Source organism: Phaenicophaeus curvirostris, chromosome 2 (assembly GCF_032191515.1).
Source record: "Phaenicophaeus curvirostris isolate KB17595 chromosome 2, BPBGC_Pcur_1.0, whole genome shotgun sequence".
In the NCBI taxonomy this organism is placed as follows: Eukaryota; Metazoa; Chordata; class Aves; order Cuculiformes; family Cuculidae; genus Phaenicophaeus; species Phaenicophaeus curvirostris.
In genome coordinates, this window is record NC_091393.1 from 66,583,212 (window position 1) to 66,727,390 (window position 144,179).

The following is a 144,179-nucleotide window of genomic DNA, read 5'->3' on the forward strand; positions in this document are numbered from 1 at the left end:
GTTGGATGGGGCCTTGGGCAGCCTGGGCTGGTGGGAGGTGTCCCTGCCCATGGCAGGGGGTTAGAACTGGATGAGCTTTAAGGTCCCTTCCAACTGAAACTATTTTATAATTCTATAGGGGCTGACTGCTATGAGAAAACACCACCAAATTCCAAGCAAAATCATGAAATAACGAGCCGGGGTCTGCCACGAGAAACGTTTACAGCCGGAGTTTTTACAAAGCGCAATTCCTGACACCGAGGCCCTCCGGAGTCCCGAGGGGGCGGGGCCGCAGCTGCCCCGCCGCGCGGCTGCGCGCTGGGAGCAGCGGGGCCGCTTCCGGGAGCCTGACCTTGGGGGGCGGGGAGCCGATCCCGGCGGGCGGTGAGTGCGGCAGGGAGGGAGTGCGGGGTGAGGGGAGCGGGCGCCGCGCATCGCGCCGGGACCGGCACTGTCGGGGTCTGTGTGCGTAGGAAACCGTCAGCCTCCGGCCTGGGCAGGCGCACGCTCTCCTGGCTGGATGGCCGGGCCCAGGCCGGTCACGAGTGGGGTTCCCCAGGGCTCAGTGCTGGGTCCAGCCCTGTTCAATGTCTTTATCAATGACCTGGATGAAGGCATCGAGTGCACCCTTAGAAAGTTTGCGGATGACACTAAGCTGGGTGGAAGTGTCGATCTGCTGGAGGGCAGGGAGGCTCTGCAAAGGGATCTGAACAGGCTGGACCGCTGGACTGAGTCCAATGGGCTGAGGTTTAACAAGGCCAAATGCCGGGTCCTGCACTTGGGGCACAACAACCCTATGCAGTGCTACAGACTAGGAGAAGTCTGTCTAGAAAGCTGCCTGGAGGAGAGGGACCTGGGGGTGTGGGTTGACAGCGACTGAACATGAGCCAGCAGTGTGCCCAGGTGGCCAAGAAGGCCAATGGCATCTTGGCTTGTATAAGAAACGGCGTGACCAGCAGGTCCAGGGAAGTTATTCTCCCTCTGTACTCGGCGCTGGTGAGACCGCTCCTCGAATCCTGTGTTCAGTTCTGGGCCCCTCACCACAAGAAGGATGTTGAGGCTCTGAAGTTAGTCCAGAGAAGAGCAACGAAGCTGGTGAAGGGGCTGGAGAACAAGTCTTACAAGGAGCGACTGAGGGAGCTGGGATTGTTTATCCTGGAGAAGAGGAGGCTGAGGGGAGACCTCATTGCTCTCTATAACTACCTGAAAGGAGGTTGTGGAGAGGAGGGTGCTGGCCTCTTCTTCCAAGTGACAGTGGACAAGTATAAGGGGGAATGGCCTCAAGCTCTGCCAGGGGAGGTTCAGGCTCGACATCAGGAAGAAATTTTTCACAGAAAGGGTCATCAGGCACTGGCAGAGGCTGCCCAGGGAGGTGGTTGAGTCACCACCCCTGGAGGTGTTTAAAAGACGGGTGGATGAGGTGCTCAGGGATGTGGTTTAGTGGCAGCTGGAATGGTCAAACTCAATGATCCAGTGGGTCTTTTCCAACTTGGTGGTTCTGTGATTCTGTGTTCAGGTCAGCAGTGAAGATGTCTGCGCCAACGATGGAGGAGCGGAAGGCATGCTGGGGAGCACGAGATGAGCTGTGGCAGTGCATGGACAGGCACGCGGAGGACGACACCAAGTGCAAGGAGCTGCGGCTGGCCTTTGAGGCGCGGTGCCCGCAGCAGTGGGTGAGCAGCCGTCCTCCTGCTCCATGGCTTGTATCAAGTGCGCGCAGGCCACAGCAGCAAGGAGGGATCGCGTTTACCTGGCTGATGGTGACCACTCAGCAAATGATCAGAGGGCTGGAGCACCTCTTCTGCAAGGACAGGCTGAGAGAGTTTGGGTTATTCAGCCTAGAGAAGAGAAGGCTCTGGGGAGACGTTATAGCAACCTTCCAGTACCTGGAGGGGTGCTACAGGAAAGCTGGAGAGGGGCTCTCTGTATCAGTGAGTGCAGGGATAAGATAAGGTGTAAGGTGTAGTTTTAAGATGAAGGAGGGGAGATTTAGATTAGATATTAGGAAGAAATTCTTTTCTGTGAGGGTGGTGAGGTGCTGGCACAGGTTGCCCAGAGAAGTCATGAAAGCCCCATCCCTGGAGGTCTCCAAGGCCAGGTTGGATGGGGCTTTTGAGCAGCCTGAGCTGGTGGGAGGTGTCCGTGTCCATGGCAGGGGGTGTGGAATTGGCTAGTCTTTAAGATCCCTCCCGACCCAAACTGTTCTATGATTTTATGCCTCTTGCTTCTTGGATTGCAGAACACATGCGATCTTAAGACTTTCTTACAGATAACCCTACACTCTTATCAAACCTAACTTGGTTTGCATGCTTTCAGTCTTGCTGGGAAATTAAAACTCTTTAGCAGACCACTGATTGGCCCAGGAACTATGGACAGCAGCATGAAGTACATAGGGAAAAGAAAATACCATCTCAAACTTTCAGATAATTACACAACTGCACAGGCTTTTTCTTTAAGATAATTAAAAAACATTCTGAAAGATACTCAAGATCTTGAAGTGCACAGAAATTACTGTTAGTAAAGGCCAATATGGAAGGGAGGTGACATAGAGGACTTCTAGTTGCATGATGTCTTGACTGGCATATGATACATTCTGGTGCTTGCAGTAAACCATCAGCTTACATGAGCTCACTCATTTGCACTCTTTAGTTTCCTAAGATCAAGCTACAATTCTTAACTGTTTTAATAGGCATTGCCTTTTAGCAATGGCAGTGTCTGAGAGGCCCAACAGTTCCTGTTGGAGCTAGTAGACTGAAGTCAGTTTAAAATGCAGGTACATTCACAGTTGCTACCCTGACTTATACTTTGAACACTGCAGTTCTATCCTATGTCATCTGGAGCAATGGTGTTTTCATCTACCAGTGCTTTGCACCATATGCATCAGTGGCTCTAGGTGAATTATTCAGAGGTTAGAGTCTGTGATACTATAGAGAAACTGCTGGACCTGCCTTTGTATTACAGAATAAACTTTGGTCATAGCAGTGAAAACAGCAAAGCAACAGACTATCTTAGACATTACTTCCATGTAAGTAATGCTGTGGTTATTACGGGAAATTGGAAGTTCACTTTCAGAATGGTAAAATACCTACAAAACCCAAGTCCACTCTGTTTCCACCCTTTAGCCCTCTGTTTCAACAGAGAAAATCCTAACTAGTCTATTGAGTTAAAATCCTCAAGTTCAGTGATCAAAGATTGTTTATTCCTTAGTTGTGTTGTGATGCAGAAAGCCCTTTCCTCTGCTAGTTTCTTCTAATGAACATTCTTTTCTTTAACAGGTTAAGTATTTTGACAAAAGAAGAGACTTTTTAAAATATAAAAAAATGCTTGAAACAGAAGGGTATCATCCTCCAGAAGCTGCTGGAAAGTCTTAGGTACTCTGCTTTCAAAATAAATCTACTGAGAAGTAACTATTGAAGGAGGAAGCATGGGAAAGCAACAGAAACTGCTTGAGCTCAAGAGCTGGTAACCTCACTGCCTCCCTGAACTGCTGTTCTTCTTGCAAGGTCTCACGTGTCTGCTGAGAAGAGATGATCATGGACAGCTTTTTCATGACTATAAGTCAAAGAAATATGAAAGAAACATGGTGCTGGACTGCCCACAAATTTAAGGTTTGGAATGTATAATTATTCAAAATTTTTCACAGGAATAAATGATTACTCAATAGTTCAATGTACATATTCTAAAAAAAAAAAAAAAAAAAATCAATAAAATAATTTTTCACTAGGTGAACAAGTTTTTTGTTGAAAAAAAATCCACCTTCCTCTCCTTGTCAAAAGGAGGTGGTTTAGAGTAATTTGTATTTGTCATTTACAAAGTATTTTAAATATTTGTAAATGCAGTCTAAGTCAAATCACTATAAACCAGCAGCTACAGTAAAGTTTTGATTGTCGTTGCAGGAAGGCTGCACTTCCGGCATAGTCATCACAATCAAAGTGACTGTAGTAAAAAACTCATGTTTTGAGGTTAGGCTTGTTCATGGTACTGTGCTGATGTTCTAATAACAGAAAAATCACACACACTACATGCAATATAAAGAGCATTTATTTCCAATGCAACAGTTTTATTTAAGGAGGTAAATTATTAATAAGGCATTTAAAAATCAGTCTGAACTATGAGAGCAAAACATGCAAAACTTAAGAACTCATTCACCCTGAGGTTTCATGTCATCTATTCAGAATTTCACGTTGTAGCACCATAGAAGGTCACCCAGCTGTACTATAAGGCATGAAACTCTTGGCAGTTATTTTTGTTGTTTCTGCTTGATCACTTGTTGCCTTGTGTATTCCCAAATCAGCAGAGCGCCACTTACATGAACATTGAGTGATCGAATAATACCCTGCTGAGGAATTTCCACACAGACATCCAGGTGGTGAATCAGGTTCGCTGGGATTCCTTCATGTTCATTTCTAGTAAAGAATAAATAGTAACATATGTGGGGAAAGAGGCATTCTAGAAAGCAGAAGATGCAGAAGTCACAAGAACAATCAAAACACAACAACAAATGGTGCGTCTGCCTTCAAGACATAGCTAATTAGGACAAGAAATTATTTTTAAAAAACAGTAATATGTTACAGATACAAAGAAAACATGGGATACCTGACTAAACTTTGATGTAGGAAAAACTGGTAGAGCACTTCACTTCATCTTTAATTCACTGGTCCAGCAATAAGTGAACACACAAACTAAAGACTCCCTCTACACCTTTATTGTGAAACTATCCATACAGAGTGAAATAAAAAGCTATAGAGGAAACAACCACAGCGTGAAGCTGCTGGCACAGTAAGAAAGCACAACTACCCACTTTGCATTCAATGAGGTCTTGCTTTAAAGAAGTGTCAAGACTGATCGAAGCCTTGAACTTGAAATGTTTCACCTCTTTGGAATGAACACAACAGAAGATATTTAAGGTTATCAGTAACTAAGAACTTTAACTAGAAAAGAGAACAAAGTGATTGTGAGAAATACATTCTGAACACAAGCTACATATAAAAAGGTTTGAGAAATGGGTATTTCTGCCCACCTTGTGGTAAAAGGATAGGCAGGCCATTCCTCCCGGTTTCAGTGGCCCTGCAACTCCAGTACCTTTTGGAGTTGTAGTTGCTTTCCTCTAGATTTCTTGAAGTAGCCTTCTCTTTGTCACACCTGAGGTTTGTCTGCTTATAGGAACTGCTTATTGCTTTACTCTGAAGTAGTCTCAGCCTATGCTTGCACTGCAAAAACTTGATACTTCATCCTGTGCCTCACTTAATTTTTAAAGCATCTCCCAGCTATGCATATTCGCACTTCAGTCCACCTCACCAAGTTAAGCAGACCCCCTCCTTGCTGAGCTCACCAGAGGCTACAAATATAGGGTCCCACGTTACTAACGTGAACAGATGATACCCTATCACACCTTGAAAACTATAATCAATGTTGTTGCCAACTCCACCCATAAAAAAGTGAGTTACAGCATATGGACAGGTTAAGTATGGGGAGTATGGTTAAAGAGTAGATATCAATACCTCCTGCTGCTCAGCACACAAAGCCAGTCTCTGCTGTCTCCATAATCTCTTGCCGTTCTAAATATGCTTTTACCATTGTTGCTTGGTTTTCATATGACCACACTCCGACTAGTAGAAGGGATGGACTGCAAGAGGTAGGCTTAGAAAAAAGTGTGTGGTCTTACCCCAGCAACAACAGTGACTTCTCTGGGAAGCAGTATTCTGCAAGATCAAAACTTTTTGCTGTCTGCTCCACACCAATAATAGTGTAGCCTTCTGTTTTTTTCTGCTGCAAATAATCAACAAGCTGAGACGGTTTCACCTGTCCATCAAAAGTAGAGAGAAATATACAAATATTTAAATATCACCATTTGTAAACTCCTGAAGTTACTGTAAATCATCAATTTAATTGGACAGTTTTGAAGATTAATTATTTTTATCCCCAAAGCCTTTGTGCATATACATAGCTTAACATTTTAAAAGCTCTTCAGTAACAGCACAAAAGGTTCAGCAATGCCACAAAACAGGTTGAAAGCCTGTAGCCACGAACAGCTTGTGAGTCAGCAAAAAACCAACTGAGGAACCAACAGGAAATCTTATGGTGGGTGTATACTACAGGCCACCTGATAAAGGAGAGCCAACCAATGAAGCCTCCTTCCTCCAGCTACAGGAGGATTCACGCTCACAAACTCTCATCCTGCTGGGGCACTTCAACCACCCTGACATATGCTGGAAAAGCAACCCGGCAAGCTGTAGGCGATCCAGGAGACTCCTGAAGTGCATTGAGGATAATTTCTTAATCCAACTAATACAGACCCCCACCCAAAGGGATGCAATACTGGACCTGATGGTCACCAATACAAGTGAGCTCATCAGTGACATCAAGATCGGAGGCAGCCTGGGCTGCAGTGATCATACACTGGTGGAGTTCAAGGTCCTGAGAGACATAGGACAGATGAGGAGTATAGTCAGGTCCCTAAATTTCAGGAAAGCAGACTTTCAGCTCTTCAAGGAGTCAGTCAGTAGGACCCCCTGGGATATGGGCCTTGGGCACAAGGGAGTGGATCAGAGCTGTAAAATACTGAAGGATGCTTTCCATAAAGTGAAAGAGTGCTCAGTCCCCAGATGTAGGGTAGGAAATCAGGCAGGAAAGGGAAGAGACCAGTGCGGCTTAGTCGAGACCTGCTGGTCAAACTGAAGAGCAAGAGGGAACTGTATGGGCAGTGCAAGCAGGGACAGGGAACCTGGGACGTGTATTGGGACACTGCCTGGTTGTGTAGGGATGGGTCAGGAAGGCCAAGGCACAGCTAGAGCTGAACTTGGCAAGGGAAGTGAAGACCAACAAGGGCTTCTACAGGTATGTCAATCAAAAAAGGAAGGTTAAAGAGAGTGTACACCCACTGATGGATAAAAATAGTGACCTCGTATCATAGAATCATATGCAACAGAAGCTCCATCATCAGTACATTTCTGTACTGAGATTAAGCAAGACATGTACATCAATTTTATTTTAGGCAAAACACATTATAGCTATCTTGTTTAGATTAAAACTAAAATAGGCTGATTTGTGGGGAAAAAAATGAAAAAAATGCACTTAATCTTTTGAATTACTTACATCTGAAACTTGAAAATACTTGAAAATCAGGTTATTAAAAATTATTACAAACATTTTCTACCAAATACTGAACATAAAGGTTGAAACCCTCATTTTTATAAGCTAGATAATAAGTTCTAAAAGCTTGGCACAAATTAGCTTCAGACAAACTTGAAGATTATCCCCATGAAGGTACCTAAAGCAATGGACCAAGAAGATAAATGAAGTGTTGGTCAACTTTTATAAATAAACATCCAATTCCAACGCACCACTATAAAACACAGAGTAAAAATGACAGCTCACATAATTGGTTTATCACAGCAATAAGAAATTAGCATTTAAATTCTTTTTTTATGAGGTTGACCCATAGCTTATACCAAAATATTGAAGAATAACTCTCAGAGATAACAGCGGGAGCTTCTTTTAAATAAAACGTTTATTTTTGCAAGATAAAAGAACTAAGACTCTGAGCTATGCAACTAAGGAAATGAAAATTCACAGTACACATTTTAGCTATTAAAATGTTTCCATTCACCTCAACAAGGGGGAGCCACTGCTCTGCAGAAACACTAAGATGCTGAAACTGCTTGTCCTGTATATAATGAAGGCTGCCAACAACTAGTGCAGATGCCCCAAATATTTCGCTTGTACGACATAAACCTACAAACAGAAGGATTAAAGTCACTTTTGTGTAGAAAATAAACACGAAGCCAGAATATTTTAGCAAGTGAAAAAGGATAAAGTAACCATATCTCTTTTGTTTTCTTTAGCCCTCTTATTTTTCATCACTTTCAGGTGCTTCCTAGGTCTTTTCCAAGCCACACCTTGTTCAACATGATTTACCAGAAAAAAAATAAGGTTGGTAACTTAGCAGAAAGATAAAAATTAGAAAAGCACTATGTGATATGCATACTAGCACTACGTGCTAATAGCAGCCTGACCTAGTGAGATGTGTCCCTGCCCATGGCAGGGCAGCTGGAACCGGATGATCTTTAAGATCCCTTCCAACCCAAACCATTCTGTGATTCTGTGTCTGACATCGTGCTTCTACAATATTAATTACACAAAGTAAAGCCTCAGTGGGGATGAATGGACACACACACACACAACTGAAGCTCTAAATCCAGCAACTGTTCAATGAAAGGCTTGAGAGAATGACACATTACAGTGTTACAGTGCAGCCAGTACCAGCTTGAGGGCTCATTTTTCATTAACAGTCTCACTGCAGTTATTTAAACTGACAACAGCAAGCACAATGCAATAAAGTATGTGCAGGATTTATTACATCACAGCTTACACAACATCGTGAAGGAGTACTTAATCCAGAACAGACACTTTTCTGTCCAACAGTCGTAAGAAACTCATAGGTCTATGAGATTTGGTTTACTTGTTACAGAAAAAAATCTAAAAGAAAATTATTTCCTTTAACTGCACAGACAGTTGTAAAACTCAACTGTAAAAAAAAAAATAAAACCAGGAAGAAACTGAACAATTTACAACAAAGTTCTATTTAATTAATGCATGCTTTGCGCAAGTACTTTTTTTCTTTTCTTAAAATGTAACTACTAAAGCAGGTAGCATTTCTTCTAGTCACCATTTTTTTCCCAGGGTAATGATCTATTTCTCTTAGCAGCACTTAAATAACTTTCTAATTATCAACATAAGATGGAATTAATTCCTAATATACAGCTGGGCTCTAAGGTCTGAAATGAAAATTGTAAAATGTGCAATCAACCTTACCTCCCAAATTGGTAGGTTTATCGATAAGTGAAGCCACCACAATCAGTCTGCTGTTTGATTTACCAAGTTTAGCAGCACGATCCTGAAATACCATTTCCAGGTCTAAACTAGGAGTACTGTTTTTCCAAGGTATAATTTTCTTCTGAACATCAGTCCATTCTGTCTGGCCATCTGTTTCAGCTGAATTTGAACCTACAAAACCAAGTTGCAGTCATATGGATATGCAAGTGGTAACGAAACTACCGCATCAGTAAAGACTACTATCTAAATGGTAATACTACAGACACCATTAGTCATCTACTATTACTATATGGCATATACTCTGCTCCCATAGACAGAAGTCTATTTCAGCTGATAAACACAGATATCAGATCAAATAAAGATGTATACGGCTACTACATAAAAATAACTATATTTAATTTAGGTTAGATGTATTTTACCTATGTCTTGCTGAGACCAGTCGCTTGGTTTCAGATCACGAAGTTCCGCTCGAGAATGATACCACTGAAACACCAGTGGCAAAGGAATGTCAGTGAATCTGTCAAACTTAGCGAGTGAAATCCATTCATCTTCAGCAAGCTCCGAAAGGCGAGGAAGAACGTAAAATATTGTCTGCAATGTAGCACAGTGTTATTAGCAGAGAACTTCTAAAGCAAGCAGAACAGATAATAAATTAATCTCTGGTAATGTTATTGCATGCATCATATCTAGCATTCTATGATTTTAATACTTGGCTTTCTTGGTACTTGTTATAACTTACTAATATATCTCTCAGTATTCATGAATTTACATATAGCCCTCTCTCAAACTTCCATAAATCCAGTCTCTTTCTTTCTCCAATTAGGCCTTTTTTAAGGATTTGCATTGATCACTTTTCTAAAATCCTAGAATACCAAAGAATCAATGCTGTGCTTCTCAGCATACAGATCTCATGAAAATGTTTTACACATAACACGGAAGAGTTTTCAGACAATCTTACAAACTTCTATTAAAGAATGCAGATTCATTTAATGTCAAAAGGAATATAGTCAAAAACATTAAAATCCAGTGGTAAAATCCCACACGTCACTACCAATACAGCTAACCATAATTTATCAAGGAGGAACAAACACACACAAAGGAAAAGGCTGAATAAGACAAAGTTTAAAACCCAGACATTTTGTTTATCCCAATGTAACCCTGAGGTAAAGGTTAAGATGTATCCTGAGTACATCTAAATATTTAAAGCATTAGCCTGATTTGGTTTTTTTTTGTTGATGAGTTATTCTGGTTTTCTTGTTGAGGATTTTCACTTCTGAATTTCATTAAGTCATATCTAGTGTATTTCAGTTTTCACAAAAATATTTCAGAGAACATCAGTTAAAAAAAACTAACAAATTCCTTCTCTGAAAGATGGCACTGTCTGTGCAAAACATTTGTATCATTTTTCACACTTATGTTTACCCTGTGTTTTCAGCCTAGTTGCTCTCTCTTGTTTTTATCTGCACCCTTATTTTTTGCCTTCCTTCCCTCAGAGTTTATTCATCTGTCAGTTGTTTAAGCTATGTCAAAAAAATATTAAAAATATGTTCTAGAAGTTACATATCTGTACCTCATCAAACTACAATTTAGCTAAGCAACCTCAACTTACTTTTAAGAACAGACATCTCCAAAATCTTAAACTATATGCAATAAAGTAGAATAGAAGTAACTTTTCCAGCCACCCACACACAGATGGGCACATCATTCATCACACAATTCTTCTTAGTTGACCTAGGTTTTTAACACAATATTAATTACAGAATTAAGCTGCAGTCTTAGTCTTACATCCATCACAGTTTAGGTGAATTTTTCAGAGTTTTAAATGAATAATACATGCTCATTATTCACCCTACATTAAAACATACAAAACAAGACAAAAATACAGTTGTAAAACTACACAAATACAGTGATCAGCAGTAGTTTCGAACTTGCCTCTAGATTGTAATCCTCAACTGGATTAAATGTTGCAAAGAAGAAATGATCTTGAATTCGCTGCCAGTTCCTCCCAGCATTCCTGCAATTGCAGAAATAAATGCAAGTTGCACAAAAAAAGCAACATACTATTTTTTTTTTTTTTAAATTGCCAAACTGGAATACAGCAATCTCATTGTATTTACTAAATACTGTAGAGGAAAGAAAATACTTTAGCAACTGAGTAAAGACCCATTAAAATAAAAAAAACACCCCACAAAAACCCCAAAACCACAGCATTCGGGAAATAAGTTTAATTTATGTTTCTAGAAAGGCCCATAACATGTCTCCAAATTCTACTTTCAATTATCAAAAGAAGCAGGTTTAGCAAGAAAGTGTATGGCCTCTAAAGGATACTGAATCTTTGTACAAAATTTAACTAAATTATTATATTTCCAAATCAGTAAGGAGAAAAGCCTGTCTGTAAAGCTCATTTAATCATCACTCAAAATTAGCTTCCCTATCAATTTTTCTCCCACAGAAGTTTTTTCAAATATTAACACCAAAAACATTTTTATATTTTTATATTTGAGAATTTACTGGTGTCAGGAAGTTTGGAAGAATTAATTTTATTGCTTCAAAACCCATCAGGTAAGAGAATTAAGCACATTTGACTATTTTTTTACTCTACCTCTAAAATATGAGCACTGTTCAAAACTGCCAAGAGTTTTTCCTTTTGTGCTTTAAGACTGCAGTGCTACACTGAATTCTCACTTCATTTTCTTAGCTAATAATTAGATTTCAATTTCCAAGTTTTGGTTTCTTTTTAATCAAAGTTAAAAATCCGCAAAGCCCCACAGAAATTATCAAGTGCTGTTTTAGAAAATTAGACTCACTGCAAATGGCTCACAAGAACAATGTCAAGCTGTTAAGTCAGAAAAATGTTACTAACCCTGTGCCATGCATGTTTTCCACTTGTTGAAGGCTAGATTCAATAACTGGTGTCAGAGCTTCAAATTCTTCCACTTGCAACATTCTGCACATACTCCAGATTTTTTTAAGGGCAACTAATGCATAAAGTCGAACACTGAAATTATGGTTGAAACACCACTGCAGAACAACTATGAGGGCTTTCTTCAAAGCTGACTTCTATAAAAAAAAATATATAAAGAATATATAAAGAAGCAGGCAATCAGTCCCTATGTATCCACAACATCTGCCATTTAGTTAATTTTCCTATGTTCAATATGTTACAGAGGTGATAGGAAGAGTTAGTGTTTTCCATATCAACAGATACCTTAGTAAGAAGTAGATAAATAGGTTTTGAGAATAGACTGCTAAAATGGTTATTATTTCAGAAAACTATATACACTGCAACTGAATAGGAATGAACACTTCTAGTCAAACTGACCTTTTCTGAGGTATTTTGAAGAACGATATCAAAGTGTAGTAATACTGATAAAAACGTGCAAATGCTTGTTTTAAGCTTTTCTTCACCCTAAAGCAAGGGAATGTAACAAGAAATGTATTATAAAACAGTTTTATATCTGTAAGTTTTCACGGCATGTTAAAAAAAACACGTTTCCACAGCAAAACTTACTAATATACAAAGTTAATATTATGAAGATTCAATTTTCCCTAACACATTATTTGCTTTGTACTAACACATCCATCAGAACAAAGTACACAGCAATGTAAACGAGCTCAAATGCAACCCAAATTCATTGTACTGTCCACCTCCCTCCAGCCTGCCAAACCCTACACCCAATAGAAACCTCGGGGATTTTTTCAGTGCCCACTCTTTTCCATGTCACCACAAATGTGGGTATTGGATGCAGAATGAATAGCCTTGCATCAGCCTGAACCTATGTTCTTCACTGGAAGAAATCAGTTTCCACACTTGTGTTCACCAATTCTGCTTCCAGGCATAGTTCCTATTCTTCCATTTTGCCACAGCACTGCATCGCATGCTAAAGTTCAGTTTATTTTTCAGAGTGATCCTGAAAATCCTTTTCAGAGTCACTGTATTATCCAAGGCTATCCTGGAAAACAATCTGTATTCCTTTTTCAGAAATCTACGTGCTTTCTGCTTGCTCTGTTTGTTTGAATGGGCCCACTGTGTTTCAGCACATTTGTTGTAAGCATGAGAGCACTTTGATCCAATAGGTTATCATCCACTAAGATGACAGCAATTCCAACTACCTGAGCTCTCGGAAAGAACTCAAATATGAAAAGGTTACATCTCTTACAGCACCTTTCATCAGTTCAGACAGGCACAACAAGCCATCTTCATGCATTTAAAAGAAACTATAAGTTGTAAACTGAAAGATTCCCCTCCCACCCCCAAAAAAACCAACCAACCAAACAAAAAAGCCTCAAAGACCATAGCATGCATCACTAACAAGCAAAGTTGTCTCAGAACAGCATTAAATATGGTATTAAACACCTGCGTGGTTTGGGGCAAAAAAATTATATATACAGTTTTCTGATTTTTTATTTAGTTTTAATTCTTGTCCTGCTGTTTGGCTTTTAAAAAAACAACAGCACCAACAAGGCTATTTGATAAGCAAGACGACATCTACATTTAACTATAATGACTAGGGAGCTTCAGCAGAGGCACCACTGCAGGTCATGTTTTCCTACAGGGGAGATGCAAGTACATACATTTTCTACTCAGCACAAACGTACAGTGCCAACAAATTCAAGGACACCAATACAGACAATTACTACCTCTACAGGTCAATTCTCATAGGTAATTACTTATAAAAGAATCCAAGACATCAAAATGAAATGCTAATAATTCAGTTCTCCTCACTCACCTCTTTCATGACTTTTGGGTACCATAATTCAAACCCTGTCCCCAGTTTTGGAACAATGTTACAGGACTCCACTGTGAGAGAAGTCCATATTAAAAGCTGCAAACTGAATACGTGTTATGCTCCCCTGACAAACAAGATGGAGAAGACAAAAACTGGGTGTGGATACCACAAGTAACTTTGTAGTATCTTCCCAAACTCAGAAACCAGGACATTTATGTATTCCTGATGGCTCTTACTGCGGCAACTTCAAAAAGTACTCTGACTCCCTACGCCAGCTCAACTCTGCCCAGAGCAGTACATTATAAAGGGAAATCTCTGAACTGGAAGAATTCACTTGTCTTCAGCCACTTCTAGATCACAAATTTCTAAATGTCTCAGACTATAGTTGAGACTCTCTTCCAACTTAATTTGATCTGCTCAACAACCCACTGCTTCTGGAGGAAAATTGGAATATAGAGAAAGGGAAGAAAAACTATAACCTCTTTGCTCAAATTACTCTTTAGTGAATGCCAAGGTTCTTACTTACATAGCAAAAGCAGTCCCAGAATTTATTAAGGAATTGGGGATATTTATGTAGACTCAAGATAATAATCCATTCTATGATGTATTTCACAGATGCCTGATTGTTATCAAATCCCGCCTGAAAAACTTTGTCAAGGGTTCCACACAAAAAATTCTGAGAAAACAAAAATCAGAGAATCATTTAGTCTATTGTCTGCTATTAAGTTAGATTTTTTCTTCACTGAAAAGAACATTCTCAGTTTTATCATATCATGAATATTTTTATTACTCAAATAAAAACATTTTAGAACCATCTAATTTCTTTATACTAGTCAAATATTTTATTATGAAGATGAAACTAAAATGTCTCAATTTTCTGCACGTTTATAACATAGCAACATTTTTACTGAAACTATTGAAAAACTTTAAACTTTACTAATGAAAAGCTTTAAAATCAGATAGTACAGAGTTTTACCTAGCTTTAACAGGAACAATCTAGTCTCCTATAACTCATATATTGCCAGTTTTCAGTGACTTCTATAAATGAATCGTAAATCCGTGACTTCAGACTGAAAGAACAAAACTACACAGAACTTCTACATCTGCCACAGAAATTACATGCCTTTTATACCCTGCTTTAATTTAACACATGCAATTTGCATGACACCAAATTATTCTTGAAAGTATTTATTTATTTATTTAAGAATTCATAGTGAAAAGCAATACCTGGTCAAGCTTCGGAAGAAGAACTAAGAGTGTCTGCCATACCCGGTTTTTAATTCTATGCTGTAAAGAGTTTGCATAATAGCGTGTTCTAGATCTGGATACCAGTTCATCCTAAAAGGAAATTAAAAGGTTTACTGCATATTATTCCTTTAAAACTGAACACACGGAAATATACTTTACTGTACTATGAGAGCATCCACTGCACAGACAATATCCGCACTGAATTTAAAGTTGAGAAAAATATGTTTCATTTATTTAGAATTAAATTTTGAAGTTTGGAAGTTTGAGAAAATATACAATTCCACTTATTATTTTTACTTATGAGTACAAAGAAGTTAGGTATTAAGACTGTTCAGCATTTACATTTAAGCACTTACAACACCTACAACACCTACTGTATACAAACTATTAGAATAGTATTATATAAAAGCAGGCATGAAGACCCAAGCTGTTATTTAGTTACATAAGAACTAAAGATCCTAAGTGAAGAGACAAGTATATAAAAACATTTCTACTTTAGTAGAAATTCTACTTTAGTGTCTACACTAAGAAAAGTGGGTTTAGTCATGCTATTATATATGCTATTATATATTGTGATTCTATGATTCTACAATTCTATCAATTAGATCAGCTTGTAACTACACTTCTAGTTTTGAGACAGAAATTTATATTCTCCAATAAGATTTTTTATGTGAAAGAACAGATAAGATAAATAGAGCTTTATAAAATTTTGAAATTCATGTTCTCATACAGCTTAGATCCTTCCCCTACACATTCTCTTTTGCCCTGAAAAACACACGACACCCAATCTAACTTTTTAAAACAAAAATTATTTGGTCATCCAAGTCCCATACTAACATTAAAATGTAAATATACTTTATTTTCACATGTTTAAGCTTCATATGTAAGTAAGGAAATCACCTTTAAAACTCACTTTTCACATTTGCTCAATCTTACAGCATGAATATTATCTACTTTTCTCCAGCAGTTAATTGGTAGGTATGAAGGACCACCTATAGCGACCTTCCAGTACCTGAAAGGAGCCTACAAGAAAGCTGGAGAGGGACTATTCATAAAGGCTTGTGGTGATACGACAAGGGGGAGCGGGTATAAACTGGAGAGGAGAAGATTTAGACTAGACATTAGGAAGAATTTCTTCACTGTTAGAGTAGTAAGGTTATCAAAGGAGGTTTTGGATGCCCCATCCCTGGAGGTTTTTAAGGCCCGGTTGGATGGGGTCTTGGGTAACCTGATATAGTGGGATGTCCCTGCCCATGGCAGGGGGCTGGGAACTAGATGATCTTTAAGGTCCCTTCCAACCCTAACTATTCTATGATTTCTTCTTCTTCAGATAAAAGCAGATTTATAGTACCAGAATGCATGGGTGATATTCTAATAGAAGCTGTAATGATTTACCACCGACTTTACACTATTGCCATTGCCTAAGTAGCTATGATTAAGTGACAATCAGATCCCAACCACCTCCATTGATTCTATTTATAAAGGTCTTCTACGGAGACAATAACTCTCAATTCAAAAGGTAGTCTGCAATTGTTAAAATGAAATGCGGTGTCTAAAAAGGCAGCCTAAAGGAAGATTCTTAATGCAACAACGCTTACAATTTGGATAATATTCTGTGAAGTCAGAAAGTCCAGAAACCCCAAAGACCATTTTGACTATTTTGGTTGGATGAATTGGCTTCTGTCTCACAACAAAAGTACATTACTTGACAAATCTAGACAGGCTATATGAACAACTGTAAATACATCCTGTCAACTATAAATACTTTTTAATATTTTAATAATTGTACCAACATTACATTTATATATGAAGAGAAATTAAGTTTACTTTATGAAGTAGTTTGATGAAAACGTCTTCCATAAATGTCTTATGTAAGATATTTGATCCATCCAACAAGCACAGAAATTTAATAGCACAAACTCGAACGTAGTGATCATCTCTGTTTGTACTGTAAAATATTGATTTAAAAAAATAAAACCAAAACTCTGGTTGTTGTGACATAAAGATTATTCTTCAATTATACACAGTCACGGAACACATCAAACAGCCATCGCATCTGTAGTGAGACAACATACAAATATCCAGAACCAGAATTTCAGTCTGTTCATCAGTGCTGCTAAAGAAAACTAGTGAGTTCCGGACAACCTGCCTCTGCTTCCATCTACATATCCCTAATAGCAACTAAGTGTGTAAAATAATTTTACACAGACATAGCTGTATCATAAAAAAGTTTTAAGCTCTGTGCCTGTAAATAGTCATCTTAAAGCAACTAATTTATGCTTACAGTTTTGGTCAAATATTCTAGTCCAAAACAACATTGGAGTCCTATTACTCAGGGACAACTGGAATAATTAATGCCAAGAGCAGAATTAATGACATTACAGGTAAAGCATCACATGGCTGCAGACTGTCACAACCAGACATCTGGAAACCAAGAAACTCTCAGGAAAAAACACAGGAGTAGTGAACTTCGGGAGCAGATTTTTTAAAAGCTCAGCTTTTAGCAACTACTTCTCAAAACACTATGTTCGAATTGTGTCTCTGACTTTCTCCTAATGAGTGAAGATTGGAATTAAACTTAAAAAGAGCTAAATAATCCAGCAGCTAATATCCCTTTTTCAATAACTGGAGGCAGAGCCCATTGTCAGCATAGAAGCCAAAAAGGCCTGCAAACAATGTTGAAAATTCAAGCTGCAAATCTGGCTGTATTAAAGCCTGAGTTTCTTAACTGTCCTGCCTATCAATCATAAACGTACCTATCAGCTCTGCATCCTAAACAGTATTAGTTTTACAAGGTGAAACAAGGAAGTAGTTATTTCAGCCCCATTCAGGTTAACAAGTGGGATATATTTTTCTGGGAAATAGCTAGCATCTTTCTACATTTTGTATCTGAATTATCAACGTAATGTGATGTATACCCCTTTTACCAATATTTTAGAAAGCTATGAATATACTCCTTGCAGTCCCCCTTCCAACTTGACATATTCTATGACAAGACGCTGACTTCAAAAACATCATCTTTCCTGCATCAATTGTAATGAAGATCCAATTCACATCAAATTTCTAAGACATATCCTCAAAATCATTACCTTTCTGTAACAACATTTGCTGCACATTTTTCTCCAAGACTTTCTATGAAGGCATGAACATCCTGAATAAGTCTTCACAGATGACAGAAAACAAAGCAATAAAGTTAGCAAAATAGCATACAGAAAATTACTTCAATAGTTGTCGCTAAGTTTAAAAGAAAACAAAGCGCACAGAATTGTAACAAACATAGCCGCAGGGAGTTTTTTAATACCTTTGATCTCTCCTAAACACAGTTCCAAAGACACAAGCCTCAGTAATAAGTTCACAATAACTTCCAGCATTTAAGAAAGCATTTGTCAAGGCACTTCCCTCCTCAACAGTGGGAAATATCCAAGATTTACAACAATGACTAAGGACTACATTGAAAACTCCAGTCTTTGTAGTGGACATATCTATGAGCTTGAAAATTATCTGAAAAAAAGAAGAAAGAAAAGATTCAAAATCTGTTTTTCAGAAGTGCTAGAATTATTAGAATAATATTGCAGTGATATCTATTTTAGCAGGCCTGATCTTCTTTTGCAGCAATATTTCTACTCAGATCAATGCTTTCTTCAATCTATTTGCAATTCCCTACTTAGAAAGGCAGGTGAACGGGCAACAAGTGGCAGTACACACTTAGGTTAACAAAAGATTAAACTAGTCTTTGCTTAAACAGATGTAGCACCAGATGCTTTACAGAAATCTGCTGGTAAGTGGAACAAGCGCAGCTCGGCTTCCTTCCCAAATACAAACCTGGTGGTTTTAATCAATCCTCACCAACTTAGAAAAGAATTAGACATCAAACAAAATTTCTTCCATTGGCAGTCATATCACTAATTCCTTTTACTGGGGATTATATTCATGTTGAAATTAAAGTTCATATTTATGCATATTATACATATATAGACATAAATATATATATATATTTTTGGGGACATGATATAGTAGTCGGGGACACAATTTAGTAGTAGACAGATATGGTTGGAGTTGATGATCTCCAAAGTCTTTTCCAACCTAATGATATTATTTTTATATTTAAGATTCATGTAACAACTATCTAGAACTTCTCCAAAAGGGGGAAAAATAAAACAAAAGAAAAACTGTCCCAAAATTTTTGTTTCCTACTCTCTTCCTTAGGCTAAATGCAAGAGTAAATTTCCATTGCAATGTAATTTTTTTCCTTGAAATTGCAAGCATTTGAGAACGGAAAGGGAGCTTCAGAAGGAACAGGTGAGGTTTTTATAAATCCCCTTTTAGACAACATCAGTTAGAGCTGTCCATGAGAATGGTTTTCCAGAGGGTGTGACAGCTTTTGAAAAGGCAAAGTTTCTTGTCTTCCCATCTCTGAAACCATACTTTTGTTGATGTGACAATTCTTTGACAATAACTTTGTCTTTATAGAAAAATTTGTTCTGAATTGCTAAGGATTGAAGCACCAAGAAGTTCGTTAAGATCTTAAGCTGAAATTCTGACATGCACTCTGAAGAAACACTTTCTGGAAAAAAAAAGAAAACAAAACCAAACTGAAACCCCACCCTAGAAACATCTGGTCTTTTTACAAATAATTCAAACTTATTTTAGAGCAATGGTAACTTTCCTAATAATTCCAGACTATGGTGTTTCATCTGCAGGGAAGCAGCATGAGGTTTACTATATATTTCTAATCCTGAATTGTTCTTTTTTTTTTCATTAACATAATGAAAATTCAACACGCACAAGAGAACTCTAAGAAAATTATGTTCTAACACAATTAAGATTTGTACACTCACAAAGAAAGTTCAGCAGAAGAAATAAAGTCTAAGAACACAGTGCTCTGGGCACCTCTGCGGGAGCCCTTCTGGTTTTTACCATAGCAGTATTCCCTTTTTTGGCTTAAAAATACCTCTTTGTTCTGCCTCTTCTATTAAAAAGACAGCGCACTGTGGCAGATAGTATAAAAATTATTGCTTCTGTGACAAATTACTATCAGGCAGTTCAATCTCTTCTTTCTTTTTAGCTAAAACTATACAGTCATTGCGCAAGAGACGCCGAGGACTGAGATAAGAATATACATAAGTTTTGCACTTGCTTGGGAACTTTATCTTCATTTTCTTATGAAGGGGCTCGACCAGATGCCCTTTGTTCAGTATAGGAGACCTTCATTAGCACCTTGATGCCTGCTGTCATGTATTTCCCACTGCAGACAATGGGATAACTGTCACACAGACTCAAGACCGGCAAAATACACCTCACAATGTTTGAAATAACAGTAATTCTAAGAATTTTAACAGCTTTTAAGATCAAAGAAAAATTAACTAACTCATCAGGAGTTACAACACTGAACATACAATAATCCATTACAGATAGTCATTGAAAGAAAAAGCTAATGGATTCCTAAACTGAAGAGATACTTAATCTTTGCATACATATCTTATTTTGGCTTGGGTCCACATGAAGACTACAAACGCGAAGCATTATCTACTGTTTAAACAGACGACAGTAACATTTATTTGAAGCAAGTTTTCAAGAAGAACAAAGAGAAAATAAGTTGGACTATATTTTAAGATAAAATGGAGATATCGCAGTAATTTTAAATAGCTACTAAGTGTTCGTTTTTCTGTATTTTCTGAAAGATCATTTTGGAGTGCCTGTGCTAAGTGCAAAGCAGCGCATGAGACTAAGTCTGAGCATACACATATACCGATAACTAAAATATAATGTGTTATTGCTCTGGTAAAAGTCTTGCAGTCATCATGGAGTGTCCTGCACAAATGTTTAAATGATGCTTAGAAGAGAAAAGTGAAAAAAAAACCAAGAAAGTTTATTTAGAAAATAAATAGTAAACAACTTCCTGATGCACAAAGCCAAAATGAACCAACATTCCAGTACTAAATATGGAGGCAACTCTACCATGCAATATAAAAGTGAACTCTAAGGTGACTATGATTTTTACGTTTTCTCCACCTGGACCCTCAGAAAAAACCAAAAAATTTAAAAGAAGCAGTTAAACTTAGCTTACTCAATAGCATTTATCAAAGTTTTTAACTGTTCTCACTTTTCATTTAAGAAAATATTTTCATGAAGACTAAACTATTAGAAAAAAAACATGATTTTTTCAGAATATTAATAGTTCCTGACAGTTCAGGTGGCAAGTCTTGAACAAAATACTCAAGAGGAAGTGCACGACAAAAATAAAGACAAATAACAAAAAAACCAAAAAAGACAAAAACAAACAAACAAAAAGACAAAAAACCATTTTCCTGAATGCAGAAGACACTGAACAGTCTGAAAAATCAAAGAACTGATATTCTGCATTTTCTGTGTTACAAGAACAAACAATATATTTTTTTATCCTCAATCTAATTCTCAGATCTTTTGACCTCAGGCTTTCAAACTAATATCTTTCTGGAAATAAAAAAAACCAAACACGACAACAGCTGTAGGAAAAATGAGAAGTAAAATACATTTTTACATCCAGATAAAAGTTATGCTCACTTCCCCCAAAAAAATTCTTATACTGACCTCTTTTATTTTGGTGTACGCTTGACCCTTTGCACTCGCAGCAACAGCTAGAACCTCAGTATCAAAGACGAACTGAACAAAAGCTTTTAGATTGGACCAAAATATTAGCTGTGTGTTGCTCAAAGAGGATATAATTTTCCAAGCCAAATCAAATGCTTCTATGCAGAGAGACTCTGCTGAGTCCAGAAGCTACAAATAAAGAGAATTAAAAAAGCGTTATATTTGACAAAAATTGCCCCCAAAACTATTAATATTGTGCAGTTGTTTTATCTTTTACCTTGGGAACAAGGACTTTCATGCAGTTGAACACAGGTAAAACTTGGTCTGAAGGGAGAATAGTTAAGGCTTCTAATGCAGACTCTAGAATTTTTCTTGCCCTTTCAACTGGAGATAATGACCTTTCTGAAGTTTCTTCATACTCTTGAGCCAGCATTGGAAACGAATTCAAAATGAAACGAAGGCAAATCCACTGGTCGCGAATATAGCATGCAACAATTTTCCCCCATCCTTGAGATGTTTCTTCACATAAGCTGTAAGAACAATATTATTCTTAATAACATACGGTACTAATTTATCCTGCACATTCCTACTCCACTAGGAAGAGCTTAACCCTAGAAACTCACTACACAAGATGCTAAAATTTACACAGGCTTAAAGAAAGACTGGACAAGTTCATGGAAAAGAAATCTACAAATAAAGTTTTTTTCAACACAGAAAAATCAATTCTAGGCTCGGGTAGTCTCATTAGTCAAACACCCAGGAGTGTATTTCATGGAAACATCACTATACGCTGGCTGTGTTTTTTTTGCTAACCAAGAATTTCCATTTTGGCCCTCAGGCTTGTCCTGGGCTTCCCTCCTCCAGCAGTAAATCATTTGCATTTAAAAACTGTCTTGTATACATGCTATGGATTTGTGCAGTGTATATGGTTTTAAGCCAGCATAAGCAATATTCAAAGCTAGCACTGGCTTCACAGTACTAGAGACTAAGCAAAAGAACCTTTGGTTTAGTCAATCATGGCTGCTTTAACATTCCAAAACATGAATGTTAAGACGAAAGAGCAACTGAATGAACAGTCTGTGTTCAATAATTCATTTTTATCTTGGCAAAAAGTTATCAAACAAAAGGAAAAGCCAGCATCTGAATCCCTGCTCCACACCGATCAAGTTTATTCCGGACAATTACTGAAGCTGTAGCACGGACGTACCTACTTTTTTCTTCAATGCAAGATGGTTTCTTTAATACTTCATTGAATTCAGAAAAGGAAATAAATCTCTTTAGAGCATCCACAGAAGGCAGACATTCAAGGTGCACTTCAGGTTTCTGATCCATTATGTCACAAACAGCTCCAAGTGAAGCCATGCTAGCTACTTTCTTAATCTGTTCTTTAAGGTTCAGCTCCTAATTAAAACCAAATCATAAATGAAGAAACATGCACCAATTTGTTCTAATATGACACAGACAACCTACTGACACATTTAATAATACTCCTATTTGTATAATCTCCAACATAAGGGACCGATTCTGCATCCTTCTACTGCCTTTTTTGCCCTGGGCATAATACAGCTTGCTTGGCTGGATCAGTGCAAGATAGAGCTCCCCAGTGAACACTCAGTTTGAAACATAAAATGTTCACTTTGACATTAGTGGAATATGTATGTAATTCACAGAGGCAAAGGAAAAAAAATTAAATCTTGCTCTTTGTTTCTTTAGAAAAGTAAACCTATCAAATCAAATACATACAATCTTTTAAATGTGTTATTATAAAGTGTTCTTGATCAATAATTCAACCTAGAAAATACCAATAACGCCCAACCAATCTTAATTCAAACATCCTCCTTTTACAGAAGATCCTAATATTTCATTATCTTTCGAAAATGTAACTATTCCAGGTATCCTAACTTAATACATAGAACTATGGGACAATGAACGTAACAATGAAAAAGCCAAAGCAATGCTGGGTTCTGGAATTTCTTTTTCTCTTCATGTCCAGCTTGGAAATTCAACAGATCGTTAATACAAAGGGTATTTTCATTTAACAGTAACTGCCTCAGTAAGACTGGTTCATATTTGAGGAAAAAGCTTTTTAATACACATAGTCTACCGTTACAACTAAAGTTTTACTTTAGTCATATAGACTTCCAAAAAATTTAGTAAGAGAAAACAAAAGTACTAAAAACCTTAGCTCTAAATATTTTGCATTAACATTACAATGCCAACTAAAGGCACATGTATGTTAGGGAATACATATACACACACATATTTACACAAAAACTTTTGGTTTATAATATAGTATATATTAGTACATACAGTAAAAGATATTTGCATGTGAGGTTTCATGTGTATATTTACATAATTATTTATATGTAATATAAATGTTATATAGGCATTGCAAATAGAACATTTATTAAATATTTACATTTATATTTACTGTTGTAGATAATGTTAAGTTACCTCTTCACGATTTCTCTCCTTAAGATTACGAATAGATGCATTTGTCAGGGACATAATGAAATTCTTGATAGATGGTATTTTCTTCCAATTGACTTGCAAGCATATATTCATTATTTCTGGAATTAAAGCTAAGTATAGATCACAACGATCCAGATCACCAACCTAAAAATGAGGAAACAAAGGTAAACTGAAGCACTAAGAGAAAGAAACTTAAATGGAAAAGAAAGAAAACTAATAGTCAAAATTGATAGCGGAAGGAAACCAACAGCAATCGTTGCAGTTGAACAAACTTCTATTTAGTTTTGAGGAGTGGGGGTGGTGATTGTGTATAATTTTTAAAAGAACCTGTAAGATTAAAAGATTTAAGTTTCAGGGCTCAGAAGTACGCCTTCTAAGAGAGTGTGAAATACTGAAAGCAGCCTCTGCTTCTGTTAATTGCTAAGTTTACTTAACTTCCCTTCCTGGGCTCAAAGGAAGGCCATGGGAAAAACACCTAAGCCAGCCTGAGTATCAGAAGTAGTGCTGAAATGTAACTCAGTTATCAAATCACAGCACAGCACCCGGTACACAACCCATGGTGCACCTTGCACACCTCTCCCAACTACACTTTATCTCACAGCCATATCGTTGTTTCATGGCTGTTTATTCTCCTCTTGTACTTGCTATCTTTCTCCACGTATCATAAAAATCATCCCTGTATAAAGCCAAGCACTGCAGAAATCACATGAAGAAAGAACTTTACTTTCTTTAGTTCTGAAAGAAAATCTACCTTTGATTTTTCACTTACTTTCAGAAGCTGCTATCCTGATTCTTTAACTTCTGCTTTGACAAAGGACCATTCTTCACATTAATCTTCCATCACGCTCACATTTTGAGGGCTGCCCACTATTGGATGCATTTTCTTTCTTTATATTTCCCCTATAATTTGTACTTTTCGTAGTTTCTGACAAAGTACCTGAGCACCACATGCTTCTCTCCAAACTTCTACCCTTGCAGAAAAACATGCTTCCTTTTCCCCTCCAACTCAGAGGCTTTTTTCACTTTCCCAAGAAGTAAATTTTACCTTTGTTCATTATAATTTCTACACACTTGACCATATAATTTTCTCTGTGAAGCCTAAACTTGTGTTCTTTTCTAAACTCACTCTTCACTAAATAGTTCTCAAAATACCACTTTGCATTTTGTCCATCTCATTACAGCTGCCTCTTCCTTTCCAATCTTTCTGACCCTCTCCCTTCAATCAAATAAATAAGCAAAACGACACCAAATTACGTCTCAATCATTACTTACAGTGCTTAACTCATCTGTAGTAAGCTGTCGGAGAACAAATTCAAGAACGCTCTCCACAGCTGTCATTAGAGATTTCCAGATAAAAAACAACACCTCATCTGCGTGAACAGAAAAAAAAAAAGTATTAACACACAGAAAAACAACTTCCTTAATTAAATCTATATGGTATGATAAATTTCTTAAGTTACAGACTCAAAGTTATACAGTAGTAACTATTCAAATACTAAGAATACCTTAAACCAGCCCGACACCCTTTAGCAGTGCAAGTCATAGGGCTGAAAGAATCAAATCAGATAATATTCTTCACTGAGATTTATCATGAGTTAGTGAACGAAAAACCACATGAAACCACAAGAGCAACACATAATTTTTCAACTTACAATGCACACCTTTGCCCTATTTGCAATCCTCTGCACAAACAGATTACTAATGAACTTACTCTCTAATAGAGAACAAAAGCTTCCATATCCAGCAATTAATTGAACGTGAGAAAAATGCATCCATTTCTAATACGTACAGAAGTGAAAAGTGACTTTTGGTGGGGTTTGGTTTTTTTGACTTTCGAAAGAATTCAGCTTTAGATATAATCTTACAAGACTTCAGTCAAGTAGCTTCCAGGCTTAACATTGTAAACAAAATGCAAAGTTATAACATGAAATACGATCCTTTCATGAAGAAAAGATGAGGCTACAAATATGCATAGCTTTTCACAAATGAAAAGACACAAATTTATTACTCCAGAGAGGTAGGTCACACTGGTAAAAGGTATTTAACTACAAATTTACTTCCATCTGTGCTTCAAGGCTGAGGGCCAAGCTGAAAGCCAAAGTAGTAACATACTGATACAAAAACAGAGTTAAAGTACTCTGCATGACCATCTTGTTCCAAAAATATCAGTCATTAGTTTCACTATTTAGGAGAGTTACTAAGAAGATATATCTGATGTTTCTTCTGGAGTTAGTCCTGAGTTCCACTTCATGTAGCGAAAATATTATGAAATTGAAGACCTTTGAAAGGTAAAAATACAAAGGGAAGTTTGTTTTATGGAAGTTCCAAATCTATATTGTACTTGCTTTCAATGTTCTCTATTAAAATGACTCATTGGACTGCAGTTTTAATGCTTAATTTGTTTAGAACAGTTCAATTATCTCAGATTGCCATCATATTTCAACATAAGTCTTAAATCACTAAAATCTCTTCTGCAATTAAAATCTAGGAATTCTTCAGATAAACATCCCTGGAGGAGTTCAAGGCCAGGCTGTATAGGGCCTTCAGCAGCCTGATCTAGTGGGAGGTGTCCCTACCCATGGCAGGGGGGTTGGAATTAGATGATCTTAAGGTCCCTTTTAACTCAAATCATTCTATCATTCTATGTCGGACAAAATCCAATTCACTACCAGCAGCTCTGAAACACTATCAAAAAATAATTAGCAAAACCCATTTAACATGGTGAAATCTAACAACAGCACAGACAGCAAGACCTACAGAAAAATGCTGCTGATTTCAGCATCCACTTCAGACATGTCCATTAAAGTATTCTTAAATGTTCCCATTAAAGTATTCTTAAGTTAAACACTCCCCAATTGTTATTATTTTTGTTTTACAGGCTTAAATTCCTTTCTTTTTCTCGGACAGGACTTTTCACCTGCTCTTTAACCAACACAGAAACAAAACTTCCATATTTTACTGTATTACTCTTCCCACCCCTCAATGCAGCCAATTCACAGATGCAGAAACAAGATTTATTACTTGGCTCTCCTGTCCAAAAGAAAGAAGCATGAAAACATTGTAGGAATTAATAGATGATAGTAAAGCAATCCTTGTTTAACTTAACACGAAAAGACATAATATTACAAGTTCAATTCTGAAAGCCTCTTGCAAGATACTGACAATCAGCTATACTGGAATACCTAAGGGGTGTTCAAAAGGATGGAGACACTGTGATGCACAGCCTTGCCGTACTTTAAGAACCCTCTTAGCAGAATTCAGCATGCTAAGTCAGGCATCAAAATTCGCAAAGCAGAAGCAATCAGTTACATCTACAGTAGCAAGCACATAAGGAAATGAGGCACACAAGGAAATAATTTACAGAGTTAAATTCTTGATAATAAAAACTTAACATGCACTTTCATGTGTTCTGTACAGTTCTGCCTCAGGTTTGTTCTAGTCTCATGTTGTAAGACTGAATGCATACGGGCAGTTGGGGCACAACTTCCAGTTTAGTTTCATCTGGAGGAATCCAATTCAGCAGTCAAGAGACAATCCCAATACAGGAACTTTAACAGCCTGTATAAATAGTGCCCAATATTCTAGTTGAACAGTTAAAATTCAAAAGAATGTATAAAGCACTTTTTAAAACGAGGGTAAGCATTTACTTCAGGCCTGCATTCAGACATCTTTATGAAATCTGGATGCAGAACCTGAAATATTTTTTTTTTCCACATAAAAGCCTAGACCTGTGGCCCTAGCTATAAAATTTCTCTTATATTCCATATTATAAAAATACTGGAAAAAAAAATCCCCAAAGAATCTGGGGACACAGATAACAAATGCTAAGATCCCTCTTGTTCCAATTCAGCATTCTAATTCATCAAAATAACACTGCAATTTTTCATTTGCTCTCAGGAAAAACAAATACGTCTATTCTGGTTACAAACGGACCAAGTTCTAACAAAAGGAGTAGTAGGGACTCCATAGCTCTTGTTCAGACTCTCCTGAATGATCTGCAAGTTAAAAGTGCTGTATCTGTGAAGGCTAAAAATTACAGTTAGATCAGCAGACTCATGCTTATAAGCGGCACCTCTTCTTGCTTCGAACCAAGGTCAAACTAAAGTAAATCAGTTAAGCACGCCTACTGAAATCATGCCTAATACCATGAAATAGATAGAGGCATCCTGTCTTTTGCAGTCTAAAAGGTGCCAGTTGAAACAAAATTATCTACCAGTCAGCTCAGAAAACTATGCCTGGCAGAATCACTTCATGCAGTCAGGGAAGGCTCTGCCTGAACCTGTGGCAACTAAGCAGGTGAGGCTGGGTTTCTGTGCCAACTTCTTTCTGAAGTGTCTAAATGATTTATGGAATCCATACCATGGCAAAGAATACACCTATGAATATTTGTAACATGTTCACTATCTCCAAATTTTAACTAACTGCTGATCCAGTCCTAATGGATAACACTTGCTTTCTCGGAAGCCTTCCACATTCCCAATTCCCAGTCCTTGGGACACCTTCAGAAAAGTTCCTGTAGAAATGGACCCACAGCTCAGTTTCATTATATATATCCTAGACCATCAACTTTTACATTTACCACTTCCAGGCTAGTATTAATCAACAATATAGCCTTAAAATAGTTAAGTATCTTAGTTTTAGTTAGGCTGTAATTAATAGAAGACACAGTATACTGAAGATATCACTAACCATCTTGTGTATTGGAACATTTTAATGAACGGGTCTGCAATAACTTCAAGAGAAGCTGTAGGCTTTTATCTGTTTTCAGTGTTGGTATGTAAGCATTACTGCCAAGTTTCATCAAGACATCCAGAAGAGGGTTCAAGAAAGCCTCTAGTTCAATCCATTCTATGTTGCTTTTTCCACTACACAAAAACAAAAATTAAAAAGAAAGTCTTCTTCTGAATATCTGACTTAAGTGCTGAAGTCACTTACGGAAATAAACAGGACACGTTTCCAAGTTAGTTAACTATCTTTAGAAATGTTACCCAGTATGCTTGCAGCAACAGTTGGACAAGGTCTAAGGAATGAACAGGCTGACTGAAAGTCTACAGAGGAAAATGGACAACTTCCTGAGTTGATCAGGCTTCTTCTGGATCCTTCATGTATGAGGGGGTTGAAAAGAGAGAGAAGCATAAAATAAGATGTTTCATACTTACCTGCATTTATTCCTCATCTGCTCCACATCTGCAGCCAACAGTATCATTGTAGCGACAAGCTTAGCTTCAAACCAGTCAGGCATAAAGCAATTTTCTCCTGATTAAAGATATTTTAAGGTTTCCACAGTATTTAAAAAATACCTTCATATTATTTTTTAAAACTTTTGGGGTTTTTAACTTAATAAAATAAATTGGTAAATATCAACAAGTAATGCTAAAAAGAATATTACTGGGGTTTTTTGCATTATTTTATCTAGATATAAACAACAACTGCTTTTCCTTTATGCCTCAAAGAGGCTAAGCTCATTTGCCTCTATGCTTAAATAATTTTTAGGCAATGTAGTAGCATATATTATGTGCTAGCTCCCAACTGACTTTTCTATTCCTTTAAAAAATGTATTAGCATATTCAAGTGAAGTTAACCAAGAATATAATTCCACCATGCTTCGTCAGAAGCATCAGCTGTCATTTTGACCAGATAAAAGTTACATGAAGAAATAATATTATTCTGTCTGAAGGAAAAATAAAAAACCTGAAGTTTTGCTTTTTGCCAATCTTTTATGCAAGGACTACATCATCACACTTGTAAAATTGCTTGTTAAATAGTAGTACATAAGCTGGTTTTAGGTGTTTTTTTACTGGTAAATTTTTGCTTTGGAAATTTAGAAAGCAAAACACACTCTGGAGGTAAAATTCAATCAGCTGGACACGGCTGAATTTTTTCTCCACAGATCTGCTCATAAGCCAATATTTGTATGGAACCAGAATATTACAAACATCACTTTTTAGAGATGGAACACAGATTATTGCCCTGAAATTACAGACAGTATAGAGTAAGGACAAAACAAACATTTCAGGAAGGAGAGAAGATCTGTCAAAATTTTTAACAAAACATTTACCTTAGAATATTAATAGAAAAAAACTGCTTGCAACTTTTCTAACTATATCAAAATACATATCAAACAATTTCCCAGGCTTCAGGATGCTTCTGAACCTATTTTCATTAGCAAATTCTGTTCTGGCTTTTATATCTGAGGCCTGTAATACGAACAAAGTGTTTGACTTTTGACATTACATACCTATAGAAAATTTGATACAATTGCAGTGCTTAAGTAGAAAAAAAGTATTCAAAAAGCCAATTTGCCATTCCCTATCTGAAAGTAAATTCTAGACTAGGACTATAATAAGTTAAAACATGGCATTGAAGAAAGAAGTCTGTTCAGAATTTATCTGCATATTTATTCAGAATACAAAGAACCTTTCTTGGTTGTAACATGTGACAAGTCGTCTGCTGCAAGCAGTCCAAGATCAAAAGAACATCACTACGCTGGAAGGTGTGTAATGAGCTACCAAGCTGCGTAACTATATGGCATCTCTCCATAAACATATTCAGTCATTTTGTAAAGTTCTGATAAGAAAGGCTACAGAACCTGTAGCTATTCACATTCCCTCTTGCTTTCCTCTGCCCCTCATGCCAGCAACAGAAGAAATCTAATGACAGGCATCAGTGTAGTCTTAAAATTTAATATTAAGGCTTAACTTCCAACTAACACTGCAGGCCTTTATATCATGATGGAAAACTGGATTTAATAATAATAGAGTTCAATAATAATAATTAATAATAATAAATAATAATTAATAATAATAAAATTCAAACTTAAGAATCATAAATACCACAGATCAGGTAAAATTCAAATAGTTATAATGTAAATAAACAGCTCTTCTGAAGTACAAAGGATTTTTGTAATATTTTCGCTTAAATTATCTTCCAAGTCTTTTTATATTAATAAACATTTAACTTACTTTCAGATGCTGGTGTCTTAAGGTATTCTCCCACAAGACTGCGGACATACTGACATAATGATGTTGTCTCTTGATGTTCAAAATCAGAGGTTACAGACTTTCTGAAGCATCCATCATTCACTTGCAACCATCTGCAAAGCTAAATTAAAACCAGTGTGTTACTATTTAATCATACCTGCCACCTCTGTGCTGACATGACCAGCCTAACAGCACAACAAAAGCACTGTTAAATAAGAGTTGTAACATGAACAAATCCACACGACGACAGGTAGTAACTTTATCTACCCACTTAGCTGACTATTTCCCTCTAATGAACGTCACAAAAGGTTTTTCCAGAGAGTAATTGAGAATAACTCCCAAAAAATTACTAGTACCAATATAAGAAACAAAACCCTAAATGGCTTTTAAAATTAAGCAAGACTACTAAAAACTCCCTTATCTCAGAAGGGCTTCCCACAGCCAATTGCTTTCTAGTGAGAGCTGCATATTTATTACATTTTTAAAAATTTTCATGCCCAAACTCAACAGGAGACAAAGTGCAACATACATAACAAGAAGACATCGTGCAGAAAATCATTTATTGTTATATTTCTGTACAACTAACCAAGGTTATGTCTACATATTCCGTTGGCTCCAGTGTATCCTCTATATAAAATGACTTCTTCCCTGAGGCTTTTTCATAGCACTTTGCATCTTGCAATGATACAAAATATAGATTATCTGGAAATTTAAAATTTACAGTCTCGCCTTACATGATAGGCACATTTTTCCCTTCGATATTACCCTGTTACTCCTGTCAGTGCTGGGTTCATACAAACAACATGCAAATCAGATGTAGCTCTTATACAATTCTTTTGGCCCAAATACTGTCCCATTCAGAGAGTCTCGGGATCCACATTATCTTGGACAGTAATTTCAAAACTAAAAGGGGAAATATGCATCCTACTAGCAGACTAGCCCTGTAAAGATACAACAAACTCAAAAAAAAATAGCGTTCTCTCCCATTAAATGAAATTTTACAACACATAGCTGAGGGGAAATGAGAAGGAAGTAGCAACAAAGGATACATATAATATACAGAAACAGCTGCATACAGAATCTATGCAACAGCAACTTCAGCCAAACATGTTACATCCAGCTGGTATTCTTAATAAAAGTAGACAAGAGAAGCCAAACTTATGGCTCTGTGGATTCCATAAGGTGCCCTGCTTCGCACTCTCCATGAAGTTACCAACCACCCTAGAGGAATGAGCATGGATCCCTGATGGGAGAGATTACACTGTAGTACAGGATAAGCAATAGTGATTTTAGCTCCTATAATATTGGCAAAGGATGCAAAATACAGAAGGAACATACAGAAGTCTTTTGAAGATCCAGTATTCAAGGACCAACAAGTCTGAGTAAGACCTGATTCTGATTTGCAATTCAATATGGTGACACACAACAGCTGCAATATGAACTCTAGGGAACAGCAAACTGGGGCACACAAGCTCTGGAGTTCATAAAAACCTCTGCCTCAAGAAAGAGCTTTCTTATGAAGAACTGAGAATTTCTGCACAAAGACAGAACTCCTATTTTTCTCCCTGCCCACCTCACCTTACTTTCAATCACTAAGAATTCTTCAGCTTGGAATCTGCTAAATAATTTATTTAGGGTTAGCATTAATCCCTCTATAGAATTAAAAAAACAAAACAAAACAAAACACAGCTTTCAAGTGAAATATGAATTCGTCAGGATTCCACAACCAGAAACTCCACAAAGTACCAATACAAAAGTAGCTAACTATTTAGACATTAAATTAGCTATAATAAATCATGCATTTGTACAGATAATAAAAAATGTCTAATGAACGTAAAACCAGCTTCAGTTCTCACCTCCATCCATAACATCGTATCTCTCCGTAGGGACTCCTCTGGTCTAAGGGACTGAAGAAAGCTTGAGATTTCTGAGAGAGACACTTTCTCCTGAAGAAAATAATCAATCATTGACAACATATAACATTTGTGTTTTGACTCAAGAAGTTTCCTGTCATCTGGCAAAAGTTTCAGGAAAAGAAATTGACTTTCTCCTCTTCCCGACAGACACACTTCTATGTCTTTTGGACCAACTTATCTTTACCAAGAAACACAATTTAGTTTTCCCAAGTATTAAAATCTTTCTGTAAGTTAATGAATTACTAGAAGAATAATGCTACTCACTCATGTTATCTTTTAAATGAATGTACATAAAAGAGTAAAAGTCTTCAATATCTACTGTTTCTATACTTCCAAAAGGAAATTCCACTCAGACAAGTTTATAACCATAACACATAACACAGAAGACAGTCTACTCATCTAGAAAATAAGCATCTTCTAAGACAACCAAAACTTGAATACTTTGACTACTGAATAATTAAGGTCTTGCTATTTCAACATTAACGGTAGTTTTAGAATTCTGGTATTATGAATACTTTTATTCTCTTAGATATTTAAGAATCATCCATTTAGTTTTCATCTGTTAAAAGCTGAGCTCTTACAGTGGATATTATGAGAGGATACTATTCCATAACTTCTGTATGAAACCCCAACAAAACAACTAATAAAAGGTTAATGAAAAATACATCTTCTGAAAACCAAAGTAAACATGGGCATATCCATACCTATATATAACATTTTTTTTAATAGTCAACAATAATTAAAAAAACCCACAAATCCAGCAAATCGGCTATCCCCTATTGTATTTAGCAGCTTTTGATTCCTGTTTACCCTGTAAAAGTGTTAGCATATTTCTATTACACCAGGAAGAAAAAAAGAACTAACTCACCACAGCTGTCAAATGCATAGCTGTCTGAAGAAGATAGCACTGAGCAGCACCACGCAACAAAATCTGATGTGTAATCATAGTACACTGGAGGACATCTCTGAAAAGAAGAAAAATAGCACTGCAGAAAACACATCTAGGAAATTCAAATATTTTCACGTATTTGTTAGTTACTAACCATTTACAATATATTGGATTGTATTTAACAAGCCAATTCTAAGTATAACACAACTGCCTGAGCAGACAGCACACAATCTGAAACCTAGACTACTGCTTTATGTGCTTTCAAAAACCGATATTAAAACTCGGATAAGCATATACCTAGGGAGATAAAAAGCACAGGGGCAGGGCAGCAAAACAAAACTAAACCTAAAGGAACAATCGCCACGATCACATCAGTTCAAACTTATAATTTAATATTTGCATTTCTATTTCTAATAAATATAGAAATAAAACACATCTGCCATAAAATTCTCACTCTAGCACAAAACTGAGAGAAACCTCCAATGATCTTTGATCAGCAGAGGTGTGACTGACTTTTTTTGGTAAATTACTTTTATCCAATATCCCTTCAACCATCAGTAAAATTTTATTTGAAAGCTAGCATTTTATGAAACTGGAATAATTACTGATTCTTAGTGGTTGTAGGAAGTGAAAGCAGACACTTAAGAAACATAGTGTGAGTAAGGAATTCAATATGCATGCCAAGAACTTTCGCCTAGCCTTTTATTTACAAGTCTTTCACTTTGTGGGTTGTTCCCATACAGCCTCAGCTGCCACTGAACAAGGTTTTAAAGTAGAAGAAAAGGAAGAAGTCTGATATTCATCAGTTAGGGAGTATGGAAGAACAGGAAAAAATTATGCCAAAAGACAAGCAATGACAAATGAATGAAATTCAACACACTCATTGTTTAAATCACACAGAGATAAATACATCGGTTCATTAAATTGCTTTCCTCTGTGAATTAGACATAAAGGACTCAGAAACTTCTACTCCCGTGCACAGCCATCATACCCTCCCAGAAGTAACAAACATGAATTAAATCCTGGCTCTCCAGACACGCAGCACATTTGTTTACAAGAAGTCTGTAAGAATGTGATGCAGTGCACATTTTACCTTAAAGCGTGAAGTCCTTCAGTGCCCAGTATTTTACATGCAGGGATACACGCCAGAGCCATAGAAAGAAACAAAATGGGAACAGCACACCAATGCCTACTTGTCATCTTCTGAATAAATTTTAACAGGAAACTACCTTAAAATGAAAGTAAACAAAACAAGCAATACACAGTGATTTCATGTTCTTCAATGCATTTAAATGACAATGACCCCAGCAGGACAGTGTTATCATCAGTACTGAAAATTAAGTGAAATACAACAGAATAATTACCTAATCTTTCCATGAATAAAGTAACTTAGAAAAGGTAATATGAAAGGTAATATAATAAGGAGATAACCAGGAATAAGCAAGTTTTTGCTTTGGTGATCTGCATTAATCACCATATTCAGTAATGGAATTTTAACTCTTATTGCTCTGAATACTAAACAATGCCATTTTTAAACTGCTACTCAGTTTGTGTGATGGTAGGTCACCCAGTCCTAGGGTTACTAATCACAGACCCTCCATTTTGCAATAAAAATATATGCCATGGGACAGGGCAGAGGAATAAGGCATCCGTGGCATTACAAATATTTAAGGTGTTTCTTACCAGAACGCCTACCTGTAGATACAGGATACTGAACAGAGCTGGTTCTACCTTTATTTAATCCAATTATACCACATGAAATTATGGTCTGTCAAAGGTTGCTCCTTTCCAGCCTACACCAACACCAAAATTTGGAACAATCTCAGAAGTACTCCTCCATCCAACTACACAATAAAAGAATTCTTACTCAGCCTCTGACTTGGACTGGCTCTTTTGAATAAAAGTCTGGCCAAAAGGTTAAAAAAAAAAACAAAACAAAAAAAAACCCCAAAACCCAAAAAAACCCCAACCCAAATCAAAAAACCCACAGCAAGAACCCCTAAACAAACAAACAAAAGAAGAACAGGGCTAAAGACCTTGCTCAGCACAGTATTGTCTATGCTGACAAATAAAGAAAAAAGAATCTGTGAATGCTGTTCACCTTCAGAACTTAAGAGTTTGTTTTTTTCAAGAAAAAAACATGTCTGCTTCAGTTTGCACCTAAAACAATTTTGTGTCTTAGTACTGCAGCATCCCTCAAAGCCTCTGAAGACCTCTCTTCTCTGTAAACTGCAGTGCCACAAGAAGATCTACTACTATTTTCTCGCAAGTAATGTGGAGAAACAGTGATATATATATTTATATGAGATACAGAAAATGGGCCCACAGTTTTTATTTAAAAAAAAAAAAAAGATAAAAGTGATAATTGAAACATACCTTTCTCTTCCTCTGGAAGAAGCATGACATAAGTAGCCAAAAACTTCTGTAGTCTCATTCCCAAAGGAGGACAGGCTCCTACTAACTGACCTGGTGCCCTGTTGGGTTTTTAAACAACAAGCCAGTTATATATTTGATAAAAGTAGGATTGCCCCTAAATAAAAATAATGTGCAGTTCAGTGGCTAATTCACTGCAAAGACTTCTCCAACAGGCCATAGAGATGGAGTGCATCAGGTTGCATCCCCCGCTTATCCCAGTATTCCAGCAGCACCCAGTAAACATGCAGCAGAAGGAGACAGTCACACCAGCATGACTCTCCCTGGCCACCTACAAGGACTTGGTGGTGACACACCGGCATTCAAGTGCAGCCTCAAGTCAAGTTACTCAGGTGTGAGAATACCTTACATCGAGCCCTCAGTAAGAGATGTCACTATCAGTTCAGCCCCCTGCTGCACATACAGAACGACATGGGCCTCAACAAGACAAGATCAGTGGCAGGCAGCAGGGACATGACCAGTCCAATCTGGAGAACTACCCACTAGCACAGAAAGTTTTAAGTAAAGATGCAAGAAACACAATCTGTGTTCTGTCAGAAGTCTCAGGATCCTAGCTATCAAGGATCAGCATCAGTCACGAGATTTTACAGTTCTCTCTCATACGGCTTGATATCAATGACAAGAACTCTGTATATTCCTGCTATACTCAAACATGCACCCTCCTCCGCATATCCCAACACCTCCACCAGAAACAGAGAAGCTAAGAGAGATTATAAAGCATCGACCCAACGCAGCCCTAGTATACACACCAAAACGTGCAGCACTTGCTTCCCACCAGTGTATGGCCACGGAAAGCAGGCTGTGGCCAGCTAATCAAGTCAAGAAACACACCCACTGTGAGAGCTCAAAGACATCACGTTTGTCCTGTCATGTTTAGATTAAACAAACTATTTTGACTACCCTTTATGCAGATTCACCCAATCCAAACTCATCACCAGTTTATTAAGGGACAGTCACCTGTCCCACCCCCTAAAAAAAGGTGCTTAAATAGATAATGTCAACTTTTCTAGCTGTCTAACAAGGTCATCCAGTCAAGGCTCCTCCAACATTATTCTGCCGAACCAAGCATTGGATTGTTAGCTGAATCACCCAAGCCACTGCACCTGGTATAACACTCAGTGCATGAAGTGCATTCAACACTTGATTCCCCATTCGCAGTACTCTCTCTGCAACCAGCACAAAGGATTGGATCAGTACACTGAACGCACAGCAAATTGCAACACCTTGGACTTCTATCTGTTCTTTACGTATTTACACCAATGGAAGACCCTGCCATCTGTCAACCTCAAACAGTCTCCAGTGAAAAAAAAATTCATTTCCAAAATGATAATCAGATATACCAGGTGTAAAACAGGACCCTGAGGCATCCCTATGTTGCTATTACCAGGATGATATTGAACCTATTTCATCTTACTCAAAGTCACCCACCTTTCCAGAAAAACTGTTCACAAGTCAGGGAGTTTGGCAACATCACTTGTTTATTAATGTATTTTCCTCTATCCAACACCTTACCCACTTACTCGAATTGGTATTATTAGAATACATTTCCAGTAATCAATATATTTCTAAGAAATATATTGTTTAAAGAAAACAGCAGTGGCTTACCTGCCATAGAGGGAACTTTCTGAGAGGGCATCCATTAATGGTCCAATAATAAACTGATTAAAAGGAAACAAGGACAATGGCTAAATGTACGCTTGCAATGCACTGTTACATAGAAGCTAACTAGACTTATTTCATGAGATTTTAAAAGGACAGAGTCTGAAATTAGAGCACACTCTTGCTAGTAACATGAACAAAACGAGGAGAAAATTAAAGAGAAGGGGAACAGCAGAATAAACAAGCAAGGCAATTTTTTCACCAGGTACATTTAAGAGCAGTGTGAAAGGTGCAGGCAAATAATAACGAACTAACTAAATAAGATTATGATGATGACAATAATAATAATAATAGCAGCAGCATAATATAAATTATTCCTTACTAAGGTGTAGGCTGGTTGGAGAGTCAACCTACAAACAATACTAATAAAAAAACCCTAAGAACTTTAAACTTACAATTTTTCTTCCCACACATGGAATATTTTAAACTGCCAGTTTTAATGGGATACAGTAATACACTGATTATACTGCAGAGACATTCACCTTCTCACAGGGTTATCTAGCAATGGATCTTCAAAACCTATCTTTGAGTAGGAAACACTATGCACAGACTCAAAGTCTGTTGACCAGGTTTATCCAAGACACTGTCCAATCAATTAATATTAATTAATGATTTTGGAAAGGTTCAGGGGGTCTGAAAATCTGCAGCACCAATTACTCTTCTGAGAATTTCACTTCTAGTAACAAATGTCAATAAACTGGGAGCCAATTTTAATTAGCACTTATTAGTTTGAAATGCAGGGACGAACAACTGCACTCAAAAACACATTCCCTCTAGCCAGATCATTTTTCAAGTAATTATATATTTGACCCCACTCACAAACACTGCTATCACTTGCACAGCTAAATAAGATGGCATTTTCAAAGAATGTGTCTCATTCCAAATCTACTGAGGCAATTAGTGTTAAGATACATTATAAATTAAAACCTCTGCTTGTTCTGGCAAGTAACAATAATACCCTTACCTCTGAAAAACCAAGTGGATTTGGAAGATGCTTTGTTTCGTAAAGCTCCAGAAAATGAAGAATGCCTTCCTTTGTCAATGTTTTATTCTCACTCTCAAACATCCGTTTATAGATGCACATGTGCCATGATGGGTGAAACAGCCAAGTACCTGTTACAAATGCAAATTCTTCTAAACTGACACAGGAATGACAGTGACACATTAATGTACTAACCCACAACATACTGACTTTCTGGACAACATCACAGCCGCATTCACAGGACATTTCAAAAAGAGGATTACAGCTACTAGATTTATAAGAGTACCCTGCTAAATCTCCAATACAAAAAAATATTTATTAACATGGCTTTCAAAACTTACCCTCTAAATTTCAGTAGTTACAAATTAAAAGGACTAACAAATGCAAAAACCACATCCTTTTTTCCTGCAACTCTCCTCAAAACTGTATTCACCTGCAACACTTCCACATTAGCAGTCTTTCCCCTTTACAAATACCTGTACTCTGACTTTCAACATCTTGCTCTACCTAATTAGATGTGTTCCATTTTGCCCTACAAAAGATGACGTTATGTCCTTCATCATGCTGTCTCGTCACTCATTTGATTTCTTCTCTCCCTACTTCCAATGTGTGAGTTGTGCTTGGCTCATACATCTCAGCCCAAGAATCTCTGACTTTTTTATTTTCATATTTGCTTAAGTAAAGCAAAATATAGTGAAAAATGACCATTTAGTTAGGTTTGCTGACAGAAAAAAAATATTTTATTTCTTGATAACATAGTAAGCAATAAGGGTAGGTTTTCTTCTTGTTGCATCTCAAAGCACAGCAGCAGTGCCTCTGCACATTTGCCAAACAACCCAGGCATACAGCAGACCTACAAAATCTGGAACAGCCACCCAGAAAACATCTCATCCAAGAAACAAAGCACAACAAAAAGCTGCTACTAAAACAGTACAGAACAAAGTGGGACTTAACTGCTTGATATTTAGACAATGTATCAGGAAAGTCCAGTCTTACCTTTTTCCTCTGATATAGCAAGCTCATACAACCTGTTTAGTTTTGGCAATACTGGCTTTATGACATGGATCTGAAATGCAAATCAAGATGCAATATGTGTAGTCAGTTTGTATCTCAAACCTAAGAACTGGCACTTAGTAATCAGCAAGAATTTACTCACAACAGCATTAATATAGTAATTGGCAATATAACTGTATTTAAAGAAACTTGCAATGCCTATGCAACTGACTCCAGCACTTGGTATACAACACTCAGCTGTAGGTTAGCACTGAAGAAAAACTGCTGCCTTGTCAGAAGAACAATACTTCCTAATAATCAACCATTCTATTCATCAGAAGTATAATAAAACAGCACAAATCTCTAAACTTAAACATTTTGGTAAATACTATTTCTCTCAGTTTCAGGACAAAGACGGAGTCACACAATCAATAGTTAACACCACGACACCATGCAACTAGGGAAGCCTCAAGCCAACAAGAATCTTTGCCAAGTACACTGGATGCTGAGTCAAACAGTAATTTTCATCCAGGGACATAAATGCGTTACCATACAGAAACATTCTGCTCCATCAAGAAGAATCATAGAATCATTCAGGTTGGAAAAGACTTCTAAGATCATAAAGTCCAGCTGTCAGCACACCACCATCATACCTATTAAACCAGGTCCCAGAGTGCCATGTCTACACACTTTTGAACATCTCCAAGGAAGGTGAATCCAACCCCTTCCTTGGGCAGCCTGTCCCAATGCTTCGCCACTCTTTCCGTAAAGAAATATTTCCTAATACCCATGCTAAACCTCCCCTGGTGCAACTTGAGGCTGGTTCCTCTTGTCCTGTCCCTTGTTACTTGGGAGAAGAAGAGGTTATTAAGCTGCAACAGCCTGGTTTTCACTAAGAAACAGGTCATCTGTGGTCTTGCACTAAGCTGCAATCCTGGGTTTTGCTCCTTAGTTCAACCAACTGCTTTAACCAGAATTGTTCCAAAGACAGAGGAGAGTTTTGAATTTATTCAAAATTACACAAGCTGCTTTTTATGCATTTAGAATTTGAAATAAAAATATTCCTATTAACGCTTACTTAGATACCATCCATGTTCAAAACTGGAAATATCTTGCCTAATAAAACTACCGGACCAGAGAGAATAGCAGGAAGATGGGCCAGGAGAGGTTTAGGTTGGATACTAGGAAAAGGTTCTTCACTCAGAGGGTGGTGGAGCACTGGAACAGGCTTCCCTTGGAAGTAAGTGGTCATGGCACCAAGCCTGACAATATTAGCAGCCTTCCAGTACCTGAAGGAGGCCTACAAGAAAGCTAGGGAGGGACTGTTTACAAGGGCATGTAGCTATTTTCCCCCTTCCAATCCAAACCATTCTGTGATTATATGATTGACTTATGAATATTGAATAGGGATTGGAACAATACACTCAGAAACATAGTGTGAGTTTTGGGATTGTCCTTTGCAGGGACTGGAGCTAGACTCAGTTGATATTTGTGGGTCCCTTCCAACTCCAGGCATCCTACGACTGATTCCATGATCTGCAGCAGAGTGAGATATTCCATCGAATCATAGAATACTTTGGGTTGGAAAGGACCTTAAAGATCATCTAATTTCAGCCCCCTTGAGATGGGCAGGGACACTTCTCACCAGCCCAGGCTGCCCAAGGCCCCATCCAGCCTGGCCTTGAACACCTCCAGGGATGGGGCAGCCACAGCTTCCTTGGGCAACCTCTGCCAGGGCCTCACCACTCTCATGGTGAAGAAATTCCTCCTTATGTCAAGCCTAAATCTACCCCTCTCCAGTTTATACCCATTCCCACTAGTTCTATCACTACAACCCTTTGTAAAAATTCCCTCCCCAGCTTCCTTATAGCCCCTTTCAGGTACTGGAAGGTCGTTATAAGGTCTCCTTGGACCCTTCTCTTCTCCAGGCTGAACAAGCCCAGCTCTCTCAGCCTGTCCTTGCATGGAAGGTGCCCCAGCCCTCTGATCATCTTTGCAGCCATCCTCTGGGCCTGTTCCAACGGCTCCGTGTCCTTATTACGTTGAGGATTCCAGAACTGGACACAATACTCCAGGTGAGGTCTCACAAGAAAGGAAGAGAGGCACGGAGTCAGCTTCCTTGACCTGCTGGTCATGCTTCTTTTGATGTAGCCCAGGACCCGGCTGGCCTTCAGGGAAAGCACAACTTGTGACGAGCGCGCTCCTACCTGGTTTCCTTCCAAAGTTTCCATGATCAGAATGTAAGTTTCCCAGAACTGCACGAGCTTCTCCTTCTCATCTGCGCACCACCAGAACAGGCTCGGCTCTGACAAGGACAACATCAGGTTACTACCCTGTGCCATTCATAGAATAGAATCACAGAATCACCAGGTTGGAAAAGACCCACTGGATCATCGAGTCCAGCCATTCCTATCAAACACTAAACCATGCCCCTTAGCACCTTGTCCACCCGTGCCTTAAACACCTCCAGGGAAGGTGAATCAACCACCTCCCTGGGCAGCCTGTTCCAGTGCCCGATGACCCTTTCATTCATCGACTCATTCATTCGCGGGGAGGGAGCTTCCCCCCTCACCCCCCGTACCGTCTCCGCCGTCCGCGGGGCAGCGCAGCCGCTCCCGGTTCCCGCTGACCTCCAGCGCTCTCTTCAACAGGAACCGCGCCCGCTTGCGGCCCAGCGCGTCCCGCCCGGTCAGCCCGGCCTGCACCGCCCCCCAGAACCGGGGACACGTCCTGGCGTCCAGCCCGCCCGCGCCGGCCCCTCGCGGCAGCACCGCGTCCGCCAGCGCGCTCAGCGCCGCCAGCGCCCGCGGCCCCGCGGCCTCCCCGCCCGCGCCCAGCAGCCCCTCCCACACCCGCCGCCGCGCCGCCGCGTCGCCGCCCAGCGCCGGCAGCAGCCGCCCGGCCGCCAGCGCCGCGGCCGCCCCGCCGTCCCCGTCCTCGCCCGCCCGCGCCAGCGCCGCCGCCGCGCAGCGCTCCGCCAGCTCGGGCTCCTCCAGCCGCGGCGCCGCCGCCGCCAGCGCCTCCAGCGCCGCCTCGGCGCCCGCCCCCGCCGCCAGCTCCGCCAGGGCGTCGCGCGCCAGCCGCGCGGCCAGCGGCGCCCCGCAGAGCTGCACGCAGTGCCCCAGCGCGCCCCGCGCCGCCCGCGACACCCGCAGCCGCTCCGCGCCGCCCGCCGCCTCCCCGCCGCCGCCCAGCAGCGGCCGGCACCGCTCCAGCGCCAGCTCCCACGCCGCCCTCCGCAGCGCCTCGGGCTCGCCCGGCGGCCGCGGCCCGCCCGCCGCCAGGCGCTGCAGGAGGAGGCGCAGCGCCTCCGCGCGATCGGCGGAGAGCGGCGCGCTGACGGCCCGCAGCACCGCGCCGGGGTCCCCGCCGCCGGCCAACAGCGCGTCGGCCAGCACCACCTCCATCCCGCCGCCCCGGCAGCGCCGCGCAGGCGCGGGGGGAGAGCGGGGGAGGGGGCGGTGCCCGCCCGGCTTGGGGGCGGGGGGCAGGCGGAGTCACGCTGGCTTCGTGGCTGCGGGCGGTGGGGAGGGGTCTGGCTACGGGGGCTGCGGGGGGTCGTCGTTGTTCCCCTCTCCCCTCGCAGGCGCGGCTGCCTGTGTCCCTCTGAGTGTTCCCAGCGGTGGGGGCAAAACCATGGAATCATAGAAGGGTTTGGATTGGAAGGGACCTTAAAGATCATCTAATTCCAACACCCCTGCCATGGGCAGGGACACCTCCCACTAGATCAGGCTGCCCAAGGCCCCATCCAACCTGGCCTTGGACACTTCTAGGAATGAGACAGCCACAGCTTCCCTGGGCAACCTGTGCCAGGGCCTCACCACCCTCATGGTGAAGAAATTCCTCAAGCCTAAATCTGCCCCTCTCCAGTTTATATCCATTCCCACTAGTCCTGTCACTACAACTCTGTAAAAAGTCCCTCCCCAGCTTCCCTGTAGCCCCTTTCAGGTACCGGAAGGTCGCTATAAGGTCTCCTCGGAGCTTTCTCTTCTCCAGGCTGAACAACCCCAACTCTCTCAGCCTGTCTTTGTACGGGAGGTTCTCCAGCCCTCCGATCATCTTTGTAACCCTCCTCTGGGCCCATTCCAACAGCTCCATATCCTTTTTATGTTGAGGATTCCAGAACTGGACACAGTACTCCAGGTGAGGTCTCACAAGAGAAGAATAGAGGGGCAGAATCAACTCCCTCGCCCTGCTGGCCACACTTCTTTTGATGCAGCCCAGGATACAGTTGGCTTTCAGGGCTGCGAGTGCACATTGCCAGCTCATGTCAAGCTTCTCATCAACTAGCACCCCCAAGTCCTTCTCTGCAGGGCAGCTCTCAATCACATCATCCTCCATCCTGTACTGAAACCAGGGATTGGCCCAACCCAGGTGTAGGACCTTGCACTTGGCCTTGTTGAACCTCATGAGGTTCTCACAGGTCCACTTCTCCAGCCTGTCCAGGTCACTGTGGATGACTTGCTGTCCTTTCAGTGTGGCAACTGCACCTCTCAGCTTGGTGTCATATGCAAACTTGCTGAGGTGCACTTGATCTCACTGTCAGTATCATTGATGAAGATATGAAACAGCACTGGTCCCAGTATGGACCCCTGAGGGACACCACTTGTCATGGATCTCCATCTGGATGTCAAGCCATTGACCACTACTCTCTGAAGACAGCCATCCTACCTGTTTCTTATCCACTGAGCAATCCACCCATCAGATCCATACATCTCTAATTTAGAGAGAAGGATATTGTGGGGGGCCATGTCAAAGGCTGCACACAATTCAAGATAGATCACATCTGTTGGTTTATCCGTGTCCACATCATAGAAAACCACTAAATTGGTCATACAGGACACAGAGAGTGTCTTGGCAACCACATCTGCCAGTTCCCTCAGGACTCTGGGATGCATCTCATCAGGTCCCATAGACTGATATATGTTCAGGTTCCTCAGGTGTTCATGAACCTGATCCTCCTTTACTGTGGGAGGGGTTTTACCCCCCTAGTCACCATCTTGCTGTTCCATGACCCAGGAGGGGATGAGGAGAGTGGTTATCAGTGAAGACTGAGGCGAAAAAGTTGTTGACTACCTCTGCCTTCTTCTTGTCTGTTGAAATGAGGTCACCATTTCCAACCATCAGTGGGCGTACTCTCTCTTTAACCTTCCTCTTCTGATTGACATATCTGTAGAAGCCTTTCTTGTTGATTTTCACTTCCCTTGCCAAATTCAGCTCCAGCTGCACCTTGGACATCCTGATCTCATCCCTACACAACTGGACAGTGTCCCAATACATGCCGCATGTTCCCTGTCCTTGCTTGCACTGCCTGTGCAGTTCCCTCTTGCTCTTAAGTTTGACCAGCAGGTCTCAACTCAGCCATGCTGGTCTCTTCCCTTTCCTGCCTGATTTCCTACATCTGGGGACTGAGCACTCTTTCACTTTATGGAAAGCATCCTTCAGTATTTTCCAGCTCTGATCCGCTCCCTTGTGCCCAAGGCCCATGTCCCAGGGGGTTCTACTGAGTAGCTCCTTGAAGAGCTGAAAGTCTGCTTTCCTGAAATTTAGGGACCTGACTATACTCCTCGCCTGTCCCATATCCCTTGGGACCTTGAGCTCCAGCAGCGTGTGATCACTGCAGCCCAGGCTGCCTCCGAACTTATTGTCACTGATGAGCTCAGTTATATTGGTGATCATCAGGTCCAGTATTGCATTCCCTTGGGTGGGGGCCTCTATTAGGTGGACTGAGAAGTTATCCTCAATGCACTCCAGGAGTCTCCTGGATTGCCTACAGCTTGCCAGGCTGCTGTTCCAGCGTATGTCAGGGTGGTTGAAGTGCCCCAGCAGGATGAGAGCTTGTAAGCGTGAAGCCTCCTGTAGCTGGAGGAAGAAGGCTTCATCAGTTGGCTCTCCTTGATCATGTGGCCTGTAGTATACACCAACCACAAGGTTCCTTTTGCTGCCTCAGTCTTTTTTTCTGACCCACAAGCTTTCAACCTGTTCGTGGCTACTCTTCAATGACAGCTCTTCACATTCTATCCCTTTCCTGAGATAGAGGGCAACACCTCCACCCCTCCTTCCCGGTCTGTCCTTTCTGAACATCCTGTAGCCATCAATAGCCACATTCCAGTCATGGGAGTCGTCCCACCAAGTTTCTGTGATGGCAGCTAGATCATAGCTTTCTAGTAGCACGGTAGCTTCCAGCTCATCCTGCTTGTTACCCAAGCTTCATGCATTTGTATAGGGGCACTTCAGCTGGGCTGCCGGTCACACCATCTTCCTAGTGGACCCTTTATTACCTATAAGGTGGTGTGGAAAAGTATCCTTCCTGACAGTTAACGCCTGTCCTCCCACCGCTTGTCAAAGACTAGCCTGATGTTATCCCCTTCCTCCTTCACATTTAGTTTAAAGCCCTATCTACAAACCTTGCAAGCTCCTGTGCAAAGACCCTCCACCTGCTCTGAGAAATATGGCTCCCAGTAGTAGTCTCAGTGCTGTGTAGGCTATCCCATTATCAAAAAACCCAGATTTGTTGTGGTGACACCAGCCACAAAGCCATGTATTAATTGACTGGACCTGTCTGAGCTTTGCGATGTCACCACCTGTAACTGGAAGGAGGGAAGAAAATACCACCTGGGCCCCAGATTCCTTCACTAGCCGTCCCAAGGTCCTAAAATCTCATTTAATCCCCCCTGGGCTTTGTACTGCTGCTTCCTTCCACATGGAGCAGCAGTAACAGGTAATAGTCTGTAGATCTCACCAGACTGGGAAGTTTCCTTACAACATCCCTTACCCGGGCTCCTGGGAGGCAGCAGACTTCCCTGTGAATGGGGTCTGCTTGACATATTGCACCCTCTGTGCCCTTCACTAGAGAGTCTCCCACAACTATGACTCTCCTATCTGCCCTCGTGGCATTTGTGGCAATACGGCATGCCCTTTTGGTCTCTGTCCTTGCTCTGATGTAGGTGCATCTTCCTCTGCATTTTCCTCCAGTCCGTCCTCCACATTGAGAGCCTCAAATATGTTGTGGAGCAACACCTGAGGAGGTGTGGGCAAGGAGGGGGTTGGTTTTCTGCCCCATCAGTGGACTCGCTTCCACTTACTTCGTTTTGAGCGCTTGCCTACAACCTGAGGGGGAGGAGATACCATATCCCTTTGATCCTGGGCTTTTTCCTTTGTCTGAGTCTGCTCCTGTATCCTAGAGCTCAGGGTGTGGTTCCATGACTTGCCCAGTCAAAAGACAGGGAGTATTTCCTAGATCCACGAGCTGTCAACTCGCGTCCAGGCCTCTTTTGACTTGTGCAGTTGAAAGACAAGAGGAGTTTGGGATCGGGATATACTGGATAGAGGAAGAAAGATAGGCAGGAAAAGATAACCAGGATGGCATGCGTGATTATACAAGGATCGGGATTAATAAAACAACAGCTGAGTGAACCAGTACAAGTATAAATCTAACAATCAAAAAATAACATTTTAACAAATGGGGTTGAACCTACGGTTCTTATCCTTGGTTTTCTATACCTTAGATTACCAGCAATGGTAAATAAACAACTCCAATCTTAATGCATAGCCCACAAGCACTAGTAGTTTTGGAGCACTCAAAGGGGTGCCACTTATTTTCCCAAAAATTTTAAGGTTCAATTTTGTAACCAGAATCCCACAATCTGATCCCTGAATGCAATCAAAGTCTCTTGGATCTCATCCGACACGTGCACTCTAAGGTAACAGGAGAGAGAGGGAGAGAGAGAGGGGGAGAGAGAAGGAAAGAAATCACCACATCGTTGGGGAGCAGCAGTTCCTTGGGAACATGCGGTCGTAGCAGCGGCTTCTTCCAGGCTGTGTGGTCCAGGCTGGTCCGATTAAAGTGATGGTTGAGAGAGAGTGTGGGAGTGAGAGGTCCCCGTGTGGTTCCTTGTGAGTTCCTTTATAAGGCCTGTCTGACCCCCATCAGCATGTGTTGGGGTGGTCCTGCCACATGTCTTACAGGAGGGTCCAGCCCGGGCAGTCTCGTGGGTGGAGGAAGATGGGGCTGGGGGGCAGCACCCACCACTGCATCACCTCCCCTTGTAGCAGTGGCCCCGGACCTTGAGCTCAGCCAGGTGAGGAAAAGCTGTGCTTACTCCTGAACCTTCCCTCCATTGAACCCAGTGCCACAGACGAGGCCCTCAGGTGATATCCCAAGCTCCATCCTTGGGAAGGTCTGCTACTGCAGCACCTCCACTATTCACTGCTGGCACCACAAAACAAACATGCAAATGGCCAGCCTTCAGACAAAATGTTTAAGGCAAACAAAGCAGCAAAGTCAGGCTTTACAATCAGCACATAAAATAATGGTGGCAAACTACTCTCCTAGAAGACGTGGTTATAGGAGAACGCAAACCTGAAACCTTCTGTTCCTACAAAAGCTATGGACAGCAAGTTCCTTGTGCATCATCATGGATACAACATGGTTTCCAATGGGTATAGGAGTTACAGTTGCTAAGCTGTTAATTCCTTAGGCATCTATTGAAAAAGAAAGATGTATTGAAATTTTTCAGTGTGAGTTCCCACTTGATCACTCTCTCAAAAACACATGAGTACAGTCTCTACTAACTATCCATTTTCACCAAACTTTTTAGGAATTGGGTTTGTTTGAGAGTATACTGATTGCAAAATGGCTGAAGCTTCTTATTAGAACTGGACCTACAGTGTGACTACATATGTGATGTAATCTAGAAAAAAGAAGGTGGAAGAGAATTATTTTAAACCCACTAGCTAGCACGGTTTCTGTATGCCTTGCCACAGAACTTTCTTTTCTTTCTTACTTACAGCAAGCAGTCCGATGAATTGTGGGTGTTTCTTTTATCAGGTTTGCAAAAGTGCCAAGCAGGGTATCCCTTCTTTATTACAATTTTACTCTTCCCTTCTAGGGACATGTAAGACTTAACTAAATGAAGCGTTAGAGGTCTGCATGACAAGTAGTAATCAAAATGGACTAAAGTACAAGGTGCCGTGCTATTTCTCCATTACTGTCTGAATTCAGCCTTGCCTTTATTTTTATCACAGCAGGGTGTCAAACCTAAGTTTTTAAATGCAGTGTTTAAATTTAAACTGTTTCACTGGAGACAGTCTTACCAGACAAAAAGAAGTAGGTGAAAAATTAAGACCATGAGAGATCAGGCTGGGGAGCTTCTGAGTGGAGTGTGATGTGGAAAGGTAAACAACAACATCAACAACAACAACAACAAAACCATAAAGGTGGATATGGAGAGGTGGATAGAGAAAAGGAGCAAAAAGAAGCAATTTGTATTTTTCAAATGGCAAGAGTTAAAGCATTCACACCTTCATGCCATATTCATTAAGCATTCTCATTCTGGGACCCTAAATTTGTGCTTTCCAGCTCTACAATTCCAACATACACCCCTACCTCACCAAAGACCATGTTGCATTCATTTCCTTCCACTTTGCAAGCTTATCCCAACCCTTTTCTGCCTTCTTCCCAGGCCAGCCCTGCTCACAGGCCCCAAGTCTACCAGCTTGCAGCCGTCTCTAGGATCTCAAAGCCTAGAAGCTGTAAAGCAAAGCAGTAAGCACTGGCTTACTGCACCAGCCTCAGCAATCAGAACATTCCACACCTGCCAATCTCTCGTATACTCTGTACAGCTATTTAGAAGATATTCTGCATTCCTTTACCTACCCAGGTCCTCTGCATCCTCAGCATACGGGCTAGATTAAAGGTTGAAATAGCTTGGATTTTTTTAGACAGGACAGTCTGCAGCTGCTTTCTTTGTTTCTGCCATATGACATGGCAGAATACCAGATGTCCCTCGACCAGATTTATCTGTTTTAGAAACCTAAGAATAGGAGGAACTATCTGAAGCATTAGAAACAGTCCACCACAATAGCAAACAGCCCTGAAGTAAGTGGTCATTCTGGATATGTCCTCTTCACAGGCCAGTACTGTCTATGGACAACAAAATACTTCTCAGCTCCCTGTAACAGATGTAGGGCTTTCTACACACTCCTCTCCCTTAACTAGGGTCTATCTGTGACATTTAATAATATTGCTGAGCCTATGGGAGACAGGACAGAAATGACAAACGTGTTGATTCTTATCTCAACTTTATAACAGCACCTTTCTGGTGATTTGGTCAGCACATGATAATTAGCCGACCAGGCTGGGGCCGATTTTTCCAACTCAGATATGTTACGATAGTAGTTTGTTGGTTTTCATCAGGGCCCATAATGCTACACCAGTTTAGCAATACAAGACTGAGATTCCTTCCTCACACCCCCGCTTAAAAAATTGGTGCGTGGTTGAACTACGTGATCTTTTAGACAAATGTTACTTGTTCTGATGTAAATGTTTTTCCCTCCGATCACAGAATAAGGCAACTCTGTACTAGGAACAATCCATGGATGATCATTCCTGTGATTGGTTGTACTGGAAAAAGATCATGGACAAAAGTACAGTATGAACTGCAGACAATTAGTTATAAGTCTTAGAAATCCCCACTTACATATTTGGAAGCATGTGTGATGCCGTTGCTGTAAAGCCAGTGCTGAATTGAGGTACCACCTTAGATTATTAGAGCCCAGGCCATGTATATGTCTTTAAGTTTCATGCCGATGGTCACTTTGGATCACACAAAATACCTTTCTTCTCACAAAAAACTCTTATAGTCCCATAATACCACTTGCATGTTTACAGGTAATTCTGCGCAGTTCATAAGGAGGAAGGCTTAGCTGACCCTGCAGCATGATTTTCTTTCCTTGCTGGAGTCCAGGGGAGCAAATTTGCATAGTGTAAGATCTCTAGGGGGACTGGGTACCTAATATAGCCTTTTCTTTCCTCTCCCACTGTGTGCAAGAGAAATAGATGGGAGATTTCTGAAACGGAGTAATGCAGAAAATTTTCCACCACATGTCTATACCACAGTAAAATGGCAGAATGAAATGAAAAGCACAGATGTTCTCTGTACAAAAAAAAAATTACCAAGCAGTTAGGTATATTCATATCCTCTTCTAGATTCGGTCACTGCTGTTGTGCAAAAAACCAGCAGTGTACATATCTTGTACACGAATCTCACTCCAAGGCAGCACTTGCAGTATGGAGCTCAGGTGGGAAAAGAGGACTGGATAATATGGTAAAGGTTCATACACAAGTACAGACATCTATGTATCTCCTAAGTTCAAATGCAGCTAGACAAGATGGGTGGAAGTGGAAGGACTAGAAAGGGACAGTTACTGAATTGCAAGAGGTGAGAAAGGGATAAAAGAAATAGAACACTTCTACAAGTTGGCTGTGCTGTTATCTCCTGATCCTCTCATACTTTTTTTCATTTGTCTCCCCTATGTTGCTTCTAAACCTTTCTTCTGGCTCTTTCATGTCACAATGCAACCGTGTCTTAATGATAACCATTTTAAAATGAGATTCAGCTTGTCCCTCCAGCTATTGCCTCTATCTCTCCTCCCTTTCATTTCTGAACTTGCTACCCACTTACAATGAGCCTGGAGTTTGTCCTCTCCAATTCCATTTCAGTGATAATTTCAACACTTCTGTCCCAGTCTGATTCTTACATCCCAATCTGACAGTATGTCTGCTGTTATTATAGTGTGTGAGCTACCACTGCCCACAAGCTACTTGTTGAGTAGGTAGCTCCATGTTTCTGTTTCCAGACTCCATTGTGAAATATGAACAAATCCTGTATCTTGCAAATACTATCTGCAGAATTTCCCCAAGACAGACCCATTCTTATCTGCCCACATGCTTAAAATTATTGTCTAGGCTACCATTGTACCACATCCATATCCCCTATCCTGGTTTAACAAAAGCAATCTTTGCATAATTAGATCTTTCTGTTGTGAAGATCTGTTTCATGGCCTGCTGTTTTGACCTTGCCACCTCTCCCTTTACATCCCTCTGCTGGCTTCCTCTTCTGTGCTACTTCAAACTCATGCTGCTTCTTTTCCCTTTCCAGATCTGTTCATCTGTCCTTCTCCATCCTCTTATCTAATACCAAGACACTGACTTGCACACTTGACCTACCCATGATGCCAGTCTTAATTGTCCATATATTAGACTTTCAAGTACCCTCATGCTTTTTCTCCTACCAACATCCACTTCATTTTCTACTTTTATATTCCAAACATCCCTTTGTTGTGACACTGACACAAATTTTACGAAGCACATGGTCTGTGACTTTCTGTGCTCTGTGGCATTCTATGTGGACTGTTAAGCAGGTTCCCTATTTTTGTGTATTATCTTGTCATCTATTTGGGCTGCATATTTCCCCCAGTGACAATCAGTGCAGTACTGAGAGAATACAGATAGAGAATAAAGATAACAGTAATTGTGATAAATAAACAAATAAATCAGAAAGTGGCAATGTGTCAAGCCACCGGGTAGGAAAGAAAAAGTAGCTTACGTTGTGCAACTGAGCTTTTATGGGGAGAAGAATAAAAGACAAATGTAAAGGTGGCTCACAGAGATAAGTGGCATGACAGCTGAAGTTTTTGTAGCCTTTCGTACCCCAGCACTTCCCCACATACATACAGACCCGTTGAGACATTCAAACTCAAGGCTTCATAACCTCTGCAGAACAGAAGATGGTGCTGTTGTCACTGACACGTGCCTTCCAATTTTTATTTTATTTTTCTGGTGAAAAGAAAGCAAGTGATAGTGGAGAAAAAGAAAAGAGAGGAAAGTAAAAGTATAGGAACAGAAGCAACTGCCATTTCCCAGGGTTTTTACCAGAGAAATCCAGAAACTCAAGTGGAAGTATGTTAAATCCACAAAAATCTCAAAGGACTATCTAAAAGAGAGTGCAGATCTGGAGTTTTCAAGAAATGTAAGTAGAGAGAGGTGTGCAAATAACTAGGAGAAGCAGAGAGGCAGCACACAGTATATGCTGGATGCATGCTTTCGCATTTCCTTCAGGTTACTAGTGACCTAGGCTCAGGAAGGTGCTAAATACTGTCAGTTCCCTGTTTACTCCACAAGGAGTGAGCATTGATCATCAAAACCTGGGAAGATCTGGTCCAGTGTGTCTCAAGCCAGGCATTTGAAAGCAGAGACATCAAAAAAAGAGTGAGGATTTAAAAAAAACCCAAACAAACCTTAAAATAATTGAGTGAGGGAATCACGCAGGTAATGAGATGTAATTCTCATTACATCATGCAGGTAATGAGAAGCTGTGACTGCAGAACAGGCCCTTTTGCACTGAATCATGGACTGCATGCTTTTAGCATTATCTGGGCTGTGCTACAAGGCTGTGCACAGAAAAGAAACAGTAAGGTATCTTTAGGACAGTACTGTTAGCGTTGTGCTGTGAGATTACCCACATCTAAGTAAGAGATTCCAGCTTGAAATTCTTCTTGGAGGAAGACTGCTAAGTTCAGTATAATCATTCTGATATTCCTGGGCTTTTTAGGATGTTTGCTTTAAAAATGAAGCCGGAGTTCTACTGTGTTGTAACACTGTGGACATCCTTCATTCAGAAGCAGAATTTAAAGGCAGCTGATGAAAAGCAGTTGTGTCCAATTAAACAATCCTAATGATGGGAAGTTGCATATCTGTACTGTGTGGTTTGTCATGGTGAGATATAGAAGGGAAGTTAAGCTGGTAAATCTCTAGTTAGGCTGAATGCAGTAGAATGGTCAGGAAAAGATGAATTAGGAAAAAGAATTACATATAATCCTTTGCCATCTGTCTTTATTTTGCTAACCTACTTGACAGGACACTCCTGAAATCTGCGGTCATTTTTTATCTGCTTCATGCAGCTGAAGAGAATTTGCTGTACAGATTGGTATTAAAATGCTTCCTAGTAACAGTCAGCTTTCCCATTTGTTGACCCCATTTGTTCTGCTTTTTAAAAAAATCTAAGACTTTCCATTCAGCCATAGGCTGCACCATTCATTTTTGACCTCTCCCCCTTGCTAGGACTTAGAGCCAGGTCTTAAAAAGATTTTACCATTGGCTCTACAAAGAGCCAAAATGTCTATTTAAACTTACATAATCCATGATTCTCCAACTTTCAGCCTGAATAACATATACAGAACTGGAAGAAATGTGACAACTGAGAGAATGCCCATATGGTATCACATTTTCTTCATAACAGCCTTTGTCTATAGGTCTTCATCTAGCAAATCATGTAAACACAAGCTTATCTTTAAGCACATGCCCAAGTATTTTGCTGCCTCTGGGTTTTCGTGTACAAGGGATTCTACTGATAATGAACCAGATAAGAGGATCTGCTGTAGTGGGGAAAATACTCTGTAGCTTCTGCATGAAAATTTGGCAGCAGCAACCCTGTGAGCCTTTAGTCTCTTTAAAGCCTTGGTGATATTACTGGGAGTAAAACCTACTACAGGATGGCAGATGAAAAAAAATTGCAAATATAATCAAAGTAAACCACAACGACCAACCCAGTTCTCACTTCTGTGGGAATAGAGTAAAATGCCTCTTTATTTTGGAGAGAGAGGAAAGAAGGAAAGAAGAGGGGGCTGAAGGAAGAGAAGTTTTCACTTAATTTCCAACTCCTAGGTATTTTCTTTTCAAATGTGAAGATTTGCAACTCAATTTCTTTTTTAGAATGCAGGATATGGGGAAATCTGTAGCTCCTCAGCTTCAGAAAAAATAGCGTAAGAGAGTAGCTTTTCAGTGATAAGCTAAGGTTAATTTGTTGTTCCTTCTGGGAGCGTGGAATTAGCCTCCTAGATACAGTGGAGTTGTCTTTGGTTTTCAGATCAGCAGAGAAATTGGTCAGGCACTGGTTGAGAGCAAGGTTATTTTCTCAGTGGGAAGTCAGGATGTGAAAGGCCCTAAACACTGCTGGCTTCCACCACTCACAGTCTTCTACATCAATGTGAACCAAGGGAAATCAGGCTTAAAATATTCTCCTTCATCTTCCAGAGTGCTTTAGGTTATGCTGGTCTAACTGACCTTAGAAGTAAGAAGCAGTATTCAGTTGTGTCAAGATATAATTTAGACATTTTGACTTGTGCATTTGACTTCAAGAAACATCTTCCAATTTTATTTTGAATTTCCCATACTATAAATAAAAACACAGAACAACTCATCAGTTTAGCTGAGAACAGCAGTTTTGAAAGCATTAGGCAAGAAGAAGCACTAGTGTTTTGAAAACAGCTCCTAATGCTGTTGTCTTTAATGGGGGTGGCTAATCTTCCCTCTTTTCTTATATTCCCAGTGATTCTCTCGAAGTGGAGGCTTGCCAATTACACTGCAAAAATCCTGACTCATTCCGACATCATGTCGGGCTTTCTTAACTGATTGCAGGATATCTTCAAAGTCAGAGGAGGGTTTTTTTTTGATGCTGTAAAAGGTTTTCCAAGTGGTTACAATCTCTTCAGCTCTTGTAGTGTACTTTAAAGATCAGCTGATTTTTAGAAATATCTCATTTCTACAATTTCATTATGAAAAGAGTGGTGTTATATTTTTTATTATTGTTTTATTTTATTTTAATCTACCTTGGCCTTGCATATCTACTCCATGTTCCTTTCCTGCTGTCCATACAGGAATACTAAAAATGGCATTTATCCTATAGTTACAATGTATCTTTTTTTGCTTCACCCCTTACATCTCAGTCTCTTAAAAATTATAATAGTAGTCTTTTACACATTTATGAGTTCTTCCATTAAAGTTCATTCAAAGCATTTTATAGACAATAATGTATGAAGCCTTAAAGCAGAATGCTGAGCTATTTATTATCACGTTTTTACACTCAGGAAATGTACCACAATTGTGTTCACACAATGTGAAGACCAAAATAACTAGTCATCAGGTTTTGGGCAATTGAAACACTTTGATGGGATGTAGCATTCAGAAGCTGAATCATTTTCTGAAAGTAAAGCTCTCTTCTAGTAGCTGCCCAAAAATGGAAGCATCCAAAATAACTATCCATCTTTGAGAATCCTGACTTTAAGATGCTTTCTCCAGCCTCCTCCTCCTGTCACTACATCTAATTAGTTCTCTTTTTTTATTCAGTGTTGCAGAATTCTTGAAAATTCCCACTGTAGAGGCATGACACTATATTGTATAAAACTTGCTTTCTTCAAAAAAAAAGAAATGACATTTTCCAGAAGCATTTGACCTTAGCCTAGACCCCTTCTGGTTTACATTGAAATTACTGTACATTTGAATGATGAGGAAAGCTTGTTTCTTTGGAAATCTTGCCACCTTTTTCATGGGAAATCAGTTTCACAATACATGCTTATGTTAGAGTTGCATTTTTAAGCCCACTCTGGAGATCTCTGACCATCTGTGCTTTAAAAAAATGGTGTTTACAGATCATGTTGCAGACTTTTCCTCATGAAAACATATGGAAAACAAAAGCCAGAGAGAAAACTCTCAACTTTTGGTTAGCTCTGCAAGGTAATTCTCAGATGAACTATCATAAGAGTCTGTTACGGACTCAGCATAATTACCAGGCCAAAATGCATTTTCCTTCTTTCCTCTTCTGATAAGCACCTCTCACATACCCAAAAGATCCTAAATGTTCATGTTGATGCATTGGTTTTGATGCTGAATGCATAAATATAACTAGTTACATATTCTGGACTGTAAGGCACCTGAAATGTGCTGCTACTAAGAAAAACAAGTCTAAAAATAGCATTGGGGTGTGTGCATGTATGAATCTATGTGTGCAAGGGGAATTCAGCATTTCTCATCTCTTGATAATTCTATGTATATATACTTAATTTATGTTATATAAGTATTTTCCCTACCTAAACAACATTGAGACAAATTTCTACTGGACTCTTAAGAAAAGAACCATTTATATAGCTTCTAATTTGTGGATCACTGTTAATAAAACGTTGCAAGAGATACTTGGTTAGTCATGGCTTATGATAGGAAGTCCAAGCCAAAATCCTGTTCATGCCAGTATGGAGTAATACAGACTTAAGAAAGAATCGGTTAAGAGCCAGGAAACAACCTGCTTTCGTCAGTAAAATGTTTTTGTTTTCACTTTACAAAGAAAAATAACCAAAAATGAATTCTTTTATACTCAACAAAAACAAATTAAACCTTTCCTTTCTTTTGAAAAATACCCTCATACCTGACAATAAATTTGGTAAGCTATGACATTGCAGTAAGGATTAGCAATAATTTTTCATTCAGGACTTCAGGAATAACAAAATGTACCTGAGAGACGAAGGGAAGGGAGGAGACTGAAATAAATAATCATGTTCTTAAAAATGAACTTTAGACTAATAAGTCCTGCAATAACAAAGGAAACCCAGCAGATGGTGGAAGGAGACCACAGTGCTAAAGCAGTGCTCTTGTCATTTTGTTCCAGCTATGAACATTAGCCCTTACAGGAAGTAAGTGTCTTATTATTTGAAAAGCACTGTAAGTGGTTTGGTTTTCTTTAAAAAAAAAAAAAAAGGACCAGAATTGTTTTAACTATGCATTTTGTCTCCAAAAATTTAAGCAAGATCACGTAGGACAGATTTTGACTAATGTGACAAATGTATTCCTTTTAATTGTGGAGCTGAGGCATTGTTTTAAAGTAAATTGACATTAATAACAGTAAAATACTATTTAAGTAATAAAAATGCTGGTGGCTGCTTTTAGTTTGTGTCTAGTTGTTGCTGGGGAGTCTATGTATTTTATTTGTCTTTCTTTTTGTTAGGCTGAAGTGGTTTTGTTTTGCAAGCGTTTTGATTTATTGTTCAGCTGGTAGCTGAAGATTATATCTGCATTACCCAAAGGTGTAACATGAAGAAAAAGACATCACACTTCTCAGACCGTCTTTGCTCTCTGAGTGACAAGCCCCTGCAGAGTTTCCTGTCTGCAGCAGCTTCCTGTCATGAGTGCCAGCAAAGACCTGGAATCCAGCAAGATGTCTGCTGCAATCCTAAGAAATGTACAATTGGAGTCTGACATCTTATTTTATCTGGTTTATTCTTTACATATTCTTTCTCTCTAACTTCTATGTTTGCCTCATGCCATATTGAGATAGACATTAAACACTTGAGATATGATCCAGATCAAAAGCACCTTGATTTTTCTCTGTAAAGGACCAATTATTATATAAAAAACAGTATCAGTGTTACTGCAATTTTGGTGGCACTTGCAGGAATTAGAATGGGCTTCAGAAAAAAACAGGACAGAAATGCTGGCAATGGGGAACCTCTCTCTGCAAAAGCACTGGATGACAGGAGGTAGGTCTGAAGTGTCAGAGTGACACACCTCTTCCTACTCATCATTTTGTCACCTAAATCTTCTGTCCCTCAGGCACCCTATGCACTCCTAGGACTTAGCAGAAAGCCCATAAAAATGCATTCTCCAAATAGTTTTCAAACAACTAGACTTACTTTATTACAGCAGCTGAAAATTCACCTGATGGGAGCATAGTCACTTTTATGATTAGTGGATATCCTATCATTTTTGCCAATGAGAAGCTTGACATGATCCGGCAATGTGTGCTCGCAGCCCTGAAGGCCAACTGTATCCTGGGCTGCATCAAAAGAAGTGTGATCAGCAGGTCAAGGGAGGTGATTCTGCTCCTCTATTCCTCTCTTTATGAGACCTCACCTGGAGTATTGTGTCCAGTTCTGGAATCCTCAATAAGAAGGATATGGAGCTGTTGGAACAGGTCCAGAGGAGGGCTACAAAGATGATCAGAGGGCTGGAGCACCTCCCGTACAAAGACAGGCCGAGAGACTTGGGGTTATTCAGCCTGGAGAAGAGAAGGCTCTGAGGAGATCTTATAGCAACCTTACAGTGCCTGAAAGGGCATACAGGAAATCTGGGGAGGGACTGTTCATAAAGGCTTGTGGTGATAGGACGAGGGGCAATGGGTATAAACTGGAGAGGGGCAGATTTAGGCTTGATATAAGGAAGAATTTCCTCACCATGAGAGCGGTGAGACACTGGAACAGGTTGCCCAGGGAAGCTGTGGCTGCCCCATCCCTGGAGGTGTTCAAGGCCAGGTTGGATGGGGCCTTGGGCAGCCTGATCTAGTGGGAGGTGTCCCTGCCCATGGCAAGGGGGGTGGAACTGGATGATCTTTAAGGTCCCTTCCAACCCAAACTATTCTATGATTCTATGATTTTTCTGATCGGGGCCTGTATCCCCTGCTGAGTGGGCTTATTTTGGTTGGTACATTTTACAGACTTCATGGCTATAGCCAGTGGATGCCCTCTGCTCAAGCTTGAAAAGCTGGCCATCTGTGTTTTCTAGTCTTAGGAGATGAACAGCGGTTGCTTATTCCTGCCCTCAGTGCAGTTCCCTAAAAGGATGCATTTGTATGATGCACTTCAAAGGTCTCCCAGGGCCACCAGGTATGCTGCTCCTTCTGCCCTTTGCAGCATGCTGGGAAGTCTGACCGGCTCCAGCTGTGCTCCCTGATGTACTGGAGGCTTGCTGCTCCCTGCCTCCTCTCTGCCTCCCACTTAGACTGCTGGCTCTTGGGCTACCTGCAGCTCAGTGTTTCAGGTTTATCCCCTTCTCTGTGCTTCTCATCAAACAGTTGCTGAAGTGGCATTATCCTCTGCCCAAGTATCCAAGTCCATGACATGTCCCAGCAGAGCATTTCAAGTTTTGTAGCTTTGGTCATGTTTGAGACCACAGCATTAAACATGAATAGCACAGCTTGTGTGAACCTTTAATGTACCAGTGTACATGCTTAACATCTGCCTCATTTTATAGATGATGTACTGCTTTTTTTTTTTTTTCTTTTCCTTTTTTCTGTTCCCTTCTTTGGGAGCAAGGCTATTTTCCTCTGTGTCTGGAGAGGCTGTTCTTTCACACTAGAGTGCTGTACTGCCTCATGTGTACACCTGGAAATGGGCTTGATGTTGGAGTCACTGTATTGTTCATTCATGATCACAGGTGACTGCATTCTGCGTGAATTCTTCAGCAATGTATTTTCTGGGATGTTGCATCTATTCCCACAGTCACTGCTCTTTTTCTTCTGCTTTGATCTGTGCCCTGTCAGTCAGTCTGCAGAGTGCATAATTCAGAGCTATCTCTGTGTCTTCCCTGCACAGCAGGTTAATGTATTTGAGGTTTCATGGAAATATGTGTTTACAAATGCTGTATTACATGAGCAAGAACTTATCCGCTCAAGAAAATAGTTTGCATCCCAAAACATGATATGTCCAGAGGTAATCATCTGATAGGAATACCTTTTCCTGCTGGTAGTCCTGGGAGGTCTTTATTTCATTGCCCTTGGGAGGTGTTGGTTTTCACATTGTTTTTTTTCTGTCTGTGATTCTTTTCATCACTTCTAGTCACATTAATGATGCCACTGCTCAAGGCATCAGGAGATGGAAGCAGATTGAGCTAGGCTTTCTGTGAGGTTGTTTCTCCATTCAAGAACAGAGATGCTATGTATTTTCATTGTGTTATTTGGCGTTAATAAAATTTCAGGCATTTTGAATACTAATTTGGCTTTGCCGTGTGGTGGCAATACTGTGGCGATGATCAAAGTAACTAAATTTGAGGATGGATTGCAAGCAAACAGATCTGTCCGTGTTCCCACTAAATGGGATATTCTGCCCACTGAAGTACTTTATTTCTTTAAACTCATCCACTGACCAGAAGTCTGAGTAGCAGCTCAAATAGCACATTTTGGGTGGGGAGGCACATTCCTGTTCTCCCCATGGACAGTGGGAAGAGCAGTGTGTTTCCACTTCTTCTGTGCTGGATGCCATATGCGTGCCACAACAGACCATCAGATGTTGGCTAGCCTCTGTCATATTTAGCCAAGCCAGAGTACTACTGGCTTCCTCTACACAGACTGCAGCTCCAGAGAAGAGCTCGGCAATTCCCAAAGAAAGTGTCCATTCCCCACAATCTGAGTACTGTGATTTCCTGCACATTCAACTTGTCTCTTGAAAATGGGAACATTTTCCCCTGCTTTCTTGTCTTTTCAAAAGAAAAAAAATGGAGGTCACCATATGATTTCATCTTGGATTTCTTCCAAATCCTTTAAGTGATGAGCTTGGCTTGACTGCGGCTTTCTGTGTCTTTATATTGTTCCCATCAGATTCATATTCAGCTGCTGGGTGGGTTTTTTTTGTTTGGTTTTTTTTGTTATGTACAGTGGAAGCTATAATCATGTCAGCCTTTTTCTTCGTGTTGAATACCTAAAACATAGCATGAATGCTTCAGAGGCATGTGCTGAAGGTGATGTGGGGTTGCCAGCAGCAATCTACAATTCTCACCAATAGTTTATGATCACTCTCTGCTCAAGTGGTTTCCTGTTCATGGTTACACTGACACCACCTTCCACTTGTAGGTAGTATTAAAAGATTTAGCTTTTCTGTTTGGATATATCTGCCTCTTCTGCTAGAGACACTAAAATTGAGCTGTAGGTGAGCAAGTGGAATGCCTTTTTCTAAGGGGTAGCACTCCTCATTAGCAACGTGCTATATATCTGTCTCTTTATTAAAGGTAGGATAATTCAATGTCTGCTCTTTCACACATGGAGTAGTTGCATCCTGTGATGATGCCAGTTGACCATATTGCATCTTTATTCAGGAGCTATATCAATGTCTTGCACACATGTGAAAACTGTAGAAGAGAAGTTGTTAGATTGGTTACAAATCCCAACAGACTCTGGGTAGAGTCTGTGTGTTTAAGACTAGGAGGCTGTTGTATTGCTCTAGACTGCTGAGGTTGGTCCCAGCCCTTGGGAGATCAACAGATGTCTCATACAAGGTACTGCAAACAATCCCAACACCATTATGGTTTTATTCAGCTCTAGATCTATTCCCTGACTTTTTCTAACTGACAGATGAAGATGGGATCATGATGTATCACAGCTTCTGCCACACGATCTCGGCATCCATCCCCAGAACATCAGCAGCCATTACACTGATCCCTCAGAGTCCTTTTAATACATCTTGCTGACAGCACTGGTGTTCTTCTACCTTACATCTGATCCCAGTGGTGCTCTCAACCATTTGCATCTGCTGTTTTCCTGGATGTGATGATGTAGTTTCTTTCCTTATCCGACAGTTCTTCTCAATACCCCATGTGCCATGACTATGTTTGTTCTCCCCAAGCTGGATATTTCCTTGCTTGTAGCCATTCAGTTGAACACACTTTTAGTGCTTGTTGAAGTTATTTCAGTCTTCAAAAAGGGGTAGATTGTCTGGCTTCTCAGCATCCATACTGCTTATGTGGCTTGTGGTAGCCCCTGACATTAGTTAAACATGCCTTCCTTTTCCGTTCCCTTTACTGCTCTAATTATTTTTTCCTTTTATGCTGTAGTCACTCCTGGAGGTACAAGTTGTAAAGATAGAAATAGATGAAGGCAGTTGTATGCCTGGAAGACATCCTCTCTTTCAAACACTTCTTGATATGCCTCCTAACAGCTTCATTGCAGGGGTGCTAATGAATATTGCCAGCTCAGCACATTTAATATTTTTTTTTTAATTTGTTCTGCTTGCATTGCCTGCATTAATTGTTTGCTTCAAACTTAGAGCCTCTGTGTAGTGACAAATCACTGGATGTGACTGAAAGCTGAGGATCTGGTGTTGCCAGCAACACTGATTTGGCTTGCCATTTACTCTGCCTAATGGCATGGGGTCATTGCACTGCTTTAATTTAGCTTTGCATAGTTATAATTCCTTTCCCTCCTTGGCATAGCTCTAAGGAAGCCTTTGCAACCTAACACATTTAGTAATGTCCTACTGTCTCCCTAGCATTCATTCTCCTGACTAAGTGCTGCTGCTGTCTCTTGGCACATAGCTCAGAGTTTTATTTTTGCCCTTTTGCACCACATTAACGTCATCGCCGTGCAAACTTCCCTGTCCTGTGCATATGTTTCTCACAGTATCAAAGGTCTTCCCTGATGTTCTTTGCTTCAAATTTATGCTTTTGGTTTTGTTTCTTGGTTTTTTTTTCTGTTATTTTATGCTTCTCAGTTCTGCCTTCTGAGCTGTGTCCACCCCACCTATGCTCCACTTTTGGCTGGGGGCTTTCGCAGCAGCTTTAATCACTCCTGTAGTTTACTCGTAGTAAGGACAGCTTTTCTTTCAGCAGTCCCATTGCACTTTTTTTCCCACTTATGTATCTACCACTAATTACTTCAGGTTTTAAGATTGCAAACTCACATGAGTCAGCCATTTTCTGCACAATTTGGCAGCGTACCAATCTATTGTTTCTGCAGCTTCTTGATTACACAACTGTGGGGCAGATACCTTCCCTATGTGTCATTTTTCTGAGGACTGGAAATGCTTCTGCTCCGTTTCTAGGATTTTGCACAGGGTTCTTCCAGTCTGCAGCTGGTACACATCCAGATGCTGCAGAAACACGTGGGAGCCATTGCCCCAGTACAGCTAGCAGCGTGAATGGGCTTATTTTGGCTTCCTGTTTACCCAGCCCCATGACAACGGGTTACATTTCCGATATCACTCTAAGGAATGGCAAGCAGAGATACTGCGATACTTCCTCTTTCATTTTCTGCAGCTTTGGGCCAGGAACCTGGTATGAACTCATGATGTCTTCTCTGTGCTTCTGTGTTTTGGGGAAGTGTAGGACTGTGTGTTTTTTCCAGTCTTCATAGCTGCCTGGGACACATGCCTGCACAATCTTTTTTGACAACACAGAAAATGTCCATACTGGCACTGAATCTGAACCTGACACAGGGAACCAGGGAGCTAACACTGGTTGCTGGTCCTTATCTTCTCCCCTTTCTTTCTTCTTCTGGGAGCGCTACAGTGGTAAAGAGCTCCTCTGCTTTCAAGCAGGAAATTGCCAGCTCTTCCTTTATGGCACTAGGGCAGGCTCTAAACAGTCAGCCATGGAAGAACTGCTGTAATGAAGACTGTGGATTTTGTACAGGAGTCAAAGCAAGAGACAGCTGTGCAGCCTGAAAGATGATCAGAAGATAAAATGGCAAAGGCTGAATTTCTAAAGACATTCTAATGCCAGTTAGAAGTCTGAAATCTTCCTGGCTTGCCCTGCCCCAGAAATTCAGATCAAATCATGCACCGAGTTGTTTCCACAAAAGGAACTAGAAATTCAATAGGTCAGATCGTCAGCTAGAATAAGTCCACTGACTCCAGGGGAACTACTCCACTCTGTCATCAGAGAACCTGGCCCCGTGACCATGAGCTGCAGATTTTCCATGTGGTTGTTTCCTTGGGACCAAGGTCCCAGCGTAGGAGGATTTTTAAGGAAGTAAACCAAGAGACCCAAAAAAAGCTGAAGTTCATGTTGTGCCTCCATAATACCACCTGGTCTTGTGGGTCTTGTGGAGCAATATCTTCCCACATCCTCAGATGCCATGTGACTGGTGCCAGATCTCAGTGGTGAGTTCTTGAACTCACACCAGAAATGGAGGAAGGCAAGGACCCACAGGACACCCGTGCTATGTGTTTACTTCTAGCCAGTCCCATCCCATCTATGACACAATCCTTGCAGGATCAAGGTACAGGTAAAGAATGCCTTAAAAACATTAGTTTCCCTTACTGCTGTGTCCTGACCTGTTGTTCATTAATATAGAAAGGGTTATCTTGTGTCTCAGTCTTACACTAAGAATACAAATCATAACTTGCAAGATTTCTAGGATGAGCAATGCCAATGGACATGAGTTTCAGAAATTCTGCCTGAAATTCCTGAAGCATGATATTCACCCCTAGGCAGAGATCCTGCAGACAGTTCTGTGCATTAATTAAAAGGTGCTAAGTCACCCATTCAGCCTCATGTGGGCTGCTCCATGAGTGAGATTGAGCTAAAAATCACAGTTAAGAAGGATTTCAGTGCTGCTATGAAGAAGAATGATCGTTACCTAACACACCTCTCCTTGCAAAGGCATGAATTCAATGGTTTACTAGTTCTTTTACTGGCTACTGTGATCTTATATGCTGTATATCATATTAATAAAATAAGAGCTTTGGTGTGATCCTTTCCTGTCCCCTGCTGTCACACTGAACCTTTTATGTGAGGACTGAAAATCCAAACTGTTTGTTTTAAAATTGTCAGGACAGCAGGGGGGGGTACTCTTAAAAATGAGCTACTAATTATTAATGTGAATCCTTTTCACATCCATCACCTGCTAATATCTCAATGGCATGATTCCATTGAACATCATGCAGTAAGAAGATCTATTTGTCATACTTCTTTAAATTTTCATCCATTTGTAAAGCATCCCAAAACCTAGCCAGCAATATAACAGCAAGGAAGCTTCCCAAGGCTTTCTCTTAAAGAAGCAGTATGGGCTGTGTTCTGTTTTGCCATAGATTAGTCTAAATCAGTAGTTATTCCATGATGTCAGTGAAACTGAACTGCCGAAATGCAGAGGCAAATCTGGCCCCATGATCTAGTTCCATGATGAAATTGCTAGTGTAAATAATGACTGTTGCTGTTCATCTCTTCCCACACACACACACACTCCCCAAAGTGCTTTAATGAATAATGAATTTTGTGAATAAGCTTTAATGAATGACTGAATACATTTTAATGGCCAAACTGATAAGATTGTAAGTTAGAACACTTTGCTTCACACTTTTCTCTCCTCCTATAGCCCTGTTGCCTTACTTTGCTTCCTTGAACCAGAGAATCACCCCTTTAAGCTACCCATCAATCACACATACAATTACCACATCCTGGCAGGGATTATCAAACTGCAAAAGTGGCCAGGTTATAATTCCAGGAAAGACATTCCGTATTTGTTTTAAACATCTAACTTACGTTCCAAAATGCAGGTTCTGAAACAGAACAAACCTTTAAGCATTTATTCTTTCCTTCCCCCACCCCCGAGATTAATATCCATTCATTTTAATCAAGTCCTTCAGAAGAAGGCTGTAACATGAATGACATAATTAGCCACTTAATATAGTGCATATGGAATTTTAATTCCAGCTTAAAATCAGAGAGGCCTTTCTAAAGCTGTTTGCTGGCAAAAAAAATAGTGGTATTTGAAGACAGCCAATGCTTTTCAATTTAGCGCTACTTTTTTTGCTTGGGTTCCCTAGTACTCTTAAGTATTACTGAATAAACCTTCTTGACTTCCATCAGAAGGGGGCAAACATGCCACTACAGATGGAAGAAGTCAGGAAGGCAATGAGACTAAGTACCCCATTTTGCCAGGTTACAATGCAATCACAAACTGTTCCTCTTACTGAATACAATGAGAATTGGTTTGGGGACAGTTTTCTGAGATGTCTTGCAAGAGGCTCAAGCACAGCATGAAAAAATGGAGGCATCGCTAATCAGTCCATACTTCTGAAAGTACTTAGTCACGCACCTGAAGTCTTATGAATAACATGTGTTTGATCCCACAGCAGTGTAGCCAAATGCCTCCTTACCAAAGCAATGGCATTTTATGGGTGTAGCCTAAAAATTAATCCAAATAAACAAATAAAACACCCTTTACAGGAGAGCTAGAAGGCAATTGAACAGTTTGCTATCTGATGAACTTGACTGTCTCTGTAACCAGTCCGTCCTGTTCAATCCTGCTGGCCACTCATTTCTGTCCTGCTTGTATTGACATATTCTGCAGGCTTTTAACCGTGTTACTGAGTCAGGTAACATTAAAAGTTGACCCATTAGCCAGTTAGATTAAACAAGAGACACTAAACAACAGATAATAGCCAAAGGATAAGGAACGGGAACAAGTCAACATTACTCAAGGGGTTAGAAAGATGTTCCAAAATGTAATCTCAGTGTTCATTTCGTTGAGTAAATAGACAGTCAACCCTCATTTGCACAAGCTTTGATCACATGAAGTAATCATTTCTGGGGAAAAAAGCCACATTCCACCAGTATGGATTTTGTGTAATGAAATAGTCTCCCCCACACATACTCCTCTCAGGCTTCGGGAGTGATTTCATTTACCTGTATTACTTTCATTACCCACTGATTGCTCTCAGATCCATATGTCTATACCACAAGGAATGCAGCAGGAAGTGCAATGATTCTGCTATGAAAAAAGACCCAAGAAAATACTGGAGACAAGGGGAAAAGTTAAAAAAGCACATGTTTAAACTGTTGATCTATACCCCAGATTACCTCAATTGTACTATTTTTTTGTGTGTGTGAAAACAAAAGAACAACTGTATTAAAAATATGTTTATCAATATAAGTCCATGTTATTTCTGTTCTTTATTATGTTTTAGTCTTGGTTGTGTTGTGGGGTTTTTTTTTCAAAGATTGAACTGATCTTTGTAAACCTAAATTGTTCTTTATACTTTGGGTTGCATGTGGGAGCTTTTTGCTTAATTTTTTTCTGAGAGAGGGATTGAGGAGGAAGTTCCTGATCTGGACCAATGGAAACGTTCCTCTCCTACCACATCATGTCAATCCCATGCACTTTACTAGTTGTATAACTCCAGTCACTGCCACTTTATTCTCAGCCTAATCTGGCATACTTCCATGATGGGGGAAAAATTCAGCAGAAGGTCTTTATGAGGATCTGCAGCATCTAAACTCTAACAGGTCATGGAATCATTTTCCCAAAGAATATCTGAGTTGAATAGAGGGAGCACAAAGTCTTTTGTCGTATCTGGCACACATAAGATGGAAGACATGCACTGAAATTCTGGCTTTTTCTTCTTTCTATCTCAATGTAGGCAGTGTGAATCAACAGGGTTGTTGGCTCTCTGGAGAAGAGGTACTGGCCTTACGACACCACTGGAAACCCCTTCCCAGGACACTAGTGGAGGAGCTTACGTTAGCAATTGAGTCATATGCCAATCTTTCATTTCAATTGCTACACAGGATTGATTGGGAAAGAGTAGGGAACAGTCCAGTTTTTCCAGTATTCCAGCTCTTGGCCTCTTAGGGACTTGGTGCTGAGGCAAGAGCCACTGCTCTGATCCTTTGTGTAACCAGGCCTCGAGCCTTTGATACAGTGTTAACCTCTGGAGTCCCACAGCCTCTTACATCGCAACTCCTTGCAACAGGAGCTGTTGAGCATCAGGCCTGAAAAGTGAAATACAGAATCAAAGAATCGCAGAATCACTAGGTTGGAAAAGACCCACTGGATCATCGAGTCCAACCATTCCTATAAATCACTAAACCATACCCCTCAGCACCTCATCCACCCATCTTTTAAACACCTCCAGGGAAGGTGACTCAACCACCTCCCTGGGCAGCCTGTTCCAGTGCCCAATGACCCTTTCTGTGAAAAATTTTTTCCTGATGTCAAGCCTGAACCTCCCCTGGCGGAGCTTGAGGCCATTCCCTCTTGTCCCATCCCCTGTCACTTGGGAGAAGAGGCCAGCTCCCTGCTCTCCACAACCTCCTTTCAGGTAGTTGTAGAGAGCAACAATATCTCCCCTCAGCCTCCTCTTCTCCAGGCTAAACAACCCCAGCTCCCTCAGCTGCTCCTCATAAGGCCTGTTCTCCAGCCCCCTCACCAGCTTTGTTGCTCTTCTCTGGACTCACTCCAGAGCCTCAACATCCTTCTTGTGGTGAGGGGCCCAGAACTGAACACAGGATTCGAGGAGCGGTCTCACCAGTGCCGAGTACAGAGGGAGAATAACCTCCCTGGACCTGCTGGTCACACCGTTTCTGATACAAGCCAAGATGCCATTGGCCTTCTTGGCCACCTGGGCACACTGCTGGCTCATGTTCAGTCACTGTCAACCGACACCCCCAGGGTCCTTCTCCTCCGGGCAGCTTTCCAGCCAGACTTCTCCTAGTCTGTAGCACTGCACAGGGTTGTTGTGCCCCAAGTGCAGGACCCGGCATTTGGCCTTGTTAAACCTCATGCCATTGGTCTCAGTATGTTTTCTAAAGGTCCCATCACAACATCCTTGGCCTCATATAATAATCAACAAAATACACCAGCAAAGTCCTGCAGAGAGTAAAGTGTTGTCTGACTGCAGAGTTAAGTTGTACAAGATCTCCAAATTCATCCTTTCCAGCCTGAGCTAACACAGAGCCTGGCATTGTGCTCTGACAGTCAGCGTATTTGGAAGCAAATGAGGGACCCGCCACTAACACCTGGCAGTCTTGGAATTGTAATATTACAGAGACTTATAAATATGCATCTTGGAAAGTATCTTGCTTCCATGCACCACCTTTTTTTCTCCTTTAATTATTTGATGTTTTTAACTGCAGGAAACCCCCCACTGCCCTTGGAACAAGAGCAACCGTGTCACAGAAATCATGCTCCCTTTAAAGGTCGTGTGGTTACAACATAGCTGTCCCATTTCTATCACAAACTATGTCATTGCACATCTGGTCTGGCCATGTCTGCTTTCTGCATGCCCTTTCCAGCTTAGGGATCACCTTGAGAGGATGTTACCCTCCATCCAGCAGCTGGTGAGCAGCCATAGTGGCACCTGTCCAGCAGAGGAAACTGATGAGCCATCATGTTTCCCCATCCAACATCAGCAGGGCCCTGGCTTGATTGCCCTCTTGAAAATGCTGCGTGCAGATGGAAATTCCCACCTGGAGAAAAATCTACAAAATGCACATATACATAGAACCTGACTGGGAAAAAAAAAAAAAAAGAGAAAGAAAGAAAAAAAAAGAGGAATCTATGTCTTTAAAGCCTCCCTCTGCACTCATCTGACTTCAGGCCTTGTTATTCCTGTTGTGCTCACTGCAATAGGTTACCACTGTCAAAACCAGGATTTAGCAGGGCGGCAAAGCACTGACTGACTCAGCACAGATGGAGTTTAAGAACTCCATGAGTTGGATGGACAGAATAATTTGGCATGGAGCAGAGCATCACCAGTGTTCAGCCAGAAGTGGCTGCAGGAGGAAGCTCTTCTACAAAACACAATACTGCACCAGGTGAATTTAAATTCCCATTCCCAGCTACATTCTCTCCATCATTCTGGGCAAAGATTGGAGGCTGTTTCAGCCTGACTGGTGTTTAGTACTCCCTGACCCACACTGTGAAATGCAAGAGATGCAACATGGCAACATCAAGCTTCAACATGTTGCTTTCCCATAGCACTGAATCTTGAGCTACTGACCATGCTTGCCACTTTTGCACAACACTTCCTGAGTACATTTAGATCTACAGACCTTCTCTGTTCCCCCCACATTACAGACTGACAGCAATCTCCTAATTTCCCTGCTCAAGATATCAACAAATAAAAAAACTTGTTGCATGTCTTCCACAATACATACACTTCTAATAATGGCAAGTGCAGAGGAAAGCTGTAGAAATTGTGGATGAGGTTCTCTCTGCACACTGCCTAGCTGGGAGGTCACTATTTCTGCATATTTTCCTAGGCTGTCATTTCAAACACGATGCTTTCAGTGTGATTTGTCTCACCCTGCTTTAGATATCTACATCTGAGCCAGTCATCTTTCATATTCAATGAAGAGAAATAAGCATGTCTGGGGCGTGAATCATTTGATTTACTTTATACATCTCCTTTACACTAAGATGAATCACACCCAAGAAGTGCTTATTTTTCTCCATTGACTATAAAGAGAATCAAGATGAATACTCAGATACAGACATCTACATTTGGTCAGATGACTCTTATCCTGCACCTTCTGGGAAACAGCTTCAGGTAACATCCTCCACAGAGGCAGTCAACACCCTGCCTCTGTCTGTCAGTCTCCCATGCCATAGCCTAAAACCAGGATAGTTGTTCAGTCATGGTCCCACCCCAAAATCTACTACATGCCCAAAGCCAGCACAGGGATCAGAACTAGAGTCTTTGCTAGAAGAATCTACAGGAATTAATGGAGGAAATAATTGGGTAATGTCTTACTATATTGAAGGTATCTCCAGAATGGAAATGTAGAATTGGAACAACACGCATGGAAAGACTTATCATCAGCAGCATAGAGGACAGGATCCCATGAAAAATACTAAGTTCAGAGTGGGGGCTGGAGAGCATCCTCATTTCCATTGGCAACAGTTACACCAGCGACTACAAAAAAAAAGAAAAAAAAACAACCAAAAAAAAAACCCCAAAAAACACCCAAACCAAGAAGAGTTATCAACTATCAGCAGCTTCTGAATTTTTCACAAAACCCAAGAAAAAAGGAAAAGGAAGTATACATTTGGAGAACTCCTGCATTCATCCCTACAGGACTTTGTGAAGGCAGGTATTGGTAAGGCTGATCCCTAGTGCGTTCCCAGTACCAGAGGCCCAACGTGCACACAGTGTGGAGAAGTAGCAGTGGCAGATTGCCTGTTGGCACAGCACACCACTACAGCCTTTCACCTACACAAGGACAGCCTTGTCAACCAGCGGTCAATGGTCTGTGTCCCTACAGCAGATACACATTTTGATACATAGTCACCAGCAGCCTATGAATTCTGCTGAAGTCTGACCCTGGTTCAGTTATATCCACCCTACATTTGTATGATACTTTTATTTACCTGCCTTTGCTTGTATCATCAGCCATGTGCTGCTTATATTTATTGCAGACAAGCTGGTTGGAAGGTTTCAGTGAGAACCAGCTCACGTCATGAACATGACACCCAGCACATGCTGTGGTTTCTCAGTGAAATCCATTAGAAACATTGCCTTGCTTGGGATGCATTAATTACACACAACACTGTTTCCTTGACCTGTTAGGGCATTTTCGTAGACATCCTTTGTGGATGTCCTTAAGGTTCAGAAATCTCCCTGCCTCTTATTCCCATCCATGCCCTCAAGAGCACTCATTTGCCATCAGAGGTGTCCAAAAATACAGTGTACGCTTCTCACATGAGACACGCCACTAGCCAGAAATAACTCGTGTTTCCATTCCGTGTGGCTATCTACCCTTTGGTCTTCCAAGCATTCACTATATCCACATTCTGCAGCTATGCAAGGGAAGATTCATTTGCTCCTTCTCCTGGCCCAAGTCTCCAGCAGGAGATTTCCTAAGTAAGGGCGCAGGAGGACAAGCTGGGTTTCTGCAACTGATAGACAGGGTCATAGCACTGTTGATATCCATTAGCACAGACCTATAAAGTGTCCAGGACAAACATGAGTTTTGGTTAAAAGCAAACAAGAAAGGTTTTTGTAACATTGATGAAGTATTAAAAGATTGTTTTATTTTTACAAAGACAATTTGAAACATCTGGAATCTCAAATAACTCTCTGTATGCACTGTTTTAACCCAAGTTCCCTGATATTCATGGAATTTCCCCTGCACTTCACTCTGAACAGAGCTGACTGGCTGAGGTGAACCAGACTTCTTTCCTGTGTTAGGAGAAACAGCTGGATGCAGAACTTCTGCTTTGCATGGACAAACACAGTTAGCTGATGAGCCATTATTTAATGGGAACATTTGGCAGAGCAGCCACACCCTTAACCAGGCCTGAGTTTCTAAATCCTCTGGCATCACAAAAGGACGAGTGATAGCCACCTTCATGGGCCTGGTGTAGCAACTCCTCTGCTACCATAGCACCTGTCACCCTCTCCATGCAACTTATGAGTTGACTCACCTGTACATGACTCATTTCAGACTCTGAAAACAAAAGACAATATGCTCGGTGCTGGATCTCTAGATATGCTAGATACCGCCACCACTATTGCTTTCTCTCCCATGGCAGAAGGAGAGAGGTGAAGTGGAGGCAACATGTCCTTCAGATTGCAATCTGAGGACCTGTGTTAACCCTCAGAAAGCCAGACCTTCCTAACTCAGTATTTTCTTGGGCTGCCTCTGAATTTCTCCACTTACAGCAGCAGAAAGTTACAACGCGTGACACCAGCCCAGAATACTGAGCATTTGGCTTAAAAAGCACAAAGTCATGGAGAAACGATGATAACGGTAAGTCACTGTGGAATCCAGTCCTCAAGGAAGTACCTGTAGACAGCCTAGCAAATTGGTATGAATGTGCATTAGCTTGCCAGAATTGAATCCAGGGCTAATTTAATGGAGTGTTGCTGCAGCACAAATAGAGGCAGGGCTGTTGCTTAGACCTCCAATGACCAGTTTCAGTGAGCTGTTTCAGATCATCCTGGATCAAAACTACTCCAATTAAGTTAGCATGCTTAGATCAGGTGAAAGAACACGATTTGACAAATCTGTGCCAACCTCTAAGGATCGCTTGCTTCAGACAGTCAGATTTAAAAGATGATCAGCATAGCCCCTGAAGCCTTTCATCCTGGCATCAAGCTTGGGAAGAGGACATAAGAAGTTCAATTTATACAGGGCTTTGTGCATTGTTGTTAGTGTTGTGAGGGTACTGGTGTGTTCACTGAGGTTGGTGGCGAGGTTCTTGCTGCCTTCTCTGGCCACACAGGCAGGGAGCGTTGAACTACACTCAGAGATGAGGAGAAAGCATGCTTGGAAAACTGATAGGATGCGCAAAGCTCAAGGGCAAGCTGACACCCACCTCCTACAGCTGCAGCTACTTGGTGAGTGTAAGAGGTACTTTTGTGTGACAGAAGTTTCAGGTATTCAGATATCACTGGGATTTTCAAAGGCTAGCTCTCAGCAGTACTTGCGGCTTTCTGGGACTAGGAGACAGTTCATTCACAGCACCATAAAAATTCAAACCTATTCAAAAGCTGACCTTCATTCAGCTATCTAGTTGAATAATGACACAAGCAGCCGGGAAAGGGCAATTGTGTTTTCGAGACTCTGTTTCTGAAGGTTTTGTCATGTATTTAACTTTACCTCAGAAAACGCCCTTTGTAGCAGACAGGAGTTGTGTTATATTCAGAGGTACATGATACCAATAGACAGAGAGGTGTCACAGGGCTGACAGTACAGAAGGGGTGGGGCTTTGAAGGAAGATTTGGGCTCATCTCATTCAGTGAGAGATCTGGAGTCTAGGGAAGGTAAATGGAGGGAAGTAGCCAATGACAGAATGGATGAGTTAGAAGCTGTGTCTAACAGAAGAAATCTTTTCACTTCTCCTTGCTCTCCTAACAACGCTAGCCCTGCTGTGGGGGCTCTTTTTCTTTCAGGGAGATGTACAGAACAGAGGTAATCTTCCTCAAGAAGTCAACCACAGCCCCGTGCTGGCTTTCACAGCAGCCAAGAGGCAAAAGCAACTACAGCTTAGGGTAGGGTCAGTCCTACCTCTAGCACCTCTGTCATGACCGTTTGCTCAGTCAGGGCCTTGCTCCTCTCTCTTGCCAATCTGTAACTTACAGCCAAACGTCCCTCAATATGGAAGTGAGTACACTTCAGCTGCCTCCAGCATATGACCCTTTCCCAGTTTTGGATTACTCCTCTGAGTCACGTATTTTTCCACCTCCCTCTTCCAGCTTCCCCAGCAGAGCAGCAGCACGAGGACAAGCGTGGAAGAAACACCCATCACTATCTGCCTCTGACAAGCAACAGACTCTGGGGTAGCTGGAGTGCAGATCAAGTGGCTGAGCAAGAGTTATTCTCTGTGTAAGAGTCAGGTGTCATGGGGCTCAGGGGAAAGCCAGTTCTCCTGGCACCTCAACAGAGCAGAGAGCAAGGTTACTCCTCTCTAGGGCTGCCTGCTCTCTAGGGCTTCAGCCCTGTAGTGGGTGCCCCACGTTCTCCCACTGAACTGAGTCACCGATCACCAGTTTGTTGAGAGGAAAGCTGTCCATGTCAACTGCAGGACAGCCAGGTGGCAACCATAAGGATAAAAATTCAAACCTCTTCAAGAGCTGACTGCTTAGGCAGGGCTTAGGCAGGAGTGGTGGTTCCCCTTATAAATGTACATACATGGGGGTACGCAAAGGCTTAACGTGCAAGGCTCAATAGTTTGCTCACTACTAATGCAGGTTGCCAAATCAGGGTTCTCAGGAATCCCTCTCCTGACCTGTAGTGCTGGCCTAGCTGTAGGACCTCCTGCCTCCACTTAGACCCCAGTGAGCACCTCCCTCACCATCACTGCCCATTTCAGGCACATGGATACCTTCTGCAGCTTAAGGAAACAGCACTCTGTGGGGTGCTATGCGGGAGGCAGATTCCGCCACTGGGGTCAAATTCCTGAAGCAAGGAATCTGGAAGTCCATCAATACTTGATAAAGACTGCAAAATAACTTTGCTGGCAGTCCCCTCAGCAGAACTGAGTTTTAACCAGCAGAGCTGCTTTCTACCCTGGCGCCCTTGGTAAGTGGATTGCAGGAAATGCGTAAGGCAGTGATAAATTATCGCAAATGCTTAGTAACGCTCCTTGACCAAAATTAAGTTGCTTACAAAGTGATTTCTTAGAATGACTTCTTTTCTTGCTCTTCCCAAACTATTAAATTACAAGTCTGTGATTAATTACTACAGCGACTGCACAGCAAACTTAGTATTTTCACCTAAGAACAAAAGGGTTTTTAGATAGGGGGTGTTTACTTTCAGCTGAAAGGACACATACTCAAATTTGGTCAAGTGTACCTTACTTGCGTTTTAATTTTGCAAGTCGAAAATAGCAGCTGGCTGCACAGAGAAGCAGGGAGGTGAAAATGTCATTGGATAAAACCTCCAACTATTTCTCACAACTGGCACTAACAAATGGTTTCCGGAAGCTAGAGGTCACTGCGCACACAGTCCTAGAGCTTTCAGGCATTAACCTGAAGTTATTGTATGTAACTGGAATTCCTAAAGCAAGGTCAGATAGTTTATCCCAAACGCTAGCAAATTCCCATAACTAATCTAAGACAGACGCTTTCATTCCCTCCAGTGGGAGGCTTTGAAGGCAAAAGGAGGAGTGGTTTTGAGCAAGGCTGCTGCTTTGGCACTGCATGCAGACAGCAACCACCCTGCAGATGGACTTTTTGCTTCACCTAGATCTGACTGTAATTGTTGCGACCCTGCCTCCGAAAGTATTAAGCCTCATCTACAGTGGTATATGATTTTTTAATGTATAAGGCAGAAGGAGACACTAGCTACTCTGTCACCTACGTGTTTTTGGAAGAGGAAAAAGAGCTGTTCAGCATTAAAGATTCAGGAATGTCTGTTGACATATTAAGGAAACAACCTCAGGGGACAGCTGACACGGCTCCAAGAAGCATTACCAAGGGAACAGTGACGCAAATGTCTTCCATTTTTACAGGCTGGCAGCTCGCCAGGTTCCCTCGCCTGATGGCTGATGTAATGCTAATCCCTATCTGGGTTAGTGCTCAGATATCAACCACAGCAGCTCACTCTGCTGCAATCAATATAGCGCACTTTTTATAGAAGAGTGTATAAAAAAAATTCTGCTCTAATCTACTAGGAATATGTACAGTAGAGTAATAGCAGGGGAAATCTAATGGCTAGCCTGGAGCTCACCCAGCGTGTGCTTTTGCAAGCGTGCACGTGTGTGCGCAGGCTTGTACACAAACCCATCTACACCTCGAATAATGGCAAGTCCAGGCGAGGGCCACACATTGAGAAAGGGCTGGCTGTTCATCATGTACAAGAAGAGCCTTCCAATTCCACTACTAAGTGATGCACCAGCACAAAACAAGCAAAACAAGCAAAACGGGACTGAAAGATAAAATGAGCTGTCAGTTATAGCACAGAACAAAATTATTTTTTATGTAGTAATGATGACATTTTGTACTTCTATGATACTGGAAGGCTCTGTGAGGATTAACAAAGCCTCACAGCAGCTGTACAGTGGAGACAGCACCAAGGCAGAGTGAAGGGCTCGTGGCGAGTCACTAGCAGTCAAAACCCATCAGCCCCACAGCCAGCATGTCAGTTCCATAGCAGACAGCAACACCAGTACCTTAAGACAAAGCCAAGAGCTGGAGAGGAGTCTGGGGATCCTGAATTACCATGTAATTATCTAAATAGCAATTTGGCTTGCTCATAAGAGAAGAACTTTGAAAACCTGAGTAACCTCCAGTGAATGCAGTCCTGGCTTTACACCTTCTACCCTGGAAAGACCTTCCGGTGCTTAACTACACCCTAAAACCAGTATAGAACACTGGTTTTCTAAGTGGATCATCACCTTACAGCCTGTAAGTGAGAAACCCAAGTCAGTTTATTTCGCAGGATATTGGTGTCATAACTGTGAAAATTTCCCTGTGTGTTCTTGCACCAGATAAAATTTTGAGATAAACTCTGTGGATAAAAAAGTAGATGAATTCCAGCCTGTATCCAGCACCTAGTCTGATGAGGACCTTTGCAGGCCAAAGCATTATTTCCTTCTGTTCCTCCTTTATCAGACACAATTTAAGGGGAATTTTAGGAAAACAGTACTTGAAATTAGAAGCTGATGTTCAAGTAATATTAGTCCTTGGGTTAACTCCTGGCAGATGTGACAACAGTATTAACCACATCATTCAGGATTTCCACAGAGGGTCAGCTTCACAGAACCACCTGAGAACTAGACTGGTATTTTGGATAAATCCAGCAACATGGCCCATGGGTATTAAAAAGGCAACACTCAGACCCATCCTTTCCCAGGCCACACTCAAGGCAACCTTTCCACAGCAGCCGTTGGTCATTTGACTGAATAACTGCCCCTACCTTTCAGTGACACTAAAAATGAAGGAAATCAGTGTCTATCCATGTTAGCCCATATCTGCTCAAGAAGTCACATGGCATAAAGCTCCCCTGAGATGCTCACCAGCACCCAGCTGCAATATCACACATCCGTCAGGCATTTCCTTACATGTCTGCTTCCCTTTTGCCAGGAGCTTCCACTGCATGATGCTGTGTCTGGCTGCCCCTTCTTCCTCTGCTCTTCATTCCATGCCAGCTGGGTCCTGGCTAGAGCAGCAGTAGCTGTGGGCAGGGCTGCCAGGGGGAGAGATGGGAGGGCTGTGTTCTGTGGGGAGGGTTTTCCAGCAGGCAGAAAGGCTCAGGGAACAAAAGAGGGGAGGTAAGGGTGGGGAAGGTGGTACCAAAAAAGGTAGGGCAGGTGTGGGGAGACAAAAGCAGAGAGAGGACAGTGTTCGGCCTCATAACTTCTTCCTTGATTTTCCTCCATCCACCTACCCTGCAGAGGCGCACACTGCTGCCTGGCTTTACATCTGCTACTCTGCCTTTTAAGTAAATGAATGGTCTTGTTACAACAGCCTCATGAAACAGATCAGTTGAAAACATTAATATAACTATACTATTCCCTCTTTGATTTGTGAAGGGGTAAAATGGTTGATCACAAAAAAGACTCCCTTTTCCAACAAAGGATTTGACTGGTTTTGCTCGCATGAAAGTAAAGGATGAGGGAGTATACTTCCCTTTCAAAATAAATAATACAGATACAAATAGCTTAAGTGAAGGTACATTTTAGCATGCCATTTACATATCAGTGCTACAGATATGTCCTCCCTTTGCAGCACCCACACACAAATAAAAGGGAGGCAACTGTTGGCCCAGTCCTCCTCAGTGGCAGTCAAAGGTGACCTGATGGAATTATCATGCAATCCCAATGCGAAAGGAAAATCCAAGTCCTTCCTATGCAATCCATAGGACATTTGTGCAGTTTTTAACATATGTGTTTATGTTTCCTTAATACTTAATGAAATGCTTAAGAAAAAATATGTTCTAAAAATGTTGATGTAATTACAGTTTGTTGTGCTTGAATTCTGGATGGAGAAGAGTCTCCATTATTTTCCCACATGCTCATACTACTTTATATTAAAAACATATTCTACTTGGTCAGACATGTGTTGTGTGCTTTATAAACGCTTTGCATTGTTGGAAACATTCATGTTTAGCAAAAATCGCACCATCATCAAATGCAATGTGGAGAACATCCTTTGTAGCAAATGGTCCACACTCTGATCCTTAGAGGTGATCACCAAGTGTCATGTATGGAGGACCTGGCCAAATGCACCTATTCTGCATCTGCATGCAGCTTAGCTGGGCTTCTCATGGCCCAGTACTGCTGGATGGAGGGGACTCTACTCTCCAGTGGACACAAAAACTGAGTGAGGGGACTCCAAACAAGTCAATACTCCGGTATAGGTGAAGTTTGTATTCTTGTGTTTTAAAATACAAGACACGTGTCCATTAGCATCAGTGCCTTGCAAGTCTCATTGCCTTCCCAGCTTCTCTCACACTGACAGTGTGGTCCAGTAATCTCTGACAATCCAGTTAATGTGACTCAGGTGTTACCACACAATCTTTCTTACTCTAATCAGTGTACTTCATTGCTGTACTCCTAGAATTAATCAGAGAACTCCAAAAAGATCATCATAGTATTTTGTATTTTAAAATGTTCATGCAAGGCTGATGTTCATAATCTCTAGAGACCAATTAGTAAAACTAGGTGGTTTTCAGGGCAAAATCTTTAGACAAAATTCTCAGGAGTGAGAAAATGTCAGCTTTCCATTCTTAGAGCAAACAAGGCCCTGTGTTTCAGTGCAAAAATTATCCTTTCCCAGGCAACTTCATGCAGCATCTGGGGATTTCCACATTTTTCCTATGCATAAGCAAAATAAACCTGGGGTGTGTATTGGTCTCCAGTTTCAAACTCTGTGATTCCTTTCCAAAACAAAGGCCCCATCAGGTAAAAAATGGACTCCACTTCTCAACTGGAATAGTATGTGCAGAGACAGAATCAGTGGGCAGATGAATGGATTCGTGCTGGTTCCGTATTAATGGAAGGGTCAGAAAGAAAACATTAGCCATCAAAAGCATTTTACAGACCCTCCCTTTATGATGTATCATAAAGCACCACAGATACATGCAGCAGCTTGTGAGAAGTACGAGCCAGTTCTTATGCTTTAATGCCTGATGGCATCTTAATGTGACAACAGCATGGTTCAACAACAGGCAGGAAATACTGCTGATGGAAATAAGAATTTAGCAAAGAAAAGCAAGCATTTTTTTGCCTGAGGAATGCTGAAATGGCATCATCCTTTCCTGAATTAATGGGAATGCATTTCCTTTTGTTTGTGATAACAACTGTGCTGTAATTGATGTTAGTTGTCCTCATGATTTTCATGTTATACTGTCTTTTTTGATATGTGATTCTCTGTCCCATACACTGACTGGGGGGCAAGGCCCCCCAGTGTATCCTCCTAGCATCCCTGTGAAGAGCAGGACCTGTGCTCCCAGCCAGGTGATGTGATCAAGTCTTTGCAGGCTGCCCGCTCCTTCAGCTCCTGTCTTTCAGAGTAGGGCTCTATTCATCCCCATATGTTCTGCTGGATAGACAACCAGGCTCCTCCAAACCTGTAATGCGAGGACAGGAGAACACAAAAGTCCTCTTCCTAAAACTAGTGAAGAATCTGTTTTATCCCAGAGCAGTGGTGCCTGGGTTTCTTTTCACACTCCTATACAAGCATGAATTAGCTAGAGAGGGACTCATCTGTTCTGTTACAAGAAGCTTCACACAAAAGTAGTGAATCATTAACCTTCGTCTTAACAGCAGCATCTGCATCTGAAGGTGTATTTCCTACTGTGAAAACACCCAGCAGGCCAAGCATTTAGCTTTATGCCTTAAAATGAAGGCACAGCTTGCTGGAAAGCTGAGCTGAGACCCGGCCTGGCAAATGCTATCCAACAGTATGTTTGAGGAAGCCAAAGAGAGCAACACTTCCTTATCCTACCTGTTAGGCATTTGTGCTCTGTCTGGCTGTGTGCGACTCTGCCACTGTGTCTCTGACCATCAGAGGAGCCTTGCTCAGACCTGAATAGCTTGAATCACTCCACCCCTGGGCCATTACAGTATTCAATTATGGCTCCATACTTAAGTGACACAATAGATATGGGAATTGAAAGCACAAAACCTCCTAACCTCTGATCCTGTCTCTACAACAGAATCCCCTGGTGGCTTTAGGCAAGGTACTTAACATCTCCACCTCGGTTTTCCCATTTGCAGAAAGGGGCTACTAATACCTAGCCACCCACTCCACAGGGCAGTCTTGAGGATTCGTTACTTAATGTAAAGTGGCTAGAAGATGAAAACCTGCTTGTAAGTGCCAAGTGTTATTACAGTTACCCAGGTTTATCTTCAATTTTCTACACTGACTTTCCTCTTTGAAATGAGGAAAAAGATTCCGTTTAGTCAACCAAAATAAGTATTCTGCACTGTATTTCCAACAGAAGTGGGAACGAGCCTTGGGAGCATGAGAGAAAAGGAGAAAAAATGGGTCCCCTTAGATCCCAATCTACCTTTCACATCCTCTCAGGAAACTGTTTTGAAAGTGCCCAACACTTGGTGCAATATGCTGCAGTCACAAGGCAAAAATTTTAGTCTTTAAAGAACGTTTTATGAGCCCCAGGAATAAATCATCTCTAGCAGGGATGGTTAAGCATAATGTTGAGAGTTTGTGATTTTCCCCAGAGGTAGAGAAATCATTCCAAGCTTTTCTTCAATTTGGTCATGAAACTTTAACAAGAAAATACTGAGGGCCATTCTGGCACATTGCTGAGATGTGTACATTAAGAAAAACCAAGGGGAGTGTTTCGATTGACCAAATTATTTCCTTCAATCTCAAATGAGTTAGATGTTTGATTTTAAGTGACAGTTCCAGTATGGCAAACTACTTTTATGGCAATACAGGCTGCATCATGCTCAGTGAGCATCTTTAAACAGGCCAGCATAACTGCATTTAACAATATGACAGTGATGGAGAGCAGGAGAACTGGTCATCCTAACACAACTTGAGCTGAGACTACAGGCTGCAATAAATGAGTGCAGCAAACAAAGGGACCAGCTCAGTATTTGAAAATGCTAAGATTACTGGAAACAAAGGAAATCATTTTGTCACTGTAGAAAAAAAAAACCCGTAGTCTTTTATGATTGTTCTGGAAAAGCCTCCTACCATGAACTGCTGCCACTCCTAAGAATTCAGAGCATGCAGCTAATGTGTATGGCTTTGCTTCCAAATTCACTAGTATGAGATTTTGGCACTGCAGGGGTACCTCCTTCTACATACTGGATCTGGATCTGGCCTAAGCATGCAATTATGTTTCTGTTGATTTAATCAGAGCACACGATGTGGTGTTTATGCCAGTTCTACACTGATTTGAGGACAAATGTTACCTGATTTGGTAGAAAGTCTGCCAGAATTTGTCAAAAATGTCTGAACCAGCACAGTAAGTTTGCACTTGTTCAGGCTTAGCAGCACGTGGCTGTGCTGTCCCGGTCCAGCACAGGGCACTTTTTATGCCAGATTTACTATTCCATGGAACTGTGGTGTAGCTACATGCCTTGCTTACACTGGCTGAGCTGCCCTGCCCCTCTACTGTAAGGTGTTAATTCCTGTATGCGTAACAGGGATTATATAATTCCAGAGAAAAAGCTTTCCTTTGATGTTTACTCCAGGGCTTCAGGTTTCTTAGTGATTCAGTAATTGCCAGGTCCATCTGCCTCCTGAGTGTAAAATGTTTATGTCTCACTTCAATGAGTAAATAAAAGGCACCAAGTTAATATGAGCAAAACATGGAAAGAGAGTGTCAGATCAGAAGAGAAATCTACTATTCATGTCTTCTTTTCTGATTTCCCATTGAATGGAATGTAGAACCAAACCACCCTTCACTCTGAGTTGCTCCACTTCCAACAAATATTGGTCAAATCTTGCAGGATCAGAGCCAGCTTTGGGATTTTGAGACATGCTGGCAAAAGGATTCTGCCGGAATCCTCCCTTCTTCATCATCCCTCCCAAGCAGAATAGAGTCATTTGCAGCAAAGTGGGTGGGGAGGGTTCAGAAGTCTTTAAGACCCAACAGCTTGCCCAGGCAACATAGAGGCCAGCCATGTGTACACTGGGATGTCAACATCTCAGCTATTTTCTAGCAACAATTCCCTCTGAAGGCAGCAGTCCTTCAGACAAAGCCTAGTGACACAACAGGGTGACTTTTAGGCTTTCTTTTCCTTTTCTTCTAATTACTTAGTCATGGAACCCAGAATAATCAGGCGTAAGTGGTCAAAAGAGCCACAGAAACAAAATGCCTCTTGGGACATTGCAACACAATATTGAACTAGTAAAAAGAAACTTCATTAACCTAAGAACAGTGTGAGTCTCTTTGTTTCATCTGCTTTCTCCCACGTCTCTGTCTAATATTTCCTCCTTCCACCTCTGACTTTTTCTGTCTTATCCACATCATTCTCGCCTGTCTTGGTTTGCAGAATTTTCTTCTCTTGATCATTCTGTCATGCCTTTTCTTTTCACAGTGGTTTTACCTACTTCTCTCTTTCCCCCTGATCATTCCCATTCATTCCTGGCCACCATCTTTCTCAGTTTGTTTGCTCTGTCTGTTCACTTCTCCCTTGCTCTTGTCTCCACCCCAGTTCTTCCTGTCTGATGTTTTCATTAATCTGTGCTTCCCTAAGGAAATAAAGTTCTCTCTCCTGGAGGCTTACACCTTCTTATTCCCCATTCTTGCAGTCTTTTCTTTATACTGTGAGTTATTCTTATTCCCTCAGATCTCACTGCCCTGCAAACCTTCTGTATCCTTACCTATTAGCTACCGAGCAAAATGTCTGTCACAAGCTACAGATGTCACTAGAGCCAAAGGAGCCACAGTCATGGGAGTAATGTTTACAGAGACAAGCCTGGGCTGAAAAGAAGCTCTGCTTGTGCACTAGTTGACTCATGGCGGGGGAAGGGGGGTAGGTGCTATTAATTGGGCTTGTCAAAGGGTTGGTCAATGGACAGGAAAATCCCAAGCTTATCTGTTTCTCCATTGGACAGCTATGCCTGTTTTGTAACTGTTGCTAATCCTCTCTCACTTTCCCAAAGAGTGTTGTCAATGCTGCACAGAAGAAGGGCTGCTGGTTGCCCCTTCCCTTGCCCCTCCTGGAGGACAGGATGGTTGCTGTGGTCAAAGGCATGCGGCAGCAGAGCCAGATCCCCTCTTTCACTTATGCTGGTATGCATCTTGGAGCAGCGTCAGCTCTTCGGATGAGGTGCTCTTTCCTGTGGCTGGAAGTTGCATCAGAAGTTCACCACAGAGGACAGCTGAGCCACCAGGCAGCAGCCAGCCTGGGTCTGGCAGGGTGCTTTGGCACTCCTTTAAGGGTCTTTACCCAGATAGTTCCCTGCTGCACTGCAAGCTGATCCACAGGCAGGACAGCCCCATACAACCTGAGTGCTGGAGCCAGTTGCTGGCCATATAGAAATTCTGCACAATCTGCTTTTGAGTTGCTGAATGAATCCCCTTTGCTCATGGCCAGCCTCCACATCGAATGCTCCCTTCACAGAGAAGAAGTCTAGAAATTACCCATACTAAATCCTTCCCAAGGGCACTATCACTAAGTCAACAAAGTTGTGGTATAAATGCATGTGTCCCATTGTTAGGACTGGGAGAGACAAAACTGATGGGGGTTTGTCAGGAACACCCACAAAGATCCCTAGACACAGAGCAATGAAGTTTAAAGCTCCAAAGGCCGGCGGCGCCATGCAATAGCAGGAGCCAAGAATGGTCAAGCAACATATGAACATTAGCTTTTTCTGCTTCATATCCTTCCCAGTCCTTTCCTTAAGAAACACAGAAGATTAATAATTTTGGATGCAGAGCCTGAGTTCACACAAATGCATGTGAAACCAGCAAACAATACCCCCATTAAATGCACAGAGAAGCTCAGAGACTGGAAGAACTCACCTCCACGAGCTTCACCCAAGTCCCACAGGAAGACTACAGTGGAGACAGAAACAGAGCCCAGACCTCCTGACTCCAAGCCCTGGGCCCTAACAAAAACCCTGTCTTCCCTCCACCATCCCTCTCTTAACACACTACATTGACCAGACTGGCAAAGGCATTCAAAATAAATAAAAGCCATTTCTCATGCCAAGTTTTAAAAAATATTTTCTTGCCATGGCTGGTTGTTTTTCTCCTGCTAGATGTTAGACAGTCTCCACCAAGGGAGACAGCTCTTCTTTCTTCTCCAGGAAACACAGTTGTCTCCCACATGTTGCACTCAGTGTAGCTCAAACAAATGTTTTAGGAAATTCCCCCTAATTCGCTGAAATTGTTAGCTTGGCAGTGGTGCACTGGAAACAGGACTGAAAGATTGCCTTGGATATTTTTTTCCCCCCTTTTTAAAGTGTACAGGAGAGCACAGGCTTCAGACAGGCGGTTGAGGAAGACAGAAACTCATGTTACATATAAAGGATTTGGCAGGCCTGAACACAGAAATTTCCAGAAGTGTTTGCGTGGCAACAGCTCTGTGCCAATCCACATTTTTTAGCTATTCTGGCCGGATGCCCAGACGACAAGAAAGTCTTGTATCTCCACGCAGTTCACTGGCTTCCCTGAGGAGTTTCCATACTGCATGGCAACATTGGATAATCTCATTTGTGTGCCAGAAAAACTCCTGCTACTTACACTGTTACTAAATACCAGATGTGCTTAATAAAGAGTAAGTGGAGCCAAACCTAGGGCAATCACATAACCTATCATTAACATTTTCTAAAAACAAAAAAATGCCATTGGAACAGCAGATTACTGTTTTGCTTTGTTTGCTTTACGCCCTGTTACGGGAACCCCTGGGGTGCTGGGAAGGGAGCACGGCAGGAGCAGACAGCTCTGGCACTGCCGATGACATTGTTTACAATCACACCCCTGCACATCTGAAACATGTGTGAGAAAGTAAAGGCTAAGCAGATTTCTCCTGCTCTGGAGAGGGAGGGGAGGATTGCAGCAGGAAGTCTACGCCACCGAGTAAGTACTGGAGTCCTGTTTCTTCACCCTCGAGAAGTGGCCAGAGAGGCAGGGGGGAACGCAGCAGTGACAGCGTGAGTTTGGTCCTTCGTGACGTGCACATCCCAAAGTCCCCACTGTATAAGAATGCAAGAGTGGGCCTTGTTCCTTGAAATTTAATGACGGCCCAAATCCTCCAAGCCCATTTAAAACACGTTTTTGCGTGAGTCAGGGGGGCAGTCACCACACAAAATGTGCGCACACATTTATTATGGATTTAAATGGATGTTGCACATGTGCATATCTGATGCTGACCGGATCCTTAAGGGAAATAGCTAAGTCACAGGACGGTGAGCGAGTTCTGCTGCGAGAGGCTGTTAAGAGAAGGAGGGAGAAAAACGCGCTGCAACATCTGCAGTCCCTGTGTATCCCTCATGGCAGAGCCCTGGCGCGGCTCAGCCCAGAGCCTGGAGAGCTGTGAGCCGCTCTGGTATGAGGGGGGAATCCCTCCCCAGGATGAGATGTGAGTGAAAAAGCTGGTTTCTTCTGCAGCTGTTTCTGTGGTTGACAGGAAGGAATGGAGTTAAATTACTAGGAAAAAAGAAAAAAGAAAAAAAAAAAAAAAGCTTTGTCTGTATTTTAATGTCTGTTCTGCTGCCCAGAAGGAAGAGAAGCTTGTCAAACGTGTACTGACAGAGTGCTCCCAAGAATGGCCACCCCTTGCAGGTCTGCTTGCGCTGGCTTGGTGGAAACTAAGGCAAGGAGAAGGGAGTAGGGACAAGTCCAGGCCTTGCTTGTTGTGTATGCAAAGGCGGGGAGCAGTGAGTCAGCCTCATCATGCAACAGCCCCGAGTGGTGCCATTGCTCTAGTCCCTCAAGCAAAGCTCTGACCCACGTCAGTGGGAGTCGCAGCTATGCAAAGCTGAGATATCTGATGCCAGGAACCGTGCCAAGGGCATGGGGTGAGGAGGTCACAATGGGTGTCAGCCTGCCACAGCCTGGGAGCAGGAAGGTGGCCACCACCCAGCGCCCACATGGCTCCCAATATGACTGAGCTCCAGCATTTTCCAAAGGCTGTCTGCAATAACAGAAAAGCCAGCAGATCAAGGAAACACAGTAGTCTTGATGCTGCAAGCCCTCTGCTCGTGCCCTCCCCACTCAGCCCCATTCATTGCACCCACTTTGCCAGGTCGGGCCCAGACACCATCTCACCTCACAAATTCAGCAGCATGGATCTTAAAGGCTGTGCGAGGTGACAGTGAGTGGCACTACCATCTGTTTTGCCCCCAGGCCAAACAGACGGTACAATCCTGCACTCCCGGCACAAGAGCCAGCTGCACAGCAGGAGCGATGGAGCAGCTGGTCCTGCTTGGGCCAGGCTTTTGCCTGATGTAAATACTGCTGGACTGGCTGCTAGCCACAGGCTTAGGGCACCAGAACAGCCATGTCCCCACCACCTATTCTGTTCGCACTGCAGTCATGGAGAGGTGGGCTTGCTGCTGACACTGCTTAGAGGTCAGTCTCAGGAGGACATGGCTAGCCTGTGGCAGGGTGAAGCTCTAAACCACTTGGGTCCTGCCCCACAACTCCCTTGTCCAACTCCATCCTTCCCCTGCCCCTAGCCATTCAGCCTTTGGCTGGCAAGACTCAGTTTTGCCTGTGCTGCTGATGAAGTCCCAAGAAGGGACTAAATGTCATCCAGTGTGCCAAACTTGTTGCTGGCACCTCTCCAGTCTTTGTCGCCATAATGTCCTGGGCACTCCTGGAGGGCCAAGGAAGCAGTGTGTGACCTGGCAGTCAGAGCAGGACACAAGAAGCCTCCTCCACCCACAGCACAGGCACAGAGTGACCAGCTTTCCCACGCTATAAAATTGTGACAGCAGTGAAGTAGCCAGCAGCTCATTTCCTCAGTGTGCCCACTCCCTGTCAGCCAGAAGATTTGGTATCAATAGAGTTGCTGGTTCAGGGAAGCCTCACCCCAACAGTTGCGGGCAGTGTGTCAGACAGCCAGGAGAAAATTACGTAGCGGCTGCCCAAAGCTGCATCACTGTTTCCACTTCAGGCTTTATGGATCTTCAAAAAGGGTCAGGAAACAGCAGAGAGGAACAGCGGATCAGCTGCATAAAGGCACTCCTTCCTTTACTGCTACCTGGGAATCGTGGCCACTCACACACCCCACCCTGCCAAACACCTGCAGTGAGCTGCCTCCCTCTTGGCCTCCTCCTGGGAGGCTGAGGGGATGCTGAAGCGAGGCTCTCTGACTGCACTCTCTCCAGGAGCCTAGATACAGCCCATCAGATCTGCCCTTCCTCACCACACTGCATAAGCTATTCGGTTTGTAGGTGAACCAATAAAAAGATGTTTTCCTACTGCTGTTTCCAGGAGTCCAGCAACTGTACTGCTCTTTGGAGTTTGGTTTGTTTGTTGTGTTGTGAAGGGGAACCTATCAGATGGTCCTGAAAGTGAACACCTAACCCCATCCCTAGTTGGCAGCAGGAAGGAGAGGCTCGTGCCAAGCAGTCACAAGGCACGCCACTAACAGCTTACTTCACCTCCCTGCCAGGGAACAAAGTCTATTGCCATTAGAAGATTTCAGTTTGCAAAGTGAAGTTGTTTCCCCTGGCTCCAGTTCCCATAGGTCAGACTCATAAAAGACAAAGCTCTGCTGCTCAAGATTTTAGTGAAGGCCTTATTTCTTGGATTTAGAGTCTCTCTTTTCTGAAAGGAAAGTCTTTTTAACCTGTATTGTTGACATATTGATTGTCATTGTGACCTCTTCTTTGCTCTGCTTCATGTCTTAGACGTGTCACTCTAGAGACACAGGATCCCATGAGCCCACCAAGGCTGGCCTACGGGACAAGCCCAGTCCGCTTGGCAGAAAGGCAAATTTAATACAGAGCTTGCTGTTCTTGAGCTTTACAGTGGATCAGGATGCACGTGGGGTTTCTCTGTTCTGCTGTGACAGCATGTAGGGGCCAGGCAGAACTGGATCCGCGCTTGGCAAGGCACCATACAGGTCTGAACCATGGGGCAGTCCAAGGACCTGAAGAGCCACCTCTAGAGAGACAAGGCAATAAAAGCAATTGAACAAGGAAGCAGAGGGGACATAAAATGAGTTTGCAGATACCACCATAGTGCCATCTTTCTGATCCCCAGCAGCCAGGAGATAGGGGAATGGGCACAATGTGCAGTAAAGATGCAGGGGGTGACTCTGCTTCATGACTTCAGTTCTTAGACTGGTGAGCCTAAACTGACTTGTGTCTTTTCCCATGTCACAGGGCTGTCGTATCTGTTCAAATAACTTCTGTTAACTTCCATCAGTCACAGCCAAAGTTGGACAAGTGGGCAACACAGATGACAGGGAACAACTACAACTTAATGTACACAGGAAAATCTGCTAAAGCTCTCCAGCACATTGACAGGTTTTATCTTATCTGTTGCCAGGAGGGACAAAGAGCTAGAGTGACAGTAAAGGTCAATCAGGCATTTAGGAGAGCTCTGAACAAGGGAATAACTGATTATTACACTAAGGGCATCACAATTGCAATTAAGGTTGAGCTCCAAAAGTATGGGGAAAGTAAGCTGTTTCTCTTCTCCAGCCCAGCATAAGAAAGGCTCCTCACTGGCCACAGCAACAACTGTCCGGAAGTGTCTTTCCCTTCATGAGTCTGCACCGTGTCCTGAATGAAGGAGGATAAGTAATAAGCCTGTAAGTATTTACAAGAAAAAGGGTTAGCACAAAGTGCTTCTGGGCATAGCTCTGTTGCCAGTAAAACGCATGATGAAAAGCATAGTTTCTTTGATGAAGCTGCATTGGAGTGGTTTATGGGTAAAGGTGAATCTAGTATATATCATATTTGTCTGATGGCAAACAGAGACCGCTTGTGAAAAGCATCCAACTAGGTGTTCTGAGAAAAATCTTCATGAAACATCTGCTAGATTTGAAACACTCCATTGTTGTCAGGCTTTCAGCTGGAATTTGCCCTGGATGTGAGAGAATGGTAGGTAGCTAATGGCATCTTTTTTATTAAAAGCTTTGGGTTTAGGGTCTTTGAGCATACATAGGTATTTTTCTCATTTGCAGATTCACACAAAACAAAATACTAGGTGAATATATATAGCAAGAGCAACTTGCCTTTTGCTGTAGTAATAAAGACCCGGGTTGTTTGCTATGCTAAGAAAATACATGAAAATATATGAAAAGTATTTTTGACCCCTTAGAAGATAATAGCTCTGCCACTGATCTAATTAAAAGGCCTTAAGATGCAGCTGCTCTGGGCCATCGAGGAAGGTATGTGCTGTGGTTATGTCCTGGAAAGACTCAGCATATCTGGCTTAAACTCATGGCTCTGTGATTAACATTCTATGATTTTTCTGTCTTTCTTGTTTAGTTAGTACAGCAATTTGAGAGCACCGGAACTAATTGGTTGTTTGTGTTTTTAGAATTAGATACTCTGCTGGACAGTCCTTAAATCCTCTGATCAAAAATGGCAAGCATAAGATGCCCTTCCTGCTGGCTTCAGCCTGGAGAGAGCGGTTGTGTGCTCCAGGGGACCACTGTAAAGGTACAAATGTTGCATCTTCTGGACACCCTCTCCACTTCCTCTGCTCACAAGTAAAGCTTTACAGGTTATCTCCAGGTTTCACTAGAGGGGAAAAAAGGAAACAGCTCTTCTGATCCAGTTCCCCCTGGGTGGACTTTCAGCTGCTTCAGACCACCTGCTGGTGTCCTTGCTAGCCTAGCCTGCTGTCAATTCAGCCTTCTCTCACTTCATTTCCTCAGCTGTTAAATGATGCCGAAGTCACGGTCAGGACTTTAGCTGCAGTGAAACAGGAGACTGCTACACTGAAATGAGATCCTCCATGGAAACACCTCTGAAATAATGAAAGGTGTGAAGTAAAACTGGCTTAGGTGTTTGAGCGCTGTGTCTGCATGTCACATAGCTGTGATGTTGGCCTACAGTTAGTGGTAGGAAATTTGCCAGTGCAAGCTAGGCTAGGTCAGGTCCAGACCTCCCATGACAACTCCCACCACTCCAGGTCCTGGCTAAAGCACTGCACCCCTGCCCACATGCCAGGCAGTTCTTGTCTTTACTCTTCCATGCACAACCTTTAATGACCAGAAGAAAGCTGGGAGAGGCCACAACCATTGCTCTTGCCCCCTGACTCTGCATCTCTGCTACACACACCACCTTACACTCATAGCGGCTGAGGGCTACTCACAATGGGGATTTACGAGATGATGCATTATAAAGTTGGCTCTGGTCCTCCTGCCACCTGACTTAGCTACAGCTAGGACTGTGCTGGCTGCAGCTCCCTGGGATGGCTGCAAGTGGCAGAGGGGACAATGGGCACAAGTCCTCACCCAGCCTTGTCCCTTCAGCACCCTGCTGGGAGGGCTTAGGAGCCTCATCCTTCTGTCCCATCAATGGGGCTTTCCCTCCTTTCCCCACATTTGTGCCACAGCCTGTCAGCTATAATACTGCTGCAAAAAATGTATCCAGACACCACCAAGATGAGCTCCTTGCAGCATGCCAGAGTGTTAACAGTGAAGGGCAATTCTGCAAGATTTAGCCCAGGTGTAAGCAGTCATCCTTAGTAGCCACTGGCTATGACTGAAGCCCAAATGGAGGGCAGAGTGCCTTCCACCAAGCAAACTGGTGGAGCGCTGGCAAGAGACCAACCTTGCGCTCAATAAAGAACATCATGACCTTGGGGGATAAGAAGAAGTGATTTTCCAGTATTACTAAGAGTGACAGATGCCTATTGGGATCTCCCAGTATCACATAGAAAATGCATTACATGGTCAGGAATGAATCCAGGTTTCCTGATTCCCAATCCCGTGGCAGCCATTGTACTGGTTCCTGCTGAGTGCAGGCCATCAGAATACTTTCAGCATTTTGAAATGGCAGCCAGCTATTTATGGCTGCTGCCTATATTACTCCAAGGAGCAGCATCTATCTTTATTTTACAAACTCACTCTGAGTTTCTTTGAGTACCTCTCTGATGCAGGGTGAATTTCTGAGAGCAATCTTTCTTCCTTTTTCCCAGAACAGTGAACATCTGGGACTACTGAGATATCATCTTGTGGCATCGGCTGACTTTTTTCATTAACGAGTTTCTGTGTAACAACTTCATGATGTTTTTCCTGGGAGGACAATGCCTCATCTAAAACCTTGCCTCACATATTCCTTTATAGAAGGATGTTTTATGCTAAAGCTCTTTAAAGAATTTCCTTTCGTGCTCCATCCCCACCTTTCTCTGTTTAATTCCTCCCAAATGTCTCTCTGATGCTTAACCTGCAGGTCGCCCTGTTCACCAAAAACAAAGCAAAATGCTGGTTTGAATAAGCTCAGGATACATGGATGTCATTTCTGAACATTAGCAGGCCACATGATACTACCAACTTTATTTGATCCCATTTGCTGAAGCAGCCCAAATTTCTCAGGGGCAGGGTTTTTCTAAATCCTGGGTCATTATTGTTCAAACCCATCAAGCAAATGGCTGTGGAGCGGAAGCTTGAATGGGCTTGTTTAATAAACAGGCAAAGTCATTCATCTGCAGCATAGCAGCTCTGCAGCAAGGCTACGTCTTCCCCCTCCTGCTTCCTACTGGGTCTGCGTTGGCAGCAGTTACACAAAAACCTGGTAGGGAAATGTTAGGGAGGGTAAATCTTCGGCTTCACACTGCTTTTGCCTGCTGCAAGAAATCCTTGCTGAAACAAATGGTCTGATTGTTTCTGTGGAAAATTGCCTGTTTTAAATTTATTTCTTACATCTTACTCGGTACTGCTGAGGATACTGGTCCCATGGCTGGCCATGTTCTTTATCTGAGTGAGCGATGGCCAAAGCAGCAACATACTCAGGCCCCAAACTGTAGCCTTGGGATCTGTTAGTGATATATTTGCAGCTCCCTACAGGTCTTATCACTGTGGACATGGAAATCAAGAGAGGCTGTGAAACCATGGCACCTGCTGGCTTTAGAAAACTAACCCCAAGCTGTGTGGATGGGCATGTCCTGTGAGCTAAAAGCTGCACTGAGCTTTTTTACCCCCATGACCCACCTCTCATCTCAACTAAGGATCAGACCCTCAGCTGGCGTGAAGTGGTGCATGGAGATTTGGTGGAGCTGTGCCAGGTAACAGCAGCTGAAGATCTGGAACGCAAATCTATTTTTTTTATAGCTAGAACATGCTATTTTTGCATGGACTTTGGTTTCACAGCAATGTCAGAAAAGCACTCCGGCTGTGTTTCCCCCTACAAAAGCATGAATGTAAGATTTTTTTTTGCTGGATGCTTGCAACAAAGACATGATCTGTCACAGTGCCATTTCTGCACTAAGTAAAACACGCGGGAGCCATCCTTGTCCCCTCTGCTCCTCGCCTGCTAAAACCCGACTGAAATTCATTACATACCAGGAATACCAGCGTCCCGCAAACCCTGTGCTGCTCAGAGGAGGAGGAGGCCCTCCCCCTGCTCCCTTTTTTCCCTTCTGCCCTGCTTGGCTAGGTCTTCGGCAGAGCCTCATGACTTCAGAGAGGGGAAGCTGAGGGGGGCTTGGGAGGGCAGTGACTTCCCCAGCATACCCATGGCCTCATTTTGATCTGTGGTACTGCCTGCTCATTTCCACTTCACAGATGCTGCTGAGGTCTGCCACCAAGAGACAAATCCCAGAAGGTGAAGGGATTGTGTTGGGGAGGGAAGAGATGAAAGCAGAAAAAAGCCGCATTTATTAAGCTGTTTTTCTTTCAGTGAAAAGAAGAATTTTTGTCTGTGATTTCATATATCATGTGAGATGTGGCTTCCTGCCAGTTTCTAAGGATGCAAATGAGCCACTGACATCATACTCTAAATATAGAGCAGCTCCTGCTTTAGGTGAATAAATAATGCAGATGCAAAAGCCCAGGTCTTCAGTTACACGTTCATTACCATCCGTCTGTCAGGTTCTCATCATTGAGAGAACCACGTCCCACTCCAGCAAGGAGTGACAGGTGAAGAATGCAAAACAACTGCAGACAATAGGTGATTAAGCAGAATTTCCTTGTTCTCTGCTTTTTTTCTTAGAGCTACATTTCATTTCAGCAGTAATCCACGGTGCAGCTTTCCCAGTGTAGCTCTGCTGCCTTGCTCCCGTTCCCTTTGAACCAAGCTGGAGCAACAAGCCTGCGTGAGGGGGGAGCCTGAACAATGAATTCAGCCAAAATGTGGAAACTTCCTTAGGCACTTAGCAGGGGAAAAAAAAAAAAAGAAAAAAAAAAGAAACAGAAGGAAGGAAGAAGAAGAAGAAAAAAGAAAGGCTCTGATCAGATTGTTAAAGTAGTAAACCAGCGGCATCCCACTATGAAACAGTAGTTTTCGATGCTCTGCCAAAGAGAGGTTTTACTTAGGGTCTCCCAATGCTAATTGTTCTTGATTCCTTAAGTGGTTTTATTTAAGGCACCCCTTTTAACAACTGCACAAGCGAACCTTGTAGCAGGCTCCACAGTGTTATTATTTTAGCTCTCAGAAAGCACCCCGAGAAGGATTAGGCTTGACAATAAAACACAATCAATACTTTCCCCCTTCTCCTCCTTCAGATCAAAGGCGCTGAACTGGAGGAAGTGTTTCAATCCATTCTTACTGGGGGAGAACGGAGACAGGAGAGCAGGAAACAAGAAGACAATGCACCATCAAAGCTGCCGCAAGGTGTTGGATCAATGACAACATCTGCATGAGGGTCTGGGCTACAATTGAAGCTGTTACCATGGGAACGGGTGCAAAAGCATCAGGCAGGAGGGAGAAGGCAATGATGAAAGGTGGGAAAGCGGGAGAGAGTATTTTTAGATCACTTAGGAGGAATGCTACACAATTACATCATCCTATCTCATTATTTGCACCCATGCTGCACAATGCGTTGTGGTGTCTGCCTCAGGCTGTTAAATGGGAAAAACGCTATTATGGATGTGAATTATAAAATCTGTGGTGAAACTTGAGCTCGGGAGTTATTAGACATCACTATTCTGTAATAAAGGAGAGCATTTAATACACTGTGCTGTACAGATTCACTGTACGGTGCAAGAAGCACTGTGTCTACAATTTTAATATTCCCAGAAAGTAATTATGACTCATCCTTTTATTGTTATTAAGAAGCAGAGTGCAAATAATTTTACACATTTGATATCCCACACATCAACAAGCCTTTTGCACTGGAGAAACATGGCCTAATTTTCCAGAGTGCTGCGTGCCAACGTGCTCTGAGTGAATGTGGTAGTAGTAGTAGATGCTCAGCACTGCCAAAAACCCAGCCATCCATGGCACACGTGAAAGAAGCCTCATTAATCTCAAAAATACAAAGCGTTCATTTCACTGCCTATGTTCAGCTCCTTAGGGAGGGCCAGTCCTCTTTTACAGTTAAGGACCCAGCAGATACCCATGGCACCTACTGAATATAGCCCTGATTCAGGGAGAAAACAAAAATAAGACTCTCAGACACTACTCCTGGCTGACAAACAGAGGGGAAAGCCTCCAGCCTGGAGAGGTGAAACAAGCTGGGGCTCTTCTACCTTGTGCCAAGATGCGGGTGCCTGGATCCCACTGCACTGAAGAGGCTGGAATCACTGTTACTGTCACACCGCCAGGGGTGAAGTTGGAAGGATAAACCCAGAGGAATGTGTTTCTTGTGACTGCAAAACTCTGAGCCTGCTCTGTGCCCTAGAATAACCATCAGTAAATGCCGTGCTCAGCCAGAGCGTGTCCAGGGCCACTGGAGCCTGTCACTGGAGATGGGCAGGGACTGAAATTCCCAATCCATGCTGATGCCCAGTGATGCTGTCAAAATACCACCGGGTGAGTGACAGGGCTTGCCCTAGCTTTTGCCCTGTGCACAGTGAAGCACGTGGTCCCTCAGCCATTTGTTTTCACACTTCAGACTAACCCCTGCGCCAGTGGGCGAGAGCAGGAGGCGGGTAACAGGAGTGATGCCGGGATCTATTGCCAGCGGAGCGGGCATAGGCAGGCAGCGCAGCGCAGCCCGGCTGTGAGGAGTGAGCTAGTCTGATGTCATTTTGCAGCACTCCTCCTAGGTGAGCTAAATATACCCTCCCTCGCCCACTCCCCTTCCCAGCTCCACGCTGCTGTGCCACCCATTCCAAGAGTACGAGCCGGCACGGGTGGGCCAGGGGCAGTAGCAGAGGGCTGTGGGCATGGAGCTGCAGCCCCAGCCTCCCTTGTCCTGCCATAAAAGGCACGAGTGCACAGCCCGGTCAAGCAGGGAAACAGAGCAAGAAATAGCACAGAGACGATGGCAGATGAGCAGAAATACAAGCGAACCAGAAAGGTACTGCCTGGCTGTAGGCAGAGGTTGCTTAAAGCAAGGACAACAGGTAGCAAAACCTGCCTGGTTTTTTTTCACCATGCAATCATGATGCGCATCTCTTCTCTCTGTTTAAGCTCTCCTTCCTCACAGAAGATCTGATTGTCTAAATATACAATAAATCACAGAATCACTAGGTTGGAAAAGACCCACTGGATCATCCAGTCCAAACATTCCTATAAATCACTAAACCATACCCCTCAGCGGCTCATCCACCCGTCTTTTAAATACCTCCTGGGAAGGTGACTCAACCACCTCCCTGGGCAGCCTGTTCCAGTGCCCAATGACCCTTTCTGTGAAAAATTTTTTCCTGATGTCAAGCCTGAACCTCCCCTGGTGGAGCTTGAGGCCATTCCCCCTTGTCCTGTCCCCTGTCACTTAGAAGAAGAGGCCAGCTCCCTGCTCTCCACAACCTCCTTTCAGGTAGTTGTAGGGAGCAACAAGGTCACCCCTCAGCCTCCTCTTCTCAACAACCCCAGCTCCCTCAGCCGCTCCTTGTAAGACTTGTTCTCCAGCCCCTTCACCAGCTTCATTGCTCTAAATAATGAAATGTGCTGATGTATGTGTGCTACTTCTGATCCGTCTTCAGGATGGCAAGATGAACATTACTCAACAGTACGGCTCAAACTGCCAGGAGTCCCATAGGGCATGTCTATGAAGCAGAACTATAAAAGGTGAAGCTAGCTGAGCTTGAGATAACAACACCTGAAGACCTTTTTCTTTCCTAGTCTAAATGCAGTCTTCTAGCTCCAACTTTCCTGAGTCTGTTGTACTTAAATTTCCTGACTTAACTAGACCATGCCTAAAACAACAGCCTTTTTTATTATGTCATTGGCTAAACTGACCTATTCTGCACATCGGCTTCATTCAGCTAACCTCACACCCCGTTCCTAGTTAAGCTAATGCACAGCGCAATATTAAATAACTTTTGCTTTCTTCCTGGCAGCCCTCTTTTGGCACTTCTCATTATATTTTATTTTTAAGGAAGAAGGTTAGGGTTCTACATCTTAGAATATTAGTGTTGGATATAGATAAAACAATATTTCATAGAATTTATCGTTTAATTTCTGTCATATGTTAGCTTTGGCAGTGCAGGTATTGTAGTCATGCCAGTAGAGAAACTTTGATCTGAATGAGAGTGAAACTCTGCTAGGCTTGAAGCAGGGTTGCAGAAAATAATTACAAATACTAAAAATCTGGCCCATGCTTTTGGGGATACAGGTGCTGTTGATGTCCTAAATATCCCATTTTATGAGACATATAATCTCTCTGCAAAGTCAAGGACCATTTTAAGACAACATACAACTTGGGATGAAGAGTCACACTGGACACATGTGGAACCTGACTGCATCATCCCAGGAGCAGCACGATGCCATCCTCTGCCTGGCTCAATCCTTAGGAGGGAGGAAGGGTGAATTCCCTAGCCCCACATGTGTAATGACCACCAGCAACTCCTGGGTGGCCCCTTCCCAATCCTGGATCACCAGCTGCTGCCTTGCTGATTGCCCAGATGTCCTCTGATCTTCTGCTGACTGCCCAGCCATTCTCCATGATGTTGGTATCCTCTTCAGTCCTCCTTCCAAGTGTGTACTGTGCCCTCCCCACCTGGAGGTACCCACAGATTTTATAGTGTGCTTTCTATCCCATTACCCACCTTATTAATGATATAAGTAAAACCAGCACAATCCAGTGCTGTTTGCTTGCTGCTCTTCCTTCCTACTAACTTCTCCTGGTAGCAGGGCAGTGAACACTCTTACCTATGAGATGCAGGAGGGACATGGGGTTGCCACCAGTGATAGCAGCTCCTTGAAGACAGGTGGGAAAGCACTTTGTCCCACGCTCAGCAGCTTGTTGCTGGTGGTGTCAGGCATTGGATCCTCACGTCTGACGCAGGCATGCTTCCATCCAAAGTTAAAAAGCTGCTCCTATGCATGTGTACGTGCATGGGGGTGTTGAACCTCAAGCCTGCAGCCAGAAGACAAGCTGTGCTTTGTTTGGCTTGTCGTGACCATTGAAGCTTGGGATACCAGAAACATTTACTGAGCGAGTTTGTGCAGCTTCAGCTCAGGCTTGCCAGGGACCCAGCTGAATGATTAAATGAAATATCAGTTCAGTTGCAGGTCGCAGCACAGCCATAGCTCTGCCTTCAATGAACAAAATTAATCATTCTCCCTGATTCTCTAATCAACCCAGTCCTCAGAGGTGTAAATTACACTGGCAAATGTATAATCAGGGAAGTTTTCCAAATTAACCTAAAAAAAAAAAAATACCTACTGAATCTCTTGGCGTTGGCTTAGCTGAGCAAAGGCTAAAACAAGTGCAACAAAAAAACGGGTGGCAGCAACCATGCCTTGCAAAAGCTGATGGAAGAACAACCACTCTGGAAAGGAGGGCTTTGCTTCAAGGTGGCAACGCCCTCCCCTAGGCTAGCCTTTCCCCAGTGACCCTGCCCAGATGCTCAGGACATGCCTCCAAGCATTTATTTGCATGGAAAACCCAACAGGATCCTGCACCTCAGCAGGTGCAGGAGAACCTCAGGGAAGGTCCCAGTCCTAAAGATGTGGATTGAAAAAGTGATACTGGTGTGTACTGATTAACAAAACAAGAGGAGATGTCAGAATTGAAGATGACTATTTCAAATGCAGCATTGGAACCTTTAAAGGAAAGCAATGAAGCAAACCAGCAAAACTTGAGTTACAAGTGTATTGTCTGTGTGACCTAGGGGTACAAAAAGAGTTCAGATGGGGCCCAGCCTGCTGCTTTATGTACCCACTGTTTTATTATGTAAAATAAAAATAAAATGGTTTCCAGAAAATAATGGTAAATATTTGATGATGTAATTATGCCTTATTAATGCAATGTTCTTTCTTTTGCGAATTAAATTTTCACAGGAATTCATCACCCATTTCATTTTTATTATTTAGGCCATGCGTATGTCACAGTTGTTTGTTATGTACTTTCATAACCATTTGATTAATATTAAATGTTTAAAATTAAAACTACTTTTATATTTTTGTTATAATGGCTGTACAAAAATATTATGAATATGAGTCAGTATTTATGGCCCACATTAGTTCTTAGTATTATTTTTGATATTTTTATTGCTGTATAGGACATGCACAGTTCATTACATATGAAAAATAGCTTAATTTTGAGGGTCTTTATAACAATCCGTAAACCGGAGAGCTTTCCTTGCCACACTGCATGAGCCCTCTCTGTCCTCTCACTCCCACCTCTCATCCCGAATAAGGCAGACCTGAGGAAGGGCCAAACCTAACCTAACCGCATCCCTGGAAGAATGAATCGTAAATAGCATGAATGCAGGAGTTACAAGCTTTGAAAATCCTGACGACATAGTTCCTGTCCATCCAAACATGCAGCTCTGGACCATAGCTGCACAGGAATTGGGGACAGCGTTTACAACCAGGAATTACCTCAAGGGTCTGTGAGGCATTTTTCATGCCTATTGGATGTGGTAATAAACCAACACTGTATGTTTGACAATTACCCACTACAGCAAAGCTGCTTGTGACCACTACAGAGAGTGGCTGCAGCTAGCACCCTGCTGCTGGGGGTTTCAGGCTTTGAAGATGCCCGGGAGGAGCAGGCGCCCCTGCAGCACTCAGAGCATTAGGTTTGCTGCTCCAGTACCTCAAGCAATTTCAAGCACTTCAGTTTTTTTGGGGTTTGGGTTTTTGTGTCTTTTTGCAATACTGCAGAGAAGCACTCTTGCTTCTATTAAAAAACAAAACAAAACAAAAGGGACCAGAAAAACCCTCCTCAAGCGCTCCTCATGCTTTCTGCCAAGCCACTGTGAATCAAACAATCCCATGCAACATTTTTGGATGGATCAAAACTGCCACAGTCATTGCTGTGCATATGTAGGCTTTTGATCCTAAACAGGTACCTGTGAAGGCCTTACTTTCCTTTTGCTACAATGTCTTGGTGCTCTGTCAGCTTAGATAACATCCTTACAGACTCTAAATGTCATTATATCTCCTGCCAGCTTCAGGCTGCATGCACAGAACATCCCCTCCCCAGCTCCAGTTATGCTGGATTTCACTGGCATGCTAGAATGTTGTCTGCAGGAACATGTCTTGATGACAGCAGGAGACATGGGGCTACTGATGACAGCACCCATCCCCACCACCACTTCTACTGATGGGAAATGACAGGTCCTCGCTCCTTCAGAACAATAGGGTGCAACTAGGATTTCCTTACCCAGGTTCCTCTTAGTGACTTGGAGGAGACATGGCTATTTCCAGCTTTGCTGAGCTTTTATAAGACATGGTAGACTTCTTCACTCACCTTATGCTCTTTTAAAGTGGTGCAAAGCGAATACAAAGCCTCTCCTGTCTGTCTTGATGGGTTCCTATCTACCTTGCCCTGCTACATCTGACTAGCTGAGGCAAATGGCTGTGATGGCTGATCCGTAAAGCAGCAGTGTGATCCTTACCTGTGTGAAGCCAACTAATGGTGCCAGACTTTAGCAAGTTAAATAGTCCTTGTAAATATTCTCCATTCCAAGCCTGCTCCTCTGTTTCTGAAGTGCTGCCAGACAGCCATCCTAACTCTGTGGTGGGTAATATTCCGTGTGGTTTGGAGTTTGCTAGGCAGAGCAAGCAGACACAACCAGCAACAGAAGTCCTGTATTTTCCTTGTGACTGCTGAAGCGGTTTCAAAGAAGCAAAGAAAATGTTCCTGAAGTTATAGAGATTGAAATACCAGAGGTAAAAGCAGCCATCCCCCCCTGCGCTGCCAGTGTTTGTTCTTAAGATCTCATCCTGATTCTCATTTTGGTTCCCCAGGCTCCAGAGGCATATCAGACATGGCTTTCCGCTGAACTGAAACATCTTGTTTCAGGTGATTTTAAGGAAAACATCTGCTTCCTGAGGGTGGTTCAGGACTTTTGGGCTTGGGAGGACAGGCAGAGTGTGCATGGTCTCGCACATGCTGTTCTCACCCCTCTCCTTTCTCAAACACATGCATATGGGGGCCTTGGGGAGCCTGATCTAGTGGGACGTGTCCCTGCTCATCGTAAGGGTGTTGGAACTAGATGATCTTTAAGGTCCCTTCCAACACATACTATTCTATGATTCTATATGCACACTGCATCTGCCCATGAAGTCTACTGAAGAAGCACAGGCTGTGTGTGGTTGTGACCGTTTCATTGCAGCCTGTCATGGGCTGCTGGGTCTGCAGAAGCAAATTCAGACCATAGTTTGCAGAGGCAAGGGAGCCAGGACCCCATTTCTAAATGCTGTTGAAACCCCCTGCCAAGGGTGGGGACCCTCTCTATTGTCAGAACAGGCTGTGCTTTGTTTCCTTCAAATGACACCATTTTGGAAACAGAAAGCTGGAGAGGAGCAGCTCCCGGTTCCACTCCTCCATGGGGTCTGGCAGCTCTAGCAGGGCACGGCAGCAGCACCTGAAATGGTTTGTACTTACTGGCCTCCTGTGCTGCCCTTCATTCACTGGGCTGCCACTTTCCATTAAGGGCAGAGCAGTCCGTGTTTCTCAGCCACCTTCAGAAAACAGGCAGGGCAGAGGCTGTCAAAGTGGAATGCCTCGTTAATTTGGTTTGAAGGTAACAGCTGCCATACAAAATAGATGGCTGTTTGGCCCCTTGGTTCCACCTTGCATCTCTGCTAACTCAAAGGGGTGATGGCCTTCCTCCATTCAGAAACTGTTTCCCTTCATCTGTTGGACTTCGGGATCTTTGAAAAGAAATAGACCTCTGATGTGGAAACTGGCAACACGAGCCTGGGACGACAGCTAAATTATACTGTTAAAAATACTCAGCCCTTTGAATGAACTGAAAAAAAAAAAAAAATATCTTCTTACTGACTCAGAGACAAGATGCCGCAGTGTAATCAGCTGGGGATAGACCATGTATGGCAGCCACTCTACGATGACAAGGGGCGGCAGGGATGAAGCCCATCAAGTTCCTTCACCCCACGTCATTCTCAAAGTGCAGAGCCCAGCCATTTCCGGAGCTGCTGCCATGCAGGGCTCTGCAACAGCCAAGGGACACATGGGTGCCTCCTGCAAGCTCTGTTTGTTTCTGGAAACTGAAATACCTCAGCTTCCAAATCATGACAGCAGAAGGTGCTTTACTTAGGAGTGAAATTGGAGCTCAAATCTATTCCTGGCAATGACTTGAAGGTCACGCACCAACAAAGAGTTCCTACCCCATCGGTATGTGCTCTTAGACAGATGCTGCTGTTGCTCTTTCTCTGACAGTGACAGATTTTGGGCCCAGCACACCGCCCTTTCATGGGTGTGTTTGTTTTCTCCTCCAGTCTGCATTGCTCTTCTAATCCTTGCCCCCAACTCAAGTTTCACCTTGTGCCCTCCCCAAAGGGATGCAATTAGACGTGGCTTGTGCAGATCTTTACAGTAACAGCAAACTCCTTCCTGCCTGCAGGCTTGATCAGCAATGAGCTGGCAATGCGACTTTGCAAGCGTGCCCTGCATAGCCTCTGGTCTCTGTATCCCATGAGTTGGGCAAAGCAGTTCAGACATTGTCCTTTTACTATCGCAGGAGGCTGGGGACAGCCTAAGGGGCTCAAAAGTGGAGGTCAGTAATCTCCTGAGATGTGTCTGCGGAGATGCCCCATCACCATCCTTTCCCATCTGGTGGGATGTAGCACCACATGCTCACTTCTGAAGTGGCTGCTGGGAGCACAGCCTCAATTTGCGCTGCTAAGGATCTGGCTCACATCTTTAGGTACACGGTAAAGGTCCTTTAGAGGGCAAATGTCTTGGTCTTCACACTCTGTGGAGGGGTTCAGCATCCCGCAACACAGAGGTAGTTTATTACCAAATCTGACTGTTCCCCTTTGTGCTTTTCTGGAGCAAGACATCCGCCATGCAGAATACAGGGAAACAAAGCTCCCAAAAAGGGCTGCCCTGGTACCCGCCCCCCACCACTCTGTTGGCTCTCTATCTCAAGAGGATGGGTTTTTTTGAGGTGGCTCTCCATGGGCGTATGGCATATAAAAAGACATCAGTAAGATATGCAGGAAGCCGAGCATTATGAATGGTGGCCATGGGATGGGCAAGTCAATCAGAGATAAATTGGGAGTAAGGAAAGAGGAGCCTGATCCCCATGGACAGAGATGGATTATAGCAAACAGTTGCCTGTATTTATAACCTTCCCAACACCCTACTGCGCCCAAAGGAAAGGACAGAGGAAGGATCACAAGACCCTCACTAGCTAGGGCTTGGGAAAGGAAGTCTCTGAAATGTGAATGCTGGACATCCCCCACTGGGGTCGAAATTTTCCATGGTGTCACTCCTGCTGTCCCTTGCAGGGAGAGCGCCCTTGGTGAGGCAATCCTCACTCCCCAGACTGCAGGAGAGCTTTCCAGGAGCCCATAGAGCCAACCTGAAGGGAGGCAGGGAGAGGTCTGCTCCTCTGGTCACTGCCTCTCACCCCCTACCGCCTCCAAGGGCTGGCAGAGCTAATTGATTTAATACGAGTACAGTCCTTTTCAGTGTGGGTCTGTGTTTATGTTTACTTTTAGGAGCTAGAGATGGTACAGATGGCTAATTTGTTTGTTCAGTATTGTTCTTTCTAGCTGCCTAGAGCTGTTTTTGTACTTCTCTGTTTGTCATGGTTACTGCATACTCAAAATATCAAGTGCATCTTTTTCTATATGGCAGAAAGTTTACTGAGTATCAGCTGAAAAATTACAACTGTTTAGGAGGATTCTCTTTCACTCCTTTTCCCCTTTGTCCAGCACTACCCACTGTTGCCTTTGTTTAGGTGGGGAGCTCTGGGAGGCAAAAGCCATCTCCAACACAGAGGTTTTCCAGAACACCCAGAAATCACAGGTTCTGTAAGCCCCCAAAATGGGTCACCTCTCCAGCAAGTTCAGGAGGAACATGGGCAGGGAAAACTAGTGCCACTGGTGAGAAATAGTGCTGGAGAGGAGGAAAGCAGCTGCATTTGATCACACAGCATTGCTGCCTAGTTGCTGCTGGTGGGAAGAACAAGCCGGCTGATTAGCATTCCCAAGAATACAATTAGAAGACAAGGCTATTTTCAGCAGTGTCCCCTCTCATGGCTTGTAAAGACACAAGTGCAAAGAAGCCAAGAGTAGGCGCTTCCTCCACAAAAGGCACTGGATGGCTTATATTAGCACAATGCTCCAAATCCCCTGTAAGTCCTCCCAGAAAGGGAGAGTAAATATAGTTTGTCAAACAGTTATCTTTAGCACACTCTCTCATCTGCCAGCATGGATCTTTCTGCATGACCTCTTGCTAAGTCAGGGCAATTTCTTCTCATTTGCTTACTCCTGCCTGCAATGCCATGCCCAGAGGGGAGCCAGGGCTCCCTGGGGCTGGAGGGAGAGACTGCTTCCATCCCCCTCGCTGACCAGCCTCTGTACCAACACAGCTGGGCTATTGACATTTAGGCACAGTTTTTCCCATCTGTTCTAAAGGGCAAAAATTATGAAATGGAAGTTCACACAGAAGGATGGCAAAGGGAAAGAAGAAGAGAGCCAGCTCTGCTGGGGAGCCCCTCTGAGCTCCAGCAGAGGGGCACGCTAAGTTCAGCCCTGTGTGCCAGGTTCTCTGTAATCATGGGATGGTGCTGGGAGGAGAAACAGAGGAAGGTTTTGCAGGAAGCTGAAGCCAGCCCTACATCACACTGCTGTTTAGACAGTTTTCCCCTCTCTTGGTCTCACTTTGCCACTGCTCCTCCTGTGCCACCGCTCATGCACACACAGAATTCTCCACCAGACTGGGTTGCCTCTGCCCTGCCAGCTGCGTGAGCAGCAGCATAAGTATAACTAGGAGGGTGGGTAGGTCCCACCTTTGGGGGTTTGCTCAGCCTGGGATGTCTGTGGCCAGTTCGTGGGCCATGCATGGGGTACTAGTTGGGCTGGATACTGCAAGCCAGTGGCTAAATCCTTTTGAGCCAAGAAGGAGAGGTGTGAGAGAAGAGGCCTCACACACCAGCAGGGACCTCACCAGAAGGACCGGAGTTGACTACAACTCTGGTTGCCCATCAGCTGCCCTGTGAGCTGGGGCACTGCAGCAGGCCAGACCCTTGCCTACGTATCTGCAGCCACTGCAAACTGCAGGGCAGCCACCTCGGGGGAAGCAGCTACCTGGGCAACCTGATAGCACCCAGCAGCCAAAAAGGGCCCAACCTTTTTCAGGTTCATGGCTGTACTGGAAAGTCAGAAGCAGAGCTTGTTTTCTCCAGGGTAAGCTGAGCTGTAGGAACACAGTGAGAGGGCAGGCAGCTCCAGCACACTGTGTCCATGGCAGCACGGGATTTTGCAGCAGGTCTCCTGTGCCCATCACAGTGGGCAGTGGCAAGCCTCCACACAAAAATCTGCATGTCCATATCACTAATTTTCAAACAAATAATTTATTTTTTTAAATCTCAGCAAAGTCTCATCCCTTCAGGGAACTGCCACAGGCAACTGGTGTAACACAAAGGTCAGAGACTCCAACTTAATGGAAAGGGGGAGATTAGAGAGTTAATGGTCCCAGCTGCCACTATAAGCTTTACTCTCCCTGGCTGCAGTCCATTTGAGAGGCATCACGTTGCAGCTCCTTCCCCTGTGCCGCCCTCTAGCATGGCCGGGGAACTCTCCAGAACAAGGACGACACAGTTTTGGTGCCATCTGCCATATGGAGAAACCCAACCATGCTCTTTCATCAGGAGGTCCTTTACTTCCTCCGTGCCACCGAGCAGAGCTCCTCCAAACTCATCAAGGCCATTTATCTACAGCAATTGCAGCACAGCCAGGGTTCACACAGGGGAATGAAGGCCAGGGACAGGGCCAACGAGGTGCTGCTCACCATACAGGAGCTGAAGAAGGACTAGCTCTTCCATGGGAAGACTAGGCCCAATTGTGCTCCAGGGATGGGGAGCAAACCCGGCCTTGACTGAGCATCAGGAAGGAGACAGGAGAGGAGTGGTCTCCAACATCCAATCGCCTGCTGCAGGGAATTGTCTCCGACAAACCTCCTCTGTTTGCAGCAAGTGAGTGTAGCTCTATTAAATATGTATCTGTAAGAAATCTACCCACTGTCAGGTGACTATAACCAAAGGAAAGTCAGACAGCTGTGTGCCACATTTGCAGCATGCAACTGCACATATTCTGTGGTTAAACCAATGCAGAGGCATCGTAACTACTTCCTACAACACGGGTTGCTGGAGGGGCTCAAATCCATGTGCTCTTCTCTCTGTTGGTGTCACCTACATCTTCTTTTTCTCCATTAACTCTGAGTGAATGAGTGGGGAAGGGACTGCAGGCAGGCGCCTGTGCTTCCCAGGACACAGGGGTGCTGCTTGCCTTCTTACAGCCCTCCTTTCTCCAATAAGGCCTCATCCAGAACTGATGAGCTGCCTTCTACTGATCTCTTGATGGAAAAGGCACCGTTCCCTTTGCAATTCTTCCCTCCCTTAGCCCTGCACAGCCATTAGGTGCTTCCTCATCTCTCCCTGGTGGAGAAAAGAGATGAAGACGACCAGTGACAAGGCTCCCTCATTCAGCACAACCCAACTTGAGACAGCCACGTATTGGTGGCCAGCCTTATTCCTGAGGGATTTCCCCACGGTCATGCTATGCTAAGGTTTCCTGAGGTGCAAATACACATGTGCAGCACAGATGTGCCAGCAGCCAGAGAATCATATAAGGAGCCTAGCAAGTGAATCAAATGAACCTTACTGCTTCAGCTCTGTTTTCAGGCTTATTCTTTTTATTTCCTCAACTTTGAGGATGCTCCTGATTTTATCACAACTTCCACACACCTGATCCACTTATGCTCACCCTGATTCCTGCCTCCACTAGCTCTCTGGTGGGCTCAGGGGTGACAGAACACACCCTACTGTCAGAGTCCAGCCCTCCCATCATCCCAAGACAGTTTGCCTCCTAGAATTCACAAAGCTCTTTCCTGTTAGGTCACTACTGCTAAGGAGACAGCAACAGTAATAAATGGCTTTGAGAAACTCTCAACCCTTCTTATTTATTATAAACCAATGAGATGACAGTACCAATGAGTACAGTATTAAAATACACGAGATGCTGCTTCTAAACATGATTTCCCCCTTTGTTATTCATGAATAAGGAGTGTATTTTCCAGGTGAATTCACTTGAAACAAATCACTGTGGTCCCTTGTATGTTCATTTCCTAAGTAAGTTTAAATGTGAATTTTCCAACAACAGCTCTTGCTTGTTTTTCAAAAGGCCTATCAAGTTTGCAGTGACAACAAAAAAAACCCTCTTCGCTTTACTTCAAGGGAAGTAAATAGTGTGGAGAAAAGACACACCAGTGGATCACTAACAGCTTCAAGCCTCTCACCCCTATAGTTCTGCGCTTCCTTTTGGTTATTCTGAGGAGGAGCCAGGACATGCCCAGTGGGGAGCCAGAAGCCCTGCAACACCGTCAGCAGGAACGAGCATTTTATTTCACTCACTGGTCACCCCCTGGCACTTTCCTTCCCAGTTTTTCTAATGACTTGCTTGTGAGAAAGTTCAGGCCAGGGCAACTTTGCTCTGCTCAGGGCCAGACTGCTCCTTCGCCTTATCTGCACATACCAAGTATCCTGAAAGAAGCAACTTTTTGTTCTGAATTATTTATAGTATATGGAAATGATAATAACATAGACATCTGCTATGATTTAATTAATTATGAATAAGTAGTAAGGTAATGGTAGCAATACATTTAACTGAAAAATCTATTTATAATGAAATGATTTCTTTTAAATAATTAGAGCAAAACTGTGTGTTGTAACTCATCATTTATGTTTAGGACTTGATTCTTCCTGTGCTTCTCGTGTAACTTCACCCACAGAGATGCTCCCATGGAGCCAGTGAAGTCAATGACAGAGCTGTTAGCAGGATGGGATCCAGTTTAGGGTTAGAAGGAGAACAGATTGCAAAAGAAAAAGGTCACATTTTCTGTTTTTTTGTTTTTTTTAAACCAACTAAGGGCAATTCATTCCCTCTAAGATGAGCTTTGCTTTTCATCTGGAAAATAACTCCACCTTATTTTGCCTTCCTTAAGCCCGTTTTAAAAGTAAATGAAACCTAGAATAACACTAACTCTGTTTCACTTGTAATGCTTACCATTTGCTGAGCACCCAGTTTTCCTAAACCACTCTTGCCTGACTCTTGTACATCAGCTCTGGGCAATGTGGACCCTAATTGATAGATTTGTGGGTACCACGGCAAAATCCAAAGTTTGATTACTAAGCCATGATGGGAGGAGGAGTACCTGAAGGAGTGTGCTCATCTGAACAAGAGGGATTAAATTCAGACTGAAATCACCACCCTGTCCACAGTTCCAGCCTAGGCTTTAGCTCAAAGGAGTGATGAGCACTTCAGACTAGCTTCCAACTCCCAGGGTCAACAGGGATGGATGGCACCTAATTCAGCTTTTTTTTTTCCTTTTTAAGTACACAGTCTCACTGCAGTGCTTTATCTTTACTTTGAAATCAGGCTGGTTTTAAACTCTGATCAGGTGTAAACTGCTTCACAGAAGCAATATTGGGTTTTGGCTGTAAGCAGTAAACAGAAAGAATGCTTCATTACCATCATCTTCTTGAAAAGGGACAAAATTAGAACAGATCTCACAGTCCTGCTTTCCCTGACCTAAGTCAGGGTTTGCTTAGGAGAGGAACTCAAGCCAAGCTGGAAAACACATTTCACTGAGAGACCCAGCCTGGCTCCACTAGTGACAACCTCAAATGCAGCTGGTACCCCTCTTTGCCTTTTGCCTTTCTCAGTGAAAGAAGCCTGTGCTAGAATGGCACCTGTACCTCTTCTATGGATTAAGCAAAGCTTCAGCTTTCAGAGGGCCTTGTATGAAGTTCTCATGCAGGACCTGAAAACCTGTAATAAAATTAGATTCAGTAAAAGAAGATAAAGACTCCTGCCAACAAAAGTAGCCACATGCATAGTCTTTAATAGTCCAAACATAGTCCATAAGCTGCTAGCTGAACTCTCTTGGTCACATCAGGATGAAACAGGCAGTGTGGCAGCACCTTTTTGGAGCTGCTCAGTAAGAGTTCAAATAAACTCTGAGGTCACACCCAGTGCAAAGGGTGAATTTGGCTGAAACCCAACCCTCTTGGACAGCCCCTTCCCTGTAGACAACTATGAAGGTTCTTCCCCCAGGGAAAGCACTGTGGGCAGTCGAGGTGCCAGGAAAGGATAAGGGGAGGCCAGCAGGACAAATCATACCATCCCTCTGCATCCAGGGAGCAGCTAAAAAGGGAGCCCGGAAACTTTCCTACGCAAAGCAGATTTACTGGTGTTGCTCCAGTGCTTCATGGACTGTTATCCATCAAATCCAGCACCAAAATTGGCACTCTTCGCAGAAAAGGAAGGGATCCACCCCAAAACACTAAATCTCAGGAAACTTCTGTGACACAGGATGAAAAAACACATGCTGCCTCTGCATTTCAAAATATTCCCGTTCAGAAGATAACCAGGAGGCAGCATAACTGGGCCGGGCTGCCGGTCCACACATTCCATCAGTGCCAGGACCACACAAAACCTGCAGAACCCTTGCTGTGAGTCCTCCCCAAGGGGTGGCAGGAGGCCAAATGACTAACCACCCAGCACGCACCGCCATTCCCAGAAAGTCTAGCTACCTGGAAAGCCTTGCTATTAAAAGGCAGATTTCAGTGAATAACAGAATTGTGGAGAAGAGGAGAGCAACTAAAGTCAGACCTCCACATTTGCAAGTTAATTTTAACACGGTCAAACAAAGAGGTCTGGGCAAAGAGTCACAATAACCCAAAGAAGCAGAACCAGTGAGGTGAGTTAACTGTCTGGACAATAAAAATATTAACAAGGGGTGTAGAGTAATCAGTTCAGTTATGGGCACAGGTTATCTGTCTCTCCAAAGGAAAGCAGAGGTCCTAAGCAGGTAGAAGGGCTCTCACAATATGAAAGTAATCATCAAAATATCCCTTAGAAAGCATAGCTAAAAATCATTGCTTCACACTGTTTACCGTCTTTTGTTTCCTCTGGGAAAGCCAGAAGACACAGCTTAGATATCTAAGCAGAACTTTTGAAATAATTAATGTCCCTGGAATGTCAAGTTAAAGTCTCAGCAGGGCCTATCCATCCCTATTCTTCCCAGGTGGAGGGAAGCTGATACCTAGTGCTGCTACTGCCTGAAACGTTTTGCTGCCCAGTGTTAATAAAGGTAGCTTTCTGCAAGGAAAAAACGCCTTCCTTCTTTAAATTTTGAAAGAGGGGTTGACCTAACTCTATTCTCATAGGGAAAATGGATTGAACTGTATTCAATCACCACCACAAAATCACAAGAAAGTTGGGGGTGGGTAGGTGTGCATTATTACAGTCTGAATAGATCTGAAACCGAGATGGAAAAAGGGGTGCTTGTGCTGATTTGACTTCATTGCAATGCATGAAGTAGGAGCTGCAAAGGCATGAGTCATGTGCAGGAGCTGATCTATTTCCTAATTTTTGTGAAGTGAAAGAAAAGTGATGTTCAACATCACCTTCTCCTGCTCCCAGGGAAGTCTTTCAAATAGTGCCCTCTTTTTGAGCTTTCTATCAGCTGAGGGATGATGGATCTTAAAAAAATTGTTCGTAGTGCTTAGGAGCAGCTGAACTAAGTAAGACAAAAAAAATAGAGAGAGTTGTTAGTAGTCTGGACAAAATTAAAAGCCTTATTCCATTATGTAGTTGTTGCCTAATATCTGTAAGTCCTATTACCACTCGACAGTTGGAGAACATGACACTCCTATTAAAAAAGGGCTGGCTAAAACCTGGATTTCTGGTGGAATAAAATGAAGGGACTCCATTTAAAAAAAAATTTAAAAAAGGCTTCCTTCAGCTCATAAAGATGCAAAAAAAATAAAAAAGAAAAAATAAAACCAAAACCATGGAAAGGAGAATGGGAAGCTCTAGCTTGCTTTCTTTTGCCCCTGGCCAAGTGGGAGGCAGGGTGAAGCCCCATGCTGAGCCATAGCGTTCCCGCAGTCCACTGTCTGCCCAGTTCCCTGCCCAGAAGTGCAGGAATGGGAGTTGTTTCCCCCTGCAAGAAGGAACCTGGTAAACCAACAACCCCTTTCATCTCTGTTTACTCATCTTCTGTTTGTTTTCAAAGGGGTGCCAAAGAAAAAAAAAAAAAAAAGGCATGAGGCATCTCTAGAGAGGGGTGAGGGGAACACAACTAAGAGTTTTGTAGCAGAAAAGGGTAAAAGAAAACACATACTTGGAATTTTTTCAGTGAACAGTGAATAGCCCTCCTTCCCAGAGGCAGTAGCTGAGGTCTCCCTGAAAGCTGGAGGCTCCTCAGAGTTTCCCAGGGAAGCCAAAGCTTTCTGCAGAGGAGGGCACCCTGCTTGCCCTGCCACCTCATGGCAAGCCCCAGGACAGGGTGCCCCGGGATGGGATGGGATGGGATGGGATGGGGGCTCCCGAGGGCTGGGGACCAGGCAAACAGCAGCAGGTCATAGGGGCAGAGGAGGGTACCCCGAGGTGTGGGCATAGCCAGGCACTGCGCAGGGCAGGGTGGGTTCTGACCCCTCATGCAGTGCTGTGTGGAAGTGGGAGATAATGAGCAGGGATGCTTTTTGCCATGTTGGCCTAGTCAAATGTGACTGGAGGAAGAAACACCCACAGCAGCAGGAAGCTTTCACAAACTTTTTCTGGCTTCTCCATGAGTTATTTTTATAGAGGACTTGCACTTGACACAACGTTTTGGGTTTTAGCACGTGCTCTGCAATACCAGTCTCTGCAAAACTGGCCCTTGAGTGGCAGAAGGAAAAGCAATGTTATCACCCCATCTTCAGTGCAATATACCAGCCTAGAAAGACAGTAACGTACACTTAGGGGATTTCTGTGGGAGACATCGGTGCTTCTTCTTTCCCAGAAGGGAGGCTTCAGGATGGCTAAACCTTTCACGGAGCTCCATGATTAAAATTTGAACCCTGCACTTAGTTCTCAAAGCCCAGGACTTGCTCCAAAGGTTGCCCAAGGGCAGAAAGCTACCTTCAGAGCAGCATCCCTGGTATGATGAAGTGGATAAGCAGGCACTCCATTCATCTGCTGGTCTTGGACTGGTGCAAGGGATGGAATCCTGCTGGCCTATGTAGGATCCCAGGGAGGGTGTCTGGGCCATCTCACAGCCCTGCCTGGCAAGTGGTGAGGGCTGCCCGCTGCCAACACACCCTGTGCAGAAAGTGAACCCATATGTTGCCCATGTCCCCCTTCTAACAGGGGGGAAAAAAGCTTTCATGATTTTGGTTGGTTGGTTGGTTGGTTTTTTACTTGCCTCGTTACCTCCAGGAGCACAGACTTGGAAGGTGTATTTTATCCCGGGCTGGACTGTGGTGTCTAAACAAACAAGAGTCCGCTCTGGGAAAGGGTTTTTTTTTTTTCGTGGGGACTACAGCTACGCCATAACACCCTGCAGCCCCAGACACCACATGGCATGTCCCACGCCACTTTGAGGGGAAAATAGACATGGGGGAGCAGGCACAACTGTCAGGGCAGGTGCCACTTCGCAGGCGAGCTGTCACCCTGGAGAGTGAGCAGGTGGCTGGGTGTCCCCAGATCGGTGTCCCGTCCCACCAAGCGGCCACCCTGCCAGCAGGACGGATGAGTGGGACTTGGCCCAGGCGCAGAAGGAAAGGATCCATGGGCCTTGTTGACATAAAAAGCCACTAGAGAGCACTCTGAAATGTATTTATACCCTTTGCCTAAGTGCTGGTTCATAAAAACACAGGGTTGCCATGGCCTGGTTTACAGCACATCTAAAAAGAGAGCTCCCAAACATACCAGGTTTTCCAAGGCCACCGCAAAGGCAGTCAAAGCCTCCCTTGTGTGGCGCCTTTCCCACCCCTGGGACCCAGGCACAAGACAGCACCCGCCAGCTTGGCACATCCCCCTCTTGCCCCACGCTGCCACCCAGTTACAAATAAATGTCAGAAATAGTATTAAAAAAAAAAAAGTAAAAAAAAATGCCCTTGGGCAACTAAAGCTTTTTGGAGTTTTTTTTTATATGCAAAAAAGCACAGAAGTATTCAAAGGTCCTAGTTTCCTTATACTTAGTGCCAAAGGTAAAAAAAAAAAAAAAAAAAAGTAAAAATGGCAACAGGTTAGTTCAGCAGCTATCAACAAAAGCATCGTGTAGGTGATCAGCCAGGAAAAAAAAAAAAACTTTGAAAAAAAAGTGACGGAGGTGTGTTTGGAAAAAAAAATAATAATAACACATTCTTCATTAAAACACTTTTAATACTACAGAAATTACAGCATCACCTTTTAAAAAGTTTAAAAAGGAATATTAACAGTAGCACTGTTGCAGCTAAAGCACTTCAAAAGAATAAAAAAAAAGAAAAAGCAAAAAAGCTTGTAGCTCAGGAAGTAGTGAACTGGTATAAAGAGAGAATCTACCATAGCCTTGTTGTAACTCAGTAAAGCAATAAAATGGAACATTGAATGTGAGAAAAATGAGCTATGTATGAACACCCTCATATTTTAACTTTTTTCTTTTTTTTTTTTTGCTTGTTTCCTTTTGCACTTCTGAGGTTTTACATGGATTATACTCGGCCAAGACCTGGGGGCTGAATGTCAGCTGAGTGAGCGCAGCCACCACAAGCCAAGTCTTTCCCGGCTGCATTGTTTCTAGGGCACTACCTGGCATCACAAGCCAGGGAGCTTTCGTTCCCTCCACCAGCTCCCAGAGTTGAGGGAGCAAGGCGGCTGGCAGGGAGGAGGAGGAAGGTGCACTTCCTTATGCGCCTCTCTGCCCTGTCACACCAACTCCCTCAGCCCCAAACAAGGGCACGCTTTGTCAGGAGCACATCTCGCCCTCAGCAGGCTCACAGCTGGGCCACCTGATAACAGAAATTGCGCGTGGGGCCTTTTTTGGGAGGCTTTGGGGTTTCGGTTTTGCATTTTTTAAGAGTAGGGATACCACCTTAAACAAAAACGTGAGCTTCATCCCATGTGAGGTATTATGCCAAGCAACTTTGAAGAACTTGTTACCATCTATCAGCTCAAAATCCATCTTTTTTAATAAAGTGCCTAAATACACATTTACACAGATCATAGTGGTTCCAAAGAATCCTTTACATTTTTTTTATATATAGGTATATATATATAGGTATATATATAATGTGCGTTTTCTTCAAATTGGCTAAATGTGTTTACATAAGACACCAATCTTGACTATAGGTATAAGTTTTAAAGCGTAATATTGACTCAATGAATTTGTTTATCATGCAAGTCTTATCTAGTATTACATTGACCTGTAATATGGAACACAATGTAGTGGGTGTGCTCATTAAACACTTCATAAAAAATTACTGTGCATGTGCAGTTCTGATCTTCAAATACTAATAATGACCATTTTTTTTAACAAAAAAAAGTAGCCTTCCAAAAAATATCTACTCTGCATTAAGTTGCAGTCTGAACATTATCACAAGAACAGTTGACTAAAATGCACCCAAAATTCTTCAAATCAGTCAGCTAAACAGATTTTTTTTCCTCTTCCTCCTCCTCCTCCTCTGATATTGAAAGTGTTTATTAGCCCATCCCCAGGAAGGGATGACCTCGCCACCCTCTTGCTCAGAAACAACTGCTTATAACCAGGTTATAAACACCTCAACAGAAGAGCTCGTACAGCTGCAGCGTTGCCAACGAACTATAAACAGCACAAAAACATCACTATAAGACTCGAACTATTTCTAGTAACCAATGATTTATTGATTTTAGAAGTCTGCTTGGTGATGCAGAAGCATGATCAAAAGAAGTGGCTTTACAAAAGAGTTCTCCAAAGTAGCTTAAAAGGCAGGGGCAGGGCCATTATGTGCAGCCCTAATTGCTTTCATTTCAACCAGTTTATATTTTCATTTTCAAAGAATAGCAGTAGGTTTGTTTCAAGCATACGTAATAAGGAAATTACAGGTTTCCTCCACCCACATTTGGGCTGCCACTGATATGCCCGCAGGCAATCTGGCAGAGACTCAGTCACCGCTGTCCCTGTACCACACTGTACCTGCCCCTACCTGGAAATACCAGGTCAGCGATAGTAACAATAGCAACAGCATTAGAGGTGACTGATAACCAAACTCAAAGTCCACCTGCACTATCTGAAAATTAAAGCAAAATAAGTGAAAAAAAAAAAAATCAGTCTCTTCCCCACCTCCCCAGCGCTTTGTCCAAAGACACAAAATCCCCATAAGTGACGCTGAAGACCTTCAGAGATGGCAGTGGTACGTTGGCATCTTCACCAATCATATAATTAAGTTTGTTATCAAAATTCCACGTTATAGCACGCAGTTGGTGAATAAATGCAGTTTTGTAATCTTACAACTGATCACGTGAACTGCGGTCAACTTTGCCTTAAAAAAAAAAAACCAAACAACCAAAACACCAAACCAAAAACAAACCAACCCAGAAATCCCTAATTTAACAGCGCCTCCGGGACACCTCTTCACATCCTACTCTGTAGGCAACTTCCCTTGAGAAACATGGAGGAATTTGGGACTGGAGCTGGCAGACCTGCCATCGCAACCCGAGCCACGTGCTTCTGGGAGAAAACCCTCCTGCTCCGTAAACTTGCCTGGCCAGCAGGATGGCGAAGGGCATCCCCACCTTGACTAGCCACTCTTCTCCCCAACCGCTTCAGACCAAGCTTGCATGCGACCAGCTCTACAGGACAGGGGCCAGGAATAAGGAATCACAGACAGTAAGGCAATCTTTACAACGTCAGAAAGTGTATTTGGCGTTTAAAAAAAAAAAAAAGAGGGAAAAAAAAAGGAGAAAAGAGAAAAAAAAAGAAACAAGTGCATACAAATACAGCTAGAAGCATTTCTGATTTGCCAAGTGCTCTCTAAAAAAGCAGCGCAAGTCACAGCCTACACTGAACAGTAACTGTCACCAGGGAAGCACAACAAATAGTTGCTATAACAAAAGGAAGGAAAAAAACCAACAAAAAAAACCACCAAAAAAAAAAAGAAAGGAGAATTAGAAGAAATGCCTTTATAATAAGTACATACCTTTTGTCTTCAAAAAATATAGAAACACAATGTATTCAAAAAAATCAAAATTATACAGCCATGTTTATGAAGTCTACATTTCCCTTGTCTTGGAGATATATATATATTTATATATATATATTTATAGATATATACAGAATTCGAGCAGTTCGAGTTCAAGGTGACGTCGGGCGGCGAGGGCGGGCGAGTCACGAGTCCCTCTCCTTTTTCACTTTCACATCTCCGGCCAGGATAGTGGCGATCTCCCCCTGCATGAAGGCCCAGGGGACGTTGGAGCCGACCAGGGGACACTTCTCCCCGCTGGGACAATACACCTCCCCGCTGGCTCCCTGCTGCTTGATGCTCTGCCGGGAGCAGGGGAAGCAGAACTTGTGGGAAGGGACGGAGGGGCACTGCACGAAGTGGGTGTCTTCCAGGCGCTCGTGGCAGAGGGTACAACACAAGGGGACGCTGGCGGCGAGGGACGAGTCCGGCAGGCTGGCGGGGTGCACGGGCTCCATCCCGCCCGCCGCGCTGCCCCCTTGGCTCGGCACGTCCCTGCCGGGCCCCAGCCTTCTTTGGTTCATGGCGGAGGGCGAGGGGGGGCTGCTGCTGTTCCTCCTCGTGGTGGAGTGGACCTGGTTGGCGTCTTTGGAGGCGTGGTTGCCCCCGGCATTGTCCGCCACCAAAATGAGGGCCGCCATGGGGGACTGGCCGTTCTGGGCCGCCTCGGGCGGCGTGGTCCGGTTGGAGTGGGGCGAGGCGGTGGGCGGCGGGGGGGACATGAAGGGGGTGGCCGTCAGCGGCAGCTTCATCCCTTCCGACGAGGTGGGCAGCCAGGGCTGCGCCTCCCCGTTGAGCTTCGGGGGTCCCGCCTCGCCCTCCGGCTCGGGGGAAGGTTTCCTCTTCCGGGCGGCCCGGGCCCCTGCGCGAGGGAGAAGAGGGGGACGACGACGGTGAGAAGGCGGCGCGGTCGTACCCGTGCCCCTCCGCCTCCCCCCGGAGCACCCGAGCCGCGCACCCCCCCCCCCGCCCCGCAAAGCAGCCGTGCCTCCCCCGGCCACCCACGCCGCGCAGCCCCCGCACCCCCACGGCCACCCGAGCCCTGCGACCCCGGCGAGAGGCGGCCGCCCCACCCAAGCACCCGCAGCCCCGGCGGCGGCCGAGCATAAGCACACGCCCCCGGGCACCCGTGCCCCGCAAAACCCCCGCGGCCGAGCCCTCCCCCACCTCCCCCGGGGCACCCGAGCCGCGCAGCCCCACCAAGGGGGGGCCGCCCCCGCCCCCAAGCAGCCGCGCAGAGCCCCGCAGCCCCACCTCCCCCGGCCACCCACGCCGTGCAACCCCTGCGAGGGGCGGCCACCCCCACCGGTCACCCACGCCGTGCAACGCACCCGGCCAACACACGGCCACCGGAGCCGCGCAGCCCCGACAAAGGGTGGCCTCGCCCCCCCCCCCCCAAGCACCCACGCCGTGCGGCCCCAGCACCGGATTCCCACGCACCGCCCCACAGGCGCCCACGCGACGCAGCCCCCGCAAGGAGCGGCCGCGCCCGCCCCCCGCCCCGGCCACCCGAGCCGTCGCCCCGGGCTCCCGGAGCCTCCCCCGCGCGTCCCCCCGCCGCCCCACCTGGCTTGGCGACCGCGCCGTTGGTCTCGTAGCCCAGCAGCCTGCCGCCCGCCATGCCCGGTTCCTTCTTGAACTTGGCGTCGAAGGCGGGCACGGCGTGTCCTCCGTGCTGGTGCAGCGCCAGCAGCGTGTCCCGCACCGTCTTGGGCTTGGCCAGCCACTCCTGCTCGCCGCCCGCGCGGCCCTTGCCCTCGCCGCCCAGCTCCGCCGCCGCGGGCAGCCCGTCCGCCGAGCCGCGCTTCTCCTTGGCGCCGCCGTCGTGCTCTCCCGCCGCGCCGCCGCCCGAGGAGGAGGACGAAGAGGACGAGGAGGACGAGACGGAGCCGGGGCGCTTGTGCCCCAGCTCGCCGGGCTGCGCCGCCGCCGCCTGCGCCGCGGGCTGCTGCGGGACGGGCACGGCGAGCGGCGCGGGCGCGGCGGAGATGGCGGCGAGCGAGGCGGCGGCGGCGCGGCCGCCCAGGCTGCCGATGGCGGCGGGCAGCCCGGCGCCGTTCACCAGCGGCACCAGGGTGGGCGGCACGGCGTGCGTCCGCCGCGGGTTGGGGCTCTGCCGGTTGAGCTCGGGCGGCTCCTCGGGCTTGGGGAAGCCGTTGGGCACCAGGATGCCGTTCACCTGCCGGCCGCCCCCGTACTCGGCGCCCAGGCGGGGCGGCGGCCGCTCGGCGGCCAGCGAGTAGCGCTCCAGGGGCTGCGGCGGGGGCCGCGCCGCCGCCTCCGCCGGGTGCCCGAGTTGCTGCTGCTGCTGCTGCTGCGCCAGCAGCTCCTTGGCGGAGAGCGGCGGCTGCTTGGCGTGGGGCGGCGGCGGCGCCCGGCCCTCGGCGAAGCAGCCGTGCGCCCGCTTGAGCTGCCGCGCCGTGTCGATGACGAACTCCACGCGGTCCGCGCCCTCGTAGTTGACGCAGCCCCGGCAGACGGGCTCGGTGAAGTCCCAGATCATGGCCCAGGGCATACGGGGCAGGTCGCACAGGTAGCACGACTGCCTGCGGGAAGCGGCCGCCACCGCCGCCGACGACATGTCCCGGCCCCGGGGCGGCGGCGAGCGGCCCCCGCTCCGGCCGCCTCCTCCGCCCCTCGTCGCCGCGGTCCCGGCGGGGAGGCCGGGGCGCCGCTCGCCTTCCTCCCGGAGCGCGGCGCGGCGGGCGGAGCCGCTGCCCTCGCCGTCTCCGCCGGCGGCGCTCACAGCGCGGCGGGGACGCGCATCTCGGCGGCGCGGCTGGCGCAGGGCTGCGGCCGCCCGCACGGCTCCCCCGCTCGCTGGCTACTACGGGGCGGGCGCGGGGCGGCGGGGCGGGGCGGGGACTGCCGCGGGGGCCGGGGCTGGCGGCGGCGCCGTCGCCGTGCCGGGCTCCAGCCGCCACCGCCGCCTCTGTGCGCCGCCACCGCCTCGATTCTTCGACGGTGCCGGCCGCGCCTGCGCGATGGGCGCCCCCGCCCCGCCGCGATCCCGGCCGCCGGCACCGGGGCTCCCTCCGGCCGCCGGGGGGGCCGCGTCGCCCTCGGGGGGGGGGGCGGGGGAGCGGCCGGGGGCGGGGCCGCCGCCTCTTCCTTTTCTCTTACTTTTATTATTATTATTGTTTTTATCGCCGTTTCCTGCGCCGCCGAGGGGCTTTGCCGAAGCCCGCCGCCCGCGGGCGCTGAGAGGCACGGGGAGGGGGAGGGAGGGGGGGGATCGGGGTGTGTGTGTCCCCCTCACCGGTGACCTTGGTCGGGGCGCGGCGACCCGGGGCGCGACCCCCCGCCGCCCGGGGCTCCCTCCCCGTAGCTTCCCGCGCCGCTGCCCGGCTTTGTTCTCCCCGCCGGGGTGGGGAGGCGCCCTTATAAATAAGGTGCATTTATTTATTTCTTTTTGCTGTTTTTGTTTCGCTGGTTTGTGTTTTTTTTTTAAACTGTTGTCATTGTGCGCAGGAAATAGGACATTCTAGATTTCCTGTCGTTTCCAACCACAACGCAGCGGTTCTCTAATGCAGATGAGCGAAATTCACACAGACTAAGCAAACGCCGTCTACTCCCCACCCCCCCCCCAAAAAAAAAAAAAAAAGAAAGAAAGCCCTGCAGACACGTTTCCCCGTCCCCCTGCCACGCCGCGAATCCCTCATCCGCCGCCTGCATCCACAGCAAAACAACACAAAGGGGATGCGAGGGGTGGGAGTGGAAGGAAGAAAAGGGGGTGTTCGCTGCTCCCTCTCGCCACGGAAGGTGGAACGAGCCCCACCGGGCGCGTCCCGGCACGCGTGTGCCCGGGCCGGGTAAACACGGCAGCTCCCGCGCCGCCCTCCCCACCGCGTTATGTAGGTTACGGGGGGAGGGAGGGAAAGGGAGAGGGAAGGGAGGCGCGGGGCGGGCCGGCCGCGGCCGGGGAAGCTCTGACGTCCGCGGCCGCCGGCGGGAGGGGCCTCCCCGCGGCCGGCAGCCGCCCCTGCGCCCGCTGCGGGGGTGACGCGGGGGCACCGGCCGCCCCCGTTCTCTCCAGCGCTGCCCGCCGCGCCCCGGGGACGGCACGGGACGGTCCTCGCCTCGCCCTTCCCCGCCTTCCTTCTCGTCCCCGTGCCGGGTTGGGTGACTTCGCAGCCGGGCGGAACAAAACCCGCCGCCCCGACCCAGCCCCGCACGTCGAGGAGGCGGCCCCGGGGGCTCGGGGATGCGGGACCCGCTCCCGGTCTGCCGGATGGGCAGAGAGGCGGCCCCGACGTGTCCCCGGAGATCCAAGGGTTAACAGTGCCTCGTTTTGGTGGTTTTTTTTTTTTTTCCCCCCGAGCAGCCCTCCCTTCGCATTGCATCAAAGTCCTTTAAAGCTGGTTCTCTTCACCCCCCTCTGTCCCCTCCCCCGGCTGGAAAGACGCTGTATCCGTGCATGCTAAGTAAACAGATCTTTGTTTTCGTCTTCCACCCACTGCCCTCTTTCTGCAGCCCGGAGCTGGAGCCTCGCCAAGCCGGCTGCAGCGATTGCTACCTCCGCACACGCACTCGCTCGCTCGCTCACACACGCGCAGGGGGGGAAGGAGCCGGGTTTTTCGGGTGAGGCAATGCGCCTGCAATTGGCAGGGACAAGGCAGGAATTGTAATTGCACTTCATCATGTGATGGCTTATGAAAGAGGAAGTTTGGATGTTTTAGTCACGTACTCCTTTGCCCTCTTGTTTTAGCCTCCAGGTTCTCCGAAGGAAAAAATTACATATATTTATATACACTGGTGGAAAGCCAAGAAACAGCGTGTTTGCACATTTCAGATCATGAACAGAGCTGGAGTGCTAGCTGAGTGAGGCTGCAGGGGAAGAAGAAAGCGAAGCTTTCAGCTGTGGCAGGCTTTTAACTGCAGGAGAGAAAATGTGATCTGTATTTATTTTCCTTTATTTCCAATGAAAACTAGCTGCTTGGAAAAGTTGAGATGACCAGTATTCTGATTTTGTCGCATTTGATGCCTTTGAATTCATTCTGGTGGAAAAGGCAAAAAAACCCCACATTACCAAGCTCAATGTCAAAAAGCAGATAAAAAAATAGTGGCAGCGCTAACATAGGAAATGTGGTTTGTGTATCAAATCACACAAAAAAAAAGTCCTCAAAGCTGCTGACTGTTACAGCAGTAACTGCACATGAATCAAACAGATAATGCGTTTGTTTCTTGTTCCTTTTTTTTTTTGGGGGGGGGGGGAGAGAAACAGAAACCATCCTTTTTTGCCTGATCTCTGTGAAATGCCCCTTGCTGTGACACTCCAGCACTATAGATAGGAGCAGTGGGTGCTAGAGAACATCTGGATGAGCATGGGGGTTGCACAAGGCCAGGGCAGTGCCCAGCTGGGGAACACCGTGGTGGCATTTATCAGTGCCCAGCATGGTGCAAGAGGGCTTTGCCTTGTCTCAGTTGTGCCCAGTGTCACGGTTGATGGAAGGAAGGGAGGAGAGATGTCAGAATGGAGCAGCCAGAGCCAAGATGGGAAGGGTGGTTATGCTGGAGTGTGCTACCACATCTCCTTCTTAGATCCATAATGAATTATGGAGGGTACTCTCCCAGCACTGAGAGGGGAGAGGCTTGGAATAGTCCTTCAAGTTTGTATTTAGTTAGATGCAGGTGATTGAGGGCCAAGGAGCCCACCAAAGCAGAGCCATCGTGGCTGAAAGCAAGGCCTGCCAGCTCAACCTGCAAAAACCTGACAGCAGACACAGCCTCTGCCAGTGCATCACCAGGAGCTCAGCTGTTAAATATTTGTTAGAATGTTTGTAGAGGCTCTGCCGAGAGGAGAGTTCAGGTAGGAACAGAAGGGCTTTGCCTCCACTCCAAGGCACCTCCTGAATTTCTGGCTTTTCTGCCATTTTCATTCCAACTGGAGATGGGAGATTGCTCCAGAGGATTTTCCAGAAGGCTGAATGAACCTGGGTTTCAGTGGCCTTCTTGCCTAAGTAAGGATTACACAATTTTTACCAAACAGTTCGAAAGCTCCTAAAGCAACTGCCGGATCGTGCTTGTAGACAGTTGCTCATGTTTGCCTGCAAGAGTGAGCTACTGGTAGTCATTTTAGAAACATCGGTTTTTGTTTAAAATGATCCATCATTTTGAGAGTGAATCACTACCACCACCCTCTTATGTATGGATTTGAAGATGTGCAATTAAAATAGCAGTTCAGGCAATGTCCTGCTTTCACATTGGCTCTGGTCCCGAAGCCGGGATCATGACACACTGAAAAGGGAATAATATTAGAGAAAAAGAAAAATTTCCATCCAACAGCATTTTATTTAGTGGCACAGAAAAGAAAAAAAGATACTGATGCAGATGAGAGTATCATCAGGCACAGCCTGTTGACATAAGTAGGCTTTGGACAGCCTCATGGTAAGTCACTGATCCTGCTAATGTTTACAACCACTTAAAACTTTATTCACAGGAGCATCACTATGAATATAAAGCCATGTGCGCTTACGTGCTCGCAGGCCGGGCGCAGGCTTCCCTGAGAGCTGCTCATCAGCGTTGTGCTGACGGCTGCCCTGCCCTGCAGACTGGAGCTGACTGCTGACCGCAGGAGCCAACAGAGGCACTGGCAGAAAAGTACTCACAGAGGCCGGAGGGAGGTCACTGCGCTAGCTCCCTGCCAGGCAGGACGTGCCAGAGGATTGAGAGAGGCTCAAGCAGCTACTCGGTGTCTGCCTTTTGCCATACATGGGGGCCTTTATTAACTCCTTTTAATAGCTATGCCAAACACTGCTGTTCGGCGTTATCTTCTGAAGAGCTATGAGGCGCCACCTAAGCAGAGCCTGGCTAGGAAAGGAAGCACCAGCAGGACGCTGGTGTGCCATTAGTTCATGGATATCTTCCAAAATACGGAAATGCTATGTATGCTGCTATCCTGCTATGATTTTTGCTCTAGAAAGTTTGCGCACATATCTGGGCACTCCTTACCAGGGAATCGCACAGCAAGGAAGAGCCTGGATGCTACAGCTTCTGCTTCATTGGTGGGCTGTACCCTAGGTGGTTCTGCGCAAAAATTGCACGCTTTCTTTAAGAAAGGAAATAACTCTGCTTTTAACTGAGCAGTTGACTTTACACCCTCTTTTCAAATAGCAGTAGGAAAAAAGCAGCAAGGAAAAGATCATGGAAATAATTGAGAAATTCAGAGGTTACTACCCTCTAAAGAGAAATAAAAACTTCAGAGAGATACTTTCAGATGCCAGAAGAAAGGGCAATTGATGTGGAAAAGCTTCCAACCCTTATCCCCAGGCTGGGTAAATAGGCATGTCGGGTTATCCCATTTACACATCGCCTTGGTGCTCTGCATTGCGAGCCACAGTTGGCAATTGTCTGCAGCCACAGGCGAGGGGGCAGGAATGCAGTGGCTGGGGGCTTCCCGGGGCGCAGGCAGAGCGGCTGGCTGGCCGGGTGACCCCTTCCCAAAATAAACAGGAAGCCTGGGAAGCCGTGACCCCTCTGTGACACTGTGCCGGTTCTGCTCCCTGCCTCCTGCGTAGGAGTCAACAGGCTTCCAACTACCCTCCAAAAATTGGATGGGGGTGAGGACTTCACTGGAAACATTACAAAATAGGAGCAGAAACAGATTGTTGAAAAAATTACGGATGGCTTTTAACCTTCTATTTAAGCCCCCAGCCAGTTGTATTCCTTTGTACTTTCCTTTCTGCATGCGTTGAAGATCTGGTATGCCTGAGCAAAGCAAGAAGAGGAGACCTGGGGAGGGTGTGCCAAGGGGCTTCTCGGTTGGGCGGGGGAGTTTGGGGTGGGAAGCACTTTTTCCCTGTTTGGGGGAATTGGCAGTGAGGTTGTCACACGAAATAAAAAGCAAAACCAAGGCCCAGACCTTCTCAAAGCCTGGGCCTGAGCTATTAAAGCTGTTTCCAGCGTGGGAGTTCTTGCGTTACCAGGATGTCCCCCCGAAGCAGCAAACTGGTGCTCACTGACAGTTCCAGCTGGCAAGTCACATCCCAGAGCATGCCAGAATAGCTGGCCATCCCTAAAGGCATCCTGGCCTCTGCGGCTGCCGGCCACACAGTTTGAAGCAGGACAGGACCACACTGGTGTGGGGGACAGCCCAGCTGAAGGTGGTCTTTGCTGCTGCTAACTTCAAGATTTCCTGCCAGCACCAGCAGTTTTGCAGTCCCACTTTTCTGCTCACCCAGTGGTTGCCTTGTCCTCACTGCAGGCCATGGGTGCCTGGAGGGACTGGTGGCTCTGGAAGGCAGGTGCTGATGGGTTTGGCATCTGCACAGATCAGCTAGTTCAGAGACTTGAAGGGGAGGTGGATTCCCTCTCCAGTTACCTAGAAATTGATAAGGTTTTACAGTGAGCAAACACTGGTACTTGCCTAGCTAGGTAACAAGATATTCCATGCTGGTGCCTTTCCTGCCCATGCTCCCCTATTCCTCTGCCTCAGTGGGGGCTGCACTTTAGGGGAAGCACTACAACATATGGAGTGGCGTGCAGCTGCTATGGGAGAGGCTCTTGAACCGTCCACTCTTCCTTCAGAAGCAATTTCGGGTATTAACATGCCCACCTTACGCTGCAGCCTTGTTTTTTTGGAGGCACATTGAGATGTGGCTGGGCTGCCCACATTTTTGCTAGTCACTCAGTTACATTATTTCAGTTTTACAACATAACAAGAGTTAACAGAAGTATGCCCAAATCTGAGAGAACACAATATGCAAATGATGCATTTATAAACTTAAGCGGCAGAGCTATGTTGGATTACCTCATCCTGTCCACTTGTACTTTCAGGCAAAAAATCACGCATATCCCTTATCCAGGCACTTGCATCTCTTGCTCACACTGAGCACCAGAAAGAGATGCCTGCTAAGAGGTACAGTTGAGTTCATGTTTGATAAAAAGTACACCAGCAAAATTAATAACTGGTAGACTTATGCTGGAACTGGCAATTAAGCACCTCCTCCTCCAAATTTCAGTCATTAAAGGAACTTGCCAAAGGCTGGGCCTTGCATATCACTTAATCTCCTAAGTGGTACTGGATGAAGGACTGAGGACCAGTCATCTTCCTAATGGAACCTGCCAAGTTCCCTGCGTCATGCCCAAAGAATGGCTGTGCTGGTGAGCTCGTTAGGTTGGCTGCAGAGGCTACTTGCACAGCTGCCACTTGCTGCTGATTCAGGAGTCTCACATGTGCACTTGGAAGGTACCAGGCAGGCATCCCTCAACAACTAACCCCTTTAACTCTCCCTAACATGTTTCACCACAGTTTCAACATGTTTCATCATGATTAGGAGAAAGAGGCAGCTGCCTCTTTGCTCCATGGTCTGCATGGACAGTCCTTTAGAGGCCATGCCAATGGCAGCTGGCATGGAGGAGACCACTGTATTTTTGTGTTGGACCCCGTGGCAGCTTGCTGAGGCATAGGCAGACATGTCCACACCTTTTTTAACCCCACCAAGGAGGGCAACGATGGGGAAAAAACACACCAGCGTAGTCTTCAACAAGGACTAGTTACCTGGTGCTGACTAAGACCACTCTGTTTATCTCCCTGGCCACGGTGGAGATGTAGCCTAAGAGTCAGATGGAAGTCCTCTGTTTCATTTCCCATACATACATAGCCTCAGAGGAAAATAACTTCTGGATAGTTCAAATATAGGATGAGTTTCAATGACTGATCCAGAGGCAAAAGGACGATCACCTTCATCATCCATTTTCCCTCTGCCAGTTACTATTATTGCTCACTGCCATTCCACACACATTGTAATTAAGTGGAAAAAATACAGACCAAATGGAAAAGGGTATGAGAGTCTCAAAAGCATCTCTGCACTAGCTGTAGCCTGACTCAGCCTTCAATTAACATTCTTACTTACAATAGTTTTGTCCTATAGCTTTTGTTAAATCTTACATAATAGCCAGCCAAAGCATCACCCCAGAGCATCATGCTGGAGAGAGGAGCTTGGGCCTGCTTTGCTGGATACCAACTCATGCTGCCTTTGATCCAGATGGCCTTGGACTTGGGTGAGCTACCAGAGAAGAGCACGCAGCACACCTGCGACTCTGCCCTGGTGAGCACATTGAGTTGGTACTACCGCCAGAAATGGTCCTGGCTCTCTCCTACCCTGGCTGCTTGGTTCTGCCCAGTACTGCCGATACGCCTGCTGGAGCCAATCTGGCAGTGCCGACAGCTGCAGCACAGCTAAATCTGCCCAGTGCCCCCATCCCTTTGCTCTGGGATGCTCCTGGAGCAAAAGGGAGCAGGTCAAAAACAGCAGCCAGGGAGGGATCTCAGCAACGTCATCTATTTGCACCTGCTGCAGGAGCCCCTCATGCTGCACCCACATCCGTCCCATCACCTGCCAATGTCTGTGCTGTCCCTCCCTGAGCTGCTGGAAGACACACTGGCAAGGAGGGAGGGAGAAAGGGGTCAGCAAGGCTTCCTAGGAACACAGGGCTACTCTTGAGATGGATCTGATTTCCTATCAAGGCCTGAGGAGCTTGTGAGCTGGGCTCCATCCCCTGCAGAGTGGGATGGCAACTCTGTCAGCATCACCAATAATGATATTGTGGGGAAATCTCTGCATGGGCCTCCTCCTCTTCAATGCAGAGGGATGTCCTTCTGGCTCAGTACTGCTATAGAAGTGTTTAACTAGCAGCAACACTTTTTCTTGGGTATTCTTATCAGGCCTGGATACTAACCGGTACAAAACATGTTCTGTGTATGTGTGCATGCATGCACATTTATGTGTGTACCCACAGAATATAAAATAGAGGTTCATATTAAAATCTGGAAAAATTGCACATGGGATGCAGGTGTAAAGTGAGGGAGATGCCGCTATGTGTACTTCAGTCGGTTTGAGCTGTTGCTGTCACACTTATGCTTCCACAAACACTCTCTGCAATTGTGGGAACCTCAGCCTGGGTTTGCATGATGTTCCTGAAGCAGGACAGTGTTTTAAACAGGGAGAAATCTGGGAAAAGAAGGAGCACATCTAAACCTAATATTGCTCACCATCTCTGATGTTGGGTAACTGATGAACACAGTGGGCACCGTTCCTATTGGGGCAGCTCCGCTAAGTCACTGAATTTGCACCAAGGCAGCATTTGGCCCAAGGTGATCATGCGCAGCACTGCTCAACATGAAGTCAGGAGGCTGTGCAGCCAACAGGTCACCACTACCTCATTCAGAGGAGTCCCAGCCCGACCCGCTGCTGGTGCTGAAGGAGACTTGCTCCTGCTGGTGACCCCCCTCTGCCAAGGATCTGAGAAAACTTAGGGATGACAGAAAAGTCACATAATGGGCTTGGCTCATCTTCTGCTGGGAAAGCCCATGGTGGCAAGTAACCTGGAAAGATGTAGGTTAATGCAAGGCAGGTTCTTTCCTCTGAATTTTGTTTTGTACTGAGAGTTCCGTGATTTGGCGGACTTTTTGATGAATAGGTCAGCAGGGTGTAGAAATATATTCAAAAGCTTTTTGAATCCTTGCATATGCCTCTAGTTGCTGAGTTTTTGCATACTGCTTCCCCTGGAAAGGTTTAAAAGAAAATGCAAATTTTAGGCAAAGGGCAGAGACAGTTTTTGTAAATGTGTTTGGCACAGGGTTTAGCCATTACTTTGTCATTTTTGACAAAACAAAAAGAACCCCCGCACAACTACATACGGTATGAAAATACCAGTGTCTCTGTGTTTACAGATGGCAAAAAAATCCCATTGCAACCTACTCTATGTACCATCAGATAGCATATATAAATATCCATAACATTGTCTCTGCCTCAGAATTGGTGCTAAGCAAGTATGGGAGGAATCTGGACTTTTTCACATCATCTTCCAAGCTGTCATCAGTAACAAAAAGATATTGTTTCACGTACTTCAAAAAGAGGTGAATGATTCTGAACAGTGGCATTTCAGAATCAAACTTGCACACCTGAAATATGAAACAAGTCATATAAGCAAAAGACTGAGAAACTCTTTTCAGATGTAACCAGATACACTGTCTAACAGACTGGAATACTTAAAATCCTCTTTAACCAATGACATGTCAAGACATGCCTGCTCCGGACACTGTTAAGACATCCAGCCTCCATATTTTACATACCCTCCTAATTACATTCATATGTTTGGTTTCATATTTGACCCCTCTGTTGCAAGAGAGTGCCAAGTAAAGCACTGCTTCTCTTAGGTCTGATACTCTTAGGTCTGATACAGAAATTAATCTGGAGAGTGCAAGGGAGTCCCGATCATTGTATCCCTCATGTACGTACTAGAGTGACAGGCTCCAATAAGCAATACCACAAAACAAAAACATTTCTAAAATCCCCAGTGCAGATGTACGCTTTTTAATCTGAAGTACAGCCTGTGCTCTTTCTCTTTGCCTTGTTTTTTGGAGCACAGTGGTGTTCACACTTCTAATGCTTCCTCCATAATCTGGCAGCTCACCAGCTACTAGGTTTCAGCTTCTCTTGATAAGAAAATACTACTTCCACAAAAATTGCATCATTCCAGAGTGAGAAACTGTCTCATCTCAACTGATAAGACTTTTGTCACTGAATCCAGTAGGCTCAGGTTCCAAGTGGACCAGGAATGGCTTTATATGAAACGCAGGGCTGCACAAAGGGGTGGAAACACTGATCAGAAGACAGCAGCTGCACAGAAGAATTCAGTTTTCTTCCCTCCCCTAAATTCTGTAAGAAGCCAAAGGAAAAAAAATCACATCACTGTCAGCAAGAATAGGATTGGAGCCTTTATAGATTTAGTTATAAAACCAGATAAATGTGATTATTTGGCACTAAATGTGTGTGCTTTAAAAGCATGTTATCTTTAAGAAAAAGATCTGAAGGCACAGTGATTCCCAAATGGTGGACTATAGCTGTTTTCTGGGGGAAGGAAGCAGCAACAGTGACAGAAAGAACAAAGCATCCATCAGCCTGCACAGGGATAGATTTTGCTTCTGGCCCTTTCTCAGGCAACTCACAAGAGTTTTCCCCGAGTTCAATCCATAAGGCTGGATCACAGCCTCTCAGCCTTCAACATATCAGGATTTCCAGATTCAACACAATGCATCTGGGATTTTTTGGGTAAGCTGCACCTCCTGCATGTTTTACTTGGACAGTTGGATTTAAATACCACACTGCTCTGCTCTCCTTTAACACTGTTATTACAGCCTTGTTTGTGAAGCAAGAAGAGTAATCCTCATGTAAAAATAATAGCATTGCAGACCTAGACAGCAGATGGTGTTATTAAATACCTGGCCAAAGTCTAAGGTCATCATGCTCTAACAATTAACAAGATATATTGTCTATCACTTAATAGGTAACCTCCTAGTGTAGGATGTTTGCAAGGCCAAGCAGAGTGGCAACTGGTATCTTGTCCAAGCCCAGATAACTCTTCCAGTTAAACAAATATTTGTCCACCATTTTCTTGCCTAAATTTGTTGCTACCAACACATCAGATAGAAATAATATGATTCCATTTAATCTCTTAAATGATCCCTTCTTTATCCAACTACATTAGGTTTTAACTAGACAGTAACAATTTGAGCACTTATTGATAGTTGACTGGCATATAGGTTAATTTATAGGAGCACAGAAAGGCAAATCCTCAGGCAATGTAAATCATCATGAGTCTGCTGCAAGGTATGTCTCTGACTGGCTCCGGCAAAGTACGGTGTGTATGAGGTGTGCTTACCAGCCAGCATTTGTTGTCCACAGAGGTCTTCAGCCGTAGAGCATGTTTCTTCTTACTCGCAGGATAAAAGTACACATTTATTTGTGTTGATAAAGTTGAAATTGAATCTCAGCAATATGTGGCAGGGCTGTCCTCATTGCATGGTCTAATAAAATTTTCAGGCAGAGCTCCCTCTAAGGATTAATTTTATATCATAACAACGGCATTTCATCGATGTTTCCCTTGACATTTGCCTAGCCCTCCTTGAACTTTACCTCGCAGGTGATGGGTGACTATCTCCCTTCTTTAATGGCCATCCCAGGTATGACCACAACTCTGTGTATCTACTCATTTACTCATTTTTAACTCAATTGTCTCTTCCCTGCCAGCGCACATTAGAGAGCTTGCTCAGGCCAGCTGCACAGACTACCACATTAAACAGGCAAAGCCCTTCCAGCCAAGCCCAGTTATATTTTTGCCTGAGCAGAGTAGCTTGCTCCTGTTGGCATGCCTGGAATTCAGAAAGGCTGCTCCCCTGAAGTGCAGCCTGCTTTCTTTTCTGTCATTACCTCCTTTTAGAAGCATAGACAAGAGTGCCCATATCAATTTCAGGGATGTGGACCACTTCACCATCTCTTTGAGGCCTTCAAAGGAGCCATGGAGACTAAGCATCCCTCTCTGGGGCAGGTTCTGGCTTTTGTTTAATTACTGCATAGTAGCAAGACAAGGATCTGCAGCAGAGTCCTGCCGCTGCCAACAGTTTCACACAGTACTGTTCCTCTATGGTTATTGCTCTCCTGCTAGGATCCATGAACTTGAGAACAAAATGCATTTTATTATTTACAAGGGTTAGATGACAAATACAAACAGATGGTGCAAAGATGACTCCTGATGCATAGTGATCGAGGAACTTAATATTCATGGGCAGAGGCCTGGAAGATTAAGTAAACAGATTCGAATATGCAGGGAAAAGTATCTTCTAACAATGCATAAAGTTAGCATGGCCTTTTGTGCCCTCTTACCGCTTGGGTCAGGGTGATTAACATAGAGGGAAAGACTGGCCAAATTTTCCAGTCTTCTTTAAGTGTTCAAACTGAGCAGCCTTTTTGTAAGGAAACCCTTGCAAGCCTGAGAAAAAAACCTTCTGTTTTGTTATTGAAGAGGGCTGCAAAGCCCTAGTGTGCTCCAGTCTGCTACAGCTGCCCTTACGTAAAGCAGTCTTACCTGAATGACACTGCTGTTTTCGATGGGACTGGTCGGATGACTTATAATTACTCACTTGAGCAAGGGTTGTGGCACTGGAGTCTCACCGCACCACTTTGCCATTAATGATAATTCTCATGGCAGAAGCTGGGATTTCGCTGGTGCTGCTTTCACATGTAGTCATCTTGCAGAAGCAATTTCAACACTGATGAATATTACAAGTCAGGTCCTCAGCATGAATCATCCTATCCTTCCAGATGACTTTTTCTTTCTGCTGTTTACATCAGAGGCAGGGAATTTAGATGCTTTTTTGTGTCTGTGACTAAAGGATTGTTTAATATGAGAAGCGATTTCCAAATTCACTTAAGTCATCCCTCTGTATATTTCCTTTTACTGTTGCTGCTGCTCTCATTTTGAATGTGGGCAGCTAGTGAGATGTTCTAAGGCACTACTGACTGAGTGCTGAACGCATGGCAAGAAAGAAAAGCAGGAGGAGGAGTTTATTGACGCACGTTGGTGGACTGTGCACAAAGATTTGCTCTGCAACTTTGATCAGTCTTCCATTTTTCTTGCCCAGATTAGGTTGTTGAACAAACAGATTACCTGGGGTTTGGTCATCCCATTGGTTTATGCAATCACTCAGTCCTAGAAAGGCGTGTGCATGGAGGCTCTGGCAAGAGCTAGGCAGCATCGCTGAGGTATCTGTCTCTCTGCCTTCTCTTACAAAAGCTCCTTGCCAGTGCAATATAGTGCTGGGATGCCATGGCCTACAGGCTAATAGGAGAAGCTTGGAAATGGGGCAGGGCTGGAGAATGGTCGAGCTCCAAGCTGCAGCCCACAAAGGGTGGTGGAAAGCTGTCCATGGATGTGGAGGTGAGCTCTCCCTCTGGCACTCCACCACTACAGCCCCAGGAGGAAAAATGACACCCCAGACTCAAGAAAAGGCACCACTGTTTGGTTGGTCTATTTTCATCCTCTTTCTGTAGCTGTAGCCACCACAGCTATGTCTGCCTTCCAAATCACTAAAGACATCTGGCAACTCTGGATGCTTTTTCTTAGTATCTTGCTGCTTTGCAGAGCCATTTCACAGCACCCGGCGTCGCCCCGGAAATGGTATCGCGTACTTGAATTCTTGTGAAGGATATAAAGTGAGGAAAGGTATATTTATTGCCATGACTCCAAGTCTCAGATTTCCAGCGGGACCACAGTGTTCCACAAGGAAGCCACACTGCACAAAGCAGCTGGGGCAAAGCACCTCTGTGTCTGGTATCTGCTGGCAAATCCGTCTGGCTCCTGTGGATGCATTTGGTTGATATGGCTTTACAAGTTGGAATGTGGCCCAAGATATATGGCAGAGAAACCTGCCCTGAGAATAAAGGCCTTTGTTAAGATGATGTTAATGATGGTGTTAATCATCTGTACGTGATTTCATCAGCACCATGAAATGTACAGGACATTCCTATGGCAAAATAGGCAGAGCTCCTGTTCCAAGAGACAAAACCCTTCTGTTAGCTCTTCCATGGGAGTCTGTTGTCTTACAAGGTGAAACCCTCTGCAGTGCCATTTCTGCTCTTAACCGCAGGATGGAACAAGTGCTGGGACTATGCTAATATTGTCATAAATATGATGTGCACGGAGAAGCATCACAAGCACACTCCCCAAAAAATGGCATTGCCCTCTCCTTTGCCTTCTCTTCCTTAACTGTGGAGATGCTTAAAGCAGTGTAAATACAATTCAGGCCAGCTAACAAGCAGTCCACATTGCTGAAACACTCCTGTCATCTAAGCTAGCGCCCTGCCAGCAACTTCATTTGCCATATGTTTGGTGTGGTTTTTGGCAGAGTCAGCCTGAGGATTTTTTGGGGCAGGGCTGCAAAACAGTTTTTCCCTGCCTCCACCCAAACGTGAGCAAGTCTTGTCTGCTACCATCACTCCGTTGTGCAGGGTCAGCCTGGTTGTTTTGGGCAGAATTAGTCAGAGGGGCCTCTGGAAAAAAGCCCGAAGAGGAATGATTAATTTTCCATAGAAGTATTTGTGTTAAGGACACTGTAGGAAGATGACTTCTTCAGCATCCTGCCCAGCCTCTATTTTAGCTACTTTTCCCATTGTGCAGCAATATTCCCAGCCATCACCGCTTTTTTCTTGCTGGAGAGGCAGCCTGAGGAGGCAACAAACAACAGTAAAGGTAGATCCCCACACAAAAGGGAGCCCCAGCAGAGTCAGCAGAACCCAGCAGCAGTCCACAAACATGTTTTCCTGCCGCTGCCTCATTTTTCTGATTTGGTTTCTGTTTCTTTGCTGCAAGCATCTGTTAGATTTGCAGAGGAAACCGCTGAGGTGTGAGCCAGGGCAGCCCCTGATGCTGGCCTGCCTGTGCAGCCTGAAAGTCCAGCTCAGGGCGGAGGAGGATGTCCCAGTCTCCCCATGGGCACCAGCTCAACTGCCTGGTGATGACGCTGCTGGGAAAGAAGGCTCGTGGCTTTTCCAGGGAAGGACAAGGGAGGGTTGAGGTATGCACCAGGAAGGACTGGCTCACATGGGTGCCAATAAGGGGCAAGCTTGGCAGAATTAGCACACTTCTCTCGAGGCATTGGATCTGGTGTCAGGGTTCACTTGCTGTGGCCTGGCTGTGATTTGTGCTTTTGCTGCCTGCTGCAGGGGCTGCCCAGCAGATTGCAGTATGGGGCGGATTGCTCTGGAAAGCGTTGGTGCTAATGTACCTTAACAGACCAGCTGCAGCTGTCCGGCAGTTGGGCTGGAGGTGTTGGGCAATGCTGGAGGACCACAATGAGGTTCCTTAACCTGGGACACACTACCTGTACAGTGCCATCCAGACAGAGCCCAGGATAAGTCTAGCCAACCAAGAGAAACCTAAAAGGGAATTTAAGCATACCTCCCTGCCCTTTTCTTAAGCGGATGCCAAAAAGTGGGAAGGTCTGGCAGCCTCTTTCCTTCCTGCCCCATGTTCAGAGCACATATTCCCAGGGGAATAGCAGTACTTCACAGAGGAAAGTCACATTCCCCCAGCAGAGAAGCTTTGCAAACGAGGTATAGGGTGTTATGTTCACCAGGCACTGTTCTCTAGACTTGATGACCTCAGTGCACAGCTTTCCCAGGTGACCCCTCCAAGCAAAGACTTTTTTTTTAAAAAAAGCAGTAGCCTGTAGGGTTGTGATTCCTTCCTCCCTTTCTGCTGAATTGATTGCTAGAAAGGCAGCGATCCAGCACTCCATCCCCTTTGGAGAAAGACATTAGCATTTGGCCTTACCTCTACGTTTCTGAACCTGAGTGTCTGACCGTCCTAATTCACTCTGGAACCAGGACATGAAATTTGGCTTGATATCCCTTGGAAGGAACACAAACATTCACGCCTATAGCGGGTTCTTTTGCAAGCGCCGGTCCCTGCTGGGAGGCTTTGCTGTCTGCGGCGTGGGCTGGAGCATCTCTCCCCTTGCCTGCCTCGTCCTGCTCAGCTCAGAGCCAGCCTGGGGATGCTCCTGGAGGCACCAAACCTACGAGCTGCAGGGCCCCGGAGGAGCTGCCCCCCGGCCCGTGTGGGTTTGGTGCCTGGGGCTCCCCTCTTCCCCCTCCTCCATCCCTCTTCCCAAAGGCACAGGCTGGCCTTTAATCAGAGGCTGCTAACTGCCGACATCTCTTTTGTTCCGCTAATGAGTGTTTGCTGTTGCAAGGCTGGAACGTGTTAACCCCGGGCAGTGACTCAGCAGGCACATCCCTACCTTGAACCCGGGAGAGCTGCGAGCAGGGCTGGGCTTCCTTCCCTTCTCTCATTTCGGGTGCAACCTTGGCGAGTAAAGGGGAAAAATAATTCTGAGCGAGGGAATTAACATCGGTAAATAGTAAGGGCATCGCTAAATACAAGCGACCCATCTCTTCTCCTGCAGAAACAGGCTTCGAACAGGAGAGCAGCTGGGTGAGGATCTCTGCAGGGAGAACCCGGCAGATAAAAGGCAAAAAGAACAGAGAGAGATAGCTGGGGAAATACGCACCGCTTATCTGCACCCGCATCAAATAAAATTCCTAAGTGTAAACCAAAAGCAATGACTAACCCGAAGCAAAGGACCAGCCTATGGGAAAGGGATGTGCTGCTGTAATCAAAGGGCCAAGATTAAACTGTTTTAGTTAAAGCATCGTACACGTGGGCTGCTGACAGAAGAAAAACAATCTGGCTTTATGGCTTCCAGTGAAGTATCACATACACAGTGGCTTCCTGGCGCAAAGTGCTGATCCTGTACAAATGCATCCTTCCATTTGTGCAGGAATTGTTGACGAGTTAGTGCTGTACTGGTTGCCTTTGTGCTCGATAAGGCATGGTCTGTCTTCCAACAGGTGGTTTAATGCTAGAAACAAACAAACAAAAACCACCCCCCCCCCAAAAAAAGAAACACTGAGAGCCAGAATTAGCACATTGTACGTGATTTTGGCTCTTCCAACAGAAATGTGAGTGGGAGTTCACAAACAATCCTGATCAATCTTATCCTGGGTGCTGCCACTTGTCTAATTTTCACTTAAATCAAAGCTATTCTAGTTTAATTGGCTATTTCAGTTAAATATATGTCAACGCAAATGTTCTAGCTTTTTAGCCCCAGTGTAACTAATTTTCCAGGGCAATGGAAATGCCAAGAGAAATGGCACTCACAAGCCTTAGGGCACTGACACAGACATTTGGCAGACACCTGCCCAGTGTTAGATGTTAAAGAGGACACCCGTGGCATGTGGGTTGAGCAGAGAGACCTCCTCTGGGGTGCTGGGCCCACTTGAGGGATTTGGGCAGGGGCAGGTGACTGAGCCATCGCAGAAGCTGGCAGACAGGAGTGGCAGGCATCTTCCAGCTGCCAAGTCGGTGTGGAAACCTCCTCCTCCAGCTTTTTTATAGCAAGGTGTGTGCTTGCTTGCACACTTACCTACCTTCACCTGGGGTTTGAACTAGCATGTCTGGCTGAATACTTCAGATGATGGAGTATGTGTTCGCTTCTGCCACCTCCAGGAGAGGAGCAGTGAGGACAGATGTAGGCGGCAACATTTTCAAATTACAGCTTAATCCACACCAGCTCATGAGTCAGGGCTATGACTCACAGGCAGAGACAACCTGGCATGAGGGAGATGCAGCTCTTGCCCCAGCTGCCTGCCCTGCTTGCTCAGCCTGGACACAAGCTGTACAGCTGCTGCATTGCTTTGCATCAATCATACAGCTTTGGCACCAGCCCTGCGAGGCAACCCTGTAGGCAGCTGTGCTGCTGCTGCAGTTCGGAGGCACCACAGCCCTCCAGCCTCAGCCAGGGGCTCCAGGAGCAATGCAGGCCATGGGGGGCATGTGCCACTTCAGTGTCCAATCCCATGTGAATTACTCACAGTGTGGCCCAGCGACCCACGTCTCTTCTAAATCCTCTAAACTGTGTTTCCAGGGCAAAAGGAGGATGGAAGTGTGCTTTTTTAATATCACTGGGTTGGTTCAAGTAACTGTTTGGACAGTAAAACTTAAGCCTCACATGTCCTGCAGCTTCTTGAGGTTTTGCTTTTTCTTTCTCTCCGGGAGAGACTACCCTTTGATGACTGGAGACCAAGAATATTTCCACTCGTACAAGGGAAGCCTGTTGGTGCTCAGAGGAAATGGGGTTCCTGTGAAGGCCTGATTTTAGGTGTACCAGTGATTTTAGGTGCATCAACGTTTCAGATGTTAAAGGCAAATCTGCATTTTAAATGTGTTGCATGCTTCAAAAAACTCTCTGCCTTAGGCCAGTCCCAAGGCTTGAATATTAATAAAGGAGTTTCCCTACATGAACAGCACGTACTGTCTCTTGTCTTATGCCTGCCTCGAATTTAAAATAGCCTGGTGCAGCCACAGGAAAGTCTCCTGTCACTGTAATTCCACATCAACCACAGGTAAACGCTTTGGATAATACAGTTTTGCTGGGACGTGCTTACAAGTGGTTTCCAGCACAGCTTTCCTGTGAGGAATGGAGTTGATCTGGGCTGAGTGTGACTGGACTTTGAAGACTCCAGGCGTGTCAGCTTGGATGCATGGAGACAGAGCTGTTTGTCTCACTGTTTCCACACTGCTGCTTTATTTTTAATCACCATGACTGAGTTTCCCAAAAGGACTGCATCGTCATAGACTACAGGATGTTAAACATAAATGACAGATTTCTGCAGTGGCTGCTTTTTTCCAAAATCCACAGAGACCACGGTGGCTGCCAGAGCTCCCTGTGGCCCATCTCCTGCCTATGGCACTGCCTCGCAGGTTCTCCATCCTCTCTTCATCCTCCCCAGGAGGAGGAGGGCAGCAATGCTGAAGCGGCCTCTCTGGTACTTTGCCTGTGTTACGAAAAGATGATAGTTGGAAAGTTTCTTCTGCATGTCATCATTTGAAAGGACAAGTTCATTGTCACTGCCTTGCTTCGGATCTGTGTCATATGTGGAGTTGAAAGCAGTGCTAAGTGGGACAGTGAGGTTTAGCTTGTCTCTTTGAGGAAACCTGCCTCTGAGTCCCAGAGTACTGTTGTTGCTATGCTCTGCCTCTTAGAGAACAGCAAACTGCTCCGTTGCTCCCTACATCTCTGCACTTTACAGGCATCAGTATCTTTAACTAGTCTCCGCTTTCCTGGGCTGTGCCTGTGCAGAGGGCTAACCTTCAGGGGTGTGGGAGCAAGCCTGTAGCTGGGGAATTGCTCATGGCATTCTTGCCTTGTCCCTTTCCCTCAGGCATTTGCCCCAAGCTGGTTATCACTTCTTTGAATTCTGACATAACAGCATTTACTTAGAAGAGGGAAGGAATGCAAACGCTAATGGTGAGCAAACTGGCTGGAGAGGGAAACATTTCCAGTTTCTCCCTTTTGGGTGTTTTCTCAGCTCATAGAAGTGCCTCCTTTTGCCTGAGATAGCCTGAGTTTGCAGATTGGTAACGACACCCACCCTACTCCCCTCCTCCGGAGATGTTCCCCATCTCATTCCTCTCCATCAGCCTCCCTGACCTGAGCCCACAAGTGGTTGCTGGAGGTGGTGGGGTGAGAGAGATGCTGGCTGCAGGGTGCTCACCGCTCTGCACAATACCCTGGCTTTAATGAAGAAGGTGACGCTGCCTCTGTGTTTCTGCAGCATGCAGCAAACAACTGGCATCGCTACACTTTCATTACCTGTTTTTTGACATTATAAGATGAAGGTCACTTCCCTTTCTCCTCCCTCCCCATTCCAAAGGTTTGCCAGATCTTAGAATGAGCAGTGAAGGGAGTTGTCACTGTGCAGCCCCTCAGCAGGGTGTGAGAAGAAACCACGGGCTGGGCAGCCACCAGCTGTGCCAGGGGTTTGCTTCCCCAAGAGAAGCTAGGCCTCCTTCCGCAGAGACGCTTCTCTCACACCATATCCAAAGTTTCAGGCAGGCTCGTGGACACTGCAACCAAAGCACCAAGGAGATGTTGCAATGGGGCGTTTTGTTATACAGCAAAAAACTGCCTTTCTTTTGCCCCTCTCGAGCCTCTCGCTCGCACTCTCCTCTGCTGCGGGGCTACGTGGTGGCTTATTATCTGGGAACAAGTTAAAAATAATTTATCTTTTGGGTTATTTTTAAGCCAAATAATTTCCTTGACCCCCTTAAACAGAAAGCACAGCATAGGGAGGGAGCAGGAGCAGGACACTCATGGCCTGGTCAGCCCCAGAGAAGGGATGAGTCCAGCAGTACTCATCTTTGCTCCCACAGAAGCCTGCATAGAAAGCCAGTCCTTGGAGGTTTTTAGAGTAGGCTGCAGGAGGCTGAGATCACAACCATTAATTGTTCCCTTCGCCTGCTCTTCCCTTGCCTGATTACAGGTTGTCTAGACTGAGAAATACAGGTTTTGCTCTTGGAGCATGAGCAGAATAAGGTACAACATGCCACTCTCCTTGTAGTGGAAAAGGGCTGTCAGTGCCTGCTCAAGGAGGCTTTCTCTTTAGGCTGGGGTTGGCTTTGCTCCTGCCATCACCCCATGCAAAGAGGGGATGGGGCAGTTCATGCCCGCACGGTGCCCACTGTACAGGTAGGGCCTTGATTGCCAAGGCACAGAAAAATGGCTCTATATGTGGATCAGAAAGTGGTGACACTCAACACAAGTCACTCTGAAGCCACTGTCTGTCGGTAAGAAAATAATTTAAAATTAAACCAGTTCTGAAACTGTCTACCACAAGTGATTACAAGCCTGAGTGTTGTAAAACTGGACCGTTTCCTCTTTTCCTTGCAATGATTGTGTCCTTGATTCCTCCTTTAGGCTGCTTTGGCAATTCTTGCACAGTAATAAAAAGGCATGACACAGCATATGTTTTGCGGCTCACCTTGCCAAACAAAATTACAACGTTAGTGTAGCTTCTTTGTCTTTGCATAATGAACTCTACAAAGGAGCTAGAGAGAGGGTAAGCATCTGTGCCAAGATAAAAGCAAAACCAAGAAGTAGAAAGATCTGGTTTAAAGCAGTCCCTGTTTAAAGTAATTCTTTTTAAAATGACTTATCTTGAAACTGTTACAGGCAGTTAGGGAAAGTCATGCAGTTTCTAAAAGTCTGTTATGTTTTGAGTGTGCAGCTACATTGCTAAGATTAATAAAAGAATAGATGCAACTTTGAGAGCTCGCAAACCTGGCATAGAAGAGCATCATCTGTGTAACACATGCTGGGGCCATGAGGAAGTGGGCTCCAAAGGAACTGCTTATTCCCCACATTTGGGACAGTCTTTGCGTTACAGTAAATTGTACTAACTCCCAAACAGGGGAACCTGATGTGTGTGAAGAGGTAGATTGGGTGAGAGGTGTGCTCAGTTGTATCATCTTTTTAATTACCTTACAGTCATCCCTGTCCCTCAGGGTCTTGAAAGGAGGGTGCAGACCTCACTGGGTAGTCCAAGGGAAGGGAAGGGAAGGCAAGGATTTCCCTGTACAGAGGATAACGACATGGAAAAGGGGAAATCCTTCAGTCTATGGGTCTGCCAAATCTCATCCAGGAAAAAAGCAAAAAGCTGCCTCAACAAGCCCACTGTGCTTAGGCCTAATACGAATTCAACTGTTAATAGCTGAATTAAGATTCAGGTAGCCTGAGTGGTTCAAATACTGAATATTAAAGACCAGAGCCTACTTCATTAGTGACGAAGACAAAACTTCCAGTAGAAGGTCTGGCTCTTGGGATCTGAAAGATCAACTAAGTCAATTAAGAGGAAAAGAAAAAAGAAAAAAAGGAAAGAAGAAAAGAAATTATGAAGAATTTTTTTCCCTCAGCTATGGCAGCTGGCAGCAGCAGCAAGGTTGCCCAGGCAGAACAGAGGTCCAACACTCCTTTGCTTTGAGGCGGACATGGAACCTTGTCATTCTTTGCTATCACATCCAACACCCTGTTGCACAAAGTGCCACACAGCCACAGGGATGATGTTGTCTGCCCAAAGTCCTTACAAGGACCTTTGCACAATGTGTCTGCAGCCAAAACTTCTTTATCAGAAATTAGGTCCAGTTGCTTGATGGGCATTTGAAAGCTTCATGCATTAAACACACTGAAATATCACCTGTTTGTCCTAACCCTTGTTTGTCTAAATCACCTTTGAGTTCACTGTGATATGCTATGGGTGAGATTTGGTAGCATTTGCTAACCATTTGCTAACCCTTCTTTAGGTAAGAAAAGACATCAATCAAAGTAAATAAGTTATTCTTAGATAACAAAGACAAGAGAAATATCCAAATACAGAGGGAAAGTAAGTCAATGTTTGAAAAACTGCAAGAGGTGGAATCAGTGTGGAGGGAAATGTGACCAAATCTGTGAAGCATCACTACGTGTCTGACAGTACCCGTCTTGAATAAATAACCCTGAGATGGCCTTCCAGCACTCTGTAGGCACAATTTCCCTGGGGTACTTCAAAACCAGCTTAATTCCCAGTCCACGTGCCCTTGGCAGCTGAGGGAGCCCTTCCATGGCACTATACCTGGCCCCAGAGCAGCACATGCAGGAGGTGTCTAGCCCCCCGGCAGGTACTCTGAAAAGTCAGAGACACTTCACATTGAGTCATGCTCAGCTCATTTCCTGCACGAAGCAAAGGAGACCCAACCACCAACCCACAGCCTTCAGCCCAGCACGATTCTACAGGTGAGAACATCCCCCTTGGGGGTAGGTTTGGCTTTGAGGATGCTCTCTGGTGTCCGCATAGTATCTATGGGTCAACTTCAGTGCTTCTGGGCATCAATGTCCCATTTTAGATGATCACTTCTAATTTTACAGCACTGAGTGTTTGGCAGGGGTGGCTCTGTGCCAGCCTCAGCATGCCACCGCACCCGCTGTGCCCTGCCTACAGCGCTGAGTGCAGGGTTGGCTCCTGAACTGCAATTAATAGCATAAAGCTTTCGATAAATCAAGTGTTTCACTAAAGTGTGAGTGACTGATTTCACAATGTGATTAAAATTACTGAGGGAAAACATTTCAAATGTTCAATAATTTACACCAACTACCTGTGCTTTTAAAGTACCTTTCCCCATTCCACTCACTTAACTTCACAGCATTCTTGCCACATTCTTGAAGCTGTTTCCTATCTCACTTCAACTCTCGTTGCTGCTGAACACTCTGGTAATAAATAAAAGTACTGTATGGCTGCAGATTGTGCTGGGGATGAAAAATGCAATGCCATTTATTTTAAAATAGTCTGTGCAGGCAGTCAGTCTTCGCATGTGCTCTATGTCCTTCCAAAATCAGTTTGCAAAGCACTGTTGCAAAATTTGGTTTACATTCTGGTTTGCTTTTTATGATTTTTATTTTTAAGAAAGCGTTTTCAAATGCATTTTCAGACAGGTTTTTTCGTGCTGGCTTTTCACTCTTAACAATGTTAGCAAAGACAGGCTTCTCCTTCGTGATTTAGTTTTGAAAGATGTTAAATGTAAATTTGGAACTCGTATCACACATTACTGAGGAGCAGGAACTGTTTGTTTGTTTATGTATTTATTAACTAGAAATTATTTTTTCTCCAGCAGGCTTCAGTTTCCTACAAGATCAACTCTTTGGTGAACTAATTCTTCAGCATGGCCAAGAACCAAATTATTGGAATAAAAAATCACTAGGAACAAATTAAAGTAAATTGTCCTTCCAGCTACTTCTGCAAAAGTGTTAATAGTATGCCGAGTCCTGAAACCGATGTATGGCTTTCGGTCCTCTCCTGGCAAAGTCAGCATGAGATCTAGCAGTAGGGGCTAAGCGCAGGGCTTGGGACAACCAGGTGTTTTCGGAGGACTAGTGGAAAGCCTGTCTGTTACAACATGCTTTTGCCTGAGGTGAGTTACTTTTAATAGATGTTTTGTTTTAGGAAGCTTGAAACAACGAGTAGGTGCTACTACTTTTGATTTTGGTTTAGGGAAGCAGACCTATAGATTCAGGGGGCTCTCTGCTTGCCAGCAGCGTGATTTTCTTTCAACCAGAATACCATTTGGTTAATGTAAATGTGCCAGTTGACTAAGCCTCTAGGTATATATTTAGAAAATAAATACATTACCCATACATATCTTTATGGGGAAGCCTTTCAAATCTTCCCACCCTTTTTTCATAGTTTTTTTTAAGCATTGTAGTCTGACCTAAAGCCCAAGAGCATGACCAGGAGTACTCTCCAACTGATGACAATTGATTCTGAATAAGAAGGATGCAAAGTGACAGCACTTCGAAAATTTGGTTGGGTTTTATTTCTTCCTAATGGTAAATTGTCTTTCAGGGACCCATCTGAGTAGGAGAATATGCAGCACTTAGCGCCATGGCACACCCAGTCAACCACTTGTGATGAGTTATTCTCCTTGAGGTCTGAACCTCTCTGCGCTTTCCCAAGGAGCTTCCTCTGACTCAAAGAGCAACCATCAGGGAACACATCAGATCAACAATTGCTAGGTAAAGAACAGAAATCAGGCTGCCTGCAAGGATACCAGCTATTGATATATTATCATAGCTCTTCTATAAAAGTGAAAATGTTTTCTTTTTATATAATTATATCAAGAGAATAGTTAATTATATAAAGCAGTACTCACATGGTTATTTTGGGGTGTTAAAATAAAGTCAGCAGCTCCTTTAGAAACCACCACAGCCTCCAAGCAGACATCCATGGGAGCTTTGGAAGCTCTCTTTATTTCTGGGTGCCCCATAAAGAAACATCATTTATACCTAATTTATCACCCACTACTTCACCCTAATGCCAATACTTGATGTAGTGAAGCAAAACTACAGTGAAGTAATGAAATCAATAATGTTATTAAAATAACTCACAGCAGAGTTACCTTGCCAACAATACTCACAGGCAAATATCTCAGTACCTAAAGGGATTTCTGCAGGAAGGTGCCAGACCCATAGATGACAGCCAAATTGCTGTCACCCTGCTCAGGTGAGCTTTTCCAGAACAGCACGGGGGCAGGCACCTGGGGACAGCTCCAGGCTAGAAGATGGTCAGCTTGGGTAGGACAGCATCAAGGAAGAGAGGACCAGCAGCTCCCAAAAGGAAATTTTTGGACTGGAGTTTTGCACAAGAAAACTCATCTAGTATTAATGCAGCTAGAGTGAGACATTACCAGGAACAGGGCGCACTGTGCACTGGAAAAAAAGGTGGCTGGAAAAGATTAATCTGGTCTTGAAGGCCAGATGCATCTTGGCTGGCCGTTGAGAAGCTGGAGGCTCTTGCTCATCACAAGTACTCCTCCAATGCTCTAAAGATAACAAAACAGCTCTGCTTGGCCTGAGTCTCAAATGTTTAAAAACACACTTTAATGTCAATGAACAACAGAATAAAGAAGACTACATGCTTACTGCATGTGGAATTTAAAAATGTTTGTAAGATCTAAGACCTCTTATTGTACAAAGAACATAAAGAAGTCCTAAGATAGATAGACAAAACAGACAAGTATTTTAATAACATGCTTTGGACTGTTAATGTTTTACACAAATAACACAAATATTTCCACCCCTATTAGCCACATTTCCTGGAAACTAATGACAAGTTCATAGCCAGGGGAAGGTAATTGTGAAAGGTAGTACTAATTTTTCCAGACACAACTAAGTACTAATTATGCAGGGGCTTCTCTGTCTAGCTCTATTCTGGTACTCTGGCTGTGCCCTTCCCTAAACCAGCTGCAGCTGCCATCTCTCTAGTTTCTTCCTGGCTAGCTACTCTGCAAAATGTTATTCTAACTGATGTAGAGAAATTGGTTTTGTAGATGAAGGTGAAAAAGCAACTGGGGTGAGAGTGACCTTGAAGTGGTAGCAGTCATGATTTCTAGGAAAGGAGGCAGAGAAAAAAAAAAGACAAAACAGTGGAATTTGAGGAGACAGACTGCAGCTAATGCATGGTGTTAATAGACACAAGCCCAGGGGAACGAATCCAAGGCAGAAAGGACAGAGAGTTGGCACTGCTCTAAGGAAGTTGTATGAAAGGCAGAGTCAGAAAAGATGTGGTACAGAACTACTTGTGAGCTGCTCAGTACTAGGGCAACTTAACACAAGTATCAAGGGAAGCTAGTAAGGTAGCGACTGGCTAAATAACGAGCTCTTCATTAGTTTCAGAAGCGCAGAGGAAGCACACAGAAAGTGGAACTAGGTCATGTTACTAAGTATAAAAGAACTGCATAAGCATGGAGGAACAACATGAAAAAGATGTAGGTGATGCAACAAGCAGTGGGTGTGAAGTGTTTGCACTAGTAGCAACAGGAGAGCCAAAGAAAGAGCGGGGTTTCATGAGAAGAAGGAGATACTGAGTGATGATGCCAAACATGCATAAGTTTGATATTTTTTCCCCCCTCATTCTTACTTAAAGGTACCCGTTTAACACAAGCAGCATAAACAGTCTAAGTGTAAGAATACCAGCTTCAAGAAAGGGCAAGGAGGTCAGACATTGTTTAAATGAGTCAGATATATTCCAACAGACAAGCCCTAAAATCCTTCTGCCATACTGGGGAAAGC

The 144,179-nt window shown here is 44.1% G+C and overlaps 3 protein-coding genes and 1 long non-coding RNA gene across 5 annotated transcripts; 2 read left to right on the plus strand and 2 right to left on the minus strand.

Annotated features, from left to right (window-relative positions):
• The first annotated feature begins 301 nt into the window (after positions 1-301).
• On the plus strand, positions 302-3,702 carry COA6 (cytochrome c oxidase assembly factor 6). Its single transcript, XM_069851003.1, has 3 exons — positions 302-363; positions 1,496-1,652; positions 3,255-3,702. Exons 2-3 carry the CDS (start codon positions 1,509-1,511, stop codon positions 3,348-3,350), a joined length of 240 nt encoding a protein of 79 aa, XP_069707104.1. The 5' UTR covers positions 302-363; positions 1,496-1,508; the 3' UTR covers positions 3,351-3,702.
• A 307-nt stretch (positions 3,703-4,009) lies between these two features.
• TARBP1 (TAR (HIV-1) RNA binding protein 1) lies at positions 4,010-43,100 on the minus strand. 2 transcript variants are annotated; one of them, XM_069852332.1, is made up of 30 exons: positions 42,268-43,100; positions 41,894-41,991; positions 39,690-39,759; positions 38,676-38,824; positions 37,658-37,710; positions 35,996-36,093; positions 34,713-34,848; positions 33,599-33,695; positions 32,671-32,760; positions 30,797-30,935; positions 28,994-29,090; positions 28,524-28,699; positions 25,107-25,204; positions 23,817-23,978; positions 22,570-22,763; positions 21,640-21,892; positions 21,363-21,551; positions 18,094-18,293; positions 17,882-17,953; positions 16,620-16,740; positions 14,772-14,882; positions 14,071-14,220; positions 12,137-12,223; positions 11,678-11,874; positions 10,747-10,828; positions 9,234-9,405; positions 8,794-8,985; positions 7,589-7,713; positions 5,645-5,781; positions 4,010-4,385 (listed from the first exon to the last, which is right to left on the minus strand). In XM_069852332.1, exons 1-30 carry the CDS (start codon positions 43,091-43,093, stop codon positions 4,220-4,222), a joined length of 4,737 nt encoding a protein of 1,578 aa, XP_069708433.1. In that variant the 5' UTR covers positions 43,094-43,100; the 3' UTR covers positions 4,010-4,219. The 2 variants fall into 2 exon arrangements, with proteins under 2 accessions (XP_069708433.1, XP_069708434.1); XM_069852333.1 differs by lacking the exons at positions 4,010-4,385; positions 5,645-5,781; positions 7,589-7,713; positions 8,794-8,985; positions 9,234-9,405 and adding an exon at positions 10,264-10,334.
• Positions 43,101-88,504: 45,404 nt separating this feature from the next.
• Positions 88,505-93,125, plus strand: LOC138718110 (uncharacterized). The gene is made up of 3 exons (XR_011337011.1): positions 88,505-88,702; positions 91,903-92,130; positions 92,630-93,125. It is a non-coding gene; the product is annotated as an uncharacterized lncRNA (long non-coding RNA).
• A 22,274-nt stretch (positions 93,126-115,399) lies between these two features.
• IRF2BP2 (interferon regulatory factor 2 binding protein 2) lies at positions 115,400-118,087 on the minus strand. Its single transcript, XM_069852334.1, has 2 exons — positions 116,966-118,087; positions 115,400-116,261 (listed from the first exon to the last, which is right to left on the minus strand). The coding sequence occupies exons 1-2, from the start codon at positions 117,978-117,980 to the stop codon at positions 115,546-115,548; spliced, it is 1,731 nt and encodes a 576-aa protein (XP_069708435.1). The 5' UTR covers positions 117,981-118,087; the 3' UTR covers positions 115,400-115,545.
• Positions 118,088-144,179: the final 26,092 nt, after the last annotated feature.

Bases quoted from the DNA above. Each gene is read 5' to 3' on its own strand.
- COA6 (XM_069851003.1), top strand. From the start codon at position 1,509: ATGTCTGCGCCAACGATGGAGGAGCGGAAGGCATGCTGGGGAGCACGA. The intron at 1,653-3,254 runs GTGAGCAGCCGT...TTTCTTTAACAG, and splicing joins CGCGGTGCCCGCAGCAGTGG to GTTAAGTATTTTGACAAAAG.
- TARBP1 (XM_069852332.1), bottom strand. From the start codon at position 43,093: ATGGAGGTGGTGCTGGCCGACGCGCTGTTGGCCGGCGGCGGGGACCCC. The intron at 21,893-22,569 runs GTACGTCCGTGC...TTGTTCTTACAG, and splicing joins TGCATTGAAGAAAAAAGTAG to CTTATGTGAAGAAACATCTC. The intron at 16,741-17,881 runs GTAATGATTTTG...AATATTTTACAG, and splicing joins GCAAATGTTGTTACAGAAAG to TACAAACAGAGATGATCACT.
- IRF2BP2 (XM_069852334.1), bottom strand. From the start codon at position 117,980: ATGTCGTCGGCGGCGGTGGCGGCCGCTTCCCGCAGGCAGTCGTGCTAC. The intron at 116,262-116,965 runs GTGGGGCGGCGG...TCCCTCGCGCAG, and splicing joins CGGCGCGGTCGCCAAGCCAG to GGGCCCGGGCCGCCCGGAAG.